This window comes from Astyanax mexicanus, chromosome 17 (assembly GCF_023375975.1).
Source record: "Astyanax mexicanus isolate ESR-SI-001 chromosome 17, AstMex3_surface, whole genome shotgun sequence".
NCBI lineage: Eukaryota > Metazoa > Chordata > Actinopteri > Characiformes > Acestrorhamphidae > Astyanax > Astyanax mexicanus.
Window position 1 is genome coordinate 10977546 of NC_064424.1, and position 108308 is coordinate 11085853.

A 108308-nucleotide genomic window follows, 5' to 3' on the forward strand; every position below is an offset into this window, starting at 1 on the left:
GCACACCTCTGTAATGCACAGTCCCACCTTATAAAGAGAAGGTTTTTATTTCACATAGAGTATATTGGAAGTGTGTAAGTAAGACATGATGGATGTAGACAAAAATAAAAGAGAGAGAAAATAATTAATTAAAATATATGTTTTTACAGCAAGGTTGTTCATCTTAAACACTGTACACAACGCACTTGTGATTACTTAATGGTTAAAAATTATCTATTTCTCACAATAAGATGTATGACTTATTGCTTATTAACACTTCTTGAGTTTCTGAATAATGTTTTTTGTTGATCACTAAATGAATTTTGTACACAATTAAACAAAGGCTTAAAAACTACAGTTTTTCTGTTTCATTTATTTTTGGAAAGAGTTATTCTGAATTTGGAGGGAAAAATCATGTCACAAAGGTTTGCATATATTAACATTATGAAGCAAAGAATCTAGAGTAGTACGCAAATTCACACATTAATCATGGTTCATGTTCATATTCATTTCCAACCTTTGAGTAAACATTTTTAATATAAAAGTACTTTAAAGGTTTAACTTATGCCAATGTTCATTACAGATCCAGGTGTACAAAATACATTATCAACACATTAACAATATGTACTGTTTAAAAAAATACCTTTGTCACAAACATTTATGTTTCTGATGTTACCAATGTTATCAGTACTTTTGTATGACATTTTATAATAATGTTTTTTAGCTTTGTTAAACTGCTAGCTTGGGTTGTGGATTAAAATAAAAGCACTCAAGAAGCTGGGTCTATACTACCATCAATTTATTTCTAATTTCATGTATCAGGCAGCATATCATTCCTATGTGTCACTTGTGTTATATAATTTAATTATGTACATGAGGTTTTTAAAATGATCCCACATATATATAAAGCGCTGAAAAAAAAAAACACTTAAAAGAGACCACCAAGCTGAACTGCTTGAATTTTTGCACCAGGAGTGGAATAAAGTTATCCAAAAGCAGTGTGTAAGACTGGTGAAGGAGAATATGCCAAGATGGACGAAAATTGTGATTAAAAACCAGGGTTATCCCACCAAATATTGATTTCTGAACTCTTTCAACTTATTGAATATGAACTTGTTTTTTTTTGCATTATTTGAGGTCTGAAAGCTCTTTTTTGTTATTTTAGCCATTTTCTGCAAATAAATGCTATAAATGACAAATTTTTTATTTGGAATTTGAGAGAAATGTTGTCCATAGTTTATAGAATAAAACAACAATGTTCATTTTACTCAAACATAAACCTATAATTAGCAAAATCAGAAACACTGATTCAGAAACTGAAGTGGTCTCTTTTTTTTTCAGAGCTGTATATGAAAATGTTCAGAATAAATGATCAGTTCAAATCAAATATCTACTTGAATTTCCATTCCAAACGAAGAATTACCCAATAAAACCTTGTTTCCAGCATCTTTGTTAATGTTATATTAAATAATACCCACTATTCAGGTGGTATATACAGTATGTACTGTGTTTACAATTCAGTTTGTGAATGTTCAGTGCTCATAACGGAGTAATAAATACAAAATAAATCATTAGCATACAAAATATGACTTATCTGAAAAAATCTACTTGCTTTTGGAAAAAAGAATGACACATTCAAGAAATAAAGGGCAGGTTTCTGGCTATACTTTAGTGGTTAAGCTCTCTGGAGTGCTCCTCGCCACACCTTCACCATCTCTTAAGTCCTGTTCTTCACACAAGCTTTTTCTGCGGCAACATGGCTTGAAGCCCTGGAAAGTGGGGCAGATGGGCAGATAGCGCAGGCAGCCCAGCCGCCTCACCAGCCCCATGCCAACAGGGAAGTTATATGTGTTCGAGGTCACACCTCCTATATCAGAGGAGCTGTCAGCTTTCCATTCTATGAGACCACGCTCCTTAGCTGTGCCTGTAGGAGAACACACACACACACACAAATATATATATATATATATTAATTTATCCAAAAGCAGTGTGTAAGACTGATGGAAGAGAACATGCCAAGATGCATGAAAACTTATTATTGCACCAAATATTGATTTCTGAACTCTTAAAACTTTGTAATATGAACTTGTTTTCTTTGCATTATTTGAGGTCTGAAAGCTCTGCATCTTTTTTGTAATTTTAGCCATTTCGCATTTTCTGCAAATAAATGCTCAAAATGAGAATATTTTTATTTGTAATTTGGGAGAAATGTTGTTTGTAGTTTATACAATAAAACAACAATGATCATTTTATCTAAAAATATACATATAAATAACAAATTAGAGAAACTGATTCAGAAACTGAAGTGCTCTCCTACTTTTTTCCAGAGCTGTATGTACACATAATGCTAGAGTAGCCTAATGATTCATGGATTTTAATGTAACTATCAGGTTTAAAACTTTTCAGTGTAAAATGTTGTATCCTGTATTTACCTGGTATGGTGTTGTCCAGTATAAATCCCAAAAATCCTCCAACAAACATCTCTGTGGTCAAGAGAACTGTAAGGATTTGATCCAGCTCTGGGACACCTATTTCAATACATTACAATAAGATCAGTGTGTCACATAATGTGTGGAAAACAATAATGAATAATAATGGCACTTTAACAATATACTTTGATTTTACTTGTTTGTAAATCAGTAAAATTCCTGTGCAGGTATTTTTTTTTGGTTTCTGTTATGGAATGAAATGGAAACTGCCCACAACTGTAATATATTTTAGTAGAACTAGCACACTAAATTTTATTTAAAAAAACTAAAAACAAAGAAAACATTAGATTTATTTGCAAAATATTTCATTTTTATGCAGTTAAAGTATGAATTTACAGATAATTGAAATTACGTTACTCTCTATAAAAGCTTAAGGCTGGTAAAGTGAACAAGTGCATAAAGTTCTTTAAATGTCAGGGTTTTATATTTATATAGTTTAGCAGAATATATTTTAGTAGGACTAGAAGAAGAAAACATTAGATTTATTTGCAAATTTTTAAATTTTTATGCAGTTATAATATGCTTATAAGTTTTAGAATATGCTGATAAGTCAAGTAGTTTTTATTGACAATACTGCGTGTGTACAAGACATACAGAAAATTTAAATTAGGTTACTCTCTATAAAAGCTTAAGGCTGGTAAAGTGAACAAGTGCATAAAGTTCTTTAAATGTCACAGGTTTGTGGGGAATTAAAGTAGGTATGACAGTGCAGTACAAGCAGTAGTGCAGGGATGGAGTGTGTGAGTGCATTAGCTCTTGAAAAGGGCGGGGGGCTGAGGTCAGGATGCTGAGTGAGTGTGTGCTGGGGGCAGGATGGGGACAACAAACAAGATATCCTAAGATATTAGTTAAACCAAACCACAGACAGACCTGTCTTAATGCTGCCAGGATGAGTTTCCAGGTAATTTGGCAGCATAAGGCCGGAGAACATGGAGAACCCCAGAACGAACAGGTTCCTTGAAGAGTTCAGATCCACACTCTGCAGGTTGGACAAACCCACAGCTGTGATCATACCTGTTTAAAACAAGCAGCTTAAGAGATTTAACTACATTTTATCTGTTATCAATTTCACTGATATATAATCACAATCCACATGTGGAAATTAAGTGAATTTTATACCTGCAGGTTAAATTTGACTCTGGTTCATTTTCACTCTTGGTGTGATTTGTTTGAGCAGGTGTGAATACAGTAATCACACTTTCATGTGAACCACAACGGACATACTGAGTAAGAGGAAGGGAACCCTGGGGGAGTTTGCTTGTGGTGAGAATATTATCCATATATAGTAAATACTATTTCTATGAAGAATGCCATCTCTGCTGTTGATCCACTAAATATTTACTAGTCTAGAACACATGGCTGCGTTCTGTATATACTTTCCTGCCCCAGACAGATGTGACCATTTAAATAAGTGGAGAGAAAATTTTCACATGGTTTGTTGTGATGCATTTTGTCGCTTTTGGAAATAAGTGTGAAAATAAACCCAACTAACTTTCAAAGTTTACAAATTCATTGACTGATTCAGAACAGAGCAAATAATATATAGGTGTCGTGTGCAAAAAAGCCTCAATCTTAAAGTGTAAATAAACATTATAAATGAATCTCAATTAAGTACATTTAATACAAAAATCACTATCTAACAAGCGGCCCAATGAATTCATTCATCACTAATTCAAGAACTCCAAACTTAACCCCTGTCTAAAACCTGTAATTTAATTTAAGGCAAAGTATATCTTTACCAGTTACAGAATTTTAGTAGTTTCTTTTCTTTGTTATCAAAAACAAAAAAATTGTAAAACTGAGATTTAAAATTGAAACCTATCATACTTCCTGGTTCTACACTGCCCCCCGCTGGACTAGCTCATCTGGATCATCTGAGAAAATAAGGGGAGCTTCTTACCAAACAATGTGCAGAACATTCCTCCAAGCACTGGATCTGGGAGGGAGGCAAACAGGGCTGTGAACTTGCCTATGGTCCCCAAGAGGAACATTATGAGAGCCCCATACTGCACCACACGTCTACTGCCCACCTGTTCAGGGATCCATGATTAGTGTATACGTTAATAGGTAAAATATTCTTTGTGGTCTATTTTCTTCCGGTTTCAGATAACATGTCCATGTGGGGCCTCTATTGGTAGCTCAACTGGGTCCCAGAAAGTGTCCAAGGGTTCATGTGTGTCCCACATATCGTTGTATCTCATTTTTTGTTGATTTTTAGCATAATCTGAACAGAAAAACTGTCCCAGAATTTCTTGATGAACAGACCAATAGAAATACTTCACAATTACCTGAAATAAACCCTTTTTACATTGACATCCATTGAAAGTTTAGAAGGGTTTTTTTTCTCTTTCCTGTAAAGTTGCTGTTCTGGAGATACTTGTTTTTTATTGGACAGGGACAATATGGATTTTAGTGATGGGCCCCATGATGGGATGAAGAGGGGCTAAGCAGAGGCTGAATCTGGCTTGTATTCTGCACATGGGGCCTATATGGGATTTATGTGTTATTAAAGTGTGCTGTAACGATGTGGCTCAAAATAACAACACAAATACAACCACACTTACAGCCCATACACACCTGGAACCCACCTAGTCCATGTTACGCCCACGTGAGCCCCGCATGAACATGTTGGCTGGGTTAGACTTAGCATACTGACCTGGGAGGACAAAGGCCAGCACATAATAGCTGAAAATAACCAAGATAATGCTAAAACTGAAGGGACTATGTGGTACCGGATACAGCTACAGTATATTATCTGTATACTACCTGCTCCACTCCTGTAAGACTTCGATAACATGTGATAACAGGAGCTAAGGTTAATATACAGCAAAATTTAGAATTCTTAGCACTTAAATGAGGGTTGCCAGTTATTACCGCTCACCTTGGTGATGCCAAGCACTCCAATATTAGGGCTAGAAGAAGTGGACCCATTGCCGGTCCCCAGCAGGCCTGCTATGATGCAGCACACGCCCTCTGTGAAGATCCCTCTTGAAGAGCCCAGTCAAATCCGGACGCAAGAAACAAGCACAAGTATTTACAGTCACACAATCCAGAGTAGTAAACAGCATTAAGACTCTCATGCCTGCGGTGCAGCTTTTCTCTGACCTGTTGATGGCATGAACCGGGGGCGGGGGGGCTCCGGAGAGACGGGCACAGGCGTAGTAATCTCCAATAGACTCCACTATGCCGGCTAGAGTGGCGCTGAACATTCCCAGCACGCCGGCTATCGTCACTGTGGGTAAGCCCCACTGACCTGAAGAGGACCGCATCCCAAGTGTTAGTGTCTGATTTCATTATCACCATCACCCTCCTGAGTGTGAAAGCTTGGTGTTAATGTAAATCTAACCTAATCACAGCTATTCCAGTTTAATAGCTTTGGGCACAAAAAAATATATATATATATTTTCATCTCATAATTTCTGCATGATTAAAAAAAATTAAATGTAAATATGTGTTGTGTTTTTTTTCTGCTTGTTTAAATCAACAGTCCTTACGTTTTTGGATTTGGGGATTTAGAGACCTCTCTGGTGAAAATGTGTAATTGCACAGAGCATGCAGAAGAGTACCTTTAATGCAGGTTAATGTAAATAAATTACTGTATGTAAAAAAAATGTTATGTTTTGGAGTACATTCTGTAGTTTATTTTGTTCATTTTTGAAAATACTGTCAAAATACAGCAAGCAATTACATTCAACACACCTACCAGACCTCTCTGCATTTTAGAATGAATATATTTGTTGCATGGATGGTTGTGTAAGGACACTGTTACCATTATTTAGAATATTATATATTGACTCCTTCCAACTCAGGAATACTACTGCTTTTAATTTGAAAGAAAAACACCTTAGAAACTGATACTTTAAATTTAATAAAGCTAAAGTAGAGATCATTGGCCCTAAGCCACAAATGTACAGAGTGTCTGTCTTTGCTGTTTTCCTTACTGCAGTGTCTGTTAAACCAGCTCCTGAAATGGGCAACTTTGGTGAATTCCACTTTTGGAAGATTTTAGACTTTTTCAACATATTATTTTTGACTATTGATGCTTTTCTTCATCTTGTTTCACAGTAAAAAAAAAAAAAAAAAAGGTAAAAACGTTCTTTTAATCACATGATATCATTGTCCTTCCTATCTTTTTTCGTGCTTGGTCACTCTTACTGGGTCTATATTGGTTAACTGCTATATTTACGCTGTTCTGCACAAAAAAATGTCTCTCTGTGTTTGCAATATTTCAGTCTTTCCTAAAACTTTAAATATTCTTTTTTCACAGTGATGATATGCTGTATCCTTCTATGACCTTTTGTGGTTAGAACTATTTATTAAGAGATGGCAACCTTTTAATAAGACTCTTACTGAGTTACCAATTGAGGGGGTTGAGAGAGGAGGGTTAATTCTTTTATTATTAAATATATTCTTATTATTAATTATTTTTTATTATTTTTATTATATTTTTTTGATATGTTTTTTATTTTTACTTCTAGATTGTCATTATTTTATCCTTTATTTTGTGTTTTACCATGTGTGTATCATTTTATTGTATGATACATGTATATTTTCTTTGTTGAATATGAAAATTTTTTACTGTATGCTGGTCTGCTTTTTCCGTGATGTTCTTGGCTAAAAAAACGGGGCTATATAAACTACAGTCATTATTATTATGATGTTATTATGACACTATGACACTATCACTGAACATCAAAGCCTTGCCATTATTAAGCTAGCGCTGAGATAAGATTAAGAGTGGGTGAAAGCTTACAGGGATAGGGCATGCGGAACCACGGAGCCTGGGACATTATCTCCCCCCGAGCATCAGTGCGAGCCTTGTAGCCGTACTGCGATGGGTCATTTGGCAGCACGTCCGTCAGCGTGAGAATATAACACACAAGCCACACCAGCATGATCGCCATGATGATCTGCCGAAAGCAACAGAAACGAGCAAACACACACTGAAGAAACAGAGACACTCAACCCTGCAATCAGTCATGAAAGGGAGTGTGAAGAGGGCTGCTTGGAAGCAGATCTCCACAGCTGTAATTAGGATCTGATATGATTGGATTTATTACTGGGTCAAAGTGACACAGAACAGATTAACATTCAGGAACACCATGTCGCTAATGATTCATACCGGAAACATCTTGAATATCTGGAAGCGAGTGATGTGACAGCCCTTATGTCGGGAATAAAATGGAAAGGGGAAGGCCCAGTTCCTCAGATACTGAGCAAACAGCACAATTAAGAAGATGCACCTAAATCAACACAAAACACACACACACACACACACACATACGATTATACACACAAACAGATGGACTTATTAAAATTCAGAACCATACAGAAGAAAAGAACAGTGTGTGACATTTACGGGATCGCCACTGCATATTAAAAATAAATGATTCCATAAAAAAGTTGGCACACTGTAACATGTAAATAGCCATTAATAAAAACAGAATGCACTGATTTGATAATCTCATAGACCCACATTTTTGAACAATAGAACATGAAACACATATCAGATGTTGAAAGTTTATTATTTCATGAAAATGTTTTTTTTTAACTCATTTAGAATTAAGGGATGTGTTGCAACACATCTCAAAAACATTAGGACTGGGCAACAAAGGGCTGGAAACAACTGGAAACAGCTGGAGGAGCAATTTGAAACTTATTGACATGACTGGGTATAAAAAAGTACATTTTAGAGAGACAAAGTCTCTCAGACGCAAATATAAGTATAGGTTGATCAATCTGCAAAAAATAATAATAATAAAACTATAAAATATTTAATAGCATATTCCACCATCTACAGTACATAATATCATGCACTAAAGAGGAGAGGCACCATGCAGCTTGTTATCAGTGCATAAAAAAAAAGCATGCATCTCTGATGGTACGACATGGTACTAGTCCTTATGGTCTTGGCAGCTTATACATCTAGAGAGCCACTACCAATGGTTTTAGAACAATAACTGCTTCAGTTCAGATAATGTCATTTATTGGTAAGACCTTGCATATTTTAGCAAGACACTGATAAACCACATGCTGCACCTTTCCAAACAGCATGGCTTCAAATCCACACATATTTTCAATTCAAATCCACCAAAGAAGACCCAGTACTGTTGAGCAGCTAGTAATTGGACCATTACTCTCCCAAAACTCTAGCTTTTGGTCTCTTCACTTCCTCACTACCTTTACAGACTGATGTTTAAAGAAGAGGGGATGTTTCACGATGGTAGACATGGCCCTGTCCCAATTGTTTTTGAGATGCAATGGTGCTAATGATTTTAATATAATGGCTCACTTTCAACATCTGCTATGTGCTTTATGTCCTATTGTAAAAAAAAAAAATATATATATATATATATATATATATATATATATATATATATATGTATATGCATTGTATTTTTTTTTTACATTTATTTGTTCATTTTTTAGAACTGCAGTTGTTATGTAGTATTGAAAATTATAATAATTAATTTTTAGTATTTAAGGTAAGATTTATCTCGCTATGATCACTATGAGAGTTTTATATTTATAGAGTGTCATGACCGAACCAACTCACAAGTACTATGTATTAGAAACAGAAGCGGTAATAAAGGTGTCAATCATTAAAAAAGCATTTACAGATTAAGCTGAAAGCTAGACCTCCTTACAGCAGAGAGAGGCCCCAGTGGCTGCCTGCTCGCTCTCCTGCAGTCTGGAAGACGGACAGGCCTATAAGAGACACAGTGGGGGTGACGGTCAGGGGTCCAATGGAGTTCAGCAGGAGCCCAGGGAGTCCCACAAACCCAATGACCACCTCTACAAGACTGGATATGATAATGGCCCCCTGGATCTGTAGACCAAACGAAAACCAACAAGGAGTGGGCTGGATTCACTTATTCGAGGATTTCAACTGCATTCAGTTCACTTTGATTTATTCAGAAGTTTTTCTATAGCTTTACAGAAATTCAGGTCAAAGTCCATAATGAGGGTTCAAGTAAAGCTAATCAGCAGGAAATTCCAATTAAAGCTATTACAATCAATCAAATCCCACTGTATTCTATTCCAAAATCAATACTTAATAATTTTCCATTAGCCAGTGTATGAGAACTATTCACTTTTTAGAGGGTAAATAAATGGCCAAGCAACTGTAGCAATATTTTGAACTAGTTTGATGGCCATTCTTGTATTTATTTTGAGTTTTCATTGACAAATATGGAAGGTCATCGTAGTGTAACATTAGTGTAACATTAACATAGTGTAAGTTAAATTTGACCTTTTCAGTTAATTCAGGCGAAATGAGAAAATAGAAAATTGGGTGTAAAGTTTTTAATTTAGTGCAGTTTTGAGAAAAGGGTTTTTATTAATTTTCCTAATTTTCTAGTTTTTCATTTTCCCACTCACAATGTGAATTTCAGGAAAACAATATCATATCATATGCTCTTTTACTTTAGTGTGTAGCACATTAAACTGTGCAAATTCCATTCTACACTTCTGAATGCCGCTTAATTCTAATTCTAGACATTTCTATATTTATTTTTATTTGATTTATTAAAATTTGATTTGATGTTTTTGTTTTCTGATTTAATATTTTGTACACAACAAATGCATTTGTTAAAAAACACCATGTATTTTATATTGCAAAAAAAAAGGAGTGAAAAGGAAAGGGAATTATAAGTTTTGGTATGAACTAAACAGATGAACATTGCCTTGCTCATGTAACCTGGTGCTTTTAAAATATATATATATATATATAATTCACTTTAATAGAGTTTCCATCATAACTGTTTTACTTATGTTTCATTTGTATAAAATTCTCATTGCTGTCAAAAGAAAAGTCAGACAACGTGTCATTTTTCACGAAGAAAGTAGATTTACGCCTTGTACGTTAATACACACAGTATATCTTGTGGGCCTTTAAGAGCAGTGTGATTCATGGGTCACGTACCTCTCTAATCCGGGGGTACCAGATATGGGTGGTGTTGAGAGGAAGTGACCAGTCTCCATAAATCTCCTCTGCAAAGCACAATACCAGCATACAGCACTAAACTCTCAGTCAAGCAGACATTGAAAAAATAAAACTGACTTAGTGACTGGCCCAAGTAATGCTAAATAGTTCATAATAATTGTAGCATACCTTCTGGGGGACACTTCCACCTCTCCAGACCTAGAATGGCTTTGGCAGGGATGAGGAAAGCAAAGGCACTGGCCTGGAAGAGGGGTAACCTGGGTATAACAGACACATGTAGCTGTACATGGCAGTAATAAACACTTATCTTTTAGTAAGGTGTAGATCACATTATCCTAAGGATTGCAATGCAGTGCGTGCTTTTACCCTACATAAGTAAGAAAAGTGTATTAAGTATATTTCTAAAAAGTATATTTAACACTGTTGTAAATCGCTCTAGATAAGTGCGTCTGCTCAATACTGTAAATGTAAATGTATATACTTTTTACAATTAAAATATGTACTTAAATACATACTAAATGCACTATTTTGGAACAACTTATGGCAACCTAAATATATTTTAATTGTGATTAAGCTATTTAAATACAACCAGTGATGTCATCCCCATTCACCCTCCGCTCTTCCCCAATCACACGCGTCTCGCTTTCTCCCCTGTCTCTCTCTCGCGCGCTCGGCGTGTATTTAGTTTCCGCCCGTTTTTGTTTTTCGCCAGTTCTCGGGTTTCGCCAGTATCTCTTTATAAAGGCGTTTTTTTTGCGGCCGCGTCCCTATTCACTAGCCAGGGCAGCGGTCTGCCACAAATTTCCGGTGCTTTAAATGAACACTGTCAGAATTAAATTTCTCAGTAGTTTATCGGTTTGGGTCCGTATTGGACAACGTCTGGGTCCGGACCGGACCGCAGTCTGCAAATATGTGATCCCTGGTCTAGACCATACGCGGTTCTGTTTTATAAAACCACTCCTTGCTGCCCTGCAGAGAACAAGTTCAATGTTCAGTTTTACAGTGTTAAATATGTCAGGTCAAGAAAGACTTTCTTTATTTTATATATTTTTTATAAAAACAAGTATTTATGTTTGGTAAAATCAAGAAATACCATATTTTAATTTATTTATTTTTAAATATGTTAAGTTAATTTTTTAATTTTAATTAAAAATATATATATTTTTAGGAAATAGTTCAACTTAATAGAGATAAATTGTTGCTGTTAAAAATGCATTTTCCAATAAAGGGAGTATTGGCAAAACTGGTTGTAATGTTTATGTTAAGGCAGCGGGAGGTGGTGTCTGTAGCTGCTGAAAGTAACTAATAAAGTAACTTGTAAAGTAACTTAGTTACTTTTAAAATCAAGTAATCCATAAAGTAACTAAGTTACTTTTTAAAGGAGTAATCAGTAATCAGTAATCGGATTACTTTGTCAAAGTAACTATACCATCACTGAATACAACATAAAAATACTAAATTGTACTTTTTTGGTGTTTGTTTTCATAACATTCTGCAAACTTAAAGTAAGATTAAAGTATGTGCTTTTAAACATACTTTAAACATTTAAACATTTTTAATACACTTGAAGTCTATTGTAAATGTACTTTAATGCTACTGGGCAAAAAATAAATAAATAACTTAAGTGCACTTTAAGCAGTATTTCATGCTACACAATATATCATTTAAAGCATGGCTTAAAAATGATTTTTTTTGAAAATACAGAGACCATATATTTAATGTGTATTTTCATAAAGTATATTACATTGAAAAAGCACTTTTGGTATTCTTTCCATAATTTGAACATACTTTTAATGCACAACCCTGGTGATCTGTACTATAAATTCAGTAATTCAGATACTGTGTTTTTAATTGTGCATAATATCACATAATCAGAAGAACACAGCCCATTATCCTTTTTTAGTCTGTCTTATAGTCACTCACCTGACCCCAAAAGTGGTCTGTATTAGAGTTGTGATGCCCACACAGGTGAAAATGGTGCCAACCAGTTGGCTCACAGTGTACTGGTCCCGTCCCACACACATGGCATCTGCCAATAAGAAGGGCACAGCGATGGTCCCACTGAAACATGTCAGGTAGTGCTGCACAGATAAACAGAGTTAAAAAATAAATATGTGAATACAATTGCATCTGTTTTGCACAACTGACATTTTTATTTTTTTATTTTATAATATAATTTTATATATATATTTTTATTATAATACCTTTCCACGGGACAATGCTAAACATGTCAGTGTACAGCTTTTATAACAGTGTAAATTTGCTGTGCACTCAAAATAACCCAAAATGTCTAAATCACTGGCTACAAACGTGAGCACACCCTTAGCTGTTATGCCTTCCAATTACTCTACAGACTTTTCCACCTTCACAAACTTCATTTCCCAGAATGCACTTCTTAGTCATGTATCTCAGCCAGCCACATATGAAAATGTGGGGAAAAATCAGACATGACTTTTCAGCCAAGTAATTAGCTGTTTCCTTTTTCCCAATAATATAGTAAAAAATATAGAAATAAATTAATAAAGCTATAAAGGCTAAAGTTTAAAAAAAGTTTATATCTAACAAATATGAGTAATTATGTATAATTTAGTAATTATTTCTAATTGCAAACATATAAATGAATCAAATAGTTCAAGTCACAGTGCAACAATAATGCATAATTGTTTTTTTCTGGAAGGACAAACTGAGGGGGTGAAACAGGCAAGACTTCACCCAAAAAGCGTTAAAAAAGGACCAGCTGTTGTTCAGGTAAGCTGTATTTTTTTAAGTATTTTATTAAGCAAGGTACATTTGTTAAATAAACAACACGTATATAGGTAGCTGCACATTTTTACACTGAGACATTGTAAGGTAACAGTTAGCTACCCTAAATGTTTTAGCTAACACTTAGCTAGTGTTAGTGCTAACTAGCTAACAGCTAAACTAGCTGTAGCAAACAAACAGCAGGTAAGAGAAAATCTCAGAGAGACATAAACACTTATTTAGAGGGGTGTACAGTGTGTGATTTACTGTTTAAAATAGTTTATTAAATTGTTTGTTCATTAGTTTTATTATTTAAACAATTAAGTTAGTGCTAACTAGCTAACTGCTAACCTAGCTGTAGCAAACAAACAGCAGGCAAGAGAAAAGCTCAGAGAGACATAAACATTTATTTATAGGAGTACAGTGTGTGATTTACTGTTTAAAACAGTTTATTAAATTGTTTGTTAATTTGTTTTATTATTTAAACAATTAGTGCTAACTAGCTAACTGCTAACCTAGCTGTAGCAAACAAACAGCAGGCAAGAGAAAAGCTCAGAGAGACATAAACATTTATTTAGAGGAGTACAGTGTGTGATTTACTGTTTAAAACAGTTTATTAAATTGTTTTTTTTTTTTATTATTTAAACAATTTGTTGGCCTTATTCAGCCTGATTCAACTAGCTAATGAATTGGCAAGGAATTTCTCACTGAAGCTATTTGCTTACTACACTAAAACAACACACACACACACACACACACACACACACACACACACACACACACACACACACACACAAAGATTGAACATTATTATTAGCTAGCTGATGATATATTCTCTTTTATTAAGCTAAATTTACTGAAGTTAGCTATCACTATTTTTAGTTATAACTACTTATCTAAGTACATTAGTGGTTAATTATCAAAGTAGTTAACTTATTTAAAAAAAAATCCATATTGTGATAACAGCAATATTTTTTCTCTTTTAAGCAATCTACACTTCACCAAAAAAAAAAAAAAAAAGGTCACACTCTAATATTTTGTTTGACCACCCTTAGCTTGGATTGCAGCACACATTCACTGTGGCATTGTTTCAATAAGCTTCTGCAATGTCACAAGATTTATTTCAATCCAGTGTTGCATTCATTTTTCACCAAGATCTTGCAGCAGCATTGATGATGGTAGAGTCTGAACGCTGCACAATGTCTTCTCTATACAGCACATCCCAAAGATTCTCAATGAGGTTAAGGTCTGGACTCTGTGGTGAACTCTCTCAATGCATGTGTGAAAATGATGACCTCATGCTCCCTGAATCACTTTTTCACAATTCCAGGCATTGTAATCTTAGAATATGCCTGTGTCATCAGGGAAGAAAAAATCCATTGATGGAATAACCTGGTCTATATTCAGTAAATTCCGGTAGTCAGCTGAACCTAGACCTGACCAACTGCAGCACCAACCCCACAAATCATTTACTTAGTTAAATCCAGGTGGCCAGGCAGTGTATTTTTTATATTTTTTGCTATTTTTTGTGAAGCTTTAAGGGTATTCTTTTAATATTTTTTTGTTTGTTTGTTTGTTTTTCTTATGTTTTAATAATCTCCTTAAACACATGCACAAAAATTTAACATTCTTGAGTCGCAATACATGCTTTTCCTGGTAAAGTCATGTATCTTCTGACAAAAATTTAAACTTAAATGGCTTTGAACTCTTGCCATTTGTTTCATTGTTCATTGTTTCAATTTGTTCATATATCTAAATCAGAATATGTATGCAAACTGCACCTACTACTTATAATGTTGCCTATATTAGACTGTTTAAAAGCAAGGCTGTAGATTTGGGAGCATATCCACTTTAACCCCATTAACCATTAGCAACCCCAAATGTGGTGGGCACAGCAAAAAAAATCATGTGACTGAAACCCTAGAATAAGGACTAAGAAGAAATAAAGAAGTGGGTTGAAGTAAGGAGAGGATAGTTATTGCAAACTTTACAAATAGCTTTGTACCTGCAGTCCAAGCAGCACACACAAGTACCAGGGTGGTACATCCTCAATTCTGTAGATCATATCAAAGCCTGGGGTCTGTGTGTGGGCTCCTCCGGGGTTCTTGGGCCCCTCATTGGGCTGATCCTGGGCCTCAGCCTGCATACTTCCATCTAGAGGTGAAAACTGGGGAGGGCAGCAGACTTACATCATTAAGTCTTTCTTTTTTTATCCAGTCAATAATAACCAGCCAATAATTAACTGTTTAGAGTTAGACAGTAACGAGAAGATAACACTCACTTAGGTTGTGCCACATTTCATGGTCAGTGAGTGGTATTTTTTTTTTTTGGGACACTGACAGATCACGAGTGACATATTAGACAGGCTATGCTGACCAAACAATAGTGTCATAACTGGTCACTAGGTGACATAACAAATCCAGTAGTAAGAAAAACAATGTACTGTTAATTATATGGTATTGATATTGTGCTTTAATATGATTTATATTGATTCATTTCACTTTGATGTAGATATTGATAATAGTAGTACTGTAATTCCTGTAGCTTACCAATTTGTCCTTCATTTGATCAAAGCATACAATTTATATTTAGATTTTGTAGATAAACCCCAGCATATCATTATTATTAATATAAAATAAGCCAGACTTTGCATTTACTTTATATTTTAGCAAAGTTGCTGATTAACTGGAATCTAATACAATACATTTTCCCATGGACATTTTCATTACACGAAAGCAAAGTAAAAATTTGAAAATAAAATCAGCCTCAGCACCCAATTAATAGTATTTAAAAATATTTATAGACATGATTTTCATTAGGCACAATAGTTCCAGTATTCTAGTATACCTTTTCTCATCTCTTTCCACAGTTTTCATGGGTTAAATATTTGTAGAAATTTTCATTACACTCTATATTGAAATGTACGGTTGAGCTGTATTCTTTAGGCACTGATGATATCCATGATATTCAAAAAGTGTCCCGTACAATATCATAACAACATTGATCACAATCTTAATAAATATTTTCATAGTGCCCACCTCTACCACAAGTACATCTTGTCACATTAAAATCAGCTGACAACTGTAGGTTAATTTGTGCGGTGCAGGCCCTGTTTTGATTTTCTTAGAAGAAAAATATTGTGCCAATAATCTTAAGCTTTAATTCAGTTCATTTAGGAATAATCAGGAAAAAACTTTTAGTATGGGAACACATTTGACTTTACTCTTGTTACGCTTGTTAATGATCACTAACATTAAATGTCAATCCACAATCCAGTAGTGATAAGATAGAGAGCTTAGTTTTAACCATGGAAAACATGAGCATTCCTTTTGGATGGTCTGATTCTGAGCAGCAGAATCAGGAAGTATTAAGGAACAGCAGGCTCCCTGTTTTCAGTAATGCAATAATAAAAAGGCATTCATGCCAAGAACATGAAGAACATGACGATCTAAAAACACTCTCTGCTTAATTGCAGTTTGCTGTGTTAGATAATCATTCTGTAGACACTAAAGAACCTAAACTTTCTTTAATCAAATCAAATAAAGCAAAATAAAACACTGCAGTTTCACAATAAACATGATTAACAGGCATTATATAGATTTCATTCACAGAGAAATTAAATGACAGAGTATGACTGAGTGAGTGTCTTTACCTCAGGCTCGGCTGCTTTGTCTGAGTGCTTCACTGGCCCTTCACAGAGACTGGATGTGTGAACGGGTTCTGCAGGCCCCATGTTGCTGTCTCTGAGCAGCCACAGCAGCCACGTGCCAACCCTTTTCTCAGGCAGGCTGCAGGGAGCCAGCTTTATAGTGTAGAGAGTGCGGGACTAGATTAAACAGGTTAATGATCTGCCCCGGCTGGACTTTACTCACCCGTGCTCATCGGCTCGCCGCCTTCTGAGAAAGTAAAAAAGAAATGCACAGGAGCTCCAGAAGATCTTTCAGGAGCACAGAAAGGGAAAAACAGGTTGAGTGACGAAGCATGTGAGGTTTGGGTTTAGGCCAAAGACATAGCATTGCGCAGTTATCTGGGTGGTAATGATTGGCTTTAGGGAGTTTGATCACATTGTGTTGAATAAGTTGTTTCATAAGCATGATTAACCTATCTTTTTCAGTGAAGACTTCACAACAGAGTCAGTGAAGGGTGTAAAGTTTCCATACTTCATTGACTCTGTTCTAGTCAGCCGCAATTACAGTTCCCTGTCACACTGGAAGTCTTCGCTGAAAAAACCTGTGGAAAACACACAGAATATTATGACCACCTCCTTGTTTCTACACTCATTGTCCATGAAATTATCATTTCAGCTCCACTGAGCATATAGAGAAGCGATTTGTAGTTTTATAGTTGCTGTAGACTGTAGTCATTCTGTTTCTCTGCATACTTTATATTATTTCCCTACTTTCACCTCTGCAGAGAAGGTTTTATTTGTGAGGTGAGATTTCATCATTCTTAGCACTGCAGTGGCACTGACATGGTGCTGGTATGAGTGGATCAGAGGCAGCAGTGTTTTTAAACATTGTGCCCACTCACTGTCCTCCACTCTATTAGACACTCCTACCTCCACCTTAAAAAATGTTAAAGTCAGAGACAGAAGCTCAGCATCTGCTGCTGCGCAGTTTGTGTTGGTCATCCTGTAGTCCTTCATCAGTGGTCACATGACACTGTCTTCAGGACGCTGCCCACAGGACACTACTGGCTACGTATTTCTGGTTGGTGGATTCTCAGTCTCAGTTCAGCAGTGACTTTGAAGTGTTTAAAAACTCCAGCAGCACTGCTGTGTCTGTTCCACTTCTATCACCACGACTCACACTAACACACCACCACCATACCATGCCAGTGGCACTGCAGTGTATCATGAAGTACATGGTTAAAGAGGATAATATAGTGCACCAGCAAATACATTTAATATCTAACCACCTTGAGACACCCTGTACCTGTTTTACTTAATTGACTTATTTATTCCTAATGTTTTTCTCTAATTTTAGTTCTTCTCTTAGTTCATTTCCTTTTTATTTCTTTCATTATTTTATTTTTTAATATTTTTTTATTATTGCTTTTTAACTTATTTTGATTAGTTTCCTTTATTATTATTATTTTTATTCTTCTTCTTATTATTACATTTTTAATGTGTTTATTTTTATGATTATTATTATTAGTAGTATTTTTATTGTACTATGTAAAAGATAGTTTTAGCTGAAATTTATCAATTATTTCAAGTTGTATTATTATTTGATGATTATTATTATTTTTTAAATCTATTTTTCTTTTATTCACTCTTATTTTAAAATGTTTAAAATTAGTTATTATAGTTATTTTCTTAGTCATGTCAATCCCTGTTTTGTAAATGCTCGGCTACATTTAAAATGTACCTCTGAGTCAAAATAAAGGTTGATTGATTGATTGATTGATGTAGGAAGAATAATAATACAACCCCTGGCAAAAAGTATGGAATCACCAGTCTTGGATGAGCACTCCTTCAGACATTTCATTCTGTAAAACAAACTCTGATCAAAAACATGATACAAAAATAAGGTCATTCCAAAGTGCAACTTGTTGGCTTTCAGGAACACTCAAAGAAATGAAGAAAAAACATTGTGGAAGTCAGTGAATGTTACTTTTATTGACCAACCACAGGGAAAAAAATATGGAATCACTCAATTCTGAGGAAAAAAGTATGGAATCACTCAAATTGAAGGTAGAAAATAAGGACACACCCAGTCAATTTCCTTTCCCTAAATGGACACCTGCCTCAGATTAGATCTGCTCGTTAGTCTGCAGTTAAAAACACCTGCAGTCATGACACCTTGGAGGGCTGCTGGACGAATTAGAGTGGCAAGAACCATGGCTCCAACAAGAGAAATGTCTCTTGAAACAAAAGAGAGGATTGTGAAACTTCTTGAAGAAGGTAACTCTTCATGCATGGTTGCTAAAGATGTGGGCTGTTCACAGTCAGCTGTATCCAATATATGGACCAAATACAAACAGCATGGAATGGTTGTTAAAGCCAAGCGTACTGGTAGACCGAGAAAGACATCAAAGCGTCAAGACAAGCAACTTAAGGCCATTTGTCTTGAAAAAGTACAACTAAACAGATGAAGCATAAATGGGAAGAAGCTGGAGCCAATGTATGTGACCGAACCGTAAGAAATCACCTAAAGGAAACAGGAAAGCTAAAAGAAAACCATCATCGACACCTAAACATAAAAGAACAAGACTGCAGTGGGCTAAGGAGAGGCAATCATGGACTGTGGATGACTGGATGAAAGTTATCTTCAGTGATGAGTCAAGAATCTGCATTGGACAAGGTGGTGATGCTGGAACTTTTGTTTGGTGCCGTTCCAGTGAGATTTATGAAGAGGCCTGCCTGAAGAAAACAACCAAATTTCCACAGTCCTTGATGATATGGGGCTGCATGTCAGGCAAAGGCACTGGGGAGATGACTGTGGTTAATTCTTCTATCAATGCACAAGTTTACATTGACATTTTGGACAGTTTTCTCATCCCTTCAATTGAACAGATGTTTGGAGATAATGAAATAATTTTCCAAGATGACAATGCATCGTGCCATAGGGCAAAAACAGTGAAGGCATTCCTTGGAGAAAGACACATTCAGTCGATGTCATGGCCTGCAAATAGTCCAGATCTCAACCCAATTGAAAACCTGTGGTGGAAATTGAAAAAAATGGTCCACAAGAAGGCTCCGACCTGCAAAGCTGATCTGGCAACTGCTATCAAAGAGAGTTGGCACCAAATTGATGCAGAATACTGTTTGTCACTCATCAAGTCCATGCCTCAGAGACTGAAAGCCGTTATAAAAGCCAAAGGTGGTGCAACTAAATACTAGTGATGTATTTTGAATCATCTTTTGTGTATCTGTTTTTCATGATTCCATACTTTTTTCCTCAGAATTGAGTGATTCCATATTTTTTTCCCTGTGGTTGGTCAATAAAAGTAACATTCACTGACTTCCACAATGTTTTTTCTTCATTTCTTTGGGTGTTCCTGAAAGCCAACAAGTTGCACTTTGGAATGACCTTATTTTTGTATCATGTTGTTGATCAGAGTTTGTTTTACAGAATGAAATGTCTGAAGGAGTGCTCATCCAAGACTGGTGATTCCATACTTTTTGCCAGGGGTTGTATGATACAACTCATTCAGAAAAACAGAAGGAATGAAGATTGTAATTATAGACGTAAAAAGTTCTCTTATATATGATCAGTGGAGCTGAAAAAAATGGACTGCGCATAAAGGCTGAGCCATCTGAGAATAATGCGGGAATACAGTGTCGTCATTAAAGCTACTTTTAAGCCCATTAGATTAGAAGGCTTTTAATGCATGAATTCAGTGTAACCTCTGGCCTACTGACAGTACAGCATGATTGCATCACCTCACACCCTCCACACCCACATTCAACAGACCTGTGTGGAAGTCCATTATCAGGCATAATGGGGACAATGAGGATTATGCAATGACGACGGTTCCCATTAAATCGTTCCCAAGCCTGGCACAGTCATGCACTCATAACACGCTCATATCATATATCTGAGAAAGAGCTTTAAATTAGCTGATCAATTAAGTTAGGTGTGATAGAGGAGGTACAAATAAATACATTTTAAAAACTGTATTCCACAAATTCTGCTCTAAAATGTGTGGAATATTGTGTTGTATCCAGCAGAGGGAGACATACAACAACCTTTGTCTGTAGAGGCCTGTCTGTATATGGTCAGATCAGAGACAATGGGTCAGATCACAGCCACTGAGTCAGATTATGGGGTCACACATGACTCATAATAAATAAATTCAAAGGATATTAATTCCACTTATTAGGCTAGATTGAATGCAATTACAATGTAAAAGAAATATGTTTAAGTCAAAAACAAAGAAAGAAAAAAGAAAAACATGAACTTCCTCATTGGGTGGAATTAGAGATGACCTAACTTTATTACGAAACGTTATATCCACCATACCTTCCGGTGCTGGATGTGTATCTACATGTTGGGTCTACATGTGTTTGCATGTGTACACAGTGAAAGCTGACGACATTAATCAGACCAAATTGTGTAGGCTAGTGTGCGTGTGTGAGTAACACAAACAAAAACACACACGCCCAGCCTGGCTCTCACACACAGGAAACAATGTCTGCTGGAGGAAAGAAAAAAGGAGGAAGTCCTGTTTATCCTGGCTATCAGATTTAGTGTGATACAGAAAGTTTATCTAGAGAACATTGAACATTTTTTTAAAACAATTGTACTAAACAGGTGCCATTTACCATTTTTATGAGATGCATTAATCACAAAAAGGATTAAAAACTGTTTCCTCTTTCCAGTTTAAATATACAAAGTTTAAGCACTTTCTTGACAGCCATTCCCCAGGCCTATTTCCACCCCCTAGGTTGCCAGGTATGGAACTCGATAGTAGGCAAGCACAGAGTGCTGCAGCTTAAAAAGCTCTACGAGCAAAGACAAAGTAAAACACAAGTAAATGTTGGCAATGCAACTGATGGAGACAGCTTAGAGCCCAGAAGGACTACAAGACGGATGCCAAGCTGGCTAATGTGAGCACCGAGCTTCAGGTTATGTTAGATAAACCTAGATAGGTAATCTCAACCACTAGCCATATATGCTCATTACCCCCCATATCTCCCCCTTATGTCAAGATAGGGAGAGTTATTGTCCCATATCAATAAGAAGATGTGAAATTATAAAAAGCTGAAAAAAAAGTAATTGTTGTTTTCAAATTTGGGTTGCGCTCATTTCTTTACGTTCACAGTCTTCAACCTGGCAACCTGTGTGGGCTTTGTGTCTGAGGAGGATAGGACAGGCCAGACAACTCTCTCAAGTGTTTGGGAATTAAATTGGGATACAAATTTTACACACTTGTTGTCATTTAGTACATAATGTTTCTATAAAGAGTAAGATTATTTAATCTGTATCAATATGATATTATGATATTAGCTTGTCATCAGCTGCCCTGAGAAAGCACAATTTGCTTTGCTCTCTCTGGGTGAGTAGATGGGGCTCTCTCTTCCCTCATCACTCCAAAGCATCTGTGAGCTGATGTATCGGAACTGAGTCGCTGCGCTTTCCTCCGAGTGAGCTGTGATGCTACTCGTCAATGATGCATCAGCAGCGGTTTGAAGAGAAGCCGTGGCTGACTTCAAATGTATCGGAGGAGGCATGTGCTAGTCTTCACACTCCTGGTGTTGGGGCATCACTAGTGATAGGGGGAGTCCTAATGAGTGGTTTGGGTAATTGGCCGTGTAAATTGGGGAGAAAATGGGGACATTTGTATTTCTTATCAATAATAATAATTTATTATCAAACCTTTATTTTTCAGTATTATTTGTGTGCCTGTTTATAAAAATGTGTTTATTAAAAACAAACCCCTAATTTTTCTACAGAGAGGCCGCCTCACCTCACCTGCAGCCAAGGGTTTGGAACACAGCTACTGTACTGTTGCGTCACAAAGAGGAAATGACATCACAAAGAGGAAGTGACATCATAATCCACTAGAGCAGTCAAGAAGAAAAAGGCAAGTTATGAAATTCTGATCTACCTATTAATTTAAAGAACATGGTATTTCTAATTGAGGGGAGACTACACCAGGTCACAGACTGAACCACATAAAGAACTGTAGCCATTTTAGAATGATTTTTAGATGTTACCACCCTGTCACATACCACTTTTAACAAATTTTAATGCAAATATGGCTCATATGCTGGAATAACAAATATACTATTAAGAATTTTATATTTACATGCTTTTTCATATAGTTCATGCTGTGTACTTTTAGTAGGTCAGCTGTTTAGATTTTTTAAATGTGACAATTTGGCTACTAAGTTGTGTTGTGTCTGGGTTAAGATCATTAAAAAAACATTTAGCTAAACGATGTCTGGAAAACCAGCAAAAAAGAAAAAGAAAGGAAAAGGGGAAACGGAGACTGGGCGGATACACTCTGGAAGTTTGTCATTCATTACACTGCACAGATAGTATCTAAATTACTGTCTGTCACACTCATATACACATACAGAAACAGGGATACACGCTAGACACAGGAATTTAGTCATTTCATAACTCACCTTTATTACCATGCTAATGCCAGTTTAAATAACCCACGGTTTTATTACAAAAAAAAAAAAAAAACACACACACACACACACACACACACACTTCCTAACAGTGAAAGTGTTCCAGAACGATGTGATCAGACAGACAGGTGTAATGGCAGACACCCATAACCTAAATATATCACACCCATGTTCATCCAGTCATACTGGCCCCATTCACAAGTACAACAATAATGTGTGTTCGCAGAGGTACCTTTGCACCTCCAGGTGAGTAATAAAAAAAAAAAGTGTAAACCAATAGCAGGTGAGCAAAGTGAAGTGAAAACAGAGGTGTGTGCCTGTGTGTGTGCACTGGCAGCTTATTGGGCCCGCCTGGACATTAACATTTCTCTGATGTTGTCCTCTGCCTCCTTCACACTGCGCTCCAGGTATGTCTTCTTTTGCTGCAGAGAGAGAGAACAAAGGCAATTACACATCTCACTATAATGGATTCCAGTGAACATTTCTGTTTCCCAGACAATTATTAAAGGCGTAGTTCTTTAAACTGTAATTGTGACTAAAAACAGAAGGAATTCACACAATAACATTTAGTATGTCATTCATTCTCAACTCTGTACCTAATCCATAAATAAATACCGCAAACATAGAGGTTTGTGTTTTGCAGGACACAGGATGACGTGTGTTACATAGAGGGGATTTGTATGACTTTATGTGGCTTAAAATAAGCATGTCTATAATTGTTTTGTTTTTGTTTTTTTAAATACATTCTGCAAGTATTAAATTCTTATTAACTCTAATTCTAGAGTTCCTGAAACATCTTCAAATCAGCCAAATAATACAGCCCAGTCAGGATTTTCTTAATTCAGATGCATTTAGATCAGACTGTCCCATTTCCTATTTGCTTACTTCAGGTCTAATGACTCAACCAATTAACCACCAGCATAATTATAAACTGGCAGTTAAATCCACCCACACAAATAACAACAACCAAAAAAGCTTTGATTTTCAGTGAGAGGAACCATGTTCGGTCAATGTTCTGAAAGTCACATATAAATCACTAACAGCAAATATGTGTCATACAAACCAGTGGATTTCAGTCATTAATAGAACATCACCACAGACCTTTATTAAAGGTTATGCATGTTCAATGCCACGCATAAAACGCAATAAAGAAATAAATAAATAAATAAAATAATAATAATAATAAATCTCCATACTGTTTGCTTTTTTCACTTTCTGACATCTGTTAGCTGTTATGATAACTAAGCCAATATAAATGCTTAAATTACATTTTCACATATTGTTTGACTTCTATTGTGTTCAATGATTGTTACACAGTTTTTTTCCTTTCAGCTGTAAAGTTGACACTTTTGAGACTTATTACTTTTGGTAATAAGAACATAAGTAACTGCTTTAAACAATATTCTTGTTAATAGAATAATAATAATCCTACACCCTTTTAAAGAAAAAAATAACTTGTTATAATTAAGAATATTTAGACACTGGAATTTAAATAGATTTTAAATAAAAGTAATTCACGTGAATAGGCTTTCCTTGTGTGAAAAAAAAACTTGATTACCTAAATATATTAAATATATTAAAAACTAAGGGAAAAGACTAAATGATTTATACTATACAATGTAATTTTTGATTAAGTGATCAATTCACAACCAGTGATGAAAGAGTAACTCTATAAATGTACTATAGATCAACCGAGCGTAATTAAAAGCTGTGGAAAAAAAATCAGGATTTTGGTTCCTGACAAAAAAAATTTAACTTTGGTGCATCTCTACTAATACCAAGGCCAGCAAAAACGATTGAGGTTATGTCTGTATATTAAACAGTAAGTCGATATCGACTATAATTATCGTGATAGGCCTTATTAACAGATGGAAGCTGAAATTAAAGAGATCCAAATAACTGACTAAAGCTTCTATGAAGCTTCTATGAAGGCCATTGTAGCTTCATAGAGATATTTTAGAGAGAGGAAAAGTGGTGAAAAGAGTGCGAGGGATGTGTCACAATGTAGTCATCCCACCTGCATGCAAATCTTACACCCAACTGAACAGCTGGGGTACAGCGGTGCTGCCAAGCAGGCTGCCACCTGAAACCTGTCATCTGTGGGTTTTACAAGGGAAGTGAGTCAGGTTCACGAACTCACGCTGTTGCAGGTTGGCTTACAGGCAGCCCCTGGCTTGCTTATACCTTCACCCCCATCAACCCCCCCCACCCCTGGGCATTCAGGGTGTGATCCACACCTTTATTACTTCCTATTGTATCACTGTATCTGTGCATGCTTTTATCAGGTTCACAGGAAATTCAGCCTACATGTTACATAGCTTCAGATCATTATCTACACCAGATTTCAAAAGCTTTATTACTTTAGTACTCACTGTCTGATGCTATTATGTATAATAATTAGGAATCAAATTATAAGAAGCTCTTCAGCAGCCAGGTTTCCTTAACACTACCCGGACAGGGGGAAGAGCAGGCTATTCCAATTACGCCAAAAAGCCCAAGTTTAGATTCCACCTGCAACACGTCTAACTTAGCGTTATTGTTAACATGTCATCAGATAATGCGTTATAGCTATTGTTCATTCAAGGGAAGGCTTAATTTTAGCACCTTGTTGATCCTGTTCACCAACACAAGCATTATGAAAGTGCGCGTGTGTGTGACAGACGAACTGCAGTCAGAACAGTGCAGCTGTTGCAACATATCAGCTTGTTTTGGAAGAATCTTCTCTGATTTAACCGCGAGTGTTGTTTAGAGACAAAATACATAGGAAAAATGCTCGGGGGAACCCGATAAGGTGTGCGACAGCCGTGTTATCTCCCCATCACACACATACCACCCCGCCATCAAAGCCGGATTCTTAAAAAACGACATATTATAAAAAGGTCACTGCAGAGAAACCGCATTTTTAAAACAAAGTGAAGCGTAAGAGACTAAACAAACGCAGTGGAAAGAATCCGGTCAGTGATCTGCTTAGTTTTTCAAAGTACTCGCAAATTAGAATGAAAAGTTTCATGATGTAGGTGTGATATGCAAATTAAGTTCACTTCAATAACGGGTAGATCTTTCTTATTTTTTCATCACAGCGCTCTAATGTGGTACGAGCAATGAAACAATTTAGAAACAAACAGTTTCCCTAGGAACAAATATAGGTACAAATAAACAGGGCATTTATTAAGCCTAATCATAGACCAGATGTTCTTTTCAATGGAAAACATTGAAAACATCCATTTGCAAGGCTGTTAAATCCAAGAATTAGCTTAATCACTGATCAGAAATCTGCTCCAATTTGTAGAGATCAGTGCTAAGCTGTACATACATGTAGATTATATCTAGGTGTTTAATTCTGGTATAAATGTCAGAATGAACGAACTCAATAAAATTTAAATTAGAAACATGTCCTGAGTCTTAACCTTTATTAATAAATTAACACAACAATATTATTTTAAAAATAAAAAAAATATTTTAAAAATTCTTTCTAAAATGTATTTAGCTGATCTTAACATACATCCTGATGAATCAAAGCTAATCCTTTTTTTTTCTTGCCAGGAAAATATTAAATAAAATTATGATGTACATTTGCAGTGTTTAGGTGTGATTTGTAGTTTGGCTTCTTCAATTACAATTGCAGATCTTTCTTATCTTTCCATCATAGAGCTCCGAAATGGTATGAGTAAAGAAAACAAACAAACAAAACACGTTCAAAGCGAACGTCCTGTCCCATTCTAGGTCAGAAACATGTACGAGAAATCTGTATTACCAGGTAACCATCAAACAATAAAAACAATAAAAATAATTTAAACAATCATATTTTTGTGCCTTACCTCACAAACTTCATGTCCCCTCAATTACAATCAATTTATCAACCGTACATGTGCTGTGTAACATCTCTGTCAGCATTTCTATTGTAGCTCGTGAGTCCTGACCTTTTGCACAGCAAAGTCTGTGGATGAAGAGCTAAAGATAGCATTTACTACAAAAAGGTTCTCAACACAAAACCTCATTATGTTGAGGACTGCATGAGACAGATACCTGCTGGGCTACACTTGCGTGAAAGAAAAGCAAATATAGTAATATTCGGACTAAATATTGTATGTTTTGTAGCTTTAAAGCAATAGTATATAGCATGATGTAACCTTACTATAACAGCTTCAAATCTACTGATTGTAATAGGGACAACAGCATTCTGCTGTCAACTGTGCTATGTAACTTTGGTGAGGTGTGAAAAACAACACTTGTGAGAACTGTGTAAAGCTAAGCAACCTGAATTATACTTGTTAAATTACTGTTTCAATCCACATGACCCTTTCACTTTATTTCTGTTCTGTATTGCCCAGAATGACCAAAAACATGAATATTTGAATGAAGTCTAAAAGCACAAATTACATTTCTGACTGTATTCAGAAAACAAAAACAAGCAATTGCAATTCTAGCATAATACTTCCTTTAAAAAAAGGGAAAAAAAAAAATTAAATAAAGAGAACAGAAAAATTAATAATTCTATCCGTTATGGGCGATTTTGTCCATATATTACTGCAAAGCTTTAGGATTTTTGTGTGTGCACTTAATATTCTGCAACTGCTCTGTTGCCACATTACATTATTTATGCTGTTTAAGTATTATATTACACAAAATTTAATTTTTGTTATGATAGTTTTTTACAAAATTGATTTTTTTTGCTTAATGTTTAAAACTATTATGCTTATATGAAGTAAAATGCTAGCACTTCGTTTTTTTGGAGTAGTATTTTTTGAATCTGTAAAATTTTATATTTTGTAATACAATACAATAAAGCCAATCTGGCTTTATCCAGCTCTAGCTAGAAAATAAATAACACCAAATCACACATTTCCGCTTGGGTCAGTAGTGATGCAACACTTAGTGTGACGGCACCAGTGATTATTAATACTCCAGTTTGTGAAAAGAACAAGTGAGTTTAAAGAAGTGAAAAACTTGCCACAGAATTGGCATGGAAAACATCAACATCTAAACAAATATACCTGTTCAAACACTGCAAGGAAAAACGATCACATCTGCATGTTTTAGTTTGGTTAAATAGGACTCCATGGATTGTTCACCCTTGGTGGAATCTGTTTGAGCAATGTGAATAGAGTAATCACGCTCAAATTCAGACAAAAACAACCCCACTGAGACCCCTAAGTGGAGGTGGTCTTGTTCTGGCTGCTCTGGAGCGGTTAGTTTTTGGTGTTTACAAGCAGATTAACTGAATCAGACCAGAGCAAACAAACTCTAGGTGTTAAAAAGCGCCCCTAAAGAAAGATTAACTCGTTCTTTACTAGGTCTGGGTATCGTTTTAAAATTCTCTGTATTGGTAATGATACAATACTTTGAAATCTGTAACGAAAGCCAAAATATTTTTTCAATACTTTTTCTAAATTGTAACCAAAAAAAATACAAAAAACTATATATTATATAAACAATATTTTTTCTCACACAACGTATTTATTTAACAGCTGACATGAGTAATATTTTTCTCATACTGTAACCAGGAGAGGCTACAAATATCTTTCCTACACATATTGCTTTATGCATTTCAGTTTTCCCCATTACGTTTCATTTAGTTTACTGTATTGCAGTTACAGATTAATGATTAATCGACCCTGAAATTTTGGAGTCCACAAATATTTATGGAAAATCTACACTTTTAATTACGTTGATTAATTGTTGCAGTACTAATGGACTTGTCCTATTTTCATCCATCGGACTTACCAACCATAGTCTCTTTACTAGATTAAAGGGATAGTTCGGTATTTTTGACATGAGTCTGTATGGCATCATCATAACCAGTGTCGTGCATCCACACTGACTTAACCCCCACAGTGTCCTGTGAGCCGAGTTCTTGTCCAGTTTAGGTCAAAGCGAAAGTAGTCCGGCATGTTTGCTGGGGTCAGGAAAATAACTCCTTTTTCTTCCCAAAGCAGTACGTGTTCAAAAGAGTGATTTATTTACATCACAAAAAACTAACCCTGCAAAAGTCACGCCTCGTAAATCACTTGGGTCCTACTTTCTCTCATTTCGTATCAGTGCGGGTCATTCTGACAGCGAGGTGCGCACGCGTCAACTTGTTCTGTGTTTTGGCAGTGCTTAGCAGCTGTGTTCAGACTAGCAACCGAACGAGCTAACTTTAGGGAGAAGTCTATTGGCTTTTATAAGCTTTGTAAACACATATATATATATAGCTAGGTGTGTGTGTGTGTGTGTGTGTGTTAAAATGGTGCGGACTTGTGACTATCCAGGCTGTAGCAACAAAGATGTGGCTGATTCTCCGCAGAGTTTTCATCGTTTTCCTGTGACTGATGTTGCTCTGAGGAAACTTTGGGTACTAGCGCTGGGCATCCATGTGGACACAAAAGTGGAAAAAATAAAAAAGCTTCGTGTTTGCAGTGCGCACTTCAGCGATGATGACTTTTTATCCACATGTCCTGGACAACGACAGATGAAGAAACGGATTCTGAAGAAATCTGCTGTCCCTGCACCCCAGGTAAATAAAACTGTAGCCTACCAATGTTCTCTACAGCATTCGCTCATAGCGTAAAGGTGCACCAGGGCTATTCCAAAGCAATATGGAAAATAATCATAAAAGTAATCATTTATCACTCGCTGTCAAAACGTCAAAACTTGACTGTTATTACAATCGTCAGCAACTCCGTGGACAGGTGGATGTGTACGAGTAGCCCAGTCCATGACTCCAGTCACAATGTAGGCTCTGAGCGGTGATCAATGTTTTCCTCGTCACTCTCGTAGTCAGACATGTTCTCGAGGCGAGAAGTAAACAAAGCGACCCAAACACGTAGGCTAGCTGTCAGGTTGCAGCGCTGCGCGCATTGATATGGAACGAGAGAAAGTAGGACCCAAGTGATTTACGAGGCGTGACTTTTGCAGGGTTAGTTTTTTGTGATGTAAATAAATCACTCTTTTGAACACGTACTGCTTTGGGAAGAAAAAGGAGTTATTTTCCTGACCCCAGCAACATGCCGGACTACTTTCGCTTTGACCTAAACTGGACAAGAACTCGGCTCACAGGACGCTGTGGGGGGTAAGTCAGTGTGGATGCACGACACTGGTTATGATGATGCCATACAGACTCATGTCAAAAATACCGAACTATCCCTTTAAGTCAAGCAACATTTTAGAAAGAAATCTGTGATCAAACAGGCCATAAACACACATTGTTTCCCAATATAAAAATACAATGAAGAAAAGGGCAAATTAATGTTCATGTAAAGGCACCAATTAAAAAACTCTCAGGGAGAAATATGTAATAAATAATACAAGACAGATTATTTTTCTATAATCTGTGCTTATCTCCTTCTGATTAGTGTGTATAAGGCTCTCTACAGCGGTGTCCTGCCTTTGGAGCCAAAAGGCCTTCTCTTCTTTCAAACATCACCGCTTGAGGACAAGATCATACAGATAAAAGGGAAAAAAGCATTAGTGTGGTCAGATGTTGGATGATCACTACCTCACGTCATCCTCAACTCATCCCAAAAGTATTGGATTGAGCACAATCCATCCCTGATACTCATCCTCCCAGAGAATGACAGTTCCACAGTTCCAGTGCTCCACATCTCAGTGCTCTGAGGTTTTATACCCCTATAGCCATGCATATTTACTATATACCCTAGTAAAACAAGAAAGTTGCCTTTTAATTTGATTTATTACAAGCTGCTGTAGGGTGAATAAAAGAAAACAACAACAACAAAATGCAACAAAGTATTTTTTTTTAGGGTGCAGCTGGACTAAACAGGACTAACTACTACCTTACAGCGTTAATAGGGGATTCCCACATGTCCAAACATGTTGAGAAGGGAAACACTATCTTCCCCGGAGATAATGATACCTTATAAGGCTGACCTTCAAAGAACAATGCAGAAGGAGGCACAAAGACTCAGCCTGTACTTCTCTCTCTCTGTGGCTGACTATCAATGAGTCAGACTGCAGAGTCTCTCATTGTTACCTCCTCAATAAGCCCTCTTACAGGAACGCTAGCCGCCCAGAGTGACTTCAGTCAGCGCACAGATGACAGGGGAGACAGACTGCAAAGATCCTGCTGTAAATGAACCTTTTGTTGTTGGCTGTTCCTCTGGTGAAGGCAGAGGAGTTCACTCTGAGAAAGCAGAGCGAATACCACCGGAATCACTCAGAGACAAAATGCAAAGAACCACAGGGCCAGAAACAGTGCTGAGTCGAGGCTGACTGCCATCAACAGGAATAGGACGTCATGTATAATGTGAGAGAGTGACGGCTAAATGGTTGCTTTGTCAATTTTCATTTCTATTGGTGTGATAATAGGACGGATTTGAACAACAACAACTAAAATAAAAATCGCGCTGGATCCTAACAGATGCCGGTGCACGTTCTGCCCAAGCCCGACCTGGTCTAGCCCATAAACTGTCAGTATGAGCCCGAGTGCGATTTAAACCCCTCATGGTTTGTTTAGTAACTAGAGCATTAAAACTGGCATTTTTAACTACTATTCCAAGTTGTTTAAATGAGCGAAATCTGTTCAGAATTGATAATGATCATGAACAGTGCAACACTGAAGAAGCATAGACCTATTATTTAGGAAAACTGTTCCACACAGTTCTGCAGGTCCAGCGTAAAGGCTGGTTTATGCTGTCCTTTATTGTAACTTTTTTTTTTAACAATAACAGTGTGATTTGTTAGTTACTTAGGCCTAAGTCACAGACCACTTTCTTGTGCACGACTAGACAAGGCCAGAAGAAATTGGTGGGAAATTTTGGCCTGACCAGAGTTGAGCATCAGGTCGAGCAGGGAATATAAACTCTTATTTAAACACAAAGTTCAACAAAGATGCAAGACATTTTGATATGATCCTAAGCAATATTGTTATTATTTATTGCTTATTTATTATAATTTAAATATTGAGTCTCTGCAGTTTGGCAGTAAGTAACTTAGAGGTCCCAGACACTGCGTTCACAATGACAGGCAACAGAAGGACAAGAAACCAGTCATTTGATTTGAGAGAATGCAATTTGTAAAGGTGAATTAGCAAGAAAATGCGTTTTTGATCAAATACCATGACAATTTGGTGTTTGAAAAAATGAAGCACCAAAGAAAGTAGAGGACAGCTTGATTGGTATCTTGCTAGATTAGCCAGTATTGGCTGCCTTGTGCCTAGTGATTTCGGCAGATCACATGTATCGGAGGAGGCATGTGCCTGACTTTACCCTCCTGGTGTTGGAAGCACTGCAATTAATAGGGGAGTCTTTGTAAGTGGGTGGTCTGTGTGGCTAAGCTTTCTTTATAATCGGTTAAAGAGAAAACTAAAATAAGAAACGCTTGAAAACAGTGGGCTAGAAATGCAACCATTATATTTTTTCTACAAAAGACAAACAAATAAACCAGTAATCTGATGTCAGGCACTAAAGAGAGTACATGCCGTAGTACAAGGTACATGTAAGCTTTGGTTTCTCCCAAGGTTTCTTCCTCCTCCAGCTCTGAGGGTGTTTTTCCTTGCCTCTGCCTCTGTAAATTTAACTGGATTTGATTTAATTTGATATAGAATTATGCATCAAGAAGAACTCTTTAGGACACCTGTAAAAAAAGACAAAGGACACTAGAGAAGATCAATCACACTCAGCAGAGACGATGAACTCTCAGCTAACAGGACAGAGGGTGTGAAAACACCTATCAGATGTCCAACAGAAAGAGCGAGCATGAAAAGTCCCTTGTAGGGACATCAGTCCCTGAGCTCATACGAGGACACCCAAGCCTTGCAACTAATCCCCCAGCCCATCTCCCACCCTCTGGCCTGGAGTATTTATAACAATCCCCCAATCACTCCTGGTGAAAAACAGCAAACGATGAGCTCCCCAAGATGAGTGAGGGAAGATGCCAGGCCAATAGCGGTGCTGTCATCAAACTCCGCTCCTCCCATACAGTGGGCTGAGAGCCCACACGCACCCTGAGCCAATTATGAGCTCAAGAAAGAATCAGCAGCAGTGTCATTGTCATCACTCATGCACGGCGATCACGAGGACATCTGAGGGGGCCAGAATGCTGCTGGGATGCTGATGACATCATGTTACCCCTCATAAATCACCGCTCTGGAAGGAGCAGCAAGTGCAGGAGCCACCATAGCCATGAGCTCATGCACTCTGGTGTGGTCTAAATACAGTACCCAGAGTGTCTCAGCTAAAAAAACGGCAGCTATGTCATGTCATCTCACTGTACACATGATTTTAAAAAAGAAAACAGGCATCTCAGACGGCCGGCCAGGGGTCAAGTTGGGGAACCATCTCAGCTTTGTGTTGAGGCACACTTTTGACAGAAACAACCTTCTCTAACAATAAGCAAAGCCCGTCATTAAATCAGCACTTGCCTAAACCCTGAATGAATACAGAGCGATTATGGTCTCCTCCGACTGCGGTCCTCTGCCTAAGCAGAAAATGTGCTGTTGCTGCTGCGGTAGCCAGGGGTTACACAGTCAACAGAGGTGGGCACTTAGAGGAAAAGAAAACGTCATGATTGGTACAAGGCCCTGTGTGCTGTGAGGTCGGGCTGAATCACATGTATTCATTGAGGGAAGCCCTGGCCTGCATTCCTTCTCTGCCATCCTGCACTCAATCAGATAGATGTCATAGCCCAGCCTGGGATTACACCCAAACAGCCGGCTACAGTGCAGCCACACACACACACACACACACACAAGCCCAGACACGCAACCCCTCAGCGTTGAGCCAGACTGTACGCTCACACACATACACACACACTCGAAACTTTAGTTCTGTACATCTGGCCCACTGATGTACTGATAAGGAAATCGACGATACTCATCAACCACCCCCTCAGTATGAAACTGTAAACAGACTCTTTCAAAGTATTAAGAACATATTGTACAGCTACTGCAAATTCCACTTCCATGTTTAAGCATACATTAATTTTCTTGCATACATATAAACAAACAGTATATTTCGTACTTACTTATTTTTCAGCACCATTCCATCTTGTGATTATTATGTCTGTCTGATTTTTAATTGGATCTTTTCTCGTTTTCTGCCCATAGCAATGAATAGGGTAAAAAAATTGTACTAATCTATGCTACAACGATACAAACACACTAGGAACACCCAAATCAACTATTAGGGGTACCTCAACAACCATTTGTTAAAACCCTAGCAACAACCAAGCCGCTACACCAGAGCAAAGCTATAGCAAATGCTTGGGATAATGTATATACTGCATAATGCATTCTTCTTAGCTGGTATCGCTAGCAATGCTAACCTGGGACGATACTAACAATAAAAGCTGATATCAAAAGCCCTATCTGGACGTGATTAGTTTCTCAGTGGGACGTCTCTGAAAAATATTTGACACTTCTACTCAGTGATAAAACAGGAGGACCAGAAAGTTTTTGGGCTTCTTCGGTCATGACATCGAGTTCAATAGCTCCTCCATTTCCACTCGCTGCTGTGTTTACGTGGATCTCCGTGGAACCGCACACCCAAAGCGTAATTACAGTGTTTGGCAGTGAACAAATAGCTATTTTAATAAACATGAGTGACGAAACTCAGAGATTTCCATCCAGACAAGACTAAAATTACAGGAGGATCACGGAGTTGAGCAAAAAACAGTAGGTAATTCATAGGGGTGTCACGATCTCGATATTTTATCGAAATCGAATCGAAATGAGGTCACGATCTCGAGTATCGAAGTCAAAAAGAGGATCGACGATCCCTCCCGCGCGCGCTACGCAAATAGCGCAGCGCGCTACGCAAATGGCGCGGCACCAACACAGCGCATCCTATTCATTTAAATAGAGATAGCCACTGCATGAGCGCAGTCGGCGGGAGTGTGATCACTGTTTTTATCTGTCCAACGGGGGAGGGGGGGCGGGGGTTGGGCGCGCAGGTTTTGTATCTGTATCTAACGGAGGGGTGGGTGCGCGCAGGTGAGAGCGTGTGAACTCGCTGAAATGCGTGTGTCAGTGTGGCTTGAGAACACTGACTATAGATCACAGTGAGGTGGATTAAAAATCTTAAACTTATAATTGACTACACCTGTTGCTTTCCATTGAATTAAAAAAACATCTTTCTCTCAGATAAAGTAAACACAAGCGTGTTTCTGACTAAAATAAAAGCTTTTCAGGAGAGATATAAGTTATGTGTAAATATTTATAAGACAATACCCACATCACTTATCTAACCAGCCTGTACTGATTTCTGCCCCCCAATAATGCTTTCAATAACCTCTTGTAACCCCTGGGAGCCAGGGGTTACACTCTAATAGCCTTTAATAGTCTTCAGTAGCCTTTAAAAGACTTACCTGGCGGCCGTGGTGTGTCCACTAAACTCCGTAGTTATAAACATCCTGAGGTTAGCAGCGCGCTAACTGACCTGTTTATAATGTAATCCGAGCAGTGCCTCCGTGTCGGCTGTTCTAACCTGCTGCTGTTAGCTGCTTGGGCTGAAAGATGAACTGTAGTGAGCTGTATTATCCGGTTAGTGGGGTTAAAACCTTTATTTGTTTACAGAAACAGTAAAAACGGACTGGCTGAGCTCTGTAGCCCGTGGCTGGGCTGTACTGAAGTAGTGACTGAGTGAAGAGAGCGGGGCTTGTGCTGCTGCTGCTGCTAGTGGTTGGATGAAGAACTGCAGCTTCATGTAATGAGCAGTTTCACCAGCCATCCACACACAGCTCTGATAAACTGCTTGTTTTAATAGTGCACACTGTTGCTACCAAAAAAAGTCACTAGATGGTATTACCATATATATCTTAATAAATAATAATAATAATATTTATAATATTTATAATAATAATAATAATAATAATAATAATAAATATATTATTTAAATTTTATGAGGCATAAAATAATAACAAGAAAAAAAAACAAGAAAATCGAGAATCGAATCGAATCGTGACCCTCAAATCGAAAATGAAATCGAATCGAGGATTTAGAGAATCGTGACACCCCTAGTAATTCAGCAGAGATAATTTTATCAGAGGACGTCCTGACGGAAATAAAATTACAGAGGACCCCCCATAAAAGGGGACATTTCTCCAGGACCCCCTGAGAAACTAATCCCGCCTGGATAGGGCTTTAGGGCACTTTTACTACATGTAGTTCGTTTTTCTGGTCCAAATCAGCTAAGGAATTAGTTTACTTGGCGCTATTCACTTCCTGGATTTGATTTGTTCTTTTACACAGGCAAAAATCTAAACGCGCCAAAATGTGCGCCACAACAAACCACACGAGCGCACAGTCTCGTCTGACTGGACAGAGATGTCAGGCGCTGGAGTTGCACACAAGTGAGCAACAAGGGTGAAAACGGCTTAGCATGGAGCAGCAGCAGAGACAGCGCTTGTTAATACTTGTGGTAATTATCTGGCTAATATATCAGGTTAAACTGCAACTGAACAGCCATTTAGGTCAAACCTGTGTAGTATATTTGATAGATCAATATTTGCCTCAAACAAACTGCTAAAAAGTTGGTTTCGAACCAGAGCAAAACCACCTCCTTCTTACAAGTCTCAATGCGATTGTTTTAGTCTGCACCCAGATATCATTACTGATTTCACACCTGCTTAAATTAATCGCACCAAGAGCACAAACAAACCAGAATCCGCTTTAAATGGAGCAAACAGTGCTGGTGTGAAAACACCCTAAATGTTTAACTGGAATTCAGTCATCTAGGATGTGATGTCCTAGCTCATTTAAAGTAAAGAGAATGTAGTCATAGTCAAAAACAATTTTTTACTTATTAGAATACTTCAAATTAATTCATTAAACAAAACTAAACCACAGCGCAAACACTGGGATCCTGGAAATGGAAATGCATCTTTACAGGTGAAGTACAGCAGAAATATTTGGCACAACTGTGCAAATTGAGCACAGACATTCACAGCTCCAGACCATGAGCTGGGAGACGGTGAAGAAACTCTTGTTTTATGACCCATCCAATCCAGACAGGCAGACAGATGTAAGGTGAATTAGGCAACTAAACTGTGCCTCATATCCTGGACTCATCTGTAATGACCCGCGCCAACTGCACACGGTTTCAGTGGGAGTATGAGTAATGTCTTGACATACGTGAATGGCACATCGCAGAAGATCATGCATGATAAAAAGAGTTGTCTGCTTCAAAGAAGGAGCAGGTGTTTGAGACCATAAAACACTTACGTTACTACAACAAAGGAGATATCAGCTCTGTTACTAGAAGGAGAAAGTGTTCATTGGTAGAAAAGAAAGCGCCTTATCATAAAAACACACTTTTAACAAACAGTCCACGCTGATATACAATACAAACTCATCACTGAGCTATGCTTGCACTAGACAAATTAGTACCACTGTAATGATAGGAGTGGGCCGGTCATTTTGATTAAGACGTAACACTTTGAAGTGTATAACACAACATGGGAACAGGGAACTTTTTACATTAATTTACGCACTTGTGGGTCAGTATGATGGGGCAATGGTCAAAAAAAAATCTAAGAATATAACTTCCTGGCTTTCTACGGTTTAAGGAAATAGGCATTTCCTTTTAATTGAATTTCCAAACTTGTGTAATTCATCTTTATATAGTTTTCCTCCTAAAGCTCAACTAGTCAGAACTTGTCAGAACATTGACGTACAGTGTTTAAGCCAGATCCCTCCGGACTGAAAACAGCAGACTCATGTCTTCAAACAAAAAAGGTAAATATTCAAGCACACAGTGAAGTTCAAAAGCCAGCTGCACCCTTCTAATGTTGCATCAAGGCTAAAGAGGAAAAAAAAAAAGCATTCACCACTGCAAACCTGATGCCAGCTACTGTTTGAGAAAGAACTCTCATATTGCTTTTAAGGTAAACAACCTCTCATTACTATCAAAGACCACAAACATACCGACGTGGGAAATTACGCAATGGAACAGCTATTAAGCAGAATGTGGTCAGGGTCATTAGTCATCAGATGAGACGCATGTAAATTTGATGGTGCACCATAATGCACTGTGTCCGTATGTTTGTGGACTCCCCTTCTAGTTAAGCTCAAACTCGTGGAGAGCATTTTATAGATCATAACAATTTTTCGCCTCAAACAAACTGCTCTGGAGTGCGCTTGGAACCGGACCATTGGAACCGTGCGATTGTTTTATTCTGCACCCGGGTGTGATTACTGTTTTCACACCTGCTCAAACGAACCGAACGAAGAGTACAAACGAACCTTAGTCCGTTTTAAATAGACCGAACAGTGCTGGTGTGAACACCTTGAATGTTTAATTGAAATTCAGTCATCTAGGGCATGACGTCCCAGCTCTTTTAAAGTAAATGGAACGTAGTCATAGACAAAAACAATTGCATCATTTTTATTTATTTCTAAAATAATTTATAATAAATAGTTTTAAGGTATTTGAATGAGCTAAATCTGTTCAGGATGATGGTGGTTAACACTGCAACACTAAAGAAGCATAGACCTATTATTTAAGAAAAATGTTTATTACGAACAAATCTCCCCGTCTACTCTAATATAATTAATGTTTAAGAAGATAAAACACTTTCTGAACAAACATTTTTTTAAATTTATTTTAAGCATACAGCCTAAGTGCAAACCACAAAAAATAACAATATGGCTATGCACTGCACACTCATTAAACCGAAATAGACCAAGAACAATAACATAATTTACAACTAATTTTGTCTACTCTAATATGATTAACAATGTTTAAGAATATAAAATACCTTCTGAACAAACTTTTTTTTTTAAGCATGCAGCCCAAGTGCAAAACACAAAAACAGCAATATAGCTAAGCACTGTCTTTTTGCTGATGAATGCTAGTATCATGCTGAATTAAAACACTCTACGAAGAAGTCACGTGTGGTTACTATCAACAACTAACTTGAAGTAGCTCAATACCTCTTGACTTTCCTCCGCATTGGGCCAAAGTCAGCTCACCTGATGTAATTTTTCTCCTCACTTAAGAAGGCTCCATTGTGTTGGTCTAGCTACACACAGCGCTGCAAGTTCAGCTGACTTTTTTTTAAATACAGTTTGTTTTGTTACTTTATCATTGTGATTATCACACAATAGCTTTAAATACAATACAAATGGCATCAAAAAAACACAAGCTCGAGAAAAGTGGTGGAAAATCGAGCAGAGAATATTTATGCTCTAACTCCCATACCTACTGCTGATACAGATGTGCAAATGCACGCACACAGCTTATGTAGTCCCTTTAGAAATGCCAATCTGCCATACAAACATTACATTTTTGGCATGCTTAAAGCTCCTTCACGTTGAGCTGTGGAGCAGTGGAACTGTGTTCTTTGGAATGATACACGTCCATCCAGTACTTTTGGCATTATTTAAGGATAAAGTGCGTTGATCATCCAAACATCCTGACATCAATCTCTTAATTTAAATCTCTCCTCACAGGATGTAGTAGATAAACCATCTTCAACCGATAACTGCTCAGTTACTCCAACAAAAGCAAAATAAACTCATTATTTATCCACTTGATTTCAGAAAAAACAATAATTGAGCAGATGTCTTAATACTTTTGTCCAAATAACTATTACTTACTTGTAAATAATATCCATAACACATTACTGTTTTCATGTATATATTTCCATCCTGGATGTAAATTTAACACCAATTTAATATTTATATTTAGTTAGTTTATTTCTTTCTTTATTGTATATTTTCTACTTTTATCTTTATGTGGTATACTTGGCGAGGGGCAAAGAAAAAACTTCATTGTACGAGGACACTTGTTTCTTACTGTGCACATGACAATAAACTATTGAATCTTGAATCAAACAATGGAGCAATAATATAACAGTGTTATTTTTAACCAGCACCCACGCAGGATCAACTTGTACTAAAAACAGCTTACAGTATTTACAGTATAACATCACAGCTTTAGGAATAGTAGTCAGAATTACTGTAACATTTTAGAAAGTAATAAAAAAAAATTATAAACTAAAGCGAAAAGCTTTTGTTAATAGACAAAGCAACAACTACCATGTGAACTAGATTAAGATTCAACCAATAAACCCACAAAGAGCATGTTTCACTGTTTGGTGTTTTGTCTCCACGCAGTGCTTGCGACAACTTCCTGTATCAGTGGTTAAAATCATAATCAAATGCTGGTGGGAACCTGTCACCCATCTACTCAAATTTTCGAGAGGACAGTTCTTAGGAGCTTGACAGCAGGTCAAAATGACGGTAATACCATAAGTGTGAGCTCACTGGCATTCCAGATAAGCCCTTTCATAAGGTCATCGCACCACCTTCGCAATACCCTTTACAGGGCAATGTGACCGAGATCTGAGATGGAAATATGACCCACTTTTTTAATCTAATATATATATTTTTTTAAATTTTTTAATTAAAAGATCTATCTAGCTGTTGTAAGACATCATTTTCTGTTAATCTTCACAGAAATATGTTTATATAGTTATATAATAACTGTCACAAATAAAGCCTTAATATGGAATATGTATGAAGTATATACGTATGCCATCGCCACAGAGGTGATGAAGCACACTGTGTGCACTTCTCCATCCCCTGATAATGGAATCTGAAATAGCCATGAGTACATGAGTAGCGTGTGTGAAATTCTCTATGCACATGTAAAGCCCCACATAATTGGACGCAAAACACACCAGCATGACCAAGCTGAAAAAAACAGCCTTCAAAAAGCAGAAACTGCAGATCATACTAATGCATTTCATTCAATCCACAGCCACAGGTGTAAAAAATTAAGCACCTAGCCATGCAGTCTACCTTTGCCATACTTCGCGAATTTTAAAGCTAGCTAAATTAAAGCTAAGCAATGTAATAGGATGTCACCATTACGTGCTCAACTCTAAGTAAGTTATTGAAAACTTTTTTAAAAGCCTTAAAGAACCACAGCAACTAATATATAGTCCGAATAACTAGACAAGACTTCTAAACCTCCTCTGGCATCAACACCAGCACAATAACTATGTGCCAGGAGCTTCATGGCATAGGTTTCTATTGCTAAGCAGGGTGCTTACAAGCCTTATACCACCAAGCACAATGCCAAGAGCTGAATGGAGGGGTGTAAAGTATACACCACCACTAGACACCACTAGCATTGGAAACATGTTCTATGGAGTAATGAACAAATCATGGATCTAGAGCAGTCTGATGGACTTTTGCCAACTCTGGGTTTGGCGAAAGCCAGGAGAAAATAACCTGTCTGAAGTGAACTGAGTCAACTGTAGAAGTTTGGTGGAGGAGTGATAATGCAGTTGTTTTTTTTTTCAGGGCGTGGTCTAAGGCTCCTTAGTTCCATTGAAGGGAAGTCTTAATACTTCAGCATTGCAAAACATTTTGGATAATTGGGTGCCTCCAACTTTGAGTCCCTAAAGGCAGGTTTAGGGTTGAGTTTGGTGTAGAAAAACTTGATTGGCCTGCAGAAAATTATTAGATGATAGATTAGCCTATTAGCCCATAGATTGACAATGTGCTGTCATGTAGGTATAATATGCAGCTCACCTATACAGTGTAATATTGAGTATTACTGCTTCTAAATCAACATATATACAGAATTACAGACATGTGCAATTCATCTGTCTACATATAATAATTAGATTTTATACTTAGGCATGATATATCTAATTACAGCTTACTTCTGCTATGCCAAAAGATGAAAATTCCATTAATTATCATGGTGCTGATGGTGAAATAACAGGAGATAGTTACTTGGACCTTTGTTCATGTTTATCCACTGACCACAGCCCCACACATAATAAAACTGGTTTTAATTTCCTGTGCCAGCAGGAGCATATAAATAAGAGTCTTTGAAAAGATGAGAGTAAATAATAATTAGTCTTTGTGTATAATGAGTCATTGTAGTAATATCCTTTTTTATTGTAAACATATAAATTATTGATTAAACAAATGAATCAGATTAAATCATAAAAATATTCTCTAATTAACTACAAATAATCATACTAAGACTTGATCATGGATCAAGAAACCTACTAAATATACAGCTCTGAATCAAATTAAGAGACCACTTCAATTTCTGAAACAGATTTTCTGACTTTGCTATTTATAGATAAATGTTTGAGTAAAATGAGCTTTATTTTATTCTATAAACAACGGACTATGTTGTGTATGCTTTTTGTGTTACTTCTTTATTGGTATTACTATTATTTTTATTATTTGTGTGCTGTTGGACAAATGAATTTCCCCATTGGGGATTAAGAAAGAAAGAAAGAAAGAAAGAAAGAAAGAAAGAAAGAAAGTAAGTAAGTAAGTAAGTAAGTAAGTAAGTAAGTAAGTAAGTAAGTAAGTAAGTAAGTAAGTAAGTAAGTAAGTAAGTAAGTAAGTAAGTAAGTATGTATGTATGTATGTATGTATGTATGTATGTATGTATGTATGTATCTATCTATCTATCTATCTATCTATCTATCTATCTATCTATCTATCTATCTATCTATCTATCTATCATTTCTCCCAAGTTCCAAATAAAAATAGTCATTTAGAGCTTTTATTTGCAGAAAATGAGAAATGGCTGAAATAACAAAAAAATAAGAGCTTTCAGACCTCAAATAATGCAAATATGCCAGATGCCAAACACATTGGCTGATTGACTGAATCTGATGGGGGGGGGCGGGGGGGGGGGGGGGGGAGAGGTTATATATTTTTTTCCTGAAATCTTCCTGGAGCAGATATAAACACAACTAGCACTCCTTCTACATGTATTGAAAAATATTTCATTTTGTTTTGTTACACCCAATACTGGAGAGTACAGTAAAACAGACTCATCTAGAATACCACAATGATTCAATTATACTACCTATTTCAGTATCAGGAAGGTCTTTAAATAGCAGCAAGTCACTGGAATTGCCCAGAAAGGTGGCTCAGTGGCAGTGCAGGTAACAACTATGACTAGGTGAGGAGAAAATCGCTCCTAAATGTCTAATTTTAATCTAACTTTACCAAAGCATGTTTGTATTACGGCCCAATGAATCACTCTACTTTCCCTGAATGATTACTAGACGCATAACTACAGGAAACAGGTAGCGTTATTATTTGTGAAACAAATACAGTGGCATTTCCAGGAAGCAGGTCTTTAATATTCATGAAGCTTGAATCTAGGGCATTCATTTATTGAGCCACAGGTTTATTCAGCTATTATTCTAAATTTAGAAACTTCAAAAATAGCCATTTGTTTAACATATCTTGGGTAGACCGAAAGAGTTGCATTATTGCGTATATTAACTGCTGTTAATTATGACAGTAATGTAGTTATGAAAGTGAAGTGAGAGAGGTGTGAGTTTACAGATCGGGTCTAAGAGGGTCTAACAAGGAGCTGCTGCTGTTAAGGGTTCTAATGCTTCTCTAAAGACTTTATTCTAGAGGGTGAGCCAACGATTGCAAGCATCCTATTTTCTAAAAACAGAGCTGCAAGAGTGTAGCATTGTCACAAAATGATAAAATCTGTAGATAATATCAAATGTTACATGGTATTAAATTCTCCTGTATTGTCATGAGCAAGTCATCTGGATCCTTTCTGGGTTTTTTTTCAACTCACACACTTTCTCTTACGTCTGCTCTCAGAATTTGTTGTCTTTCTCTAGAAATGGAGTCAGACTGGAGTATTTCTGTTATCAGGCTTTTTCCACTTATAATTACTAATAGTATATTTATAATTACTTCTAAATATGAACAGGACCACAAGGATATTAATAATTGTTCAACCAACAACAATTTTTCTGCAGCTTGTGTGTGCTGCATAACAAATCTGTAGACTAGAGTCAACTAGCGTAGACTCAGCCAGACTGAGGTTAAATGTAGTCATGTAGTGATATCTTATTTTAAGAGAGTAAGAGAGAAAAGTCACCTCAAGCTCCTTGATCTTGTCATCTGCCGTCTTCTGCTTTTCCAACAGTTGATTATTAATTTCATCCTTTGACTGCAGAATAAACCTACAATGGTAACAAGACATGATAAAAAAAAAAGCTCAGTCATTCAGTAGCAACAACAGACAAATTATGCAGTATGTCCAAAATCTGTGGACACCTATGGCTACATTCACATTACCAGGCTGAAGTGATTTAATCAGATTTTTTGCTTAATGTGGCTCAGATCTTATTTTTTTCATGGCTGTGTAAACGTCTCAAATCATATTTGAGACACTTTCATATATGGTCCTAAATCAGATACAAATTCGATCCATGGACATGCAAATATCCATGGAATATGTCAAATCAGAATTCATGCGTCTTTTTGCTTTTACACATTAGCATTAGCACTACATGCTTCTCTCTCGTACCCACACTACATCTCTTGGTGCAGCTGTACAGCTATAGCTGCAAAAACAGCAAAAGCAAACCGCCTGGCCTTTTTTCACCTCCTCGACCTGAGCATGAACTTCAGACCAGCTGTTTGCTGTTTCTCCACTCCAGCAAAAGATGCTCCACATATGAGCTGCTAACGCATCCATTTCCCTTTACACATTTACGAGTCATCTCTTAAATATGACATTTTTTGTTGTTGGTGAAGAAGAAGACGTTTATACTCGTATCAATCTGCGCATGTGAGAGGTTTCAGGGACAGATTCGTTCACATTACACACAGATACAGACCACTTACATTTATAAATGTAAACCATCAAGAAAATCTGATTTGAGGAACGTGGCTTGTAAATTAAACGTAGCCAATATGCTCTAGGTTTCTTCAGAAATCAAGATTACTCATAGGGAGCTATAAAATTGCAATAAAAGCTTCTACAAGCTGTGAAGATGATTTAAGCTGTGAGTGCTGTCATTGAATTAACTAATTAAAAGAGATCTAAGGTCTGGACATTTTGGACAGGTAATATAGGATTTAAAACCGAAAATCACCATATATTACCTAATCTAAAGATAATTTCTGAGATACGTACATGCGCCCGACTCCTTCATACATCCGAGTGCTGTCAGGAAGGGAGGTTATCTCCACATGTGTCAGATTGGAGTGCTTCTTCATGCGACTCAACTGCTCGATCTGCAGGTCGGCGATCTTGACTTTTTGCTGCGTATCAATCATTTTAGCTTGCAGTTCAGCAAAGGCCTAGAGCACAACACACAACACAATATCTATTAATGAAGTATCTATAAACATAAATTCAGAACAACAAAACTCTTTAACATGACAAAAACATACACAGTGTAGTTATATACAGTATGCTTTAAAATATAAATATACAGAACTTTTTACAAGCGTTTTAGGTACCTTACCACATCATTTTAAAGCATTTATCTCTGCAATAAGTGTATTTTTGCTTGTAAACACAGTATAAATTTGCTTGCTTTTTATTGTTATTTTTAATACTACTGAATGGCAATTTACATAAAGGCAAAACAAATATTTTAACACTACTGTGATAAACCATGTAATTTTTTTTTTCAAGAGGATATTTTACACATCTTTACAGAACTTTTTCTTTTTTCCATGTGTAACAACTAATCAAAGCAAACAAAAGCATAAAAATTAAATACTAAGTATTTATAAAAATATTTTATTATATGGTCCACACCAGATCCGGGCATTGTGTGCTCCACATGCTACATTCAGCTCTTTAGTTTTTGATAACCACCTCTTTGCATATCCACTTAAGCAATTGAGCAAGACTTTATTAGCCCAAATAGTCTATATTTCTCTTACTAAACCCAGTATTTAGACAACAAACCAAATAGCCACTCAGATAGCAAAAGGATGTTGAACATTAACATTCATTTTTCCATTGCTAATGTACTGAAACAATACTGGTCACCCACGTCAGAAGTGATTTATTTATACACATCAATTTCATGTTGATTCAAAAGTAGGTTTTATGTGTACAGTTTGCATTAAACTTTAATGACATTAAAATAAGTAATCTTGTTTGTAGTGTATTTTATAGCCTGCACTGTATAATAGTAATTTGTATATTAATATTAGGTATTTTTGGGAAGCACCTTTTATCTATAAGCGTTGTTAGTGTAGATTCAGAGCTCCAACTAGGGGTGTGACGTATCATATCGTACGCAATAATATGGCCAACATTTTTTAATATCGTATATTATATCGTATATTATACCCCGAAATATTGTGTCATATCACCCACCCCTAATTATCACATCAGAGTACTATTTTTTTTTTTTGCTGTTGTTAGCTAAAGAAAAATTTACACTGGTCTTATTTCCCATTATATATCTACTAGAGGCAGATTATATCTGTCCAGTAATATTTATTTTACTTCAGTCCTGGATATATGGAGCTATATGGAGTGTATTATTAGTATCATGACATTCTGTATTTTTTACTTTTGTTACAAATCTGATACAATTATTTTATTTTTTAATATATCAGTTAGGGGTGTGCCATATCATATTTTGTTGCAGTAGTCTATTCTTATTTTTTTTTATTCAGTGCCATATCGCCAAGAATATTGTATACTCTGAAATATCATAATATTATTTTTGGGTCATATCACCCACTCCTAGACCAAACTATTCAAAATGAAATGAATGCAACTTTATTGCAAAATATTTTCTCTTTTGGTTCTTACTGTTTATTTCTTTGCTTTTGGTTTTTTTAACTGGCACTATATTCATTGCAAAAAAAGTTTGAGGTGCTACAGCTCAGGGATGTTTTAATGTTTTTTTTTTCTTCATGTAAAGCTTTTTTGAGTTGCCATTGTGTGTGAAATGCGCTGTATAAATAAACCTGCCTTGCCTCAGCATTATTGGAAGGATTTATTTTAGCTACAGTGGCTAGCTAAAACCTAGCCAAGGTCATATCCTACATCCAAATAATCCTAAACTGGAATCTGTGTCTGGATAACAGCCTCTATAAACTGTTAGGTAGTAGTGAGGCTAATACCAATAATACATCGTTAAATAACCAAGTAAATAGCTATAATAAACCCGGAGCTGTGTATTGTGTAGCATTAGCTACTGTTAGCCACTCCGCTTTATTCAGTTTATATCTGTGCTGTTTAATCAGAGACCCTGATCAGAACCCGCTTTAGCTGTTTCACACCCCGATCACACAGAATAATCCCAGCTCAGAAACCCACAGCTACCGTAACAGCGATCATCAGCCACGCTTTACCTTCTTCAGCTCTAGGTCTACGGGGGCTGCCATGTTGCAGAAGGCAGGGCGAGTGTCTGCGCATGCGTACTGAAGACAGTCCACTCCGGGTTGCCAAGGTGAAGCAGAAGGCTGCTTTGGCTTTTTTGTGAGAAGAGTTAAGATATCATTACAATACCATTGAAAAGTTACTTTATTTCAGTAATTCAGTTTAAAATGTGAAACTCATATTTTATATAGATGTATTACACATAGAGTGGTCTATTTTAAGTTTTTATTTATTTTATTGTTGATGATTATGGCTCACAGCCAATAAAAACCCAAAAATCAAAGTCTCAGAAAATTAGAATATTATGTAAGGCCAAGGGCGTAGGAGCGGGCTTGATATTGGGGGGGGGACACATTTGCCAATATGAACCTAAGCCCACTCTATAGTTTCCTAGAACAACATTTGTGGAATTTACTTTTAATTAAAAGTAAATTATTATTATAAGGTGATTTTACAATCTAAACATGTTACTCCATGTTACAGTTACTGTGGTTAGAAAAAAATATGCATGCAATGTCTGAATTATATACATATGACAATAATGATCAGTTATCACCTAATATTTAAAATAATACAGATTTGGTTATTATTATTATTATTATGTATTGGCATGTCAATTCTGTCGTATATTTACATTTTCTCCTGCGCATAACAGAAGTCATGTTACAGCTGTGTTTCTCAACCCTGTTCTTACATATTCTACTGCATATTAACACTGTTCTGTGTTGTGTATTCTGCATATTCTACAGCTTACTCTGCTTTAAAGGCATTTCATAGAGTAAGTGGTGGAATGATGTGTCTAATAAACTGCTGGATATACATGATTAATTTAGGATCCATAGAGGGCTAAAGGGTTTTAACAGGTAAACTCAGTAAATTACTGTTTATTAGCTGATCAGCTGGATCAGGTGGAAAACACTATTTTGGGGGCAGTGACCAGGGTTAAGAAACTGCTTTAAACTACAAACGTAAAGTACTGTACTAAATTCTGGCTATCCACTACATGCAGCTTCTAGATAACTAGTTAGCTAAATTAATTTTCGTTCATTATAGCTCACAGTAAGTCCTGCAATCCTAAATTAATAAACAAAGTTTGAAAATGAAATAGTGAATAGCTGATCAGGTACAGGGCAAGTTGAACATTATATATATAGTTTTTTTTCTTTAACCCTGACTCCCAATCTAGCTCATTCCAAAGTTAAGCTAACTCACTAACACAGCTGCAGTTCATTAATCACAGTGGGTTTAAACTGTGTGCTGATTCAGAGACGTGTATTTTTAACCAGCTATCAGAAACATATCATCACAGTTGAAGTGGTTAGCCTATCGTTACCTTTCTTTTAGTAAAATCTCCGTATATCCATCTCTGTTTTAAAATCAGCTGAAGCTGCTGCGTCCCGATCCCGCTGCTAAATCTCACAGCGAGGGGGCGGGGCTTCCCCAACAGCAAACTGCCTCTCCTCCGCGCGCCGCAAAACCAGCAAGATTGGCTGTTTCTGCCAATCTACTGAGAGGCGGGACTTAATACCTGAACAGGCTCCGTGATTGGTCCGGTCTGTCTCCTCATTAATAGTACAGCTGATCTGAGTGAAACGATATAATTTTTGGGGGGGACAAATCGACCTGTTTCTAATATTGGGTGGGACATGTCCCACCCATCCCCCCCGGTTCCTACGCCAATGTGTAAGGCAAATTGGTACTTTTGGCAGTGTGGGCAGTGTGCCAAGTCCTGCTGAAAAATGAAATCCGCATCTCTATAAAAGTTGTCAGCAGAGGGAAGCATGAAGTGCTGTAAGATTTTCTGGAAAACACTGCACTGACTTTAGACTTGATATAAACACAGTGGATCAACACCAGCAGATGACATGACTCTCCAAACCATCACTGGTCATCAGTAAACTTTACATTTAATTTTTTAATCAAGGGAGCAGAGTCTGAAGGAAGAGTGGAGAGCTTCCACAATCAGAAATGACTGTTTTATTGTGTTTTTTATTTGCCAATTTGAGGGTTTAGGGAGGCACAGCCTTTTGGTGTATCTTAATGAGCGTATCTGGCAACCCGAGTCTTCTTCACTCAACATCACACACGCGGTTGGGAGTCAGACATTGCAGACAGAGACTAATGTTCTTTGATGAAATTGTGTAATAGACGTTGTTGTGGTTGTCTGTATGTGTCGTAATTGTACATATATACTGTACCAGAGGACACACCTTAAATTGAGTTTAAATTGTTCTGAATTGTAGATTAAAGTAATCCAAACTATGATTTGTTTATTAAACAAAACATGTTAAACAAACCAGAATATGTTTTGTATTTTAGTTTCTTTTAGAAGACACCTCTTGTTTAGATGAAAGCTTTGCACATATTGGCTGGATTTCCTCAGTCAGCTTTATAAAGTAGAGTCACCTTGAATGGATTTCAGTTAACAGCTGTGCTGAACTTGTCCAGAGTAAATTAATGTGTTTGAGAGCATCAGTTGTAAAGTTCTGAAATGCTTTACATTTTTAACATGTTTAATTTTACTACATGATTCCTTATGTGTTTCTTCATAATCTGGATTTCTTCAGTATTCATTTACAATAAAGGGAAAATAAATAAAAAACATTGAATGGTAAAGTGTGTCCACACTTCTGACTGGTACTGTGTGTAGTTTTTGCTGTCTGAGCCGCATTTGCCATTACAAGCAACTTAGCATTGTATTGGACAGATGTCCAATGCCAGTATCAGTATTCATGCATCTCTAATCTAGACGAGTTCAGGTCCTGATAACTGCTGTATGAGAACCAGAACCAACACATCTAACCGCTACTGACTAATTAATGCAGCATCTAGTGACAAGCTCTTAGTCAGTGACTGTGTATAAGCTACAAAAATGTTCACACATATTTGTGGTATGTTGTAGTCAGTATAAAACACATTTTCAACTTTAATATCTTTCATTTTACCTGATTTATTTATTTGTTTATTAATAATTTAGGAAACATAAAAAAAAATAATACTGCAGAACAAAACAACTTATGTACAAAGTCTAAAAAGAACACACATTTTATTTTTTCACAGTATTCACAAGATAAATTAGACAAATGTAAAAAAAATTACAAATAAATACAGTAAAACAAATACAGTAGTGTAAGTATTTGGACAGTGAAAGTTCTTTTGTTTACTTCTGTTGTGTGCTGGAATTACAAATACAATAAATATTTCTTAACATTTCAGAATGAGCAGTAGCAGTTATGCTTTGTGACTCTGAAAACTCTTAAATGTTGAATCACAAAGCCAAAAGAACAGAAAAAGAATTAGATCACTGTCCATTTACAAACTACTACATAGACCGGCAGTGCACTTAGTACTTACACACAATGATTATTTAACTAAATAAATAGATAAATAAAAAACGTTTTAAGTTATAAAAATAAATAGAAGGGAAACAATACATACAACACAAACACAAAGCTACATTCATTGACTTTCTTCATTTGTATTACACACAGGTTGATTTATCAGGAGTGAGGCATCTCACCATACCTCTCTGGGGAGGAGTGTGCTCCAAGAATTGAGAATTTGGGAGCAACTAGGGCTGTGACTGTTACCGCATTACGGTCATACTACAGTCATTTGATGATTACTGCTGTATTTAGCGAATTACCATTATCACCGCAGTTATTATTTATTTATAAAATAATTACAGTTCCAGCTTTAATATCTGATGGACTGAGCCACATTAATTAACAGTGGAAGAAACAGAAACAAACCAACTGTTCTCCGCATGTCCAAAAGTGCTCTGTTACCACTGACCAGTTCTCTCCATCTGTCTTGCCATCAGTATGATCACCTGCAGGAAAAAAAACAATTGTAACTGATTGTTAATAATTAATACAGAACATAATAATAATAATAATAATGATACATTTGTAGTGGTTATTTTTTTGGCCTTTATTCAACACAGAATGCACACAAAAAAAGTTATATTTTTCATCATTATATATTACAATGCTCACCCTTCTTCATCAGCACTATTGTACACTCGCTGCCTCAAGTTTGATCTTCTCCTCACTTTCTGTCTCTATTTCACCTTTTTTATGACACCTGCGAAAAATACATGCAGTATTGTTAGTATGTTTTGCAAAACAAAAACAGTGTATGCAAATGCAAATGTGTCCAAGGTAGGGGTGGGCGATATGGCCCTAAAATAATATCACAATATTGCAGGGTATTTATAGTGAGGTATTTTTAAATTAGTTTTAATGAGAATAAATGTAGACGTTTCTTACATTCAGTTGAAAAAAATCTATAAATGTTTGTCCATTTCATAAACCATAACATACAAAAACCCTGAATTTGTATATAATTATAATTGTGTAACAACCAAAACTTAAACTAAAACTCAGCATATTTAGTACACACACACAAAGTGCAACATACACAAAATACAGTAAATACAATAAATAGCAAAACAAATACAAACTATACTGCTCGCAAGAATATCGCAATTATCACAATATTAAGATTTTCTTTATTGTGTCAAAAATGTTCGATATGGCACACCCCTAGCCCAAGGTATGTATAACATCTACTAACCTGAAAGCCAGCAAAATGCCAATGAATGTGAGGCACATCAAAGACAGGACCACTGCTATTGCAGCCAAAGCTGCAGTCTGATTGTAGCCTTTCACTTCTGCACCAACAGGCAGAGTGAATATGTGACACCTCTCGCCCGAGTAGTCTGTCTCACATCTGCAAGAAGAACACATTCAAAGTTTAAATACATACAAGCAAAAAACACAGGGACTAAATGCTCTGTGAGATCTACAGCATGCAAATGGGAATTACTGTGCAGTTACACAGAAAGCCATGCAAATTGCATTACAGTCCAAAGGTAAGACCTTATTGGTTTAACCATTACATGTGCAAGTTTTCTACCAAAGATTATTAAAAGGGCAGACATCAGGTGTATATAACTAGGAGGAACTTACATGCATGCTGTGTGATTTAGTGTCTCCAAGTACTGACAGACTCCATGAACGCAATAATCTCTGTACTTTTTCCTCAAACAGGGGTTCTTCTTCTTCTTGCCTCTTCTTCTGTTCGGTGGGATGGGAATCGCAGAGGAGTCCTTAGGCTTGGTGGAAAATGCAACTGTGGAGAAAAAGTAGGTCAAGGTAAGTCAAAGGCCCTTACATTACGAAATACTACATTTACTTAACTTAACTAACTACTAGCAAGTGTAATACATTACAGAATACACCTCTGTAAAAAATTAAGAGACCACTTCAGTTTCTGAATCAGTTTTTCTGATTTTGCTATTTATAGGTATATGTTTGAATAAAATGAACATTGTGGTTTTATTCTATAAACTACAACATTTCTCCCTTTCAGACCTTTCAGCTTATATTCACAAAGTTTTAAGAGTTCAGAAATCAACATTTGGTGGATTAACCCTGGTTTCTAATCACAGTTTTCATGCATCTTGGCATGTTCTCCTCCACCAGTCTTACACACTGCTTTTGGAGGTTTTCAATTTGGTAAATTCAAAGAAACTCATAATTTTTTTAGTGATCTTTCTTTTATTCTTAAGAGGTCTTTAAGTGTTTTTTTCCAGAGCTGTATTTACAAAGGACTGTTACCCGTTAGCTGAATATAACAGAACAGAATAATAAAACTTAAGATTTATCAGAATTGTATATCTGTTGTTGATAAGAAATAATATCATTATACTGTTCCTTTAATAGAATATACAAATAATAGAATACATTATAGTTATAATGCAGTGGTTGAAAAGTGCTAAACGCAAAAAATAATCATCATAATAAAGCTTTCTGATAACTGATTTATAAACCTCGGGGATGTGCGGTTAAAGAAAACATGCACAAGCATCATCATAGTGGTGGGCAATAACTGGACACATTTAGTCAGGTAATATGTTTACATAAACTCAGGTCTGGGAGGCCAGTGTCCAGCACAGATTTCCCTTTTGGTTTAGCGTAACAGCTAATCCGAAAAACGGACTGCTCTGTTGAATTTCATGCGTCTGATAGCAATCTACACTTCACACCTGACCCTGTCCTGTGGGACTGAATTTGGACACCTGTTTTAGATAAAGAGTCAACAAATGTTCAAAAAGGACAGATATTATGGTACTGCTGGGTGCATTATGGAGCTCCTCTGCAGTAAATAGTAAGAGCCTTTTGTTGTTTGAGAACTAGGCTACTCTACATTTTGGCTCTCAAACAGATAAGGTTACATGGACACATGCTACCAGAGTATGGCAGAGTAAGAGCTTGTGGTGTACATTAGAGATTAGAGACCCTGCCAAAGGGGTAGAAAGAGTAGATAGGCTTGTGTTTCTGTCAGAAACCTGTAAAGAACTCTTAAGTACTTATGTAGAGGTGATTTTTTATATTTTGCACTTTGCCTCAGCTACACAAAACAATACAATGTAATGAGGTTAACTTTTTGCATCTTGTTTAATCTAAAAGCTGCTTGTAAGTTTAAAGGGAGCTGCTATTTTTATAAAACAGATATATTGGACTTTCTTTTTCATTTTTGATACAAGTTTTATTGTGCTTTACAGTTTAAGTTCTAAAATTAGAAATAAATGTAAAGGAAACAATAGTTTGCATATTTGTATCTCGAAATCTGATATCTGTTTGTTAATATTTTGGCTAATATTATTTATCTACTTATATAAACTGAATTTGACAGTTTTTTCAGTTGTTATGCTGTTAAGAACTAAAATCACAGCAAACTGTGAGATTAATAAGTATTTTTTTAAACTAATAAAAAGCCCTAAAAATGAACTGAACTGTAGCTGCAGTACCTCTGGGATAGTCCACTTCATAATCCCCAGACTGGTCTTCTTCTTCGTAGCTGTAGATGTCCTCGCTTCTCTGGGAGGTGCTGTGCCCTGTACTGGGAGAGCGGGTGGGAAAGAGCTTTCCCACAATGAGACTACTCGTCTGCGTGCGCTCCTCTGTCGGCGCGCCTTGAGACACACCAAGGAGAACTGTAATAAAAGAGAATGAAAGAGTGAATATAAAAAGAAAATAAGCAAAAATAGAAAAAAGCATTATTATTAATATTAAAGGCAATGTATCACCTAAATGACTGTATCACTGCTTTCTATTACTATTTTTTTTATATTAATGACCATTTACACTGTTAAAAATGTTAAAAGTATACAATTAAACTATTAATTGTAAAAAATGATATTAAAGGCCAGTTATTGCTTATCAGGGTAAAAAATATGTTTTTAATTGTTTATTAGTATTATTTTTATTTTTTACTATTTTTATTACTGCCAATCCAGGCTTGGATAGTAAAAAAAAATCCTGGATTATGTTACAACTGCCTGGAAGATTGAGACTAAGCTGCAGCAGCTGAAACATCTGGACCTGGGGATTACCTGTGGACTATTCCAGATATAGGCTAAATGAGCTCAAAATAATTAATCTCACTGTTTGCTGTGATTAATCGTGATTAATCAAGATTAATCACATTTTCCACCTTCTTAACACTGAACCTTTTAAAATGGATATATCTGTACATAGCACTGACGTAGCAACACATAAAACATCAATAAATAATACTAATTTAAAAGATTAAGATTAAGATTAAAGAAGTTTAGATGAAAGAAATATAAGAAAGAATAAGATAAAAAGCGATGGGCACATATCGATGGGTAGCATAACTCGGTAAAACACCCTGTTGCCACACAGCCAGTGGACTTCAGCCCTGCTCTGATCTGCTGCTCCTGCTGCAGTATATAAAGAAACTATCCGCCAGAAATAAGAGAAAGCAGCCGTGTTAATAATAAAACCCACCCAAAGAACAGAGGGAAAGAAGCCCGAGTACAGAAGTATTCATATTCCGAGTGAGTGGAGGAGGTAGGTGCTGGTGTTTCCAGTCAGTCAAGAGGAGTGTGCTGCTCGGTCCTCAGCTGGAGGGAGAATGAGCTGCGGGAGGCGCGGCGCTGCTGAAGAGTGGCGCGCGGTGTGGCGCTCAGCCAACTTCAGACGCACAAAGGAAAGGAAAGTGCAGGTCAACGAGTGTCACAAAGTGTAAACTTCCCCGTGAATCACCCCGCCACACCTCTAAAGCTATTGCACACCAGATAAATAAATTATTAAATAAAGAAATCGCAGGCATACCTCTCACTTAGCACGTCTCAACTCCAAACGCTCTTATTATAGAGCCTAAAAGCTGATATAAACAGCTCAATCTGCATTTAGTAGGCTAATTTTTTATTATAAATGACTTTTCAAATAGAATCTGCGTTTTGCATATTTTATTTAAATGTATTTCACTTAAAAACAACAACAAAAAGTATGTGTAGAATGACAGAATTCTGAATTATGAAAACTGAATTATGACGATGCTTTTTTGTGTTCTAAACTTGTGAGGTGAGTTGATATATATCTATATCTATATACAGCTCTGGGAAAATTATGAGACCACTTTAGTTTCACTGATTTTGCTATTTATAGGCATATGTTTATAAAATGTAAAATTAACATTGTTGTTGCATTCTATATGGACTTTTCAAATTCATCCAAAAATATTGTCATTTAGAGCATTTATTTGCAGAAAATGAGAAACGGCTGAAATAACAAAAACGACGCAGAGCTTTCAGACCTCAAATAATGCAAAGAAACATATTCATATTCATTCAAAGTACATATTCATAAAGTTTTAAAATTTAAAAAATAATATTTGGTGCAATAACCCTGTTTGTTTTATCACAGACTCCACCAGTCTTACACACTGCTTTTGGATAACTGTATGCCACTCCTGGTGCAAAAAGTCAAGCAGTTCAGCTGGGTTTGATTATATTCCAGAGGTTTTCAATTTGCTAAAATCAAAGACACCTCATTTTTAAGTGTTCTCTTATTTTTTCCTGCGATGTATATACTTTTCAGATACATAAATACAGATACAGCAATTGAAATTCGTCTGTTGAATGTTTCAACTGTATTTTAAAAACATGCACAAAACACTTTGTTAAAAGTCGAATTTATGAATTACCCCATTAAATATGCAGATTTAACTCTTAGATCAACTCCATTTGATTAAACTCCATATCCTATCAGTTCCGGTTACCTTAATGTTTTAATTTAATAAGCTCTTCTGCTTCTTCTTTAAGCTGCCACAGGTTGCATTTGGGGTTATTTTTTTCTCCAGTGCTATTTAAAGACTTAATATTATGCATTATTGCTTTATTTATGACAATCACAAATACATTGTAAAAAATTTTTTTTAGGACTTTTATTTTGCTATCGGGCGCCACCTGCTGCATAGGCCACACTGCACACCGTGACAAAAACTCAACATTCCATTCGATCACGAATACTGCTAATTTATTATAAAAAAAAGCCAAATACCACAACTAATACCCAATTATAGCCAAAACCATTACCGTAACGTTAATTAACATAAAAAATTAAAACACCAAAAATGGTAAAAGTTTAAAAATTAACTAATAAAACGTTTTTTGTCAAATCGATATTATTTATTTTGCATGTAGGCCTCATCACACAACTTGTGGACATGACTTTTTATAATACTTTTTGCTGATCATATTGTCCATTGTGTTAATTTGATTACATCCTGTAATCCAATAAGTGTACATTAATAGGAACACATTGACTTACAAAAAGGTTTTGTTTTATGTTGTATATTTATTTTTTGTTTCAAATTCTAATGCTCAAATATTCTGATCAGATTTGAATTACTTTTTTAAAGGTTGTAACAAATGTTACAATTCATGCTCTAAAAATGACTAATTTATTGTATTTATTTCTGGGATAGAATAAATAAAAAAAAAATGCAACTATTCTAATTTAGCATCATTCATGTAAAGGGTCACAGTGGTTCACAAAAGAAGCCATCACAATGTAACCACAAATAAATTTTATTTACCATGTGTAATTAATGATAGATCATGTGAAGGAAGCAAAAGGCCCAAAATTGAAAGTTTAAAATCTCTCCACATTTTGTATCAAATTGCCAAAAAAGCTGTTTTCCATTTTATTTAAAAAAAGAAAGAAAGGAACTACACATTGTACAAAATTCATCATCAAAGCAAATGTTAAAGAACTCGAAAGTATTCTACAGTCTCTGTATCAGACATTCAAGATATTTACAAGCATACACTTAGCTCGTGGGGCTGGAGGACAAAGGGAAGTGACTAAGGCATGAACTTTAAAAATGTTTAATGAGGGTAATCCATGGTACCCTACTGTTTTCAGAATCACAATAAAAAAACAAAAACTAAAAAAAAAAAAAAAAGAAAAAAAAAAAAAGAAAGAAATGAACTGGATGCAGTGTGCACACTTAATGAGGGACAGGAAAGGGTCTGGTCCTTTTCTTACTCCTCACATGGAACAAACTCATCGCTGCCACCCCCCACAAACTGTGGCCCTTTTGGCATTCTGAACAAAATGGCTCTCTCTTTAGTTACGTCACAGCTGCCTTCACATGCCCCAACCAGCTCCCATATTCATACTCCCATTCATGCCCATGGAGCCACGACTGCTTCCGTAGTAACTGCTGTTTTGATTACCTGGGACAAAAAGGTGCACAAGTGTAAGTGCTATGCAGTTACAATAATGATGTAAAAAGAAAGCCTATAGTAGAATACAAAACAGTACTAATTATATTAAAGATAAACAATCTGTAGGTGTGATCATGACTGGAAAAGTTAGTTTGTGAGCTGAACTGGTTATAGTATTTACACTATACACAACTTATGAAAACAAAAACAAAAAAAATGATAAGTTATTTTTTCATCAACATTTCAAAACATACAGATAAATTGTAGTCATTCTATTTATTCACATTTTTGATGCATTAACAAGATGCTGTGTGTTTGATGCAAACGTGCTTACTGTAATCACTGTATCCCCCCATGCTGGACTGGTTATTATACCCTCCAGTGTAGCCACCTCCCATCTGCTGACCGCCATGTCCATAGGAGGACTGATTACCTGCAAACAATGAAAAAAACAGATTTCAAATTTTAATTACTTTAATAGTCATGGTTTTAGAGAATGACTGATGACCATTACTATCAGGACATGATATAATGGCTGGAAGTTACTTTTAATTCATTATTTATGCAGAAACTTAAGGCTCATACCCATTAAACATCAAATCTAATTAACAGGGTTCATACACTTCAACCATTTTCAAATATTTTCATGTCTTTTCCAAGCATACAATCTTTAAAACATCAGTACAGACTAAAAATAAATAGTAAAAAATAAAACTAAAAACGCCATGTCAAAACTGGTTCTAGTAGGCCTATATCTAACCTAAAATAAATTGAAAACACTTTGAAAGGTCACGTTTTACTAGCTGAATAACTTATGAAATAATTTCTGCATATTTTGCATGTCTCTGCCTTATGTGTGTCTGAATAAAGCCAGACAGCATTAAATTAGCATTTGTCTCTTATTGTGTGAATTTACATAATTAAAGCTGAAACTCTAGTCTGAATAGGACCCACACAGACAGTTAGCTAATGCTAGAGATGTGATGGATGTGCCCAAACATTAAATAATTTTTTTAAACCAAAAACAAAAAATGTTCAAATTTCCATGACTTCCTAACCAGCTTCTGGGTATTTTTGTTTTTTCAAAATGTATCCCTATTTTTAAACTCCATGACTTTCAGTTTTTTCATGACCGTATAAACCCTGAATATAGGTTTGTCACAGGACGTAAGTGCAGGTCCACAATATTTACAACACACACTGCCACAAGACTCCACATTAAACTCACCCATTCCTCCGACCATGTGGTCTGCATAGCCTCCATTGCTGCCACCTGCTGTTGAGTTTAGGAACAGCTCAACATAACGATGCTCTGTAAGCGTAAAAAGGAGAAAATTAAGCCACAAATCACCATATTTTCAAACACACTAACAAAATCAGTGTATATTAAACTGCACTCACGCATGTTGGCCTTGTCCTTGGACATGGCGGCCACAGCATCCTCATGTGTAGCAAACTCCACGTCTGCCTCTCCGGTTACCCGTCCATCCGGGCCCACCTCAATGTGCACACGCACTGGGTTAAGAGGTGAGAAAAACTACAAAAGACAACAATAAATGTTCAGAACCATAGACACAATTTTGTTTTATAACAGTATGATAACAAGAAACAAGTGAGGACTGGACTCTTACGTTGTAGATGTCATTTTCTGTAGCACGGTAGGGAAGCCCTCTCATGTGCACACAGTGTCCAGTTGTACTCTGAAAGTTGGAACCACTATCACGATAGGGTCCATCTGACATTCCTGGATTTATTAAAGAAATTTGTATTAGGAACAGCAATTTATGAGGAATAATACTGCACAAAATAGTTTCTTATTAGGGATGTCTGTAACAAGCATTTTTTTTACTCTTGACCCACTGTACCAGATGTGATTGTGTGGGTTTCAATTATTCAAAATATATTTTGATTAATTTAATGTTTATTTGTTAAAAAAAAAAAGAAAAAAAAGAAAGATCAATATATTGTAAATATATTACCCTAGTTTAAAATATCTGGAAACTGGAAAGTAGATTTAACAACATACACATGAAATTCCACATATTTTTAAATCTTACACAGCTTTGAAATATCTTACCTCCTCCATATCCTCCACGTCGTGACCTGTCAAAGGATCCTCCACGGCTCATGCCATTATATCCACGGCCACCTCCGCTGGGCCGGTCATATGGTCCGGGTCTCTGCATGCCCATGCCTTTGCGGGCAGGCTCGTAGTGCGTCCGCACTTCAGCACGGCTGCTCTTGAAGATCTCAATGTACCTACACATACACAGGCCAATATTAGAGCAAAGGCTTGGCATAAACCAGCTTTTGGTACAGCTAAATTAAAACTAACTGTACACATGCAGCACTGCAGAGTCTTCTATGCATATATATGCGTACATGGCTTGGTGGTTGATGATTTACTCTTAGAAGTCTTAGAGTACCACCATTTATATCTGCAGCTCCTAAGAATTGATGCCAAATAGCACAAACCAAACAAAAACAAATTATTCTTCATTTATTATTATTGAAGTTCATTGATTTGTGACTTGAGAATCAATGAGTGTGTCTGAAAAAGCTAGTAAAGCACTGAGATCATCACAGCGGTGACAAAGAATGTCAATGGCAATGCATTAATTATGGCATTATCAAAACTAAAATCCTCCCATTTATAATGAAGTAGCATTAAAGTCTCAAGGCTGAACCTTTTTTAAATTCATTATTACAATTTCTTACATGCACAGAGTTCACATCCATAGCCTTCAGGACAGTTATACTTTAGTGTCAAGTTGAACGCATGTGAATAGATGAATAGGTGTATAGGTGAATAGATATACTACCCATGAATGCTGGAAAACTCCTCTGCAGAAGATGTTTGCATTTTAATCAGGTATAGCATTAATACATTACAGGCCAGTTTTCTAGTCACAAATCAAGACTAACTCAGGATTTATGGATTTCCCATATAATGCATTTTAGTCTTGAGTTAGGCTTAATCTGTGTCCAGCAAAGAGACCTTTTTAATAAAAATAAGGACCACAAGAAAAGCAGCTGAACCCGCCCACCAACCGCACCTGTGCCCTATTCTTTCCTTGTGTTTCTTTAGAGCCTTTTCAGCTATATCCTGTGAAGCAAACTGCACGAAGGCCTCCCCCGTACTCCTCCACATGTAGTCCACCGGCAATGTTATCCCATTTGGCACGATTTCCAACCCTTCAACCCAAGGACAGATAACCCCAGTAGGGGACATATTAAAATCACATGCCCAGTCACACACACATACACCATTCTCTCTTTTTGTTTAATTAAATTAAATAACAGATCACACACTAGTTTAGAGATTACAGGGTAATATCTAACCCAAGAGGTTCTGGTGTCCAGAAAATTGAAAATCAAGATGTAACGTCATCAAGCTCTTTAAAATTGAAGTTACACTGAAGATGGAAAAAGGGCCCAAATGCACACTGCCCCAGTTACTCGAGTAAGAGCAACATTCACTAGTATGTTACTTTTTAAGAATCTGATATAATGCAAAGTGGTGACTAGAAATGTGCCTTCATACCTGAAAAGAACTGTACAATTTCCTCCTTGCTACATCCAAAAGGCAGACCCCGCAGTCGCACTAGTCCGTCACCCTCTGTCTCTGGGCTGTCTGGTCCTGTGTGCTTGAGAACCCAGTCCATCTCCACATTGTTGGATTTGAATACTGGAAGAAAAACAGCATGCATTTGAATAATAGTGTGGCAAAAAAATATATCTTGATCCAATTCTGTTTTATCTATCTGTCTGAACACATTGAGATTGTGTGTGTAAAACCATCAGTTACACAGAGATCTAACTGCAGATAAACTACAACACAAACTGTGGCTTGGTTCAGAAAAGGCTGGTGCAAACAAAACATGAAGGCTGGATGATATGGCAAAATGTATATCACAATATATTGGTCTATATAAGAAGATTCTGATATCAGTGGGAACTGTATAAATCCACTGCACTTGGTGTATGTAAACATGCACTAGGGCATTGTGGCAATAAACACAGATTCCTAAAATCTAGTATTTAAATACATGCATAATACAGTGATTTTATTAATTTTTTACATTTAATTAAACATGATATTTTACTTCTCATGGTATTTATTGTTCTTTAAGCACTGATTGCGTACAATACAGTTATTAAAGAAAACTTATCGTGATCATGAGCTTTATGGACTACCATGCCTTTATTGACCTTATAAAACTGGGAATAAATCAGACCATAGGAGCCCAGAACAACTTCTGAATACTGATTCAAATTCAAAGTGCTTACAATCGCCTACAAGGTGACGACAGTACAGGCTCCTTCCTACCTGCACTCGCTCCTGAAGGCTTACGCTACCTCCCGGCCGCTGCGCTCCTCCAATGAACGTCGCCTCGCTTTGCCAAACACTCACACAAAGCAATCCAGACTGTTCTCATACAGAGTTCCCCAATGGTGGAACAAACCACCTTCCACTACCAGATCAGGAGAATCTCTCGCTATCTTTAAGAAACTCCTGAAGACAGAGCTCTTCAAAGAGCACTTACTCTCCTAACACCTCTAACAAACTAACTAATTCTAACCTCATCTCCTTCTTCCTCTTCTCTACTCCTCTATCCCATTATTTCCCTCTGACCTCCTTAAGGCCCTATCTATAGATGCTTTATTTTTAACTTCTATTATTTTTGTACTTAACCTCTTCTATTATTTGCACTTCAATATTGTAAGTCGCTTTGGACAAAAGCGTCTGCCAAATGTAATGTAATGTAATGATACCAAATTCTAAATTAAATTTAAAGAAAATCGGCAAGCAGCTCATTCATGTTTTCTCTTCTTTTTGTGGGCACATGACTAAATGTTTTCAGGTTCAAATCCTGATGTAACAAATTATGCAACAATTTCATAATTACATTTTTTTTTGTTTAGAAATGAGATCAGAGCTAATTATACAGATACTAAAACGTTTACATAAGTTTGAATGGCAAAACTGTTGGAACAGAAGCAGAAAACACTCAAAATGAGCTTGTTTTATCTCCAGCATTAACCCAGAATTTGACTATAGCATTTAAATGGTTAAATGATTGGAACATCCGTATAGAAGCTAAAAATACAAGGAAAGGAGCTGGTTCTGTCTCAAGCACTAACCAAGCACACCTACATTCTGTAAATAGGGTCAGGTAACCAAAGACACTCTCTGTCCTGTGATGCTCTCATTATATTCAGTACGTGTCACTTAGGAACTTTGTGTGCTCAAATTATGAACTCGCACAGTGCTGTAGATTTCTTTTTCTAGATCAATTAAAGGGTCTGATACACATATTACACATATGAGTTCTTTGGGGTAAGCCTGAACACATAAAACGTTGAATATTTAAAATATAATAAATCATTTTCTTTTAGAGAACTACAACAATTCCATACCTTCCACATATCTATGGCCCATGGTTTCTCTGTCTTTTTTTAGTGCAATTTTGAGGTCATCCTCGGTCTCCAGTTCAACAAAAGCCTCGCCGCTGGGTCTGCCTTCCCGGGTGTAGGTGAAGTGTATGCTGGTGCCATTGTTGGCAACTTTGCAGTCTGAAAAGGTATATAAATATAAAAACGTAAATTGGAAAACTGTCAAACATCGTATGAACCATTTTAAAGCAAAAACTAAAGCGGAAACAGAGCTGTGTAAAACAAAGGACTGTCTTTCTTTATTATTTCTTACCTGAAAAGAATCTGCTCACTTCGTCCACAGAGCAGGACCACGGCAAACCCCGGACTTTCACAACGAATCCCTCATCTTCGGCAGCCATGGTTAGTGAGTGGAAAACACTGTTTAAAACACAGGCGTTGATCAGAACAGTGATTTAATCAGTGATTAGATCTGCAACAGTTAAAGTACACGCTGTTAAGGTGGGCTAACTGTTGTTAGCTTGGCACAAACGGCCGGTGGAAGCTAACTAGTTAAGAGTTAGCTGGGTTAGCAGTGTGAATAAAGTAGCTAGCTGAGTTAGCTAACTAACAGCTAATAGCCCACATTAACAGTAAGTCTGTTTCTTTCAATGTTTATTTAATGCTATACTTGACAATAAAGCGACAAAATCCTGATATAAAACAGGAAGATAAGCCACGCTGGTCAGCTGCGGATACTGTAGCCCCAGAACAAAGACCAATGGCGCTAGCTAATGTAGTTAGCCGTTAGCAGCTAAGCCTTAGCTGTAACGTTACACTATTATCACCCAGGCCTCATAAGCAGTATTTAAACTCTCCGGCTGCTTTATCAACAGCTCCAAACTGATTAAAGCACAGGAGCGCAAATATAAATTCTCCACACACTAATTAAACTGCACAACATGTTAAGTATAAGCTTAAAATCATATAAATTAAAGTCTAAACAATACCGTCTCGCTCGTAGTAATTCAACGGCGTGCTCGATCTCCTCCTTCTCCGGGTTTCTTCCTCCTCTTCTTCCTTCCTTCACTGAGGAACAGGCCGGCAGGGCTCTGTGTGCTGCCGCCTGCTGAACCTCCCAGCCAATGGGCTTGTTCTGTTTACTACAGGCCAATGGGCTTCCAGTACACTTGTAGTAGTGCATTGTATCATATGCATTTATAAAATAATATACAAATATACAGCTCTGTAAAAAAAATAGATTACTAAAAAATTATGAGTTTCTTTTATTTTGCCAAATTGAAAAGCTCTGGAATATAATTAAGGGAAAGATGGATGATCACAAGCCGTTAAACCAAGCTAAAACTGCTTAAAATTGTGCACCAAAAGTGGCATAAAGCTATCCAAAAGCAGTGTCTAATACTGATGGAGGAGAACATGCCAAGATGCACAAAAATTCTGATTTATTCCACCACATGTATTATATGCACTTGTTTTCTTTGCATTATTTAAGTGTCTGAAAGTTCTGCATCTTTTTTTTACTAATTCAGCATGTTTTAACATTTGTAGATTCTTAATTCTTCATCAAAGCTATTCTACTCGCTCTTTCTTTTAAACCTTTAAACACTTTCTTTTAATCCTAAATAATATTGACCAGTGGATAAGAAGTAATCTGCCTTTTAAAGTTCTCAGCAGTAGCGACCCTAAAAAACGCTAATACCAGATCACATGTTGCTGTAAAAAAGAGCAAAATGGGTAAAATGATTTTATACCTTAAAAATATAACATGCTACAGTTTCTAAATTATCTGTGTGCGTAAACATGTTAACATTGACAGAACTAAAATAAATATTATGTGAAAGAGATACAATAATATCTTTAAGTTAGTGTGGCCTACCTGCATTTAAATGCAAGTCAATTTAATTCAGCATTTTTCATTTTATAATAATAGTCTAATGGGTGAAAAGCGTGTGGTGAAGGAGCTAGAAGGGAAAATACACATGTTCCTGGCTTCTCTGGAGGCACACACATACAGGACACACTCCGAGCGGGGTAGAAGATGTGTTTAATGATGCAAAAGCACCCACGCATCTCAACATTACTGTCTGGACAACTTGGGATAGACACATCAGACCCGAGGCCATGCTAACTCACCGTACCGCACAGAGCGCCACAACGCATGCGCAGTAGTACAATACATGTAAAACCACCGTTACAATAGTATGTATTATTATTATTTTTTTTTTTTTAGCTTTAAAAATCAATTTAATTATTTTTTACACGGTCAGCTTCCACTAAAACTGTGAGGTTTTCTAACACACAGCAAGTTATAGAAACTAAAACAAAAAACGTATGTGGAGGATGCGGGCATCGATCCCGCTACCTCTCGCATGCTAAGCGAGCGCTCTACCATTTGAGCTAATCCCCCATGTTGCCACACAGGTGAGTTCTACAACTATATAAAGCTGCAGGATGACCACGTGTTCTACTGGACAACATAGACCATTAAATTAAGTGTGTCATCAAGTGTGGAGTTTCAAGCTGTTTCTCTGGGCGTATTACTGGGCGGTAATACATAGTTAGACAAAAATCTTAAATCAATACATGTTTTTAATAGTTGTAATAGCTCAGTTTCTATTTTAACGAAGACTGTAACTGTTTATTAGTTTAATACAATGTTCAATTTATTTTTTAAAATACACGGAAATGTTTTTTCCTTCAAAACTGTTTCAATAATAAATATATTTTTCTATTTATAAGCGCCTCCCCACAACCATTGAGCAAGCCGGGGGATTAGCTCAAATGGTAGAGCGCTCGCTTAGCATGCGAGAGGTAGCGGGATCGATGCCCGCATCCTCCAGATATGCATTTTAAATTTGTTTTAAATTCGAGGCATGTTTTTCCTTATTTCATATTTTTATTCTTTTACATTTTAAATTAATGTTAAAAACATGGAAGACGATCACGTTTTAAAATGTAAAACGTCTTATTGGAGGATGCGGGCATCGATCCCGCTACCTCTCGCATGCTAAGCGAGCGCTCTACCATTTGAGCTAATCCCCCGACATGCACTGCGGCCGCAGTATAGTATAGTTAAATTAATACTCAACGCTAGCTAATGTACAAAGAATAAGATATCAAGTAAATCAATAATTTAGCGTCAACTCTAACGTTGTTTCAATGCATTAGAGATGAAAAAATGATGAACGTTGATTCAACGTCCTTTTTCTATCCGAGATAGAATACAAACAATAAATATATAACTTAACGTAATTACATTAATGTAGTTAGTTAAGTTACATACATTTAAGCTAAAAACATAATTTTGACAACGTGAAATCAAATTTAATGCTTTAGAGGTGGAAAATGAACGTTGATTCAATGTCCCTTTGCTAACTGTCTGGGATAACGTACAAAAAATACATTTAACATCATAATGTTAAATTACTGTAAAGCTAATGTGCATGAATAAATCAATTCCGACAGTGTGTTTCAATGCATTAGAGATAAAAAAAGGATGAACGTTGATTCAATGTCATTTTTCTATATGGGGTAGAATACAAACAAGAAAGATATAATTAACTTACATATTTAATGTAAATACATTTAAATCAATGCATATACAAGTAATGTAAAATCATTGTGCACAAATAAATAAAATCTGACATCGTTTTACTGCAGGTAAAATGAACGTTGATTCAACGTACTTTTGTTAAATATCTGGGATAACGTTTAGTACAATAAATCCATTTAAAACCATAATGTTGAATCAACGTGAAGTAAAAAAAAGTGTGCACAAAAAAATAATTCTGACATTGTTTCCATGCATTGGAGATGAAAAATGATGAACGTTGATTCAACGTCCTTTTTTCCATCTGGGATACAATAACGTTACAAATAGATGGAATACAAAAATGCTGACTCAACGTGAAATGAAATTCAATGCTTTAGAAATGGAAAAAAAAGATGAACGTTTATTAAATGTTTCTTTTGCTCTCTGGGAGTCCAGTAAGTTAGGCTAACCTACTTTCACGTTCTTTAAACGTGCATTTACTCATAAATTAATAATTAATTAACAGATATGAGACAGCTACCGATATAGCGTGCTGTAGGATGTTTAAACAGGATATGTAGACATCTCGCAGACGTTTGTCAGAAGGTGGACTTTTATTCCGACGTTTTGGTAAGTTAAATGGGCGCCCCGGATATGCTGCGCGGTTTACTACAGCTGATAAGCAGGCGCTCGTGAGGCGCGGCGCGGTAGGTCCAGTCCTCCTCCTCCTCCTCCAGTCATGACAAAATGGCGAGCGGAGTTGGCAGTAAGTAAGTAATTCTATGCGGGGTTTGGACCGCTGTGCGACTGCGATGTGGAGCCTGCGCGAGCTGCGAGTTTTGTGAAAGCTGCGGGGCGGCGGGGGAAGCCCGGTGCGGGTGCGTGTCAGATGCAGCTGTCTGCGGCCACATCCCGCAGGAATCGCCGCCACCACAGAGGAGAATGACATTCATTGGCTGATCCGCAGGAGACAAGTGATCCCAAGATGACAGCGAACGGTAGGTTTACAGATACAGATACAGCCCAGATCCGAGCAGAAGAGCTCAGAGAAGAGCTCAGTAAGCTGGCTGACTGCACAGGAATGCTGCCATTTTAATACCAAACTGTAGCTGTGTGGATAAGGGTGGATGATGCACGTTTCGGTGCTGCGTGGATTCATTATTACTTACTATATATTTCAAAACTGATGGAGACCCATCACACCCATGCATGCATCCAATGCATTAATTTATTCAGGTGCTCCTGTCTGTCTCTACTGTCTGTCAGCAGAATCTAGATTAGCAACCTATGTAAGGTTAGGTTACCCATCCCTGGTAATGATGATGATCTTGATGATGATGATGATGATGATGATGATGATGAATAGTGCATGAGAGTGGATGAAGAAGAGAGAGAGAGAGAAAAAGAGATATTCAGCAGAAACATTGTCTACTTAAAATGGATAAACATGTCATATCTTCAGATATGTATATTATAAGTACTAAAGATCTAGACTTGAGTAGAAGAAGTACAAGTGCCTTATCAAAAAACTGACTTGAGATGGAAGAATCATTACCACACTTTAAGGGGAAATCTAGTGTGAAATGGACTTGGCGTGTAGTTAAACATGATAATGAGTTCAAACTTTTGTCAAAATGTTCATCGTCGTTCTTCCCAAGTATTTTGATATACAGCGTTTCTAGCCGATGCTCCCAACAGGCTCGTGTTGCAGTGCTAGTGATTGGGGCATAATGTTGCCCATGCCAAGAAATCACTAATTTGTACGCCATTAACAAACTCAAAGTAGCTCCACACTTCATTAGGAGAGAACTTTACAAGAGCACAGGTATGTTATTAAAAACACTCTAAATATACCTATAAAATTCATGTTTTTCCACAGAATTAACTTTGCAATCTGTTCCACTATCCTACCTATTCGTTTGTGCTCTTCAGTCGAGTTACTATGACTTCATTTTCTTATTAAGATAGCGATACCCAGACAACTGTTACTTAACCCTTGTGTGGTGTTCATATTTTTGTTACTTGTTTAATTTGTTACTTGTATTTAATTCAGCAAAATTAAGCAATTTTACATTAAAATGTTTTACACATGCTTGCTTCACCTAAATTGCAAGCAATATAAACAGCTTACATGGTTAATATTTGCCCTTTACCTTTCTTATGTTACATTTCTTTTAAAAAGTGCTACTCTTTTTTATTTTTTATTTTTAAATAAAATGTAAAAGAAAATGAATTAAATTGAATTGAATTGAATTAAAAGAAAATTTGTTTAGTTTCAAATTTACAAATGAAGCAATGTTTATTAGCCCTTGGCCAAACATACTGTATGTAATATAAATGTGTAGGGGGGGGGGGGGTGTACAGTGTGTGTTTATCGAAAATGTGTTTTGATATATGTTTTTCACAAAAAATGAGCCAATTTGAGTTAGAAAAAATATTTTTTTAGTATCATTTGATGAAAAATGAAAACGGGTCCCACAGACCCGAACACCACACAAGGGTTAAGGTATTGTTTGTGTAAGCAGTATTTTTTTAGTAAACTACCTACTTTTATATTGCAAGTAGTTTATTTTAAAATGTACTATTCAAGTACTGAAAGTAAAAGTACAATTACTGTGTAATGCACTGTAGTTATTACAGATGCCAGTGGAAAATTATCCAAGTCAAAGGCAGAACGGGAGCAGTGTGCTCTTCTTATAAGATCAGCTTGACCGCTTGATTTACTCAATGATGAGCAGTTTTATCAAACCCGGTGACAATGCAGAGCATCTTCTGCTCTGGCTTTAGTGATAATGTGGGTTTGGAATGATTCCTAACATTTTTAGAATTAAAACAAATAACTATGCAGAATATACAAAAGTGTGAAAGTAATAAGCTCAGTGAAAATATGCAGTGAAGTAAAAGTGGAAGTATGAGAAAAGTAGGAGAAAAAAATAATGCTCCAATAGATACAGATACAGCATTTTAATACTTAACTACATTATTAAAGTAGTTCTGCTTTGTTACTATACATCTCTGACTGTCTTCCACCCCTGTCTTTCTTAACTTTCTCTGGACAGAGCACAAGTTGCTGCTGGGCCCCACTGAACCCTGGTCCATCAGAGAGAAGCTGTGCCTGGCCTCCTCAGTCATGAAGAGTGGAGACCAAAACTGGTGATGCCTAATCTCATGTGTACTTTTTGGGGATGCATAAGGACATTTATTGTATGCTGGAAAAGGACCAAGCGACTCTGGCCATGCTACTACAATTGGCCAACACTGGCCATGCTACTTTAAAATCCAATGATTTTTGGTTATATTGGGGGGTCTAGTCTCATTTGTAATATCGGACATCAGCATCCTTCAACGTTTACTGAGAAGCCAATAACTAAACTTGTGTTTTTCTAACTAACATGTTAATAACAAAACTAAAATCAGCATATTTTGATATTCTGACTCCTGAATGTATGTCTGTTAGTGTTTATTAGGATGTAACATTTTGTTTTTACCCCAAAAAACTCTTTGTGTTTAAAAAAAATGTTTGCACAGTACTGCATGTTTTAAAAGTTAAAGGTGAACCCCTTTGCTTTTTTCTATGCATATTCAGGCAGTTTATTGTCCTTTTATTCTCTTATTATTATTTCCAGGGTATCTGTCAGTCGTGCCATTAAACCGTTTGCAGAACCTGGCCGACCTCCAGACTGGTTCTCTCAGAAGGTTGGAGACTGTATAGTAAATGCAGGCCATTAATGAGTTGGACTAAATTAAGAAGAGCTTTGTTGACAGAAATTGTTGTATGAATATTTTTACTGTCTCTTTTTCAGCACTGTGCATCCCAGTATTCAGAGCTTCTGGAGTGCACTGAAGCCCCAAAGTAAGTCACATTCGGGGTTTTAAGAATGTGTCATATTTACTGCTTAATTTCATACTTAATAGCAGTTTCAGACCTGACATGTGCACCTTGTAGCTTTGGAAGTAAATCCGGTTAGGTCCACCACTGTCCAGGCGCTGCCCTTACTTGTGTTTGTATAAACAGGAGGAAGCGAGGTGAGAAGGGAGAGGTAGTGGAGACGGTGGAGGATGTGATTGTGCGAAGGCTCACTGCAGAACGGATCGAGGAGCTGAAAAAGCTTATCAAAGACACTCAGGAGAAACACAGGTAGGCATAGTGCCTGGCCTTTTATATTTCCATGCAATCAAATTGGTCCAAAAGTCTAAACTATCTAAAAAGAGTTTTTTGCAATACAAAAAACAGACCATGGACCAATTGATCAGCTGAAACATCTGTAAAATAGTTGTACAAACATTAAATATAGAAATGTTTTAGAGCAGATGAATCCGATTCCAGGTTAAGAGAGAGACAGAGCACTCAGTCAGAAACTTCACTCCTTTGTTTCTTTGTTTTTACTAGTGAATGAGTAAATGAGCTGCTGAGCTCTGAGTTTCCCCTTCTGAAGTCTCCATTGCCACACCAGCCGCTCACGTTCAGTAAAACTGAGCCGGATGCACTTTTAGATGTTGTACGTGTCACTTAAGTATGTAAAGACGAGCGGGATGGCCAGAAGACGCCCGCAAGATGCAACCCGACACCCCAGTTTTTAGGATTAATATATTAGGCTTAGCAGGGATGGTCGTTTCAGCACACTGGTACCATTAAACACAATATTCTGTACCTTCTCCACTCAGAAATGCTTCTGCTTTCAGTTTAAAACCAAAATAATACAGACTGCCACTTTAAACTATTAAAAATATATATCTTATTATTTGTTCCTGTTTTGTATGTATTGCAAATAAATCTATGTTCTGTCTATTAATTGCTGTCATAGATCTCATGATCCTGCTCTTTGTCCTCAGGAAGCTGAAGAGAGAGGCAGAACTGATCCAGGCAGGCCACCTGGACTCCAGATTAGATGAGTTATGGGGAGATATAGTACAGTAAGAACCACTTTCGCTGCTTTAGCAGTTCTCTTAAAGTAAAGTTCAGAGACTATCATAGTTTGTGCTCACACACTGTGGACACACATCCAAAGCTATGGGCAGCCATCACTGCAGCGCACAGGACGTAAGGAGGCCTTTCCTAATGGCCCAAGGGTGGCATCTTTACAGACTTGGATATTGAACCCACAAACCTGTCATCTGTTACTCAGTGCTTGGTATTTTTTTATCACAGAATAGTAGCTTGTCTGATTTTACAAGTCTGTAGTGCTTATTAAAAAAACTAGATAGATCTACCCTTTCGTTATATGTATGTATGTCACTAGCATGTCATTAAGCATATTATTACTGATGTATTTGTGTCCACCAGGAACAGAAAGCAAGAAGAGGAGGAGGCTGAGGTGAAGAGAAAGGCGACAGATGCAGCCTATCAGGGTACTGGAGGAAATCTTACAATACACCTTATACCTTACACCTTACACTGCTTCCATGTTAAAGTAATGCCACTTACTTTTACTATTACAGTGTAATAGTTGTTTATTCAGCCATGGTTGATCAGATTTGTCTTGGGTGGACAATTCAAGCACTTTGTAATTTGTTATTGCTCTGATACATTTTTCTTTTTAAATGTTTTTTTTTTTCACATTTATTATAGTGGTGGATGCATTGTTTTTTTTTTTATAAAAGCAGAGAAGTGTCTGGTTGGCTTCTTTTTGCCCTGTCTACATCTAATAAAGCCCTGCCTCTCAATGCACATTTTTCAGATGTGCTGAGTGGACTTGAGATCCACCAATTTTGAGGGTTGATATACTGTACTCTTTAGAGTAATGCAGGCCTGACAATGATGTAGGCCACAGTAAGGCTTGCTGTGATCATTTAGAGTTAACAAAACATCGCTGCATCTACGTCTACTTCACCAATGTGATTGTTTATATAACAAATAGCAAACGAGTCCATGAGTGAACCATCAGTGTACTGAGAAAAAATATGAGTAAAATTTACTTTAAAAAAAGTTTGATTTTTTTTAAGTAAATTTATTTTCAGATCAATTTTAGTAACTTCAACTTGGGTTCAAGACTTAAATGTTACATAGAGTAATAATAATAAGTGAACTAAACTTCAGTCAATCTTTTCTTTTAGTAACCTTTACTTAATTTATAATACATAATATATTATAATTCCTGAAATGTAAATATTTTTAGTTAAAACACACATATTACACTGTCTCAACACTTGGATGGCATGTAATACATTCTTTTTAGTATTACAAAATAAATATTTGAGATTATGTAAATATTGAATGTGTTTTACTTAAAAAGATTTAAATTTCAGGAATGATTTATTATGTATTAAGTAATTGTAATCAGGTAATATTATATGCAGAAATTAATTAAAGGTTACTAAAAGAAAGGATTTATTCAGCAAAAATAAATTAAGTAAAGTTTACTAAAATAAAGGATTGACTGAAGTTCAGTTCACTTATTTACGAGTTGAAGTTACTTACATTTATCTAAAATTAAATTTACTTAAAAAAAGCAAATGCAGGAAGTTGCGAAACTTTTTAAAAATAAATTTTACTCATCATTTTTTAGTGTGTTTTTTGCATGTTTTTCTCAGTTGGTGTGCATTTGCTACTTTTACCGCTATTATGTAAAGCATTTTGTTCTCTCCTCCTACAGCCAGACAGGCAGTGAGGAACACTCCAAAGCGCTTGTCTGGTGTGACCATGCGTTCACCCTCTGGAGCTGCCTCTCCGGGCCTGGACTTCACCCTAGGAGACTCATCTGAAGATCTGGGCACCGCCGCCCCAGTAAGTCCCTCTTATCTGTGTTTAATTTTGTTGTCCTCTTCATTATGCTCCCCTAACATGTCCTCCTCATCCATACTCAGGGCGCAGGCTCGGCAGTGTTCACCCCCGTGGCGGAGCTGGCGGGGGCCGGGTTGGTGGAGGTGGGGTTGAGCTCCTTGCTTGAGGACTGCTCAAATCAAAAGAAGCTCCTGGGTCAGAAAACCACACCACCACCCTCACCATTGCTGTCTGAGCTGCTGAAGAAGGGCAGTCTGCTCTCCGCCAGCCCCAGACTGGTCAGCCTCACAAAATAACATATGCTGTGAAAAAAGTATTTGCCCCTTCCTGATTTTCTCTATTATTGCATGTGTGTGACAGTAAATGCTTTTGGATGTGTGAAAGAACCTTAGCAAACATTTTCCTTTATTTAAAGAGCAGTGTTGTCTAATATGAAAAAAAATATTTGTGTGGGGCTCTGAGTGGTCCAGCAGACTAAGGCCCTGCCACGAATCCCGGTCGTGCAGCTTACCGTCAACTGCTGAAGACCCGAGAGAGCACAATTGGCCTTGCTTTCTCTGGGAGGGTAGATGGCGCTCTTTCCCCACATCACCACCTAAGTTGATGTTGATCAGCACAAGTCATCTGTGAGCTGATGTAGCGGAACCTACAGATTTCCCCAGCTCTCAGTGTGTTACAGTGTTCGAGTGGTCGGTTTGGAAAGAACAGTACATTTATGCCATGTGTGTTTCAGGTGGCGGATGGTGAGGCCCCGACTGGTCAGGTGGCAGGTTGCCAAGAATCACAGCTTACAGCTTCAGCTCTGCCTGCCTCCCAGGCAGTGACCGGTACACACACAAACCCACCTATAAACATACATCTATACACACATACATATGCATGCACCCCTCACACAATGTCTCTGTACCTCAATTAAAAATATTTATCTATTTAAAGAAAGGAGTGCAATAATATTAGGATGATCATGATTTTGTACTACAGTAATACACTGCCTGACCAAAAAAAAGACATACATTCTAATATTTGGTTGACATGCCTTTAGCTTTGATTACGAAACATATTTGCTGTGGCATCATTTCCACAAGCTTCTGCAATGGACTCATTAGATTACATGACCTTCTCCCATTGCTCCAGAGTCCAATCTTTTTCTCTCAAGCAAATTTAAGACGATTTTTCCATTTAGGCTCAATGATAAGTGTTTTTCTTATTAAGGCTACTCATAAGAAACTTTTACGTCCCAATACCTTGAGTTCCCTTCGCATTGAGTGTGGCAATGCTCTTACTTTCACTATTAAACATATTCCTAAGTTCTAGTGTTGTTTTTTATGATTTGATTTCAAGTAATCGCTGATCACAATCATTTAAGATATTTTTCTGACCATATTCCTTCCTCAAAGATGATGTCACGATGTGCAGCAGCAAGGAAAGGAAGCAATTGCGAGAATTTGTTTTTACAAAGAAACAAAAAAACAAAAACAGAAACGTACATGCAATCTAAACTGAGGCAACAATGTACATATGACACAGTAAACACAGGGCTATAAATACACACACAAGGCAAGAAAGAAAACAGGGAACACCTAGGGAAAGGTAACGAGGGGGCAGTTCTTAACCCGATTTTAGTAAATTCAGCAATTCCCTTAAATGTTAGCCAGCTAAAACATAATCAACCATGCAGTAATTTCCAATGAGAGGATCTTAACTATTTGCTTAATTAAATCCAGGTGGTGAGCTTTTTTTTGACCAGGCAGTTTAATACTTACAAAAAAGATACAGGAGGTAGAGAAACATCCTCTGATAGCAAAGCTTATGCTGTAGAAATGTCAAATGTCACGTTGTCCCTGTGTACACTGTCTGTGGAAAGTTTGGGAACCTGTTGCTTTTTACAATTATTTCAAAAAGGTTTTTAAAATTTTGCCATCCTTAAAGAGATAAGAAAATTGTATTGCAATTGAAATAAGCCGATTCTAAAACCAGAAAAATATTACGGCTCATTATGTTTAAACTCCTAATCTGTGTATACATCCAGCTGTAGTCGCACACAAAACAAAGCCCAAATCAAAGCTGGTGAAATTGGCACAGGCACTGTATGCTCTCTCTGTATGTTTGTTTGTTTGCCTGTTCTGCTATGTGTGCAGTTGGGTTGTAATGTTATGTGTGATTGGTTTGAATGGTATGTGTGTGTGTGTGTGTGTGTGTGTGTGTTTGCGTACATCCCAGGTGCTCCCACGCTGTCTCGTCTGCTGGAAGCTGGCCCCACCCAGTTTCCTTCTCAGCTGGGCTCTTTGGCTCCTGCAGAGTCCGCCTCCCGTGCTGCCCCACCTGCTGCTGCTGTTGCACCTCCTGTGGACACCCCTGCTTCTCTAGATACAGGTGTCTTTCGGCTCCTCGCTTAAGCCCCCTTCCCACTTAAAATCCAGGTTCATTTAACCGTATTCATGCGATATTCTACATACATAAACATTAATTTACTGGGATTAGGCCTGGGGTGTTTTCACACTTAATTTGATTAATTCGAATTACAGTTTTAGTGCAGTTTCAAAATGGAGTAATAACGATTTTACACACAGACATTTAATCTTTTTAATCAAAAATATCCAAAAACGCTACTCATTTCTGAAGTGTTTATCCACTTACCGTAGTTACCGGCGCCTCCCACAGTCCAACGCCCACACATTTTTTAAACATTCTCTGGGATAAAGTGTATATTTAACTAGAAATAAATCCTACCATTTCTAAAAACTGCATTATCAACGCTCTCTAGTGAGAATCTGTGATTAATTGTGGAAAATAATATTAATCTCTCCTTTAAAGTTTCTTCTGTGACCTGTTTAGTGTGTTATTTCTCAATTTTAAGTCACAAACCCGCATTCTTACATATAATCCAGCATCCATCTGTGCGTGTTTCTTCTCGGCTATGTGTACACGAGGTCTGCGCATGATATTAACGCATGTGCTTGTAAATAGTGTTTTGAATTATTGATCCACTCAGTAAATCAACTTAACCCAAAGTGTCTGAACACCAAACACCAATTTTTTTAACAGGTAAACTTAGTTTTAAACCATTTCTTTGTCATTTGTAGTTTGATTTTTAGTTGAGGTTCGATTATTTACAAAAAAAAAAATGTTTTTGTAAAAAGAAATGATAGCTTATTTGTTAAGGCCATGTTCTCCCAGCACTAACTGGAGTGCATGCTTTTAGACTTCTTTAAACATCTTAATACCCTAAAGACTAAAAAATACCTTCAGCATCAACAGAGTACAGCTCTGTAGTAATCTACTTCTGAATCTAAAAGTAATCTGCAGAAAATGGCACCTGTGTAAATAGCTATAACTAGTGTATAAAGTCCAGAGTTATTTTTTGTCATGTCAATATGACGGTAATCATGTTACATTGGAAATTTTGGCTACACTGCCCCAAAATTTTCAGTTGTACAGCCTGTTCTGTCTATATCTGTAATTTTTCAGAGAATGTGCACAAATATGGATTAAATGATCACAGAGTATGGAAAGAGGCCTCTGATTGCTTATTTAACTGTCAATAAAAATGGATCTTTTTAAACGTGTGCATGTGTGAAAGGGGCTTTAATACCACCCACCCAACTAGTGCATCTTTTCCTGTGACAAGTCTCAGCAATTTAACTCATGTTGACGCATTGTTGCTTGCACAGCTGTCTTTTTCAATATTAGAATCATGCTGCTGTTCCTGCTTTCTGCTTTTTTACTTGTATTTGTGTATGCATGTACATGTTTGTGAGGAAGAGAAGACACTGTTTAATTCTGGTCTGTATTTTTTTGTAACTTCTGAAGCAGGAGAGGACGATGGACACTCCGTCTCAGTGGAGAGTAAAGCGTCAATGTTGGAGGAAGAAGACTTGGTCACTGTTTCTTACATGGCGGATGAGCTGGATTTGGAGACAGTAGGAGACATCATTGCTATTATTGAAGACAAGGTGAAAATTAACATTTCATTTCTGTACTTTCTTTCGTTATATGGTGACATAATTATACACACATATACATTACAACTGTTTTGCTATGGTATAAATAACAAAGCAGTTACTGTACATGGGAGAAACATGGAGGCTAAAAAATGCAGCACTGAACTTTGAAAGATGTGCAGGAAAGTCAGGCCAGTGAAGTTCATGTCTTTATGGACTTGTTTTGTGCACTGGTGTACAGTCAATTTAGAACAGGAAGTGATCATCCCCAATCTGTTTGTGTGAATGTGGGAGCATAACATTTCAAGTCAAGTCAAGTCAAGTAGTTTTATTGTCAATACTGCATATGTACAGGACATTACGTTACTCTCCTTCCCAAATTTTACAGCAGGTACAGATAATAGATATAATAAAAGAGAGAATGGGAGACACTATGTGTACAATACAGCAGGGACACAAATAGACATACATGAGACAGAAACAAGGTGCAGTAGAGGTGGGGTGAAATAACATATATAAATAGAAATAAAAAGAAATAAGATATATAATATAAAAGAGTGGGAGACACTATATGTACAATACAACAAGACACAATAAACATACATAAGACGGAAGACAATAGTGCAATACTGATGGTGATTGAGATGGAATGACAGTATAAATAGAACCCGTATAAACAGTAGTGCAAATATGGTATATAGCTTAAAGGCTGGTAAAGTAAAGTGAATAAGTTCGTAAAGTACTGGGGAATTAAAGTGTGTATGACAGTGCAAGTATAGCAGTAGTGCAGGTATTGGGTGTGTAGTGCAAGTCTGATTGGAAAGGTTTCAGTACTGTGTGTATTGTAGTACAGAGTTTCAGTACTGTATTGGTGGGGGGTGGGGGGGTCAGGATGCTGAGTGAGTGTGTGCTGGGGGCAGGCTTGGGATGGGGGGTAGAGAAGGAAGAGAGTTCAGCATCCTCACAGCCTGATGGATGGGGCTGTCTCGCAGTCTGCTGGTCCTCGCCCCGAGACTCCGCAGTCTCCTCCCTGATGGCAGCAGGCTGAAGAAGCTGTGTAGTGGGTGGGAGGGATCTCCTGCCAGACTAAGGGCTTTCCGTGTGAGGCGGGAGCTTGGTGTGCTGAAGCATTAAGAGACCATAATCCCCCCTCCACCAAACTTTACACTTGACACAATGCAGAAAGGTAAGTATTGTTTTTCTGGCAACCGCTAAACCCAGACGCATCCATCTGTGAAACCGTCAGGATCTTGCAAAATACTGTGATATGAATTTTTGGTCATACCGCACAGCACTAGTAACAGCACTTAACAAACAATTTGCATATGCTTTTGGCATGTCATTACATCATGTGCTGTTAATATCATGAAGCCAGACATATTGCAGTTCGAAAGCTGTACTGATGATCTGTTTCATGTTGTTTCATGTCAGGGTGATGGGAATGCCGAGGCTCTCGATGCAGCAGCCGTAGAAGCAGCTCTGTCTCTTTGTGAGGACACAGGTCACGTGCTGTCGGGTCACTGGGAGGCCGGATCTTTTAAGCCTGTGGGTCCTGAGTCTTCTAGCACTGTTTGTGCAGAATCTCTGGTGGTGCCCTCACTGCATCCAGCACTGGAGGGGAGGGCGGAAGGTGTTGGGGTCAGACATGAGCCCTGTGGCTCCAGTGAGGGTTGTGGGCAGGGTTACCCCATGCCCTCCTCCTCCTCTTCCTCCTCCTCTTCCTCTTGCTGCCCCTCTGGAGAGTTAAAGCATGCTCAGATGACCGGAGTTCATTCTGAGCTGAAACCAGAGCCGGGACACACAGGCAAAGAGGAAGGGCAGCACACGGCATCACCACCTGCTGCAGTCAAGAGTGAGAGTGTTGAATGGCCACAGTCTCAGATAGGTAGGTTATACTTGTATGTATCTGACTTTAGGGCTGCAGCTAATGATTATTTTGATAGTCGAATCATCTGATGATTATTTTTTCAATTAGTCGATTAATTTTTGCCAAGTTTTCCATCTCTAAAAACAATAGAAACAGCAGAACATAAGTTTTAAAAGGCATTTAAATGTCTGGATGTTGTTTAAATGTGGAAAGTACTGATATTTAGAAAGTAAATATGTACTCTTATGTGTTTGGGCACTTTTGGAGACCCAGACTACGTTGAGTGTAAACTGTGTGAGAGAGCCATTTACCCATCTCCCATTGCGCTTCTGTCCCCAGCACTTTGTGTAATGCAGTACTGTTATAAATTAACGATTAGTCGACAATTAAATTTGTAGTCGACAAATTTAAATAATCAACATTATTGATTATATCGACTAATCGTTGCAGCTCTATCTGATATCAAGCACACTGCAAGAGCACAACGTGTTTACAACTGTGACTATATGTGTAGATATTACTAAATAACTGGAGAATAAATAAGTAATGCACTATAAATATTTGACCCAAAACAAAACATATAATTTCAAAATTCTAATTCTAAACTTTTAAAAGATTTGCCACTTTTTTCACTACTAAATTAAATAATCTTAACAAATATTTTAGTTTTAAAGTGAAAAAAAATACATAACTACAAAAAATATATATATATATATAAATGTACAAATATTTATTGTTCACTAAACATTTGTAATATCCTAGCAGACATTTTAATTAAATTAGGAAAAATGTTGCATGGTATGCCGCTATCTATTAGAACGTGTCATTAAAACCAGTACCAGTAATTTAACCCAGTTGGCACCAGGCGAAAGAATTTGCAGCAAAAATTGCAGCATCATCATTTAAGTGACTCAGAGATTTCTCAGAGATTTTAAATGTCTTTGTAAAAAAGCGGCATGTACCGCAAAATTCCTGCAGAGGGCCTGGACACTGCAGTAAAAGAGCTGGTGGACTTGGGCCAAAAAACTCCCATGTCCCAATATCCCCAGTGGTAAACAACACAGTTAATCTTTTCTGTTTTTTTCTTTTATAATTAATAAAAATATATACTTTTTGTTCCATGTTTGATCTTTTATTATTCCATTATTTCTCATGTTCTTGCCAGAGTATCGTTTTAGTATCGGTACTGAGAAATTTAGGCAGGTATTGTATCAAAAATCATAACTTTGGTATTGTGACAACACTAATTAAGAGTTATAAAAGTTCATTAAGTGGCAGTTTCCCATTTCCCAATTCTATTAAAGGGAAAGTATAATCCCTTTAATTTGGAGAACATCCCTATAAAGTTCATAGGAACTCTAATGGTGCTGTATTTACTCCTCTGCTTATAGCACTTTCTAGGACTGTGCCCTTTTTAAATTAAATGATTGGCATCTTAGATGATCCACCTTTGATATAATTGATTTATTTAAAGTGCAATATATATACAAAATATATATTTTTAACATCTTATTTATTGATTTTTACAATTAGGAATCTCTGCAATGTAATGGAACATTTCAGTTGGAACAAAAACATGGGGGGCTTAATTATATATATAAAAAAAAGACACTATGTACATCAACATTATAAAGTCATCATTACATTAAAATAATCAAGTAACAAAGCTAGGCACAGAGAAATTTTAAGACATAAATAACCAGATTATATATATATTTTGACAAGCTGAAGAAGATTTTAGATGTTAATTACAAGTATGGGTTTGTTTCATGGATACAGAGTAAGCAATGGGCTCACAATTTCTATATGTTTTGTATTTGTTTTAATTTTAGTATTTTTACAAGCAAATAAATAAAGCAAATGGTAATCATTTTCCTTCTCTTGCTTTTAGGTTCTCACACAGACAACGATTCCGCTGCCAGACAGCACTCCAAGGTATATGTGCTTTAAATGCAGATATATAGAACTGCAGGCCAGTTCAGTCAATTTTCTTTTGCTCTATAGCATTAAATATCAGCTCCACTGAGCATATAGCACACAGCAGTGCTGCTGGAGTTTTAAACCTTTCATCAACCAGAAATATTCAGCTAACATCATCCTGTCTTTACATCTACAAGGTGTGTAGGTAACTAGGTAGGAGTGTCTTCATTTCTTCTAAAATTCCAAAAATAAATAAGAAAAATGTCATTTAGAGCATTTATTTGCAGAAAAAGAGAAATGTCTGAAATAACAAAAAAGGATGCAGAGCTTTCAGACCTCAAATAATGCATAGAAAACAAGTTCATATTCATAAAGTTGTCAGAGTTCAGAAATCAATATTTGGTGGAATAACCCTGGTTTTAAATCACAGTTTTCATGCATCTTGGTAGGTTCTCCTCCACCAGTCTTGCATAGTGCTTTTGGATAACTTTACGCCACTCCTGGTGCAAAAATTCTAGCAGTTCAGTTTGGTTTGATGGCTTGTGATCATCCATCTTCCTCTTTCCTATTCTTCCTATTCTAGAGGTTTTCAATTTGGTAAAATCAAAGAAACTCATAATTTTTAAGTGGTCTCTTATTTATGTTTCCAGAGCTGTATATTTTTTTATTTTAGCTTGAGTTGAACCTCATTTGTCTCCTCCAAATGTGGTTTGAGTGCTTTGATAATCATAATCAAGTCAAAATGTGTCGAAATATGATTAGTTTAAGCCTCCTACATCTCGTATATATATTTTATGAACATAAACATATTTAATTATATGTAATGCTATCCACCATGCTATTCAACCAATGTTCTTTTTTTATTTCAGAAGGAAGTGAAAGAGGAGGAAGAGGAGGAGGATGAAGGAGTGAGTGATGCTGAAGAGGGCAGTGTGTTGGAGGCAAAGGCAGGGTTGGCAGGTGATGGAGGTGAAGAGTGTGGGGGTGATGAGGAAGGGGAGGGGGTGGAGGGGTATCTCTCGGAGGCAGAGGGGGAGACAGAACTGGAGCCTCCGGCCAGTGAAAGTGAAGACGGCTGCAGCATGCACACGGCCTCCTCCTCCCTACAGCTTCACACCACCGCTGACTCCATCCCCAGCAGCCCCGCCTCCTCACAGTTGTAAGTGAGCCTCATATAGTACATATAGACTTTAAGTATGTTTTTAAAGGTATGATATTGACACAGATTCAATATTCCTTGCCCTTTTTAAGCTCTATAAGCAGTGAGGATCAGGAGGCAATCCAAGCACAGAAGATCTGGAAGAAAGCAATCATGCTGGTATGGCGGGCAGCAGCCAATCACAGGTCGGGTGTCGTTGCAAGCAACCAACTGCAAAACGTCCTTTCCACTATTTAGATTTAGATAACATGATGTGAACCAGACAAGTTGACTAATATATTTTAAAACATTGGGTGTTGTTAAAATAACCTTGTCCCTTGTTTTTTTTTGGTACAGGTACGCTAATGTCTTCCTTCAGCCAGTGACGGACGACATCGCCCCAGGTTACCACAGTATTGTTCACAGGTAAGAAAATCGGGAACGGGAAAGAGACCACTTAAAAAATTATGAATTTCTTTGATTTTACTGAATTGAAAACCTCTGCCATATAATAAAGAGGAAGATGGATGATCACAAGCCATCAAACCAAACTGAACTGCTTGAATTTTTGCACCAGGAGTGCAGGCATAAAGTTATCCAAAAGCAGTGTGTAAGACTGGTGGAGTAGAACATGCCAAGATGCAGGAAAACTGTGATTAAAAACCAGGGTTATTCCACCAAATATTGATTTCCGAACTCTTAATTTCTCATCTTCTGCAAATAAATGCTCTAAATGACAATTTTTTTGGGGAATTTATGAGAAAATTTGTCAGTAGTTTATAGAATATTCATATTCATATTCATTTTACTCAAACATAAACTTATAAATAGAAAAAAAAAAATCAGAGAAACTGATTTTAAAACAGAAGTGGTCTCTTAATTTTTTCCAGAGCTGTATGTAGTATGCATGTAACACTTTTGTGTTGCTTTTCCATGAGTATGCTTGTCAGTATTAGCCTCACTTTACAAGATAAGACCTTACAACATATACAGGTGTGAATGTTTCCAAGCCATTCACTAATGATTCATTTACCTACTGCTATCCCATTACTTTTGGCATGTCAGTAAGTATACCTTTTTGTGATGCTGATATAGTATAGGAGACTGTAATATTGGAAAGCAGAGAGGCTTAAGGCATCTTCCTGCCCGCAACATTATTTCATAAATCTTCGTTTATAATCTGTTGAAAAGTTGTTTAATTGTTTTTTTAGGTCAAGAATTGGCTGAATTTTTGCTCAATCACTTAAAAAAAAAATCTTGCCTTTCTCTCTCCCTCTCTCAGGCCCATGGACCTTTCCACCATCAAGAAGAACATTGAAAATGGACTGATCCGAACCACAGCAGAGTTTCAGCGCGACATCATGCTGATGTTCCAGAATGCGGTGATGTACAACAGCTCGGACCACGACGTCTTCCACATGGCTGTGGAGATGCAGAGAGACGTGTTGGAGCAGATCCAACAGTTTCTGGCCACTCAGCTCATCATGCAGACCTCAGAGTCCGGCATCAGCGCCAAAAGCCTGCGCGGCCGAGAGGCCAACCGCAAGCAGGACCCTAACGACAAGGTAAGATGTGCTGCACTGAAATTAAAATCAATCACTCAATCGTTTTTTTTACCCAGTAAGTAGAAATGTTTGGGCATCCCCCCAAAAAATATGAAAATGACTAGCACATTCTCCATTAACTTTGTGATATATGAGGTTAGAAAGAATCTTAAAATATTTTTCCAAGAAAATTCCCTCCTAAGACCTGAGTCAATGTTCCTGTTTGTCTTGTTACAGGACAGTGTTCCCATGGCCTCTCCTGCATTCCTTCTCTCTCTCTTTGTAAGTATTATTTTTTCTGGCATGAATATGAATCAAATATTAACCCTTTCATGCATGATGGTCAATACTGCGTACAGCTGTTTAAAAGGAAATTAATAAAAACCCTGCATCTCTCTGCTATGTGTCCAATAATTTTAAGTGAAACAAACAATATGGTTAACTATATGGCTGACGAGAGGTCGAAAAGTCCATCAGCTTCTGGGATTTCTGTAAAATTGTTGTAGAGAAATGCATCTCTGCAGGTAATATTTGCTCTATAGCAATAAATGTTCTTTTTTATTTGTAAAATATAGATTTCCATTTACATGGCTGTTAATGAAATACTAAAAAAAAAAAAACCTCAAATGTATGCTTTCCTGAGAAGGAAAGACACATGATTGATTCTTAATTACATTTTAAATATAGTAAAAAAAAAAAAAAATCAATAGTTTATCAGCCTAAAAGAAGAATTAAAGTGTTTGGTAAAAAAAAAAGAAAAAATCCAGTGACAATCCGAAAATAAGATTCAGGGATTTAGAAACCTCTCTGGTGAGATTGTGTATATGCATTGAGCATGTGTAAGTACTTTTAATGCAGGCTTATTATATAAATGTAAATGCTGTGTGAAATTCTGTGTTTCTGAGTATATTGTCTTGTACATTATGTTCATTTATAAAATAGTATCAAGTGTAGAGAGCAGTTACAGCCAACAAACAAACCAGACCACTTTAAATACAGTCCACTAAAGTAGCGAAAGCTGTTAAATGCAAATGTACTTGGAATGGGATGTTTTATAGGTGTCTGTAGGTGTCCCAGTTTTGTCCATATAGTGTATATGCTAGAGAAGTTTGTAGAGGTGTTTTGTTCTTGCTTTTGGTCATCTCTGTATGTCTGTATAGGGGCTCTCATAATTTCATTACGTGCAATTCTTTGGGTTTTAGAGTAATTATTGAATAGCAAGCCTTTAGGGTTCTTACGGTCTTGAAAAACTTGGAAAAGTCATGGAGTTTAAAAATAGAAATTTTCAGGCCTGGATAAGTTTTGGAGAAATAAAAACACCCAGGAAGTTTTGGAAAAGTCATGGAAATTTGGGCTACAAATCTTGGTGTTTCAGTTTATTGATAGAGAAAAACTATTTTGAGGAGTTAATTCAGTAATTTAACCCTACACAATAGTCTCAGGATCTGACACACATTTTATTATTAAAGATGTATTAAAGGTGTGTCAATTGTCCATGTCTGAACTGATGTTTTAAGAATCGTGTGGTCATGAAAATTTGCCTTAAAGGCATGGAAAAGAAAAAAAAAACATTTATTGTTTAAAACGTGTACAAACCCTGAGTCTTGTATGTTTACTCCTTTTATCTCTGCAGGATGGGGGCACCAGGGGCCGACGCTGTGCTATAGAGGCTGACCTGAAAATGAAGAAATAATCAAGACCAACCCTGAACTCCATCCTCTCCATGTCTTGTGACAGAGCCACAAAAACTGTTACTGTAACTTTGTGTCCCTCAGAACTCTTACTGCTTGTCTCCTTCCTCTCTCCCCACTCCAGGTAAACGTAAGCACTTGCACCCGGTTAATTTGACTGGAATTTTGAGAACACGAGAACATGTACAGCAAGAGGAGCCATGTGCCATCTTTGTTTCGGACAGACTGTCCTGCAGTATGTGTGATTGTGTCAGGCTTGAACACTAATGGCACAAGTACGGTGTGTTGTATGGTGATATTTGCTTTGTGTGCAGTTGATACATGTGAAATGTATGAGTACAATAAAATGATGATGACTGGGCACTGAGCATAATTTTGTATTTCCCCTTTGGTTAAAAAAAACAGGACAACTGCTTAAATGCTTCTTTGGTGTAAAGGTAAAAGTTTACACTGTAAAACATTTACACTAGGGATATGTACATTGACACTAAACTAGTCCTAGGTTTTTTTGTCCGATCCTCACAATCTTGTATAAAAACTCACGAGACTCTTTAACTGATTAACTATCATTATTTAAACAATGTTGACAAATATACTGTAGTTCTTCTGCATTTGAGTACAATTGATCCGATTCTTACAAAACATCATATACATATGAATCCTGTGATTCTCTTTATATGAAAGATCTGATCCTTTCAAGTAAGATCTGAGTCACTTTAATCTTTCATAAGTAATCCTTGATTGGATACGTATCCCGATCTATCCCGATATCACTTACATCTATAATTCAGACAAAATTTGATCTGAATAATAATAATAATAAAAACTATAATCAGGCTTGTTAACATAAGTAACCTTGATATTTCCAACTTAAACTGCAGTAAATCAAAGCAATGATCATTTAGAGATTTAAAACATTGATAGAGATGAGAATTTTGATGGCATTTTTTTTACACAAATGAGCCTTTAGGGGATGATGGAGTGCTCAAAAACTTTCATATAAAAATTCTATTTCAATTGTTAGCCTTCTGATTACCAAAATAATATATTAGATTGATTACAAATTACTAACTACCCTCCATGCTCAGTATTAAAATGATTAGAAACACCTAATGTATGTTAAAGAATCTCAATCAGCATTAGGCTATAAAGAGGTACTTGTGCTATGACCCCATAATTGCTAATTGTGACTCTATTAATATATATATATATATATATATATATATATATATATATATATAACTTTGTGAGGAAAAAAGGATTTCTCTGTAATCCTAATCTAATAGCTAGTCCCCTGTTTTTTACCCATGTATATGCATTGATAAAAACAGGGCCTATCAAAAGGTTGAACACACCTTTTTATTAACTGTTTTTCTTGATTTCCTACATTGTTAATTAATATTAAAGACATGAAAACAATTAAGGGACACAAAGAATTACATGAGCAGCAACTATTGTTCAGCACCTCCAGGAACTTCCATCAAGATGCTGAGAAAACTATTCCAGGTGACTCTCCCTCATGAAGATACTGAGATTAAAATACCAAGAGGGTGCAGATCTGTCCTTAATGTGCTACTTAGAACCTAAAGTATAAAACATATTCTATAAAAATAATTCTCAGTGTTCATGTGTAGCTTTTATGTCTTCAATATTAAAATTATAATGTAAAATATCATAAAAAGAAAGAAAACACATTGAATGGGAAGTGGCATGTTCAAACTTTTGACTTGTGTCCTATGTACATAATAAATTGTTTATTTAAAAAAAAAAAAAAAAAACAGCAATGGCACCCTTAAACCACTTTAAGATAGAATAGAATCCAGGAGAAGAAGATAATTCTTAGTGTTTTATTAAACCAGCACAAAATGTCCCTCAGCACCAACTAACCAAACATGTTTGGCTATAGAGTGGCAACAGGGTAACATGGTGCAACAGCTCACATATAGTATCATTATTACTTATACTTACATCTTATTATTGTCTTTATTTTTTTTTTAAATCGCCCCCTTCCATTCCAAACCCCTTTCTCCCCATTACACCCATTAGTTATTATGAATTTAGCATGGCCCTTGAGCCTCTGAAGTTGAGCTGTATTAAAAAGGCTAATCACATTCTGAACTTACTGTTTGTTGACTGATAAGGTACATAATTTGACCAGTTCTACAACTGAAAGGTTACAGTTGATTCCTTTGTGCGTAGACTATTAGATTAGCATGAGCTCTAAAATAAGTCTAACCTAGCTGCGCTGTGTATAACACAAAGCAAAGGAAATCTCCCACTGGGCTGCATGCAACACAACAAATGTGGAATTAGGTACGAGTAAAATGTGTGAATGAATCTATGAAACAAATATAACTGAGGTAATAGCTTTTGGCAAGATTTTAGAGCGCAGAAGAACAAAAAAAAAAAAAAACAGTGTTTCTCTCCATATTCTCTCCACAACACAAGACTCACAAGAGTGGTTTGGTTTTAGAGAGTGGGTTAATGCCTTGTAATGCCAGGCATTCAGGGCATTCTTAACTTTTAATTAATACATCATTTAATGGTGTAAACAAACTGTGAAATTAAATGTTACACTCTTCTGAGCTTTTAGAAAGCAGCAATGACTTATGGTCATGCCTTTTGTAACTATCTAGCTGTTGCTTAGCCAATATTAAAGGAAAGTCAAAATAAGAGAAAAAGAAATCTCAATCTTTAACTGATGGCTCTTCATTGTCATTTAATACTTAACACTAATTCTACATCATCAAAAGAAAATAAATTAATTTGCTTAGGTTAATATTTTAAGTCAATTAAATAGTAAATAATACTAATAAAACTCCAACAGGCTTCAATAAACTGGGAGTGTATACATAGAGATCTCTAGCATCAACCCTGTCAGCATGCCTGGAGCCTGAGTTCCTTAATGTAAGGAAATAAAACCCAGCTCTGGCACGCACACATACACACACGCACGCACATACACACACACACAAACAAACGCACCCTCTGCAATGAGGCTTCACTGTCGCAGAGGGTGGATTGAATTTTTCGCTCCCAGCAGTTCCAGTGCAATTCAGCATGCTAGCAGCCTTTTTCCCCAGGCAGCAGGGCAAAAGGCACCATGCTCCTCCCACCCAACTAAACACAGCTCAGCTTAGACCGCTCCTCTCTCGCCCATCATCTCTCCCTCCCAACAAAGTGACCTGCACAGGTGAACTGAAATCAATCTGTAAGATATCTTCTTGGGGAGACCATGCTGGGAGAGAAGCATCCCTTATTCGCCTCTCTGCCGGCCTATGAAGCGGTGCAGCTTCTCGCAGTGGTCCAGCTTCATGGTTTCGGCCTTCTGCTTCAGACGCTCATCCCGATAAAGCTGGCCCAGGTTTGCCAAGTCCGACTCTGTAACACAGTTAATGTGTACAAAAGACCCTGCGCGGTTAGTATAGGATGCAGTCAGCAGCCAACAGCAAGCTAAGAGCATTATGTGAAAATGAAATTACTATTACAACAATACACTATGATCAGGAGATTGCTGGTTCGAATCCTGTTTATGTAGCTTGCCATCGGCTACCAGAGCCCTGAGAGAGCACAATTGGCCTTGCTCTCTCTGGGTGGGTAGATGGCACTCTGTCCCCACATCACTCGAAAGGGTGATATCGATCAGCACAAGGCACCTGTGAGCTGATGTATCGGAACAGAGTCGCTGCGCTTTCCTCCGAGTGCGCGGTGATGCTACTCGGCAATGCTCGGTTACTCAGCAGCAGTTTGAAAAGAGGCAATGGCTGACTTCACATTTGTCGGAGGAGGCATGTGCTAGCATTACTAGTGATAGGGGGAATCCTAATGAGTGGGTTGGGTAATTGAATGTGTAAATTGGGGAGAAAATGGGATAAAATAGTAATATTCAAAAAAAAGAAATAAAAAAAAAGGAGAAAAGCAGAGATAATTTACATTTCCATGACAACACTCACTCTGTTGTTTTTCTTTCCAGCAGCTGCTCTGTAAATGATCTATGTAGTCACTCTCAATCGTCTTTTCCAGCTCGACACGAGCTGACCCACGGTACTCCTTCTCAAAGCTTTTATCCACATAGTAGGGTACACCCATATGCTGGGTCTCCCTGCTTACCACCAATCCCATGGACCTGAAAGACAGCAGAAGACCTCTGATCAGTATCACTATCCTTAATGTGATGACGTCTTCTATTCTACAGAAAGACCCAATTCTTTATGATAATTGTACATACTTGATTGACTTCTCCCAAACTGGCTAAAAATAATTTGCCAGCCTGTTAAACATCAATGTCACACTCACGGTTTGTAGAAGAGGCTGTATGCAGGGGTGGTTGCCATAAGCTGGGTTACCACAGAGATAAGGATGAGCACCAGCACAGGGAGAAGCTGCAGTAAGGCTGTGAATGTGTTCTTTAAGAAAAAGGAACAAAAAAGATTGACACAGAAACTGGGAAAACTGAATCTAACTAATCAGACATCATTTGATATGAAACTCACTAGCTATTTACATTTTCTTTAGAAAGAGACACACATCCTGCTTCCTAGATGTTCTGTAGCTTAGTTTTTGTAAGTTTTGTGAAGAGGTCAAGAATTAATAAAGTGTTCTTGTGACTATTCCATAAGGACTACATTTTGCAAGAAATGCTGCAGAGTGAAATGATGCACCTCCACTCCTGACTCAGCTAAACCTTCTTGCAGGTTCTCGGCAGTCATTTGGGGGCTCATTTGAGCAGTTGTGTCTGAAATAAAATCTAAAATTTTGAATCTAAGATGTGAGAGATAAAGGCAGTAACTGACCTGGCTGCGATTCTCTTCAGGCTCCTCTTCTCGTCTCTCAAACCCACGACGCCTGCGTGGCTGGTACACATGGGCATATGAGGCTCCTCTGTTGGTGTACACATGGATGTTGCCTGCAATAATGGAATTAAGATTGAACAACACTTCTGAACTTCGATACATACATACACAAAGGTTTTTAATGAATAGTTTTAATAGAATGTTGATTGGAAGAAGAAAAAACAACAACTAAGCACAAACACTAATGGACTTATTCTTATAAGGGTCAGTCTCTCAGATAGGGAATAAGCCCATTTCATACACTCTATTTTTCTTTTACTGGAAAATCTCCATTCTAAATAATGTGCAGTCCCAGACTAGGTTTAATCCCTGTCTGAAAAACTGCCTCTAAATGTTTTCTAATAAATACAACTTCACTCCATCAGAGTGCTTGTCAGAAGATCCACCCACTAAGCATGGAAACCTGTATATTAATAAAATATTAATTTATTTTGAGTTAAAAAATATAAAGGTTGTATTACGCATCACATCTTCTAAACTTAACCATCTAGAATCAGAGTTCTAAATAATAATAAGCAAATATGTTTTCACTGGCTCTTTCAAATGGTAAAAATGATATTTCCCAGTTTCAGACACCAGTGCAGCGTTTGAGTTAACCAACCTGTTGGGAACCTGCCCCCAAAGAAGATATTGAAGAGCTCCTCTGGGGAGATATCAGCCTCAAAGTCCCTGTGGAACGTGCGATGGTGTCCATGTGCGTAGCGTGGCTGTGCTGAAGACTGGCCTGCTGGCTCTGCGGCACCCTGTTCTCCGTACCGATCATACTGTTCCCTCTTCTCTGGGTTACTCAGCACAGCATAGGCATTACCAATAGCTGCCAAAGTGGAGAATGTGGAGTTGCAGGACAGTTAAAGTGTTAGAACTATAAATGACACAATGTAACATGCCATCATTCATTCAACTATGTTAACTATGGAAGCATGCCAATAAAATACAGGTACGTTTACTGCTCCAATACAATAACGTGTCTCCATTAAGGTGGTTGTCAATGCTTCCCATCAACAGCAATAGTATGGTAAGCACATATCTACAGAAATTGTAGGGTGGAAAAGGGAAATACAAGTAGGAGAGCCCATCGAGAAAAATGGACCAAGATGTCACTACAGAACATAGTCAAAAACTGCAGGTTTACAAACACCTACCTTTAAAAGCATCAGTAGCACCAGGAGCACAGTTTTTGTCTGGATGAAAGCGTAGGGCAAGTTTTCGGTAGGCCTTCTTCAGGTCCTCATCATTTGCATCTTTTGGGACTCCCAGAATCTCATAGAAGTCCTTACATCTCTTTATCCTGCAAGTATTTAAGAAAAGGATATTAACACAAACCAACTTGTGCAACCATCATTTAAATCACTGCAGCACTGATGGTTTTATTATAGTCTTAAAAGTGCAAAACAAATATAAAAAAATAGCCTTGTGTATACAGTGTATGCATCTGTGCAGTGTGTATGCATATATGTAATGTACATTTTGGCATGCCACATTTTACTGAAGAGAAAATAATATTGTGTCCATTGAAAGCTAAACAGCACTGCACTGATAAATAAGTGTGTGGGGCCTCCTGTATTGAATGTAGATAATATATCGGCCACAGACACTTCTCAAAGAAAATTCTATCTATACACCATCAGTTATAATCACTACCACCCTCTGTGCCGTCCACTCTTGGTGGTAAATGCTTCTATATGGTCTATGAATTAGTAATAGACGATGAATTCACATACCTGAGGACTCCTTGTCTCTGCTCTTCAGTGTAGCTCTTTTTGTCATCGCTATGCCCCTCGCTGTACTCCATCGCACTCGGACGCTCACTCGGACGCTGATGATGCCGCTGACTAGGACCATCCTCATCTGTGTTCCCCCAGCCGGGTGGTGGTGTGTAAGTGCGCTCTGTTTCAGGAGCCGCCGCACTCCCATTCTTCACAATAGCATCAATGAGGACTGAAGGTTTACAGAGAAGCACACAATTAGGCTTCATGAGAGAAACATGAGTTCTCTAATTTAATTATGAAGAAGATATATGTACTGATACTGATACTGATACTGTTGCCTTCTAGAGGTGTGCCAAAAAATCGATTCACATAAGAATCTTGATTCACATTTACTACGATTCAGAATCGATTTAAAATGTCCCAAAATCGATTCTGAGGGGCGGGTTTTAGACTGATTTTGGGCTGGGTATTTTTGTTGGACCTGGCAACCCTGGGGATAGCGCTTGTCCTTTCAAACGGAGATCTTCCAGACACACACAGAGCGTAGGTGTTTGAGAATCACCGGTAAGATGGCAGAACAAGCACTATATTACATTAGATTAACGTGTAGTTTCAATGTTTTATGGCAGAATGCTTCATAACAAGCATAAAAAAGATCGCTAGTAGTTAGTTTCAGTAACTGTTAGCTAGCTAACTAGCTAACTTTCCAGTTCCACCTTAAATAACGCTACAGGTGGCAGCGGGCTGCAGCATTTAAGGCGGAACGGAAAAATACAATAAGCTAATCAGAGCTAATTTCAGCTCCTCATCACAGAGGAATTAAGGAATGGACCATATGAATTAATTTCTCCACCTCCTGCCCCCTTTCTGAAGAAATACAACGACCTTAAATTAACTAGTTAATCAGCAGCTGCTCCTGAACTTTAGCGCTCCACTGCTATCATCACATCAGCCCAGCAGCGTCACCTACACACCACCGCTAGTAGCCTGGTAATAAAGCAGTGTTATTTATTATTTATTTATTGTTCATTAACGTCATTGTGATATCCCAGTGATTCCTCTGTCACTGAGGACCCACATTCCTGCACATTTTATTGTTTTTGTAACACATTACCTGCTCCAGGACCAGTGTATATTATGGAGGGTTTTTTTTTTCAATAAGATTCATAAGCCAGAAGCAGAAATTTTTATAATTCAAATCGTTTTGAATCAAAAATCGATTTTGAATCGAATCGTGGCCCCCAAAATCGGAATCGAATCGAATCGTGAGATAGTAAACGATTCCCACCCCTATTGCCTTCCCTGAGAAGGTCAACTTGACATTGCTGACAAATTAGAACGGGGACATCTTTCTCATATGCAGAGATAACACTACTATGTTCAAATGTTTAAAGAGAACTGTTCTTCCATGTTGTTAATATTATTAGGGAATATGTACCCATGATTAATTTCAGACGCTTTAAAATGTTATATAAAGGTAGCCTTTTAAGCAAAGGCATATAAAAAGAACATTAAATGGAACATGCTTAAAGAGGAGTGAAGCAATCTAGCATTCATGCAGAACAAAAAAAATAGCCTAATATAACATTAGCGACACAAGCCCTAACAGTTTTAACTAGTAAAAAATATGATTTCAGAGACCAACTGTGGTAGTTGTATTAATCATATTTGATCTATAAATCCATGATGACTTAATGTATCATAGACTAAACTGATTTGCATAGAATCTCAATCTCTCTTACTCTCTTATATCCAATTACATTTTCATAAGTAATTAGATATAATTATAGATATCTACACTGCATTTTTATTGGTAATATTCAGAGTAAAAAAAAATACTATTAACAGGCAAAGCTCAATTTTTTGATATCTAAAGCATTTTCAAGAGGCGTCAAGCTGCACATATCTGGAACTTTCAGTTCTACTAGTCAAAACTAAATGTTATTTCATGTTATCCTAAATTAGCATTTTAACTAGTCAGAATTCATTTACAGAGATGTGGACCTGGACATTTTTGTACTTACAGCGGAGAAATCTGGATTCACAGTTTAAAAATTTAATTATAGATAAGTGATTGGAAAATAGAGTGTAAATGAGTTAAATCAAATCTAAAACAAAAATTATAGGCTAGTAAGGATAAGTTGTCCTAGGTAAAATGTTCTTGCAGATATATAGGTCAGGTGGTATTATTACTAGGTCAGTAAAAATAAAAATTACAGCTGATATCTAAAATGAGAGATTTTACCAGTTAAAAAAGTGTAAAATTCATCAGTTCAATTTTCTGACCATTTGATGCTGAATGACAGCAGGAAAAACATTGTTTTTTCCCATTTCAAATTGTACCAATTTTATTTGCCTTTTCACAGAATATTATCTTGTAATAAGAAATGTAATGGTATACTGCTACTTACTTTTATAAGGATGCAAACATTTTTAAATCTGAATTCTGATTTTTCACTATACTGAATATCTAACAAATGCTTGAAAACTCTTTTTCTGAACTACACTAAACGGAAACAAATAATAGGGCTGCAACTAATGATTATTTTGGTAGTCGATTAATCTGATTATTATTTTTTACCCAATATTTACCCATTTCACATTGTGTTTCTGTCCCCAGCAATTTGTGTAATGCAGTACTGTTACAAATTAACGATTAGTCGACAATTAAAATAATAGACATTGTCGATTATATCAACAAATCGTTGCAGCCCTAACAAATAACGCTAATATATAATAATTAATAATTTACAGCTAATTGTCTTGTTACAGCTAATTGTCTTGTTTTTCAAGCCTCAAACGGTCAGAATGTATTAACTGATGCACGTTACACTGATCTCCCAACACACACAAACACACAGCAGTGTATTTTGCAATGGTAAAATCTAACCGTGGATTATGCAACGACTAACTAATATATCCAGACGCTGCACTTTCTATTTCAGAGCTCGGGCTGCTCACTGAGCCCCCCAGCCCTGCCAAGCACGGGGCTCCCTTAACCCCAGGGTAACGTTACTGACCTCTGGCTCGGGCGCTGGGGTAGATCTTCTGGGCTTCGTACAGCATCTGCAGAGCCTTCTCCTTGCGCCCCGACCGCAGGCATAGCTTAGCTTTCTCTATCAGTCGGTCAGATTCCTCCTTATCCGATTCAAACCCCGGCATCTCTCACTAACAGCGGCGGCTGCGCTCCCACTACTGACACCTGCGCTGACGGCCGAGTGACAGCTGCAGCCACAGCCTGCCAAAAACTGCAGCTGTAGCTTAGTTAGCTTAACTTAGCTTAGCTAGACTCCTGCAGCAGTTCAGAATAAACCCTTGTACACAATAAACCCCGCTCTGAACTGCTCAACAACTGCAGCTACAGAGAAAACCAAGCTTCAAACCCTTCAATAAAAGCCGCTGCGGGTTTTAGCTAGTTAGCTAAACTAGCTAGCTATCGTTATTTAACCTAGCTTTAGCGTTAGCTTAGCTTATTTTAGGGGTTAGCGGTTAGCTAATAATAATAATAATAACAACATAAGCGGCTAGCGCAGCGATTTCCGCCCTCCAGCAGCTCCTCCTCACATTCAGGCGCTTCTCTCCTACACGAATATCTCACAGTCCGACACAGCATGTCTGAAACTGACCGTCCCCAACGACTTTACACAGATACAGGCTACACCAGCAGCAGCGGCCACATCTAAACACCTACAGCAACCGCCGCCATTACTGAGGGGAAACGGAAATACGGTAAAAAGCAAACCCTCCCCCCCAGTAAGCAGTGAAGACAACCCTGAGCTTTAAATGGCTTTAATAAATGACCTACTGACTCAGGGCTTTATATTAACCCACAGAGAAATAAGGAAAGGCTACAAGTACATCAGTAGTTCCCAGTAACAACTCAAGTATTCTGGCCAAATTGACCTAAAACAAATCTCCTCATGATGCTGCATGGCCAAAGGTGTCACAGGTATTCATTACACTCATTACTCTGTAGGTAGAAGTATTAATACTAGGGTTTAAAATACTTCTGTGGATGTCGAAGTATCACCTCAATTTCTACTCAAGTAAAAGTGTAAAAGTACTGGTTTCAAAATTACTTAAAGTATAAAAGTCAAAAGGTAAAAAGTGCTATTAAGGACTAAAGCTTAGGCCACACCAAAATACTCTATAGTCCCACTATAGTTACTATTAAACAAAGCTAACTAATTATTAATAAAGACTATAGCCTATACATATTGCATAGTTTAGTTTTTTTCATTGAGTTTTCAGTCTACATAATAAGTCAGCAATCAAGTCAGAGTTCTAAAATATTATAAACATTACTTCTTAATAATAAAGGCTAATGGCAATAAATGTTGCATAGTTGTTTATTGTTATTGTTGCGATTTATTAGTCTATATTTTAGTCAGCAATTTAGCTACGTCGATAAAGTTAGCTAAAAATGTGGCTGTTAAAATATTATATGTTTGAATATGGATTGTTTCTGGTTGATTCTACTGCTCTACTTTGAGAACCCAGTTAAACAAATGAGTAGGGCTGGGGCGACGCATCGACATAATCGACGTCATCGATTACGAAAATACATCGATTTGCATAACGTGCGTCGGCGCGTCGTAAATATGATCAGAACTATGTTAATTAACACGGTAACATAGAAGCATAGAACTATTATTTAATTAAAATGATTTTTAAGAACAGCTAAACACAGTTCTGCAAGTCAAACGCGGAGGAGTTCACGTGCGAGAGAGAGAGAGAGAGAGACACACACACACAGAGAGAGAGAGAGAGAGAGAGAGAGAGAGAGAGAGAGAGAGAGAGAGAGAGAGACACACAGAGAGAGAGAGAGAGAGAGAGAGAGAGAGAGAGAGAGAGAGAGAGAGAGATTCGCTTGTTCTGGTGAGAGCTCATATTCTAGTCCCATACATAATTCGGCAGCTCCCTCAGTGTTTTCTGCCGTATTTTGCGGCTAGCGCGAGCGCTTACAACTGACACCGCGCACCGCGAGGTGCCGCCGCGTTTGTGCCGAATCCGACTCTCTGCTGAATCTGACTCCCGCTTCGCGGACAGAATCGGCACAACACCCCCGCTGTAGAACTGCGGTAGTGAAAACAGCGCTTATAAATAAATTAGTTTAGTTTCACTTTCAGTTTTCGTTATTTTTTTTTTTTTTTTACATAAAAATATAATTAAAAAACAGACGCCTACATCTCGGACTATTTTCTGGAGCCCGGGTCGGATTTCGGGTCGGACCTCGGGTCATGTCGGGTTCGGGCAGAGGAGAGCATGGACTCCGGAGAGCAATCTCCAGCTACAAAAAAACGCCAGCGGGCATCTAAAGTTTGGGAGCATTTCACGCAAAAGGGCAACAATGTGGTCCTCTGCCATACGTGCAAAAGGAGCACTTGAAGCGCACACATCCATGAGCACTATGTCAACAGGGTCACACAGTAAGTTACCGTTTACATCAGGGTCTCCGCGGGTGTCCTTAAAAAGACTTAAGGCTGTCTACCAAAGGTTTTAAACCTGCCACAGGCAGAAATTATACATTTTTGGTTTATATTTGTGCATGGCATTTCGCAGATTCCAGAAACAGTAGCATTATTCATAAGTTCAGGTGTTTAGCTAAGCTAGCTGCCTTAAGTTATTTTAGCTAGCGCCGTCGGCGTTGCGGTGTTACACCGTTTTCTGTCACCGTCGGAATTTTGTGACCAGTGCTCACAGTTATGAGCGTTCATTGGCAAAACAGAAGCTTTCTATACCTACACCTTACCCTCAGCCCTAAACTTAACCGTTTTGGCCAGTCGGGGTAAACATTAGAAACGAACACGTTTCGAATCGGCCAGTGCACCGGTCTGCTGAGAACTACTTGCCCGTGGTCACAAAATCTAGCGGTCACAGAAAACAGTGCAACACACGGTTGTGGTGTATGGGAGCTTACCATTTTTAGCGTTAAAGATCTAAACGTGTTGTACATGTAAGTGATTATAAGTGTGGGGTTTGGTTTAGTAGGCTTGTGTTGTTGTTGTTGTTATTATATATTAATATAGTAATTTATCGTTTGCTTTAAAACGTAAAATAATAATTATTTAAATATGTTTCTCAATAAATAGATTAGTCGACTAATCGAAAAAAATAATCGTTAGAATAATCGTTTAAAAAATAATCGTTAGGGACAGCCCTACAAATGAGACAAAATATGACATTATATTATATTACTTTAGTCATTAGTTTGTTGAGGTATATGATAATTAAATATTGTTCCTGATTTAGGGCTCCAGGCCTTTTCAGCTTACATCAGATACAAAAAAGGACAAAAAGATATAATTCCTGTGGTGAAACTGCTGTGCATACATTGCATCACTTTCCAATTATTGATTAATACATTCAGTTCTGATATAATGATAACTGGACCTATATGGACAATTTTTTTTATTATATTTAAAATATATGTCAAATTATTGCAGAATGTAAAAATAATTATGTATTTTTAAATGCATTTCACATATATTTCTTTTTTCAATTTAAATGCAGTTATTGTTAATATATATTTTTTAGTTTGTTGGACAACCCAGGCATGAGGAGTGTTTCCTGTGCAAAAACAAACAAATAAATAAACAAAATAAGCAAAAGCAACCTCTTAAGTCACTGATTTATTTTTTTTACAGTTATTTAAGTGTGAATAAAAAATGGAATGTAAAAGACAAAAGAACAGTCAAACAAACAGCACAAATGTTTAACCACAGGGTTTCATCTGTTAACAGGATCTGTCCTTGAATTCTTCTGTTGGAGATCAACCTTCTAACAGACTTCACCTCTACCCCTCAGGTATTTCCTTAAAAAAAAACAATTTATACATTTCTATACATTATTATAGCATTTTCACTGTTTTTAAACACAAAATAAACCATAAATAAAGACATTCTTTAGTTTGATGTCAAATGTTCACATACCAGATACCAGGCCGGATGTCCAGAGACTTTTACAATCAAAGATAAGCGTACTCACAAAAAATGTTTTTTGGCCAATATTTTTTTTTTTACTGTTCATGCTGTGGTACATTCATGTAAGCCATTTTTATGCATAATTGAGCTTTTATCAATCTATTCTTCCTGGGTCTTGTTTGATTTTATTTATCTAATGTTGTCTATCTATATGAAACTAGAGTTAATCAAAAACGCTTACTGTCAATAAGTTAACAAGTCCTTTCACAATTTCACCCAACAAATATGAATGGTACTGCTGACACTTTAGTAACTGAATTTTGAAGACATTTTTGATAAAACAACATTGTAATTCATTATTAAGTATACACTGGAATGAGTGGCCAGCCTTCATGCTGAATTTTCCAAAAAAAAAAAAATTAACTCGTGGTGACTTAATCTGATTAGTTTCTGAATTTTATGCTGATAAGATTATAGCCACATGCATTTACCTTTCATAGTTAAATATGTCTTGGTTTGCTGTGGGGGACTAAATATTCAAATTTGCTTGTTGTCCAAAATAACTGGAGTTTGAGTTGTAGTAGTAGGATTAGTGTAGCTGGATGTGTTATCACTACTAAAACCTGTGGCTCAAATGCATCTCATACCACCTCCTGAAGGGGTTTGAGTGAGCAGAACTGGACCTGTTTTAAATGCATTTTGGGTGAGTTTGTACTTACTGCATTTAAATGTGGTTTGGCTGACACTCAAGACACATTAAGTGACCAAGTCTCCCCATACAATGAATAATAACTTTGCAATATGTGATTTTGCATACTACATCCTGACAGCAATCAGATTCAGTCAAATTAACCGGAGATGCAGTTTGTGGACTACTACGTGTAAATGCAGGTGGTTAAAATCTTATCAAAGTACAATCCGGATACTAGTTCCATGACGTGACCAGGTGTTCCTGAATCTAGAGTAATTTGACTCAAAGGGGCATGTTTATGAAGAGCTCTATTACTGTAGAATGATTGAAGTTTAGTGTGCTCTGCCACTGAGAAGATGATCTCTACTGGGTTCTTGGTCCTCACTGTCCAGTATTGTACTGTGAACCGATGAGATCTGTGGTGAATCAGTGTCTGTAAAAGAAAAAGAACACAGGAACATTTTTATTTTTATTCATTAATGCTTGGAATGAGCAGGAGCACTGATTTTTATATAATTTATTTCCAATTTTGTCCATTTTCTTCTCTATTTGGGAAGCCAGTTACTCTATCCTCTTAATAGTGACTCCCTTTATCACTAGTACTCCCTTTATCACTGAGTCTGTAAATAAAATACTATGAACTAGTATGAGAAAATATAGAGTTTGAAGTTTTATATGCATTAAATAATTTAGATAATAAAACAAAAGGTAAGAAATTGCAAAATGCAATTTTGCGATGCCAATGTATTCTGACTTAGGACACATAACTCTTTAAAAAAATATCATTCTAAAGAAAAATATATTTCTTTCATCCACTGGCGGCATGTTATATTGCTTATATAGTCATTGCTTACCAGTGTCTGTGTTTATGGACCTCACAGAGACGAGTGTGATGCTTTCTTTCTCTCCAGTGCTGGTCAAATTGCTGTGAGAACACAATACTGGAATCACAAACACTGTAAAACCAACCTTGATTTTGAATAACATGCTTTATAAACACCCAGAAAATGAACGTTGAGTCCTCTTTAATACCTTTCTGATATCACTGAGTCATAGTTCTTAACACCTGTAAGGTAAAAAAAAAAAACAGTTATTCTTAAACACTAACACTCACCATATAGATTTACATAACCTCTTAACACATACACATACAATACATTCATGGACAAACATACACACGTCTCACCTTCTTCCTTTGTGTTATGACACCGTCCTCTGAGATTTACAGCTGTTACTAAGATGATCATAACTATAATCAAAACGAGAATGAAGCTCATCACACCTGTAATGAGAAGAAAACCATCAGAAATTTGAAAGCAAATATCTTGATATATATCTTGATTACTTTTAGCGTTGTGCATGCAGCGTACCGAAGGCTAACATAGTGAGGCTGTTGCCTGGTGGCTGTGTTGGCGGGACAGCTGTGGGCTCATCTGTTGATCTTCTTAAAGAAATGTTTGAGGCCTGCCCAGGTGTAGAAGTTTCTAATAGCACCTCATGACCTGCACAAGACAAAACATTACAGCTGTGCGAGATAGGTCAGTGTAACGTTTGTTAATTACATTTTCTGATCGTTTAAGGCTAAATTCAACATTTGAAAATTAGATATAAAAACTTTTCTTTTCTTTTTTTTTAATGTAGTGCAGTGTACAGTAAACAGGTTTATCCATTTTCCAATTCCAATTTCAGGGAAAATGAAAATGAAAATGTTTTTGATATTTCCATTTTTGCATTTTGCAAGTTGGATTATACCATCAGATTTGTGTTACATGATGATGACAAAATAGGACAAATCTGAAATTCTTGAATTTTTTTTTGCGAAAGGCTGAAATGAAAAACTAAATAACTGAACTAAATGTTCAATACTGAAGAGAAAAAAATAAATGAAGTTTTATACACAATTTTCTGTTTTTAAAGTAAGCTTGATATACAGAACATTTAATTGCTAAATGTTACACTGACCGAGCTACTAAAGCACTTCTACTATTGGAGCATAGGGACCTGGGCACTTAACTAGCACTAAAATATCAAATATTTGAATGTTTAAACATTTAAATATGCATTTACTTGCATTTACTGAAAATGTACACATTCTACATGTATTTACATTTGCAATTTATGTGCCAAAAATAGCAATAATACATTCTTATTTGACCATTTACTAACAAAATTGGGACTGGAAGATAAATAATAATGACCTAATAATGTCTGATTGGCCTGTCTTTTTCCAATAAAAAAAGAGCATGCAGAACTTCTACATACACAGACAGTGTATATATATATATATATATATATATATATATATATACAGTATCTGCCGATACTGTTACTGATCTGTATCATCAGATATTATTCAGTATTGAGTCTTAATTATTTCTCTGAGTAGCATTTGTAATATACTTGCAATAAATGTAATTTCATGTTATAGTTGTGTTTATGTATATTACTTAGTTTCAGCTTTTAAAAATTAAATGTTAGGTAGAGGCCTATTTTTGGATCCAACTCAGGAATTAGCTGTTTTATTACTACTACTAGAAAGAGTAGTAGAAAATGTCCAATTAATTTCTGTGTATGACTCCAGGATGTCTATTGATTTTTGTCAATGTACTCACTTGACATAAAAGAGTGAAAGGAGGCATCAAACCTGATTGATTGGTCCCTGCAGAGGAGGCGGTGATTTGCCGTGATTTTGTATTAGAGCTCTCACTGGTGTGAGACGTAAATGCGGCTGGCGTTGGGCTGAACAGCTTGGGTTGTCCTGCGAAGCACATTATACTCACAGCATTCTCTCTGCTCAGCACAAGCATGCATTACTGTAAGGCATTGTTTTATAAACTGCATGAGTCATGTGTGAATAATCAGTATGGGTCTTCCTTATGAGTCATGTATTACACTGTGCTGTCCCACTTTCCCATTTAAAGCTTCATTACAGCACGGACTTAAGGTTTTTACATTCCTGTTATAATTAGGTTTTCGTTTTACACCTACATCATTAACTGACTGTTAGGCAAATGAAGATTTTACTCATTTCTTACCCGGTGAGCTGGAGGGAGAGATGGTACTGAAGTTTCTGGAAGTAGTATTGCCCTCTGAAAGTAAAATGCAAAGATTTTTAATACTGATTTAGGCAATTCCTTTCCATACCTTCTATTGTTGTTAATATTTGGCATTGGAATTATTGGCCCAGCTTTCCATAGCATCTGCAAATCTCATATTAAGTACATCCTAACATTGAAAACTGTAGCTATTTATCTTGGAATAGCTGAATTATGAGCAGTGATATCTGGAAGTGAAGATCAAATACTGTTGTATCTCTGTCTTTTTTAGGTCTTTATTGGAAATTACCAGAGGTGGAAAGTAATGAATTACATTTACTCACATTACTGTAATTGAGTAGATTTTATGAGTAATTTGTAATTTTTAAAGTAATTTCAATTTTCAAGTACATTTTGACATAAGTAATTTACTTCGCTACATTGGAAAACTGCCCGTTACTGAATACAAAAAAAAGGGCTTGAAAAAAAAAAATTGTCTGAATAAAAAAAATCGGCGTATGGATGCTCACGCGTGGAATAACCTGGCAATAACTCCCTCATGCAATACAAAATGTGCCCCGCCAGGCAGAGCTGCTTTCAAAACTTCCACATCAAACCTGCAAAAGCATGTGGTGGTTCAATGTTAAAAAAACATGTAAATAGCAGTTAAAGCATAGACATGGCAATTTAAAAAATAATAATGAACTGTAAAACTATAAAAATACTGTTTTAGTCACATATATGACCATAATTTTTTAACAGTAAAGAAAAAAATGGATCATAGAAACCCATGCCACTTATTCTTAAAAAAATGTTTTATGGGGTGGTCTGAAAAAATACTGCCTCAAAGGTCCAAATTATTATGTGGAATAACAGTTCATTAAAAACGATTTATTTTATGATTTGTTGTACCTTTTTTACATCAAATAATTAAACTTAACTATGTAAATGAAACATTTTCCTTTTACTTGAGTAGATTTTAGATTACAATTTTTTATTGTAATTGTAATTGTAATTGTAATTTTATTGTAATTAATTTTTAATTAGTACTTTTCCACCTCTGGAAATTACTGTAAAAAAGGTTTGTTTGAGTTTTAAAAGCTGAGCTAGTCTAGGATAAGCTTTGATTGTTCTAAGCCATGCTGAACTACTTGGAAGTGAATATCAAATACTGTTGTGTCTGGTTGGTCTTCGTAATATTTGCAAAAAATGTTTGTTGATATTGATATTGAGGGCACTAAAAAACAAAAAAAACACAATGCATCATGGTTTTTAGTAAACATCGCTGCATACTACATGAGCTAAATGTGTCCTAAAATGCATTGCGAGTCTCGCTACTAAGCAACATTCAGCCAAACAAATGGAGCCAGTTCACCAGGGTTGCCAGATTGTTACATTAACATTCAGGTAAAACGTGTTTCAAAACCACCAAAATGCAAAGAAAACCAAGCCAAAATAAAACATATGACACATGACTATATGCAATCAGAAATATAACTACATAAAAATAAATATGCAAGCAATGACAGAGATACCTGCCTAAACATAACTAACTAACAGCATCACTTCTTCCATCAGCAGGACTAGCTCTGTTTCTGAACACTGATTAAGTAAATTTCCCCAACAACATTGGGCAGCAAATTCCTGGCACTTGGTAGTTTTGTCCCCCTGTCAAAGCACATTTTTCTCAAGCCAATTTCTGACACAATCAGACCAATTTGGCATGAAACAACCCAATCTGGCAACATTGTGAGCCACTGGACACTATTAATTTCTCCATCTAGTTTGTTAATGTGTGAGTGTTATGTTTCTAAACACCGTAACATAACAGTCAGAGATTACTACATACAGCACAGAGCTTTTCAAACTTTAATTCAGAGTTTAGTAGTTTGTTTCTGTGGTCCAGATCCGTTGATTAGTTTGTCTACATTTTCTCCCTCTGTTTGGTTTGGTTTTACACAGGCATAAACCTAAACATGCCAAAATACACACCAATACATCATATGAGCATGTTGTCTCCTCTGATTGGTCAGAGTTGGGTCGTGCAGTGCAGATGAACGCGTTGTAAACAGAGTCACGTGGCTGCGTGTAGTGAACGCAGCACACACCCCGACGGTAAACAGCATGGAGCTGTGGTAATGGCCGTTATCTGGCCAATATATTAGATTGAACTGCACCTTATCAGCAGTTTAGCTCAAATAAAAGTAATATATTTGATAGCTGGTTCAGATCGAGACCAGATCACAAATAGTGCTGGTGTGAAAACACCCTAAGATAATCGTTACAGTGATGTAACAATCACTGTAATCAACAATAGATAACTTTAATTCACATGTTTCCTACCAAAGTTGCATATTTTTATCTCAAGAAGCAATTTAATATACTCAATAAATAAATTGTTTAGCATTTTTGATGTACCTTAAAGTTTTGTATTGAATTATGTTGTAGGTACTTGTAAATCATTTGTAATAGAAACCTTATTAGAGATAATTTTTAAGCAGTAGTATTAATGTAATGTGAAGTGCAGATTTATTACCTGTGTGGCGTGTTACAGATGCTGTGGTTGTGGTATTAGTGACTGAGCTGGTGTTGGCCATTGCTGTGGTCACTTAATGGTGGTAAGAACAGAAAGAGAGTTAGGGAAAACAACACAGCACCATAAAAAAGTAGCAAGGCATAATAGAATATGAAAAACATAGATTTATGTCATGATCACACTTTAACCAAAGTAATTGGTTTATAAACTTATATTTATGTATTCCCTGTGATTCCCTGTGAAAAACCTTGTGTGAAGGGTTGCTTTACAGGAAAAGATAAAAACCTAAATTTTTAATTTATGTAAATGTAGCAATATTTTATTCTGTTTTATTCTGTGCTTGGACCATTTCTTCATAAAATATGTACATAATATAGTCATCTTTACAGAATTTACATGAAAACATATAAAAAAACAACAGTGTTTCTTGACACAACAGTGATACTATTAAGATAAATAAAAAAAATATATAAACTTGTTTGTTTTAGATAAAATATTCCAAACAAATTTAACTACAACATTTTAAAGATTAAAACAAACCTGTGCTGACAGCCGAGGGCGTAGAGGGTGCTGATGTGCTGCTGGTTTCCTTTTCCTTTATTTTATCTTCTGCTCCATGTAACACACACATCATTACAATACACTACTATTGCTCTAGTAATAAAGCATGATTCCTATCATAATAGCAACTAATCTGTTTTAATCTAGGTATCAATACTGTCAAGCAAACGTGTTTATATATTTTCCTTTTGTGCCTTTTGTTTTTTCCACTTATCAAAATTGACTAATATAAATACTCCCAAATTACTTGGAATAAAAACTTTCATTAAAAGCTATTACCCTGGAAATTTGTATTTAATTTTGGAGATTTTGAGTTTTAACTATTTAGACTTTTAAACAAGAACCAAAAAGTATTGAATAGATTGAATGATGTAAATAGCCCAAACATCCAGCCTAACCCAGAATATATTACAACGAATATGTTCTTAATATGCTTTATGACTTTCTTAATTACTTTTTTATAAATAACTTTTTTGACTTTCTTAAAACCAAGGTGGTGTCCACAAACATTTGGATATTTAAATAAATACTGCCATTGACCTTGTTGTGGTGGACTTTGAGTAAAATATTATATAGAATATTTTAAAATATTTGTATACACTTCCTTTGGAGCTAGGCCTATGGTACTGAAGCCATTTACAACTTTACAATGTTCACTGCATTTTTTAATTTTTAAACATACTGTACATATAATATTTATAAACACTGACCAGCCTAGACTATTTAACCTACAACACAAACACAGATCTTCTCCACACAACACATCTCCTCAGAAACAAAAGTATTGTGTCCCAATTATCTTGTGTCCCAGTTATCTTTCTTAGAATTATAGAAAAGGTGTGAAATGATACAGATAACTGATGTTTCCTCCACTGAAAGTGATCTATGAATGAGCCAAGAACATATACTCTCAATAACCCTTCTTCATCCAACAAGACCATTCAGACTGTTCTAAAAAGATCCTATAATCCTTCCAAGGAGCTTATTCACTTCTCTATTGTGCAGAACTACAGCATCTTCTGACACCAGCAGGTAATGAGTTTCTGTGAATAGACATGCCTCAGACTTACCTGCTGAGATGAGGGAGAGAGACACACAGAGCACAATAGAAGAGTACAAGAGCAGATCCATGGCTTTAATCCAGAGACGTTAGCCGTGTTCTCATGTAAAGGGCTGATGGCTGTTAATACAGGTCACCAGGCATAGATGTAGGATATATGTATGTAAAGAAAGGCAAGAGAACAGATAAATGTTCTAAACTATAAAAGTGTGTGTGTGGGTGAATGGGTCTGAGGTAATTTGTGCCAACAGCTTCTTGAGCTGATAGTATAATGAGACAGTGTATATAGTAGGGCAGAGCTGTGTGTAATTGTGCGAGTGTGTGCTGGCCAGTGATTGCTCACTGCTGGTTTGAGGGAGGTTGCTGTGGCCCCTGACGGTGTTCCACAGTTTCCTGTGGAAGAATGGAAGGAAGCAGATGCAGTTCTCTCATGGAAAATCAACCCTGACTGGCTGAGTGTTCGGCTGCAGGCTGGCTGAGAGGAAACAGTTCCGATGAAAAACAGTGCAACAGCTCTGCCGAATTACGCACAACTGCACAAACACGGCACTGTAGTAGGATTCCCATTAGACTCCCACCCGCAGTTCAGTATGGCTGGCTATTTACAGAACCTCTGGCCTGTAATCTCCTGGTATATCAGGGATGGAGGTTCTAAAAAAGAAAGACCAGCTTGTCTTGATGCTAACTGTGTAGTTCTTATAGGCTACATTCAAATTACCAGGGTGAAGTGACTCAAATCCGATTTTATTTTCTCAAAGATCTGATTTTTTTCAAATTCACTTTTATATGTGGTCTTAAATCAGATGCGTATCCGATCCATGTGAACGCTCAAATCAGAATTCATGTGCCTTTTTTCTTTTACGCATGCTCTACATGCTTCTCTCTCGTACCCACACATCTCTTAATACTGCTGTGCAGCTATAGCTGCAAAAACAGCAAAAGCAAACCACCCTCCTCGATCTTAGCATGTACGTCAGACAAGCTGTTTACTCTCCACTCGAGCAAAAGATGTTCCACGTATGAGTTGCTAACGCATCCATTTCAGCTTTAGAATGCTACGAGTCGTCTCACAAATATGAGTTTTTTTGTTGTTAGAAAAAAGGCAATGTTTATAGACGTGATGTGTATATACAGGCGATGTGTATACTATTATATAAATGTATACATAGTCAGAATTGTTTAAAGTGGTGGTTGGGAATTCAAACCTGATGTTTAAATGAGTTTAATGACTTTTAAAGGCTACTATCAAAGAATACTATTATGTGAATTGTTTTGCAACAGTTTCGAGAGAAGATTTTGG

At 36.8% G+C, this 108308-nt stretch overlaps 7 protein-coding genes and 3 non-coding genes across 10 annotated transcripts; 2 read left to right on the forward strand and 8 right to left on the reverse strand.

The window, feature by feature from the left end:
• Positions 1-332: 332 nt before the first annotated feature.
• On the reverse strand, positions 333-17020 carry slc23a1 (solute carrier family 23 member 1). The gene is made up of 14 exons (XM_022676095.2): positions 16808-17020; positions 15161-15322; positions 12337-12494; positions 10582-10670; positions 10393-10460; positions 9116-9297; positions 7591-7711; positions 7222-7378; positions 5574-5721; positions 5350-5455; positions 4369-4498; positions 3339-3482; positions 2412-2507; positions 333-1903 (listed from the first exon to the last, which is right to left on the reverse strand). Exons 1-14 carry the CDS (start codon positions 16886-16888, stop codon positions 1641-1643), a joined length of 1905 nt encoding a protein of 634 aa, XP_022531816.2. The 5' UTR covers positions 16889-17020; the 3' UTR covers positions 333-1640.
• A 6192-nt stretch (positions 17021-23212) lies between these two features.
• On the reverse strand, positions 23213-47419 carry pfdn1 (prefoldin subunit 1). The gene is made up of 4 exons (XM_007254099.4): positions 47313-47419; positions 45121-45287; positions 44077-44161; positions 23213-23664 (listed from the first exon to the last, which is right to left on the reverse strand). Exons 1-4 carry the CDS (start codon positions 47343-47345, stop codon positions 23581-23583), a joined length of 369 nt encoding a protein of 122 aa, XP_007254161.1. The 5' UTR covers positions 47346-47419; the 3' UTR covers positions 23213-23580.
• Positions 47420-50369: 2950 nt separating this feature from the next.
• hbegfb (heparin-binding EGF-like growth factor b) lies at positions 50370-55400 on the reverse strand. The gene is made up of 6 exons (XM_015607083.3): positions 55161-55400; positions 54158-54343; positions 52314-52476; positions 51919-52074; positions 51339-51426; positions 50370-51172 (listed from the first exon to the last, which is right to left on the reverse strand). Exons 1-5 carry the CDS (start codon positions 55201-55203, stop codon positions 51354-51356), a joined length of 621 nt encoding a protein of 206 aa, XP_015462569.1. The 5' UTR covers positions 55204-55400; the 3' UTR covers positions 50370-51172; positions 51339-51353.
• Positions 55401-57231: 1831 nt separating this feature from the next.
• hnrnph1l (heterogeneous nuclear ribonucleoprotein H1, like) lies at positions 57232-64484 on the reverse strand. The gene is made up of 11 exons (XM_007254097.4): positions 64276-64484; positions 63600-63706; positions 63311-63466; positions 61434-61577; positions 60946-61084; positions 59967-60148; positions 59521-59633; positions 59291-59426; positions 59118-59201; positions 58224-58322; positions 57232-57898 (listed from the first exon to the last, which is right to left on the reverse strand). The coding sequence occupies exons 1-11, from the start codon at positions 64467-64469 to the stop codon at positions 57810-57812; spliced, it is 1443 nt and encodes a 480-aa protein (XP_007254159.2). The 5' UTR covers positions 64470-64484; the 3' UTR covers positions 57232-57809.
• Positions 64485-65620: 1136 nt separating this feature from the next.
• On the reverse strand, positions 65621-65693 carry trnaa-agc (transfer RNA alanine (anticodon AGC)). Its single transcript has one exon. It is a non-coding gene; the product is annotated as a tRNA-Ala (tRNA).
• A 359-nt stretch (positions 65694-66052) lies between these two features.
• On the forward strand, positions 66053-66125 carry trnaa-agc (transfer RNA alanine (anticodon AGC)). Its single transcript has one exon. It is a non-coding gene; the product is annotated as a tRNA-Ala (tRNA).
• Positions 66126-66255: 130 nt separating this feature from the next.
• On the reverse strand, positions 66256-66328 carry trnaa-agc (transfer RNA alanine (anticodon AGC)). The gene has a single exon. It is a non-coding gene; the product is annotated as a tRNA-Ala (tRNA).
• Positions 66329-67337: 1009 nt separating this feature from the next.
• On the forward strand, positions 67338-86001 carry brd8a (bromodomain containing 8a). Its single transcript, XM_022676096.2, has 20 exons — positions 67338-67816; positions 69878-69971; positions 70445-70514; positions 70622-70671; positions 70834-70956; positions 71652-71732; positions 72103-72167; positions 73412-73542; positions 73623-73817; positions 74273-74366; positions 75760-75912; positions 77350-77492; positions 78912-79365; positions 81239-81282; positions 82137-82426; positions 82519-82611; positions 82763-82831; positions 83688-83970; positions 84187-84231; positions 85583-86001. Exons 1-20 carry the CDS (start codon positions 67804-67806, stop codon positions 85640-85642), a joined length of 2550 nt encoding a protein of 849 aa, XP_022531817.2. The 5' UTR covers positions 67338-67803; the 3' UTR covers positions 85643-86001.
• Positions 86002-87473: 1472 nt separating this feature from the next.
• dnajc18 (DnaJ (Hsp40) homolog, subfamily C, member 18) lies at positions 87474-95927 on the reverse strand. Its single transcript, XM_007254096.4, has 8 exons — positions 95223-95927; positions 92215-92431; positions 91636-91781; positions 91095-91307; positions 90434-90546; positions 89937-90046; positions 89594-89766; positions 87474-89021 (listed from the first exon to the last, which is right to left on the reverse strand). Exons 1-8 carry the CDS (start codon positions 95362-95364, stop codon positions 88897-88899), a joined length of 1239 nt encoding a protein of 412 aa, XP_007254158.1. The 5' UTR covers positions 95365-95927; the 3' UTR covers positions 87474-88896.
• A 2887-nt stretch (positions 95928-98814) lies between these two features.
• On the reverse strand, positions 98815-107366 carry ecscr (endothelial cell surface expressed chemotaxis and apoptosis regulator). Its single transcript, XM_007254095.4, has 10 exons — positions 107019-107366; positions 105928-105996; positions 105388-105459; positions 102852-102905; positions 102461-102574; positions 101187-101318; positions 101003-101098; positions 100849-100882; positions 100671-100741; positions 98815-100249 (listed from the first exon to the last, which is right to left on the reverse strand). Exons 1-10 carry the CDS (start codon positions 107077-107079, stop codon positions 100149-100151), a joined length of 804 nt encoding a protein of 267 aa, XP_007254157.3. The 5' UTR covers positions 107080-107366; the 3' UTR covers positions 98815-100148.
• Positions 107367-108308: the final 942 nt, after the last annotated feature.

Excerpts from the sequence above, each read along its gene's own strand:
- slc23a1 (XM_022676095.2), bottom strand. The coding sequence starts at position 16,888 with ATGGGGCCTGCAGAACCCGTTCACACATCCAGTCTCTGTGAAGGGCCA. Across the intron at positions 9,298-10,392 it reads GGTACCCCCGGATTAGAGAG|ATCCAGGGGGCCATTATCAT; the intron begins GTACGTGACCCA and ends TTTGGTCTACAG. Across the intron at positions 4,499-5,349 it reads GAGTGCTTGGCATCACCAAG|GTGGGCAGTAGACGTGTGGT; the intron begins GTGAGCGGTAAT and ends ATCCCTGAACAG.
- pfdn1 (XM_007254099.4), bottom strand. The coding sequence starts at position 47,345 with ATGGCAGCCCCCGTAGACCTAGAGCTGAAGAAG. Across the intron at positions 45,288-47,312 it reads TAGACCTAGAGCTGAAGAAG|GCCTTTGCTGAACTGCAAGC; the intron begins GTAAAGCGTGGC and ends GTTGTGCTCTAG. Across the intron at positions 23,665-44,076 it reads ACAAGATCAAGGAGCTTGAG|CAAAAGAAGACATACCTGGA; the intron begins GTGACTTTTCTC and ends CTCTCTCTGCAG.
- hbegfb (XM_015607083.3), bottom strand. The coding sequence starts at position 55,203 with ATGAATACTTCTGTACTCGGGCTTCTTTCCCTCTGTTCTTTGG. Across the intron at positions 54,344-55,160 it reads TCTTTCCCTCTGTTCTTTGG|TTCTCCTTGGTGTGTCTCAA; the intron begins GTGGGTTTTATT and ends CTTTTATTACAG. Across the intron at positions 52,477-54,157 it reads TGAAGTGGACTATCCCAGAG|TTGCATTTTCCACCAAGCCT; the intron begins GTACTGCAGCTA and ends TTTTCTCCACAG.
- hnrnph1l (XM_007254097.4), bottom strand. The coding sequence starts at position 64,469 with ATGCACTACTACAAGTGTACTGGAAGCCCATTGGCCTGTAGTAAACAG. Across the intron at positions 63,467-63,599 it reads AGTGAGCAGATTCTTTTCAG|ACTGCAAAGTTGCCAACAAT; the intron begins GTAAGAAATAAT and ends ATACCTTTTCAG. Across the intron at positions 59,634-59,966 it reads ACGTGGAGGATATGGAGGAG|GAATGTCAGATGGACCCTAT; the intron begins GTAAGATATTTC and ends TAATAAATCCAG.
- brd8a (XM_022676096.2), top strand. Across the intron at positions 70,957-71,651 it reads GACACTCAGGAGAAACACAG|GAAGCTGAAGAGAGAGGCAG; the intron begins GTAGGCATAGTG and ends CTTTGTCCTCAG. Across the intron at positions 73,543-73,622 it reads ATCTGGGCACCGCCGCCCCA|GGCGCAGGCTCGGCAGTGTT; the intron begins GTAAGTCCCTCT and ends ATCCATACTCAG.
- dnajc18 (XM_007254096.4), bottom strand. The coding sequence starts at position 95,364 with ATGCCGGGGTTTGAATCGGATAAGGAGGAATCTGACCGACTGATAGAG. Across the intron at positions 90,547-91,094 it reads TGGGGGCAGGTTCCCAACAG|GCAACATCCATGTGTACACC; the intron begins GTTGGTTAACTC and ends CCATTATTGCAG. Across the intron at positions 89,022-89,593 it reads CTGGAAAGAAAAACAACAGA|AGTCGGACTTGGCAAACCTG; the intron begins GTGAGTGTTGTC and ends ACTGTGTTACAG.
- ecscr (XM_007254095.4), bottom strand. The coding sequence starts at position 107,079 with ATGGATCTGCTCTTGTACTCTTCTATTGTGCTCTGTGTGTCTCTCTCC. Across the intron at positions 100,742-100,848 it reads GACTCAGTGATATCAGAAAG|CAATTTGACCAGCACTGGAG; the intron begins GTATTAAAGAGG and ends GTGTTCTCACAG. Across the intron at positions 100,250-100,670 it reads GTCCATAAACACAGACACTG|ACACTGATTCACCACAGATC; the intron begins GTAAGCAATGAC and ends TTTCTTTTACAG.